The following is a 144,179-nucleotide window of genomic DNA, read 5'->3' on the forward strand; positions in this document are numbered from 1 at the left end:
TAATGTAATTATTCAGAATATAAAATGGAAAAAATACAGAATTAGATATATCGAATACTGTGATACAACCATTAACTCAACAAGTCATTTACAATGACATAGTCCCCACTTGTAATAGGAGTATTAGTCTTGATTGGGCAGGAAAATGTGGTCATTAAGAAGTATCACTGGAGTGTAGTTGAGATCTATGGGCACATAGGTCTATGTCGTTGTTCCCAATTTGAAACACATGAGGCATGTCTAAGTTATGGTTCTAAATCGGGAAAAAAGATCAGACCTCTAGCAGTATTGGCCAGCCAAGAAATACATATGCGCATTATAAATGAGGTACAAGATGTCACATCTTAAGGTCTAATATCCTATCAAAATTGCAGGGTATAGAACTTGTGGTTACTGAAATATGCATATATATGTATAATCAAGGTCAAAGGTCATCGAGGTCACATGACATTTTGAAAAAAAAAATTATATTGCTAATTAATCCCTATATGCCAAAAAATCAGATCTCTAGCTCTATTCGCTTGCCCAGAATAGATGTGTACATAATTAATGAGGTAAAGCGTGTGTTGTCATAAGGTCTCCCATCCTACTAAATACAAAGGACATAGCACTTGTGGTTACTTATTTATTGACATAAACATATATTTTAGGTAAAAGGTCATCGAGATCACATGACATTTGGTCAAAAAATTTCTCTCCTATAGTTATCCCTATATACCAAAAATCAGACATCCAGCTCTATTGGCTCGCTCAGAATGAGATATGCACATAATTACTGAGGTACAGTATGTGGCGTCATAAGGTGTCCAATCATACCAAACATGAAGGGTGTAGCACTTGTGGTTACCGAGTTATGGAAAAATATGTATATTTGAGGTCAAAGGTCACCGAGGTCACGTGACATTTTGTCAAAAAATTGTTTGCTAAGTTATCCCTATATACCAAAAATCAGACCTCTAGCTCTATTGGCTCGCTCAAAATTAGATATGCGCATAAGTAATGAGGTACAATATGTGGCGTCATAAGGTGTCCCATCATACCATACATGAAGGCTGTAGCACTTGTGGTTACTGAGTTATGGACAAATATGTATATTTGAGGTCAAAGGTCACCGAGGTCACGTGACATTTTGTCAAAAAAATTGTTTTGCTAAGTTATCCCTATATACCAAAAATCAGACCTCTAGCTCTATTGGCTCGCTCAAAATTAGATATGTGCATAATTAATGAGGTACAATATGTGGCGTCATAAGCTGTCCCATCATACCATACATGAAGGGTGGTAGCACTTGTGGTTACTGAGTTATGGACAAATATGTATATTTGAGATCAAAGGTCATCAAGGTCACATGACATTTTGTCAAAATATCCGAGATATCTGCGTGAACGGATGGACTCACGGATGGACGAACAGACGGACATGACCCAATCTATAAGCTCACTGGACTTCATCCGTGGGGACTAAAAATTGTGTCACTGCATCCTTTTTGCAATATGAATACGATGAGAAACTAAATTTTTATTTTTCGTGGCCTTATACATGGGAGTCTATGGAGATCTGCCTTATACATGGGAGTCTATGGACGTGTAAACTAAAAATATGCAAATTTCACCACGATTTGCCCAAATTTGGGAAAGGTCACTCCTATGCACTTCCATACCAAGTTTCAAATCAATCGGACTTGTGGTTTCAGAGCAGGAGATTTTTTGACCAAAAATGGGAGAAAATTACAAAAAAATTCATGAAAAATAGCAAGTCCAAGATACTGACCCAAGATGCGCACAATCATTTCATGTCAGCCCAAAGTACTTACATGCTAATTTTTCATGTAATCTGCTCAGTGGTTATTGAGTTTTTTCAATTTTGACTGTTTTTACATTTTTTCACTTAATTTGCATATTTTTGGCAATGACAACTTCATTTGAACAAAATCTCATCTACAGCCCATCATCCATGTACACACCAAATATCAAGATGAAATGTACAGCGGTTTTGGAGTTTTTGATGTTGACGGACAGACATACAGACATACAGACATACAGACGTACAGACATACAGACATACAGACATACAGACATACATACATACAGACATTTTCCTAGCCTATAAGAATAGCTTCCATTGCCATATATACATATGGCTATGGGAGCTAAAAAAGCCATGTGTGCAGGCATACATGCACCGTATATGCCTTGTGTGCATATGTAAGTGAAGGATCAGGGCTGAAACATTCAGGCACTGTTTATATGGGAACTCACAACACAGAGCTTGAACAAAGGATATTGTTTGGTAGTCTCACATTGTTCAGAATATGACTTTTTTGATGGATTTTTGCAGCTGGTATGACAGGGGGGTGTCTTCTGTGAGAATACTAAATTCAAAGATGATAGAAAACATGATCAAGTTTGCACTTCATAATGTGGGCTGTGCTCACTATTGTATCTCAAGAAAGCTAGCGAAAATGTGAACACTTGTCCTAATTATCTTCAAATGAATTCACAGAGCCAGGTATTTAATACGCACAGGTTCATTTAAAAAATAGCCCAGAATGCTGCCAGCAAACTGTAAAAACACATCCTCTTCATATCAATACTCACGGAAATCATCGTTGTACTTGTCCATGAGTTCATTGAATACAATACAATCTTCAAGACCCTGCAGAATGATGACAAGACATGCAGAGATCACTGACACTTTCAGATTTGTCATGAGAAATGAAATGTATTCATGAAATGTGCTCAGGAATAAGTTAATTTTTTCTCTGTCTAACATACAATCATCCTCCACGTAGTGTAGTATAAAGTCTACCATAAAGTTGGCAGTGTAGTGGCCTCCTATAAAACGCTCACAATTCTGACTTATTGACAAGGAATGTTGATACTGTAAACCAAAGATCAGTTTTGGCTGGTTTCAGACATGTGTACACAAATATCGTTTCAGGAATAAAATAGCATAATTTTCAGAAGACATGATATTTAGCTTTCATTGACAATACATGGGTTTTCTCCAACATTCATTGTTCATTGTACCAACGACCAAGAGAGTAGTGCCACATCCACAACAGTCTACAGAAACGCCACCTGCACACTTATTTCTTGGTCTCTTGGGTGATCTTTGTGCACAGGTTTGATTGCACAATGCTGAACAGAGATTTTATATAGATTGTACATACACAATTCATTCCCTGTCCATAGAAAGGCACCATGGCGTGGGCTGCATCTCCCATGATAACACAAGAATTTTCATGATGGTATGGACTGCACTGTGTGAATCAAGAAAGTAATTATTGATGATAAAACAAAGGAGAAAATTTAAGATGCACCACTGCTATCTCAACGACATAGGCAGTGCAGGAAAAATACATTCACTGAAAGAATGGCATAAACTTCATACAACAAACTGAATTGTAAAATATAAAGTTGGCCATCTTTGCAATATCAATATGTAACTTTGTAATTTTGACACTAGAGGGCGCCCCTTACATGGCACTTTTTTCACTACTGCATTCAGCAAACATTATGCAAACAGTGTTGACAGTTATAAATTGAGCGTTGCCTGGTGCACATGCCTGGTGTCAAGGTTTGTATTGGGTGTCATACACAGGGAACAGCCATCTAATGCTACATCTTAAATAAACATGCCTGACCGGTAAGACCTAGCTTCATGGTGACAACAGACATCTGTATACAATGGTGGCTTTCCTGCCATTGCATTTCACAGCAGTTTATAGAAAGCTCAGTACATGAAAGTAAGGAAATTCAAAATGGAAGGACTTTTTTAGTTTTGGCATCATTTTCCTGCCAGAAGGTAATGGAAAGCTAAGGTGGATATGAGGGCCTTTGACAAATTGCCAATCAAAAGTTGAAAAGATTCCGGTTTGTTAATCAACCGTTCACCTAAAAGGTTCCCATTGTTCTTTTGCTCCTGCTAAATATACCTTTAAATTAATTCCATTTCACCTTCACGTTCTTCCATCCTGACTGTTACACAGTCCTTGATACCCTTTGTCGATCTGCCACACTGAATTTTGTTGGGTGGTATCAAAGGGTGCATGGCTTATTACCAAAGACAATCAACAACAGTGTGGACCCAGCAGGAAAAAGCTTGTCAAAATGTTATCAATTGAGTGTGTCCACTGCAAGATCATCATCATAATTTAAACCCTAACCTTAATAAACAAAGAAACACAGACCCCAGAAAAAAAGACACTTCTAATCAGTGACACTCAACAGCCACTTCCTGGCGGGTCAACTGTGCCACAGTGCTTTCCAAGATACCTTTATAGAGATCATGGGGAGTGCCTTGGTGTTCAACAATGTTTGTTTGATGTTCTCTTCTCCAATGAGGGGGATGGAATCCGCGTAATTCTCGTGCCAGAACTTCATGATGTCTTCTTCCGTTTTCAACGACTCAAATATGTCGAAAGGCATGAAGAGAGTGCAGGTGAACGACTTGTCGGCGTTGGGCAGGGCAATCATCATGAATTCATTGCGGGGCCATATGTGAAGAAAATTCACATCCATTGCAAACTGAAATAGAGAAGAAATGATCATCTCCTGACTCACAATGCCAATACACGCGTCACATCAATCATCACGATGAAATCAGCACAATGTCAACAAAAACGCATTTCACAGGTATTTTTTTTGCAGATTTCTTTTCAGAAAGATACAATGAATGCTCCTTAGACTGGCTGTTTCTATTCGGGCTTTCAAACAAAGGCAGATGATCTGGCTCACTGAATAATCCCGTTTCTCTTATGAGTTGATGCAAAACAACTTCATACCCACACATTCTGTATTGGAGGCAAGGGAAACGCCTCTTTCATATCAATCAATTATGTTGCTGGCTGGTGACTACTCTAGCTACAGTCCTAAATATAGCAATTATTAACCATTACAGCCATTTGTTCTGCTGCTAAAAAGAAAGTTGTTCTGGCATGTGTTTCCACTTGAACTAATGTGTAAACAAACCCATGCGTGTGAAGACAGGCACAGACATAGATGCAGATGTATAGATCATGAATCTATGAGGTCTCTTTCTGTATCGATTACCTCGCCATTCTTTGGTGGGATTGTGAGTTCCATGTAGCCATGTGGGATGTACGTCTGACTGTAATCAAACCTGATAGACCGCATCATTTGTCGTCTGACAGTGGAGAAAGCACCGTCGCAACCGAAGATCAGATCGGCCTTTGCAGTGACCTCCTGGCCGTCAGGTCTAGAGGAAAAGAAGAAATATTGATGAGAAGAAAACTTGACATCAGCGGGTGGTTCAGATAGGTTCAGCAAGAATCATGAACACCACTTCAAATCCCTTTCCCTAACCTCAATGTTTTTGCCACACCTTCACTTCAATTCATTCAAGCTTATGTGAGAATAAAAATTTCAGACAAATTACGCACACACAATGTGAACAGGCTAGCAGTCTGTTTCTTGAAGAAGTCACAAAGACCGAAGCTGTGCTTAAAAGCAATATACAACAGACAGTGTAAGATGGGGAATATTCTAAAGAATGGTCAGATTTTTTTCCTGAAAGATATACTGACATTTTATATCACCGACAATGAAAGACATAACTGTGTCAGATTTGGGTGAAGATCTCCTGGAACCACAGGAAATATATTGGAAGAAGCATGACAGATGACAAAACCATTGCAAGCTTTGTTAATCAACGATTCATTCATGTGACTTGGACAGGGGCCAGCCATCTTTGCTCCCTCACCTCTGTCAACATGTTTTGCTACGGAATATTTTGCCGCTTGTTTTCTTATCAAGTAACTTCACTATGACATATGTCACTTTTTTACGTCAGAGGCATAGACAGTTATCCATCAACAGTTGTTTGTAAAAAGAGCGACACAAATTTTGTTCAGACTTGCTACTGTCACAGTAGACCTTGACCTTCATTCATGCTTTCCAAAAGGACATTTCTCAGAAAATCAATATGCTTGTTGGCCATCCATCTCTTTTTTTGTTTTTTTCTCCCCTGTCTCATTCCTGTTTTATTGGTCTGAATATCTGATGTATGCTCACCCCTGGAACACCATTTCACCAGTCTGAAGGTCACAGCGGCTAATCTTGTGGTGGAAATGCAGACCCACATCTAACTTCTCCGCAGCTAATAATTACAGAATAGCAAAAGAAAAAAATATCAAAATGAATATAATGGTTCTTTCTATTTAAACAAAGAGTGACTCATAACTGTGAATTGGAATTGTGCATGTCATCATTTGTACTTCAGTGAAGCATACGGAGCACGTTCTGCTAAAAATAATTTTTGCTGCATATTTATCTCTCGTCTAGCAATTTCGTCTTTATAAATATAATTTTGTCTATTTGTGGCACTACAGTCACCAATAAGTAATCATATTCAGACTGCTTAACAGACACTTTTGCATGTTGTTTAGTTTTAGGAGGAGACACCACCATCATGGGCACTGAGCATGGTGGTGAACTTAGAAGCGACACACAATCAAGTATAAAACAAATAAGATTTTTAAACTCCATGAGTTTTCGTCTGCACAGCTGAATGTTGTACATAATGGTAGCAAAATTCATTGTGAGACATTGTTTAATCAGACTGACTCAACTTTGTCTAAATTTCCACTCATGTAAAAACTAACCCTGACTTTGTATTTTAAAGATGTTCAAGTAACATGTACTTAAAAAAATCTTCTTAGTGTTATTTGTAGTCATAATTTTATTATAATTTCAATTTTGGTGTATTGTTCATGTCTGTCTGGCAACCTCAATCATGAGAGACTTGGTATAATTTGTGTTGTACAAAGCTAAGCTGTTGTTGGTGTATTTTGCTTGTCTTACTCATTACGAAAACAAGGTTTTCACAACCTATGGAATTCTCAAGATTACTGCATAAAGATCAATAATTATAACAGGGTCTGTACTCTCATTAGTCGCCTAAAGTTCAAGGACTTTGAAGTACTTTATCAGCAATGGTCACAAACTTTTTGAGGCCAACACTGCAGTTTTCAAGGTATCATTTTTACAATTTATCATTTTTATACATCATTTCAATTTGCATGCCATTTTTATGATCTCATGACCAATAATTGAGGGTGGCTTATCAGTTTTCCAGGACTTTCCCGAAGACTTAATTTTGGTTTTCAGGGCTTTCGAGGAGGATTTAAAATTCAAGGATGTTCCAGGAACGTATTGATCCTGAATAATAATAATAATAACTGCAATTATATGAATAGTAGCATGGCAGACTACTTCTGAGTTGCATTGAGTGTTATACATGAATGGTCCCCTTTGAGGGGGTCCATCATATTTACTGACTCAACCTCTCTGACTGACCTCCTCATGCTGAATACATATGCATGTACAGGCTGATAATTTTGAGTGTTCTAGTGTGTATCTCTGTGGCTCCTTTATATGTATGTGACAAGTGTGAGTGTGTGTGCGGGGGCATGTTTTCAGTACTGTACAAAAGGGTGTCAATGGAGACTTTTTGTTTCAATGTAAAAGATATCAAAGAGCCAAAAGTGTTTGATGAAAGCGGCATTTTTCACCAGTGAATGTGTTAACACACACCATTATTACTCGGTCTACACCACCAACACGAAGAGAATGCCTCTTGAGTATCGTATCTCTCCAAAGTTTCCTTGAAATATGCCTATTTTGAAAAATGTTCACGTTGTTCAAGAAAAAATTTAAAACAGCTCAAGAGTGGATCTTGGGGATGTGTTTACCTTTAATATCTTTCCTTGGTGCGACGAAATAATGAAAAAAAGATTCTGTCACTTGTGTATTTGTCCCTACAATTGGCAAATATGGCTTGAAATAGACTGTATATAACTATAACATTAAGCATCTTGAGGAAAGAACAGAATGACCTGAAAGTCCTACCTGTCAGGATAGTTTCATTCAGTTTCCTACGGTCAACAGACAGGAGATACTGTTGAAAGAAAAATCATTTACTGTTATAAATAAATGACTAAAACACTTTTACTACAATTAAAGGATAAAAATATGCCTCATTTTATGAACATTTCAATGGCAATTAATAGCAAAAATATTAGGAGGAAAAATTCTACAGCAAAGAAGCACTTTTAGTATTCAAGAGACTGTTATTTTACTTCACTCCTGAATCATTGGGTGTACATGGGAAAATTGACTGTTTGCCCGGCTAATAATAACGATGACATTACAAATCATAGTAATACCAGTCTGCCTATTATGGTGTAGAGATGGAATGTTTAAAATTAGCTCTTCATACCTGCCCATTTTTCCCATATTGTATAGAATACAGCTTGCCGTCTGGAGTGTGTATCTGCCTTGCATCCATGCGAACGCCCTCAGAGACAACCTTGCAGGTTGAAAAGACAAGGAAACGTGCTTTATTTCACAGGTTGTTGAGCAAATATTTGTACTTGCTGTATATAACCTTCATGATTGCAACCATTTTCACTGTTTTGTATGCTACATTACTTTGCCAATGTGATGATAGCTTGTAGGTCATAAAAGTACTCCAGCATTTCACCACACCCATAAACATCCTTGTTCTTCACTGTTGGAAACTCGACCTGTTCACCCCCATGGGGCCTAGTTCCCTACAAACATGTCCATATTCACTATTGATAACAACTTGTTTGGGTCAAACCACCGTGGTGAAAGGGGTAAAGGAAAAGTTCATCGTAAATTACAATATCTTGAATTAACAAAGGGTCCCAAAGAGGCAGTCGTTAGACCCTATACAGTTTTGCAGTAATTATTTTCAGTGAAAGGTGCAATATTTTCAACTTTTTTTTGAATTAAAGCTTATCTGTATTGTCACCAAACATATGAGGCCAAACTGTGCTGACTTGTGATCATATCAAGGCCTGAGCATTGACGATTTTACCACAGCTACATTCATAAAGCGACATCTACAACTTGAAGTTGTTAAATTTGTGAACTTCGCTCTGGCACTTATTTGATTACTCTATTTTTAACAGCCTTTCCTTTTAGATTATTGATTACAACATGGAGCTAAATCAAAGCAAGACTTAAATTACGTAATTTTTTGGCCTGATTTTTGCCTGAAATTTGCTCTGTGACCCCCCGATTTTTTATTCTTGATTATGAAAGTGAACAATTATGATTTCCTAAAACAAATATTGGCTGAAGTTTGAAACATTCAGCTTCAAGCACAGATTTCTCTACCCCTTTTACTGCCATGGGTTGACCAAAATCCAATGGTGACTGTGGACCTGTTCACAGGGCATTGGGGTGAACAGGTTAAAGACGCAGAGTTTTCAGTACTGGTACATGTGAGTATGTGTTAATAGCACGGGGACGTTACGCGTAAATCATGCTGGACTCTTCTCTATGCAAGGCATTAACAGTCAACCATGGCTATTTGTTATACCTTTTCTTCCACTCCAATGTGCTTCAGAGCAGTTCTTCCTCTTACGGAGAGTGCTAAGTTTATACTTCTTCCTTTCACTACTTCTGCTTTTCTGATATCTACCAAAAAATAAAATTAAATCATTTAGCATGACAATGCACAGAAATGTCTCTAATTGTTCAGCATATTAATTCACAGGCAGCACAGTCTCTGATTAAGTATAGATTACAGATAAAATTAATTAAACCAGGACATCAAGATCATATGGTTGGTTTAGGGATAATGGGAGGCAGAGTCCCTAAATCGGAAAGTGGGCCATTAGCATACATCAGTGTTCTCCCTGAATAAGGTAACAGGGGCGTGGCGCCCTCTTGTAAATTCCGAGCGCCCCCTTGCCAGAAATGAAAAAGATTTATTTTTTTTGAAAAATAAAACATAAAATGTACGGGAAAAAAAGTTGACAGTGATTTACAAGCAAAATGCGAGCGTGAGCGTCGATCCTGCAGACTGCAAACGTAATTCTCATCGATCTTGCAAATCTCGCGAGTTTGTGATGTCATCCGAGATCATAAGCCCATGTGCAACTCATCGAAGGCAGCCATATTTGCATGGCTCATCTCAGTCCGTAACGTTACGTTAGCCACGGTTCAATAGGGACCGTGCATTAGGTAACCGACTTAGCTGAGTAAACATGGCAAGGAGCTGGAGGGTAACCAAGGACAGCAGAGTACACTGAAGTTTTTATAGGAGGTTAGAATTTCGTTTGTGTATTCCTTCCCAAAGCAAAACAACCTAATTTTAGGCTCGGTCGGACGTGTATCAGGATGAGAACACGTGAGTGTTGTGGTGATAATTTTGACATCGCATCGATGAATAATGTATGTTTCTAGACTCGCTATGTTTTCGTTTTCAAAAAACGTAATCTTCATTGAAATCCGTGAACTGTAATAAAAGTCATGGAACACTGTTTCAGATCTCTTTTCCTTTGTGTTTTTTATACGAAAAAAATCTGAAAAAATGCTCCCCAAGCCTGAGTTTTATGGTCACCGTGATCATTTTGACATCGATGAATAAATGTATGTCTCTCGCTATGTTTTCGTTTTCAAAAAATGTAATCTTCATAATTAAAATCAGCGAACTGTAATAAAAGTTATGAAACACTGTCTCAGATCTCCTTTCCTTTGAATTTTTTATACGAAAAAATCTGAAAAAATACTCCCAAAGTGCCACCAAATAACACCATTTAATCTCTGTTTTTCAAAAGCTCCAACGGCACGAGGGGGGACACCCCCCTCCTGACCTCCCCCCGCGACCGCTTGCGCGGTCGCTTGTGGTGCTTCGCACCACGTCTTCGCCCTCTTCTAAAAAATTCCTGGGGAGAACACTGTACATACTAGTATAACACTTAGAATTTGTCTCCAACTTTAATGGTAAATTCATTGTCATCATTATTGCATATGTCTTATCGCACAGGTAAAACAGTGAGATTACAAAAAGTGGTAAAGGCATATATCAGAGAGACTAGGACACAACTGCCTGCCCAGGACAGGTTTTTGTTTTTTGGTGGGGGGGGGGGGAGGTGAGGGAAGGGGGCAGTGTTTGCCCATCTGCAGTCACCTGAGATGTGGTATACAGTTTGTGGGCTATAATTACCAAGCTTGTACTCTTCTTCTTGGCCAGGCAACTTTTTAAATGTTACCTGCCCGGTTAGTTGTCATTTTAAATTTCCTGCAATGCAGATGTGCTGTGAAAAAGATACATGTGTACTTCTGAGCGGACACTAGTAGTCAGAGGATATTTTACGTGAACAGGCATACGCGTTGACTTGAATAGTTCCTTGTGGTGGCAATCCGTCAGTTCATCAACAGGGAAAATAACCATTAAAGATTTGTTACACTGTTCCTAAGATACAGCATTTCCACATTGTATGTTCTGGGGTCAGTTTTGCCTATTAGGTGTTGGAGAGGATAATACATTATGATGCTTTTTCCAGCTTTAAAGTTCCGGCTTATCAATAATGAGTCAGTTGTACAAGCCCTGTGAATCGGGTGATATGGTCTTGTTTGTGGAGCTACAATGTAAATATGGTGGGCATACTGTATGTTGTTCTGACTGTTCATGGGATGATAAGAACTGGATTGAAAACTTCTTGTAAATGTAAACTTGGCGATAAGACCATGTTATATGTAGCTTAGAATGTTTAAAAGGGTCTATTAAATTTGGTGATCATCTGGGGGCTAGGGCTGGCACACATAGAAATCTGGGCTGATTTGGATTGTAAGTCAGCCCTAGACCCCTCCCGATCAGGACAAAATTGGTCTGACGCCAAGCTTTCAGACAGCTTATACAACACTTGCGTGAAAGTTACGTTGATGTAGCAGTGGTATTACATTGCCTAATAATAATTATGTCATCCTTTAGAAGAGGAGCCATAGAGAAATCCATAAAGTGATAATAATACATTCAATAACTCTTATTATGCACTGGTTACTCCCTCTATCTTTGGAAGACCTGTTCATATACCATACTCATCTGTGTTCAACATTTTGCTACAAAACCATACATTTGTCTGATACATGTACCAATACATTTCTTATCCCCACCTACATGTACATATACATACACACATATACATAGAAACAGACATGCAGCACAGACCAATATTACAGACATCGTAGAGTCCTTGCTAAGGCACCTTGGGAGCCAAAAATCAGTGGTGTCCAGGTTATCAGGGAATTGTTGTGATAATAATTGATGGATTGCCAGCTATCATTTGTTTGCAAGCGTTATCTTACACACTTCAAGGATACCAATACATGAAGTGATCGATGACAACAATGACTAAAAAGTAGGTCATTGATTCTGCTCCGTAATGACAAGGACACAAAGTGTTCTACTGACTAAGTACACCGAGAGATCATGTGATAGCAGCACAAACAAACCCATGTGTAAAATGCATATGTACATGTATTTCTTTGCGAGCGCCAGCACGTGGTTTCCTTTGCACCATGGTCAAGGTTTAATAACCTACTCTTTTACATATTTTGTTAGGAAATGAGTGCCACCAATTTAAGAGTTTTGATAACTTAATTGCATTCATTCATACTTATCTTGACTAAATCAGAATTATGATAATCATTCTCCATATCTACAGATCATCGTTTGCGTCACAATCATGCTTTAACTGTTTTCTGAAAGCTCTCAATGACAGATATATGTATGATGGTTAACAAGTTGCACATGATAGCATTTGTTGCAGCTTCTGAAGTCAAGGACTCCCATCTTTGCGCTGACAACATCATTTGGATTAGAACCAAAAGTACACTGGGTCGATGTACTCCGGCAAGACAGGTAGACAAATCCATTCTCCAAAACAACCACTTCAATCATACCATGTTCACCAAAGCCTTCAACTATGCCCTAGTACAATGTAAGCAGTCATTTTGATCGTAAAATAAATTACGCACTTACTCTTCCTGATATATCTGTGAATTAGTTTCTGCATTCTTTGATTTTCTGACTCTGACACTCTTTTTCATTCTCCCACTTCATCAAAGAATGATTGCAAGGGTCAAAGTTGTCCTTCAAAGTTTAGGTTTCTAGTTCAACAGCCTGGGTTATGATTCGTTGATATTGTGTCTCTGAAAACCAAGTTCTCTCATTGATTTTAACATCTCATCACAGGACTCTGGATAATGGGACATCTACGGAGGACTTAGTTAATATAGCAATTCAATTCAGGACAGATAGAGACATGATTTAGGGTAACTATTGAGTAAAATTTACGTCAGAGTATTTTTAAATAACTGATCATGGGTGGAAAAATACCACTTAAAATACGACGTATGTTGAGGTAAGTACTTTTAATCATGATACTTTACCTTCTCTGGATTCATACAGATCGACTTGAAATCCCTTCTTGGCAAGGAAACATGCTTGCAGTGATCCAACCTATGCAAGGATTAGAGAAGAAAACCAGTGTCACTTCATGGCTAAGAGACGAAGACGTGATTCCTCTGTAAGCTTTGGTAGAGGGTAACTGTGAAATGTGTGCACTGACAGTACGATTGTAAAAACATTCATTTTTTACATGCTTTACAACAACATACTTCAGGATGAAAATAATGATAATATTATCAAACATTACAGCTATAATCTGTTTCAGTAAAGGTTTGACATTGCCATTCACATTTTCAGTCTGTACAACTAATTCTTTTAATATCAATTTTCATCTTGTTCAGTACTTAATCCTCCTGTTTTTAATGAATACAGCCTGAAAGAAAAGGTTCTTTAATCTTTGTGTTAAAATAAAATAGCTGTACATACATGTAGGATATCCTCATCCTGTACAGGATATCCTATCTCATATTGTTTAAATACTGATTGTAAACATTTTGCTAGGATGGTGACCTGCATCTATAAGGTCTTTTTTGAGATTTGGGATTTGGTCGAGCGTTTTGTCTGTGGCTTCTCCGCTGGGTGACTGGTGCCGTATGTTGAGTTTGAACCCAATTGAAACCACCCTATTTCAGTGCTCTCATCTTGTTTTTTCCCTTTTTGACTCAAAATTCTCTGCATAATAAATCATAGCCACTATCATCACTGTAGACGCAACTTGTGCGCGTCATAACTTCATTATTCAACAGCTTGGACAATGTATGTAATCTTAAAGTACTTTGTACCGATGACGCAAATGAATAGCTGTGCCATCAATCAATCAAAGTCTGATAAACAAAACCATAATAATATCAATGAACACCAAACTCCTATAATGTGAGGCCATTGCGTACTCAAATTTCTTTTGATTTTTTACAGGATGGTTACAGCACCTTGTAAATCCGGTCAATGCACTGGATAGAACTCATATGACAATGTGCAAAGACTTGCAATGTGCAAAGGCATGGCATCTGCAAGGTGTGGCTAATACTGCAAGACACAGAAGTATATTGTGCTACTTCGACCAGCTGAATTCACCTCTGAACAACATTATTGTCAGTTCAGGATGGTCCTACTTAACTTTGTAAATCACAAATGTCCCATGGACCTGGTAATGTACGACCTTGAATGAAAAGAATTATTGGACCAGTTTAACATCATATTGAATATACAATCACAAAGACAAGGCGATAATGATGTGATACCTCATACATATATCTGTGTTTATATGGTGATCAACAAAAAAATGGACGAGGTAGACATTTTGTAAAATAACTAAAAAATATCTCTAAAAACATTAAAAGAGAACTTTAAGAGGACAAAACTGAAAAGAACAGGTCTAGCAAAGGAAAACAGTTTTAATGTCAAATAGAAGCTTTTGGGTAAACATAGGGTAAGAATTTCCACAGGGTTGCAGCCCAATAACCACGCTCAGCCATGGTATCTGGTGTAAAACTGATGGTACTGTATTTCACTGATATATGTCCCCGCCCTAGGTTTGCCTTAACCAGCTGTGGTGAACATCCCTTGGGTCACATGATAAATTTGAATTTTGACATTTACAAACTGAATCAAATCATCAATCCGAGGACACGCTTTCGAAATATTTTCATTATCTGACAACAGAGAAGAAAAACGTCACCCATTCCCAGCCATCATTTATGTTTTGGCATTACTTTAGAATCTGCTTTGAAATGTTGCTATCGTTTCAGAAAGGAACAAGTCATTGTCAATGACATAGTCCCCACTTGGTTAATGACTTTGGAAACCTTTGACAGAAGTGATTATGAAGTGGTAATTTTGGTCAACAGACATCTGGAAAATGTTTGGAAAATAGTGTATTGATGTGTATATGCAGTTGATGTCAGTGGTCAATGGTTACAATGTGGCTATATGAAGTCTGATTGTTGGTTTGTGACAAAGATTTGGATATGGAAGGACAGATGTAGAAGTCCGCACATGGAATATGTCTATAGGTATTTGTAAATTTTTCCAAATTGTTGACCTGGCAATGTATGAAGCTACAAGCACAGTGTAGAACGTGACTTCAATTATATGTACTTGGCCAAAATAAAACACCAGGGCTGTTAATTATAAGTCAATGTAATGGCTTGGTACATACTAGTACATGTATTGGTACCAAAGATCAACGATGAATGTTGTTTTAATCTGTTCAGTGCAGCAAAATTCTATGACAGTGCTGTCATTTGAATGTAAACAACAGATAAGTTAGGTACAGATAGTGCAATGCCTTCCACTGTAGGGGTGATTATTACATCTAGAATTATTCTGGATCCAAATTTCTTATCAGTTCTTGTGCGTCTTAATTTGAAAATTTGCAAAAATTGGTCCACAATGAAAAAATTAATCTCAGCTTTGCTTTCTGGATCAAATTTCACTACAAATTGATACCAAATATTGATACCAATAATTATGTTCACAGCCTTAACCACTGTCTCACAACATATCCTGGGTTGATATAGGTCATTTAAAGTCACAGACTGAGAAAATTACCTAAATTATACAGCTTTATCCAACTAATAACATCCTTCTGGACTTTTATACCAAATTACGAAGCTATCAGACAAGAAATTTTTGAAAAGAAGTTTTCCTGACTAAAAATGACAAAATTGTCTTAAAAATACAAATTTGCATATTTCAGGACAATCTCTACATATCCAACTGTTGTCATCCCTGGGCATCTGTACACAAAATATAAAAGCTGTCTGTCCAGCAGTTATAAAGAAAAAAAGATTTTTTACGATTTTTTTGACCAAAAATGACGTAAATTGCCCTAAAACAGTTACTTTTGCAATTTTGTTGTAATTTTAACAAATTTGAAGGGTCACAGCCTGCAAAGATCCACCCAAAGTTGACAGCAAATGGGCTGATGGTTTCAGAGAAGAAGAATTTTTACTTAAAATGAGAAAATAACCAACAAATTCAGCAAAAATACAGAATTCAAGATATCTTTAAGATATACATAAAACTGTTTAAGGTCCACCTAAGGTACTTGCACAGTAATTTTCAAAGCAATCAAAACAGCAGTTCTGGAATTATAAATTTTTTGCTATTTTCACATTTTTTAAACTCATTTGCATAATTTCAGTAATGCAAACTTCATTTGAACATATCCTATCTATAGCCCAGGATGGATCCACACACCAAATACTAAGCTAAAAAGTGCAGCGGTTCACAAGTTTTGATGTTGACAGACATACTATACGTACGTATGTACATACAAACATACATACATACATACAGACGCCACAAACTTCAGCTTACATGATAACCTCACTTTGGTATACCAAATGTGAGCTAAAAATGACGAGAAATGGAAATATGACTGAGTAAAAACAGATTTAGGTCAGTGGTTATGACCATAAGTGTGTGTTTGTAAAGGATCACGTCCTGGAAGCAAACTGGGACCAGTCCTGGAAGCAAACTGGGGCTGGTCCAGGAGTGCATTTTGGGCCAACTTAGAGTCCCAGTTGGTGGTCTCAGTTAGGGGTCTGAGGTTCTCTTACACACCTCTAAGTCACTCTATATAAAGAACTGAGTTGAATTATGTTGCCAGTTAGCAGAGAGTTCTGGAGGTATACAACACCAAGTACTGCTAAGTACACACAGAATAGGAATTGCATGGAGAGCTACAGAGGCAATTGTTTGCTAATTATCATTACAAAAGCAGACAAAGATACCATAGAAACATTATGGCAAAGACAAGGAAGGGCAAATAAATTCATCACAATTATCATGGGAAAAGTTGCTGTGAATCATATTTGAGAATATGCATATCATATCACTTTGTTTTCTGGCTCTTTGTATTTTTATAATTTACAAGTTTTCTTTCAATCATGGAGTAGCACAAAGAGTGTGACTAGTACTTTCCCACATGATTCTAGCACAAATTTGAAATCTCATATTCTCCTGAAGAGGTTATCATTCAATTCAGTGGTATGTACAAAAGTTTACTGATTACATTATTTAAAATGAGGCCGTTTCCTAAAATTTTTAACACAGAATTAGAGTTTGGCAACCTCAATCAAACGGTAAACCCAGTCCTTGGAAAGAGTTTATTACAGTCCAAATAACAAAAGTTGGTCGGTTGGGGTTTTTGTGGGGGGATATCATGTTTCCTAAGCTTTTGATAGCAAAGGAATGGAGCCAGTAACATTCTCCAGAATGCCTGATTGGGCGATTTGCCCTTATATCAAATCTAAATCCCCCCTTAAAATAATCACAAGGTGTGCAGTATCACTCTTACAATGAGAGCTTGGGAAACTGATTACATAGAGTATTGAATGATAATGGCATTCAGCGTCATGATTAGTCCCAGTATACATCACAACGCAGACGAGTTGTCTGTGATCACAGACTTTATTGCCTCCATATTATAAAACTGTGTCTGAACTTATATGAGTGAAATGTATTGTATTGAATGCCTTAATGTTTTAATAATGTAAAACCCTAATTTTGTATTGTTCCCCCCTTAGTCAGAACTAAATTCCTCAATTTTTCAAGAAGAGGGTTTACACTTACCCCTTGTGAGAGAAACCTGGAGAAAATGCTAATGAAGCTCTTAAAACACAACAATAATTAGAGGGAGCAGTAACTTTGGCCAGAGGGAATTTACTTTGAAGTGATTTACATTCATGATTAAGAAGATTCAGTGTTTTCTCCACCTAATCTAATCCCATTCAAAATAATCAGAAACTTGTGCAAGAATTGCGTTGTCACCCCAAACAATGATATCTTGACATATTCTATTTTTTACATCCATGATTACACAGAGTATAGTGGCGGGCATGCAGCATCATGATTTATAGTGCCCATGATGAAGAATCACAAACTTTACCTCTGGATTACAAAACTGTGTCTGAACTTAGTACAGTATATGGATAAAGTGTGAATGATCAGTGTACATGTAAGCTTTATAATGGTCAAAACATTTTCTATACATGGACACGAAGAAAAAATAGGAGATTGTTTTTAATTTAATATTTGACCCACACTTTAACCTTAATGTGTTTATGATACCTTGACTTAATAAATTAACTTGCTTAATTTATTATGGCTCCCAAAAATCAGAACGAAAATCCCCCAATTCTTCAGGGAGCTTGGGAAAGAAACCCACAGAAAATACTGAAAAGCTATAATTTTCGATTCTTGTTCCAGAGCTTATGTTTCCTCTTGATAGTTTTACTGTGGAGCACGATTACTTTACAGTGGGGTGCATGGAGGTAACCTTGGTACCTCGGTCCTTTGGGGCCGGTCTATTGGTACCTCCATGCATAGACCCTAAAAACGGATCCATGGTTGGAGAAAGGCATATTAAAGTTTTCTTTCGAAAGTTTTGCGTTGTTGAGAAAAGGCAGTCGTCTTTATAAGACGTCAAAACTTGCTACGGGCATGGAGCGCTCGAGAAAATGAACAGTCACCACTGGATCTATGCAACATGAGCAACCCAGGATGAACAGCAACATACAATACAGAGTTGGTCTGGTCTTTTTTGCTGATCAGAAACGTGGTTTCATGAAAATTATGTTGAAATTCAGCCTTACAGTTACACAATGTTGAAATCCCCCTTACGTCACAATCGCCAAGGATGGCTGACCTGCGTTACAAATCCTACCGCCGGCATTAACAAGTGCTGTAATTTGAATTTTCCGAAGCAATATCCCCAATGAAAGAGATCGTATAGCCCTTACCGGACCACCTCCAATTACGGCAATCCGTTTCCGGTCTCTGCCACTCATCATCGCCGGTTACACAGGGCCTTTTTTCGACGGGCGACTTCGTCAGAGTTGCAATCAGCGTATACACATGCATAAACATGTGTACGTACCTATAACCTGGTTTCCTCCCCCATTTCTACCACTGGCTGCGCTATCCAAAGAAAAGGGCAAGGGTCATCCCTGGGGTCATTGTCCTGTCATGGTTATACAAGGTACTGATATTACTCCAAGTAGAGCGGATAAGTGAGAAAATATTTCAAATTGTGATACAACCATGAAATTGGGCTTGTAGGCACATTTTAGGTCACTTAAGAAAACAACGCTAACCACTAAAAGCCACTAAAAATCCAATATGGCGGCCATTACTATAGGTGGACCAAGCTTGCTCAAGTCAAGGCACTTAGGGAGCGTTCAGTTATTATGGCGGGGGTGGGCCGGCAAGTTGTTCCCGCGCATTTCAAAATAAGTGAACCCCCTACCCATTGCACCAAAAAATTGATAATTGATGACCCCTCCCTTTTAAGATGGCAAAAAATTCATGAACCCCCCCCCCCCCCCCACTTTGCTTGCTGCACACACAAACACACAGGCGCTCCTTAGTTGGGTAGTCTGCTAAGGAGATCAATTTTCGGATCGATCTATTGATCCCGTAGTCGATATGCCCGCCACTGCAACCTAAATACTCAATACGGATCAATAGATCGATCCGAAAATTGATCTCCTTAGCAGACTACCCAGCTAAGGAGCGCCTGTGCACAAACACCTCTGGAAGGGGTAGCGATAGAATCCAAAAAGAAAAGGTCTGACATGTTCGAATTTCCTCTTCTGACTTGGTACTAGTATCTACAGGTGATTGTTAAAATGATAATTTTCCTGACAAAACTTGCTATATCTCTAATACGTAAGTAATAGGAATTGTTCATTGCCCTCAGTGAGCTCAATTTACAATAAGACAAGCCTCAGGGTTGCCAAGTCAAGATGTTCATGTGACCGATAATTCTATTTTTGTTCAGATTTACAGTTAAATGACTTCAGAGAATGAAATCATGCAGTGAATCATTTTTATCTCCCAGAATATTTCTGAACACTGATTTTGCTTTATGAAGGAATGGATACTTATGAAAATTAAGTGACCCCCCCCCCCCTCTGAGCTGTTTGAAGAAGACATGACCCCCTTTTAGTCTGGTGCCGAAGCACAAAACCCAAAAATTTTGGCCCCACAATGGTTCTCGGTGGTTTCTGTATCTTCAAAGCCTACTGAATCAGGATCTGCATGATGCCACCCTGGCACCCTTGGGCATTTTAATATATTCAAGATGGCCGCCAAGATGGCCGCCAAATATGTAAATTGTGATATCTCAGCTCTGTGAAATGTTATCAAAGTGATTTTAGTGTCGTATGCCAGGTAAACAGGGCCAAGGAATTCATTTCGTTCATTGCCGAACATGTGCAACCCTTAATTTGCATAAAAGTCCACGATGGCTGCCAAAATGACCTCGAAAACAGGTAAAATGCCATATCTCAGCTCCATGAGAAGCTGTTGGAGTCATTGTGGTCTTCTTTTCCAGGCAAATGGGGCTAAGGAACTCATATCTTTCATTGCCTGATATGTACAACCCTTAATTTGCATAAAAATAATCCAAGATGGCTGCCAAGACGACCTCAAAAAAGTTAAAATGTCATATCTGAGCTCAATGACCAGCTGTTGAAGTCATTTTGCTCTCCTTTGCAAGGTATATTGGGTCAAGCAATTCATATCTTTCATTAGCTGACATGTGCAAAACTTAATTTGCATAACATTTGCATAAAAATCCAAATATCTGTTTAAGTGTGTAACAAGTCATATCTCAATACAATATGCCACAGATTTCGGTGTCTTTCGGCATGTTTGACGGGTCAAAGCATTGGTATCTTTTGTTATATTTACTGTAAAATCAAACATGATAATCTAAAATTGATATTTACAATCCAAGATGGCTGCTCAGCTGGTTTCCACAACAAATATCAATTTATATCTGAGCTGAAATTGGTTCCTAGAGACTAATACATTTAGGGTTCAAGGCAGAAGGATAAGTTTCTTTCGTTATGTTAAATGTAAAATATTTCAGCAAAAATGCACAAATGAAAAGCACAAATGACCACCCAGTATCAATTATGGGCACACAAATGGATGCCACAAAAACATTGAGTCATATCTTAACCAACCAAGCAATCTTGAGACCTATTTCGTTGTTTTTGGTCAGGTTTTATTGGTCGCAGGTTTTTCATTACTTGTTTTCTGAGCTGGAAAAATCTTACTTCTAATGGAAGGATTTTATCCCACATTGCCGCTATAATGGTTTCATAAAACATTACAACAAGATTTATCTAGCATCTTCGACACAAGGTTGTATGTGTTTGGATCCGTTTGAGAGGTCATTGAATTCACATTTTCATTCATATAAATTGTCAAACCATCCATTTAAATTAAATTATAATGAACTGTACCTTTCCATACAACGTGAAGGGTCATTTCATCATTTGTCAATCAACCACAATAAATAAGCTTCAGTTATTCGAGGCGAATTTGCTGAGCATGCTTGTGCACTTGCAGAGAAGTGACTTGTTTGGTCATCTTTGAGCCTTCCTGACGAATCTGTCTTGTTTATCTTTGCACCAATTTAGTCACTCAGGTCAATTTCAGCAGGATCTTTAAAGTGCTGCCCTTTAAATATATGACCGCAAGTGGGTGTGGCAGAGTCATTCTATGAATACCTTTATCATTGCGGGTATGGTTTTCTGATTTGACAATGACGACCAGGTTTCATGTCATCCATCAGACGTTGTACCCTAAGCTTTGCAACTGTCATGCTGCAAACAAGTGTCTAGTTTCTGCTAGAGTGTCATTCATAGGCAGCAGGAATACCAACCTCTTGCATTTGGCACCAATTCAGAGCACTTTGAGCGGTTTAATTGCATTACAAACACCAATGTTAGATTTAGTGAGGTGTGAGTTGCATCTTTGCCAATCAAGCATTCTTTAGGACCTATTTTTATGAGTATGGTCATGTTTTATTGGTCGCAGAATTTAAATCTCTTGTTATCTGACCTGAAAAAACTTTCAAGAACATTGCAAACAGGGAGTTTATCTTTTAATGCTTATAATGGTGTCAAAAATATTACATCATGTCTCTATTTACTAAGTAGCTTGCGAGACCAAGTTTTGCGTCTTTGGATACATTTTAAGGGTCAATTGTATATAATACTGTTCAATGCAACTTATATATCAAAAGTGAAGTCAAAACATCTGATCATCGATGCCCTAAAAAGAGTTGCAAAACAGGCATGTAGCCTTAACTTATATTATCATTGCTCATCTTTGAGATTGGCGGCATGCTAGGTATCGAGGAACCCACTTTTCCCATTACATGAACTGTTTACCTACCATTTATCAATGCAATGAAAATATGATCGCCGGAATAGCTGCCATATCAAATATGTAATACTTCAGCTTACTGAGTATTTAATGAAATTGATTTTGGTGGCATTTGGTGGCACGTTTATAATACTTATCTGTAACAATGTACCCAAATACTAATTTACAATTTTTCGACCAGAACTGTAAAATTCGGTAAGATTCTTGCACAAAATCATCCTTCATCGCTTTTGTTATTAGCAGGGCCATTATTATTGACAGTTGCTTGTTATCCTATACTCGTAGAAAATACAGATGTCACAGCCAGTTGAGTTAAAGAGCATCTGTAACTTCCTGTGGAATCTGAAGGGTCACCTGCATATCCATTAGGAATGAATGTATGCACTTCTAGGGAGCTGGTTAGCCTTGACTAAAAGTTAAATGCAAAGTGATTTGACTGATTCATCTTTCAGCCGAACGAACTCACAGAAATCCATTTGAGACCTTCCATATTTGTTCACAATACCGTTCCTTAAATGTATATATATATATATATATATATATATATATATATATATATATATATATATATATATATATATATATATATATATATATATATATAAAGTTCAGTGAAGTAAAGAAAGCCTTTATTGAAGTCGTATACCGATTGGATCTTGATCATAAAGTAGAATAAAGATTTTGCAAAATCAATAACAAAAGAGTATTAGATAAGAGATAAATATGAATATCTATATTACATGTTCATCAATACTTTACTTTTTTCATTTTTTTTGTCTACATTTATATTTATGAGTGTGCCAGTTGTTATGCCCGTTATCTTTGCAGTTTTAGTGTGTTGCGGCTCCCATGGCTAGCATGTAGGCCACTGCACCATAACAAGACACAGCATGGGCACCTAGCAGTTGTGGCTCGTTGTATGCATACATTTTGGTTGTTGGTATGTTTCTTATCATAGTCCAATAAAGCTTGCACAAGCCATCAAAACAGTACAGGTTAGTCTGCAATCCATCTATTGGAGAAGTGATGTGATAAGAAACACGTCAGCACTGTTATGTACTTTCGATTTCATTCCGAGACACAAGGAAAATTGCACATGCTTATCAGTATAGACCTTTTTATGTCAGGTAGTGGATTTGAACTGGTGATGAAGATTGCTTTCGGAGGAGCAAGGTGTCTATATGTTTAATTATAAAAACAACAACAATTCAATTAAAGATTGGATCGATAATTTGACTGCAATTAAACTGTTAAAACTGCCATGGATGGGTGTCAAGCGCAAAACATTCATATTCTTGATGTCCCTATGGCAGAAACTATAAAATTGTTTGCAGCATGATGATTGCAAAGCTAAGGGTACAACTTTAGAGGGATAACATGAAAACAAGAAATGAAAACTCCGCGACCAATATTGAAATGTATTATACTCTAGGATGCAGTTTCAGCTAAGATATACCTTGATATTTGTTGTGGAACAAAACAAAATAGGTCTCAAGAATACTTGGTTGGTTAAGATGCGACTCAATGTTTTTGTGGCATCCATCTTTGTGGCCATAGTTGATATTGGATGGTCATTTTTATTGCTTTCAATGAAATATTTTACATTTTATATAACGAAAGAAACTTATCCTTCTGCCTTGAACCCTTAATGTATTAGTCTCCAAAATGCAATTTCGGCTAAAATCTACCTTGATATTTGTTGTGGAAACCAGCTTTGCAGCCATCTTGGATTGTAAGTATCTATTTCAGATTTTCATGTTTGATTTTACAGCAAATATAACAAAAGATACCAATTCTTTGACCCGTAAAACATGCCGAAAGACACCAAAATCAGTGGCATAGTGTATTGAGATATGACTTGTTACATACTGACATCTTGGATTTTTATGAATTTTAAGGGTTGCACATGTCAGCTAATGAAAAATATGAATTGCTTGACCCAATATACCTTGATAAGGAGAGCAATATGACTTCAACAGCTAGTCATTGAGCTCAGATATGACATTTTAACTGTTTTTGAGGTCGTCTTGGCAGCCATCTTGGATTATTTTATGCAAATTAAGGGTTGTACATATCAGGCAATGAAAGATATGAGTTCCTTAGCCCCATTTGCCTGGCAAAGGAGACCACAATGACTCCAACAGCTTCTCATGGAGCTGAGATATGGCATTTTACCTGTTTTCGAGGTCATTTTGGCAGCCATCTTGAATTTGTATGCAAATTAAGGGTTGCATATGTTCGGCAATGAAAGAAATGAATTCCTTGGCCCTGTTTACCTGGCATACGACACTAAAATCACTTTGATAACATTTCACAGAGCTGAGATATCACAATTTACATATTTGGCGGCCATCTTGGCGGCCATCTTGAATATATTAAAATGCCCAAGGGTGCCAGGGTGGCATCATGCAGATCCTGATTCAGTAGGCTTTGAAGATACAGAAACCACCGAGAACCATTGTGGGGCCGAAATTTTTGGGTTCGACCAAAATCAAGGTTTCGGCACCAGACTATTTGCAGTTTTCAAATTTAAGGTGAACCCCCTGGATTTTGCTAGCCCAGCCCCGGCCGTAATAATATGAACGCCCCCTTAAATATTGAAACATATAAATTGAAGAAATATATTTCAGAATACTGTCGCTTGAGTGGTCAGCTGTTGCAAAGATAATGGAATTAACGCGATGGCCAGTAACAGCTGCTGGGCTTTTTAAAGCCAAAAGCGAAAAAAACCCCCAATAATCGACATGGTGCCAGAAATTGACATTGACAGAAATTACGGTGTGTATTACGGTGTTATATATATATATATATATATATATATATATATATATATATATATATATATATATATCGAAGTATACAGAGGTCCTCGAGGGAAATTACAGTGCTCAATGCAAAAGCAGAGTGTTATAAATAAACAGATCACTTCAAGTACAAAGTAATGAAATCTATTACTTAAGTTTCATCTTGCAATCCTCAGATAGAGTGAAAGGATTTCTAGCTCGACACTCTTACATATATGATTGGGATATATATATATATATATATAATATATATATATATATATATATATATATATATATATATATATATATATATATATATACACCCCTTTCTCACGTTTTGTATGTCTCTGGAGGATGGATTACATTATTTAATGAAGTGTCCTAAATATTGAAATGATAGAAAAGTTCTCTTGTTTTTCAATTAAGTTGTATTATCCAAAATTTGATAGTTAAAATGAAAGAGATAAGTTTTTGTACATTTTAAAGTTCGGATGATAAGCTGTCTCTATGAAATATATTACAAACACACTTCCAGCAGCTACAGCTACAGGTAAAGACATTGACAACAATCTTTTATGCGATGTTTAGTTTTTTCTTGCTATACTGCACTTCTGAAGTGTATTGCTATGCAATTAAGTGTTTAAGTATAAGGACTTAGTCGCTCGTCATTTGTTTATAATTTTTTCGAGTCTTGCCCACGATCACCCCAACATTGAACGCAGCTAATCAACGGGACAGTCTATAGAAGTTTGTTCCTTTAAATGAACTCTGTTATAATCTAAACTATTGAGTATGTAGCAGCTGGATGATAAAGACGTTCTAACGAGTTGTTTTTACAAATGTAGCGCAAAATAACAGCGCCCAGAATTTTAGCAGTCACGTAAGGCGGCGAGCGCATAGCAGACCATGCTTTCTGAAATATCTGCAGCACAACGCCCTGTCCTCATGACTGACCCTCACGTTTACCACCTTTGTGACAAGTATATGTTAAGGTCAGATATGTGCAATGAACAAGCTCATTACATCCCCAGTGAACAGGAGTTTCATATTCAGGTTTCCATGTAAAAGCTTAGCAACTTTTTCTAGTTTTGTCGGGTGTGAGTAATGAACTGCAACAGTGACTCTACAATCTGTGATAGTATAAATCTTTATCGTATAAAATAAAAACTATTACAATGTGTGCAGAAACATCTGACATTTTACATAACTTATACAACCCATCGATTATTTAACAAGTTACGCTTTTACAGCCACCTAAAAACGTTTCAAGTTCAAAATATTATTGAAATCTCTATTTATATTAAAAAGAAAATCTGAAAAAACACTGTTAGCTGCACTACTATTGACAAGCCTGAGTGTTTCTTTAATGTTGTAGACAGAAACTCAAGTCACTATACCTTCACCGAATAATATATATACATATCAACAAAGATGAATGCACGTTGAAAAGAAATACAGAGTTTGTAAGTTTTTTGGTGGTCACAATAGAGCAAACCCATCATGACTATTTGTACTCTGATCAAACACTATACCCTGAACATTCAAAAGGAAAAGTTGTTAGCTGTTTGCTCTCCACTAGATTTGAATAATAAATCTTGTACTAATGTGCTCACCTTTCAGTTCTTGGACCCCCAAAAACAACAACAACAACAACAAAACCAAACAAAAAAACAAACAAACAAACAAACAAAACAAAATAAAACAAAAAAACCCGCCAAACTCTTTACTCTTTAAGAGTATACAGACTGAAGGGTCTCTGAAATATTTTGGGAAAAAAGAAAAAAAAGAAAGGAACAAGCAAATTTACCTGAAGAGGGTGATGTTTTAAGGGAAACTAAATTGTACAAGCTGACACAACAGACTGTATACCTTTATCTCAGTTTGCATCCCATATGATATGGGCAACCATGGGAGTAGCACATCTGTAGGCAGATATGAGGGTCATAACATTCCTCCAAGTGTATTTCTACTGGTGCTAATTCTATTCTTTAAAAGAATTACTGTGCCCTGAAAATTTATGTATACTGTACATGATTCCATCTGTTCCACTTTACTCTAAAATGAGCAACATTTTCGCCACGGAATTATGCTACAATTCCATTTTGAACTCTCTCATCCCTACTTCTACTTTGCATCAGAAAACACTTGGGTTGAACCAATAATATTATTCAGGGAAGTAAGTTTGCTTAGATATGATGGTTTAACTGCTATTTATAGCTTCACCTGACAAATCTGATGACTAGTTCAAAATTATTGGCCTGTTCTAGGCAACCACCAAATCCCAAAGTGGCGTTACACACCTTGACTCATGCGATACTGAGCGGTTTCGTTGAGTTCAAGCAACCGGAAGTCTCGCTTTTACTTCCATTGTCAATGTCATACGATAGGAGGCGCAAGACAATCGTTGCGGCGCCTTTGGCGGCAAGAATTAGATTGTGTCAGCACACCGGCAGATTCAGGGAACACGTAAGACTTGGCGACATCTTTTCGAAACTCTGAAAATATAGCTAAAGAAGGAGCCATCTCTCAGTCAGTACAGCCGAGGCAAACCTTAGCGTTCAAACCGACTATGGGGAAAGAGCATTTTCAAACGAAACGGAAATGGAACTCAACGAAACTACTCAGTATCGCTAGGGTAATATTTTCAATTATTTTGAGCCCTGGTTTCACCCTCATACCTCATCTGGATCCAACCAAAAGTCCGTGGAACTCAACGAAACTACTCTGTATCGCTAGGGTAATATTTTCAATTATTTTGATCGATGGGTTCACTTACACCTTGACTCATGCATTCTTTCACCAGTTGAACCCAGAGCATCTCTTTTGGTTTGACAAAATATGAAAGAGGCAAAGTTCCTGCACCTGCTAGTAGGATAATCATTTTTCGAAATCAATATTAAACTCAATAAAAGCAAATCAATTTGTAAATCTATGTACCATCATACGTCTAGTTGCCATTTTTGAGAATAATCCCTTCTGAGCTGAAATATACTCTTAATTTTCTTCCCTGTGTTTTCTTTCTGTGTTTTTCTCATAAAACACAGTTTAAAGGTAATATGCACCTCGAAAGTGAAAGACTTAAACTTTTGCTCTAACTTTCCTCAAGGAATCTTTCAATTATTCTCTTTCAAAATCAAGAATAAAAATAGGGGGGTCACGGTGCAAATTTTGGTACTAGAGAAACAAATTACCCAAGATTTACCGATATTGGAAATTCAAAATGGCCGCCATCCCTGTGTTAACTCTATGGAGAAGAATAAAAATTTTCGAATTTCGAAAAACTAAAGTTTTCTTTCACCAAGAGCTTTAAAATGAACCCCCACATGTGGTATATCAGAAGAGAATTTTAAAAGTTTGAGAGTCCGAATGTCTGTCCCCGAGGTGCGTTCTACCTTAAATGAATCAGGAACGTGGTCCTTTTGTCTGGGGTCGGTGACTAGGGCACATCCACTAAATCTGAAGGCCCTCTCAGTTGCCCAGTGATTTGGAGAAGAAATCCATGGCACCTGTCAGCGCAACAGTGAGATCATGTAAGCTGAGATGTCCGTTCAGGTAGAAGGCGGCTTTCCTCGCTGCCAAGTACGACACTCCGAGGGTAGAAGCCCCCATCATCGCAAACAGTGCACTATTGATGAGCTGCAGAGTTGACAAGAAAACATTGAGAGTATTAGGAAGGGAGCGTGGATAATTTAAAACATATGTATGGCAACATAGCACTTGACCTCCAAACCCCTTTTCTGAATGAAAGTTTGGAAGTGCGAAAACCTGATGATATAAACTGATCTGAACATACCTTGCATGCGATAAATTGCCTAGCAGTAGGAAGTTCTTTCTACAAAACTCTCTATTTTGAGATAGTTTGCACTTTCTAAAGTGAAAGACTTAAACTTTTACTCAAACTTTCTTTAAGCAAACTTTCAACCGTTCTCTTTAAACTCAAGAACAAAAACTGATCATATCACTATGCAAATTTTGGTACCAGAGACACAAATTACCCAATATTTTATATTCACTGATATTTGAAATTCAAAATGGCTGACTCGCGGGAAAGAGTCCAAATATCTGTCCATGAGGATATTATACATTATAAGACCCGAAAGGTGACTGAGTGTCACACATATAAACAGTTTCCAAGACATACATATAAGCTTTGTACATGTATATACATAAAATTAGTAGGAATTTGTGCATGATGATTGAAACAGCTAAATGCTAAATGTATAGAGTTTTGTTTGTAATTCGCACGTTTTATTCATTTCTGGTATCCAAAGTGTGCCTGTGCAATGTGAAATGTGTGCCAACAGACACCCTTTTTGACAGGACTTCTCTCTATCGCAGACACAATTTTCCTTACAGAAGTTCAAAGTTGAGTGTTATCTATCACATTTTTACTAAGGACACTATTGCTATTCGTGAAGGGTGTTTCTAACCAAAAGATAGAGCTACCTGCATTCTGATCATCAGAATTTTCTGACAGAAACTGATTACCGTGATTTACAATATGAAAAAGACAGTGTAAGAACTGTTGAGTTGATAGGCTGAATAGTGGTTCTGTCGAAGCAAGAAGACAGAGAAAATGTAGTCATGACACATTGGACAAAAACACTTAGTAAATTTCCAACGTAATGCGTATGATCCCTTGAAACTGCAGGAAAAATTTCAAAACATTTCAAAGCTTACCTTATCCTGCCTCTGCCATTTCTTGATCACGACATGATACCGGATCCTGGAGAAAGTGACCATAGTGTACAGTGGTATGAACCTGCCGGGCATCAACCAGTGAAGCAAATTGTCCACTTTCTTTCGGAAGAGAAACCAACTAGAGTTGACACTCGCACGCATCTGTCAGGTCAAAATTAGACAGCTCACATAAGGGGTGGCCCATTTGATTTCCAATGGGGAGGGGTTACTGGAGGAAATGGCCGGTATGGCGACAAACTATTTTTCTACCCACCCTGGCAGCTATTTTTTTCAGAGTTTGCTTCAAAGCAATTTTTTTTTCAAAATACAAAATCACTCTTTAATTTTTGGTAAACAATAGAAACTCATTACCATACAAAGTACATTTATTGTTATGCAAATTAGCCGCCACTCTACCAGAAAATCCTGGGGAGAACATTGAAGCAGGTATACCTGTTGTTTATTGCGTATTGTGATCATTGTGTTAACATAGTTTGATTTTTTTGTATACTAGTTATTTGTTGTTGTAAAGGTCAGTTTGTTTGTTGTTTCTTGAGTATTCTTGCAATTTTTGTTTTATTTTCATACATTTCAAGTAACAGTTTATGTACTGAGTTGACTTTCGTGTGTATCACTTGAGTTGAGTTTATCACACCTGTGTTTTAGATCGGCCACATACCAGTCTAGGACAAGGGCCTAGTATTTTTCAGGAATGGGAATGGAATATTAGATAGACCTCATAAGTGTTGCTTACTTTTGAGCTAATATCAATTAAAACATTTGTAAAATTGTTTTATTTAGTATAACAAAGTCAAATATTCATTTACTCTTTAATACCTTTTTGCGAAGGATTTATTTAAATACATAATATATCTTGTTTATTTTGATCCTATCAGGAAGTTTACAAATATTATCCATTACGTTTCCAGTCATTGTTTAAAGTACACCACCAAGGAAATGTCAACAAATGCGACTAGAGACTTGAGTAAAAGCAATTACATACCCAATGAATATCAAAAATCATAAATATTTACTGAGATATGAATGGCAGATTAATATTCTTCTCTTCTTCATGAAATATATGATCAAATGGACTATAACATGGCATTGATATTCACCAGTTGTTTTGTTTTCTAGTAAAATTTGAGACAAAATGTTAAACTTGAATAGACATATATCTATTAATAAAGTGTTACCTCTTTATAATGAGATTTATTTGTTTGTCGATTTCAATCTCTTCTGTAGACTTGACTAACATTCTAACATTTATTCTAACACTGGCATCATTGCATTTATAATACAGTGCAGTCGGGGAGTGCAGCAGCAGAATACAAGTACACATTTATTTACATTCACTCTGTATGCTCTGTCACTCCACACAGAGTGACCGTGATTCATGCTACTGAGAAGAGGTTTGTGCTCCTATAGATACCCATTCCAAAATGCCGCCGTAGGCGGCAGACAATACACTTCTTTTTTCAAAGATTCTTGTTCAAAAATGACGCCATAGGCGGCAGCTCTAGAGCCCACTGAATGCTGGTCTACCTCCAGAGGGTGCATCACAGCACATTTTTTTGCAGCCTTCCTAAAATCAAATTTTTCTCTTCTGCAGAGACAAATTTTTTTCCAGCATTTGGCCGGCAACAATTTTTGCGAAAATCCTGTAGTCCCCCCTTCCGGAATCAAATGGGCCACCCCTTACGAAACTTTCATAATTACAAAACGTGACGCCAGTCCAACAGCAAAGTACAAAATTATCAATCAATAGCTTGAGCATGCATGAAGCACTGCAATTAGTTTTCGTTACGGGTAGTCTTTCTCCTAAACAGATGTTTTTGTGATGAGTCTTACAGTTTTGAAAGTTTCACATTTTGGACAAACCATGGAATTCATTCCCACCACAAATTTGTAACTACAATAACACTTTACATTGTCACTACATTGAACCTCAGTTTTCTATTTTGCGATTTCCAACAATGCCCTTGCTGACATCAGAATACAATATACATTACCTCTAAGTAGTTGTACATAGAGAGGTCACATATGGCCTTGGCATCTGGGCTACGAATCTGTGTGTACTCCGGTAACACCAACGCTGGAAGACGAAGGAAAAGATTTGTCTGTTGAGTGCCTGTCTACGAGCTTCAGTGGGGCAACGTGAAAAATTGCTATTGATCTTATAGTTCATCTGGCCCTACAGCACAAATATACAGTTAAGTCACAATGTGGTCACCCGGTGTGTCTGTTTTGGGTCCGGTTTTCGGTACTGCAAATGAAGGCTACAAATGAGAAAGCGAAGTTCACACTGTGAAGTGAAGGATGAAGGCTGAGACATTCAGGCCCTTTTTAACATTTATATGGAAAGTCAAACATAGTATCTCAAAAAAGCTAGCGAAAATGTGAAGACTTGTCCTAATTATATTCAAATGAGTTCACAGAGCCGGGTATTTAATACGCACAAGTTCATTCGAAAAAAAACAGCCCAGAATGCTGACAGCAAACTTTACAAACACACCCTCTTCGTGTTAATACTCACAGAAATCATCCTTGTACTTGTCCATGAGTTCATTGAATATAATACAATCTTCAAAACCCTGCAGATTGATGAAAAGAAATGCAGAGATCACTGACGCTTTCATCAGCATTGTCATTAGAAATGAAATGTATTCTAGAAATCTGCTCAGGAATAGTAAGGGGTGGCCCATTTGATTTCGGGCGGGCGGGGTTGGGGGCGTGTTGGAGGAAATGGTATGGCGACAATTTTTTTTAACCCAGACGTTGCTTCAAAGCAATTTATTTTACTAGTAGAGTCAAAGCACATTTTTTCCCCAAATACAAAATCGTTCAATCACAATCTTGTAAGATCGTGCCATTTTTAACATTTAATTATGTGGAAATATCCATGTCTTCACAATGCTCATCACTGAACATATATCCAACTTTTGAAACCTTTCCAAAAGCACATGACTTCTAAAAATCCAGAAGGTCCTGAATGTTTCCTTCAACCCATCATAGTAGGTCCACCGACTGCATATCAAAATATTGCATATATAATGAGTCCTGTTCCAAAATATGACAGCGTGAATAACAAATTTTGGTATTCCTATTATGAAGTTTAAAAATTACAGTAAAATTATCAGTGTCATTGTAGTCAACATTTTATTCTTAGACACCACTGTTTTAATTGGACAACGACTTTAAAGTTAGCTATCAGTAGACTGTTAGAAAAGTGTTTCACAGAGCTTTACATGCTTTGTTCAATTTTTCGTTATTGAAAAGTAGATAAACATTTTCAGTCAAAACATTTGTAAAATTGTTTGAGTATAGCACAGTTAATTGTCCATTTATTCTTTGATACTTTTTTACAAATGATTTATTTATATGCACTAATATATATTGTTTATTTTGATCCTATCAGGAAGTCTACAAATCTTATCCCTTACATTTCCAGTCATTATTTAAAGCACACCACAAAGGCAATGTCAACAAATGAGACTAGTGACGAGGATACAACATGACATTGACTTTCACCTGTTGTTTTGTTTTCTAGTTAACTTTGAGACAAAATCTTAAACTTTAATAGACATATATCTATTGAAAAATTGTTACCGCTTTACAATAAGATTTATTTGTTTATTGATTTCAATCGATTTTGTAGATTTGACAAACATACTCCTACGTTTATTCTAACACTGACAGCATTGCATTCATAACACAGTGCAGTCGGGGAGTGCAGCAGCAGAATACAATTACACATTCATGTAAGGTCACTCTGTATACATAGTCACTCCTCACAGAGTGACTACTGAGAAGAAGCTTCTGCTTCTATAGATACACATTCAACAATGCCGCCGCGGGCGGCAGCTCCAGAGACCACTGAATGCTAGTCTACTGCAACCCAAGGGTTCATCACAGCAAATTTTTGCTGCCTTCCTAGAAGCATTTTTTCCTTCCCTTCTGCAGCGACAATTTTTTTTCCAGCATTTGGCCGACAACAATTTTTTTTTCGAAAATCCTCCACCCCCAATCAAATGGGCCACCCCTAACTTAACTTTTTCTCTCTCAAACTTACAATCATGCTACAAGTAGTATGGTATATAACCTGTTATAAAATTGGCAATGGCTCCTATAAAGCTCTCACAATTCTGACTTATCGACAAGGAATATTGATAATGTAAGCCAAGGATCAGTTTTGGCCGGTTTCAGACAGGTGTACACAAATATCGTTTCAGGAATAAAATACCATAATTTTCAGAAGACATGATATTTAGCTTTCATTGACAATACATGGGTTTTCTCCAACATTCATTGTTCATTGTACCAACGACCAAGAGAGTAATGCCACATCAACAACAGTCTACAGGAACGCCACCTGCACACTTATTTCTCGGTCTCTTGGGTGATCTTTGTGCGCGGGTTTGATTGCACAGTGCTGAACAGAGATTCTTACATAGGTTGTACATACACAATTCATTCCCTGTCCATAGAAAGGCAGCATGGCGTGGGCTGCATCTCCCATGATAACACAAGTATTTTCGTGATGGTACGGACTGCACTGTGTGAATCAAGAAAACAACTACTGATGATAAAACAAAGCAGAAGATGTAAGATGCACCAATGCTATCTCAATGACATAGGCAGTGCAGACAAAAATGCATTTACTGAAACAAAGGCATAAAGTTGATACAAGAAACTGAACTGTAAAAGATGAAGTTGATGCAGCCATCTTCAAGTTTGCAATATGTAGTTTATAATTTTGACGCTAGAGGGCGCTCCTTATATGCCACTGCTTTTCACTACTGCATTCAGCAGACATGCAAACAGCATCACTGACAGTTATAAATTGAGCGTTGCCTGGTGCCAAGGTTTGTATTGGGTGTCATCCGAACCAACAACAATCTAACGCTACATCTTACATAAACCTGCTTAATGGTAAGACCTAATTTCTTGGTGACAATAGACATCTTTACCCCATGATGGCTTTCCTGCCATCTGTGCCATAACATTTCTCAGCAAGCCCTGCGCATGAAAGTAAAAAATCCAATATGCAAGGATTTAAAAAAAAATTGGCATCATTTTCCTGCCAGGAGGTAAGGGAAAGCTAAGATTGATATGAGGGGCCTTTTGCATATTGCCAATCAAAAGTTGAAAAGATTCAGGTTCATTCACCTAAAAGGTTCCCATTGTTTTGTTGCTGCTCCTCAATATACCTTTAAATTAATTCCATTTCACCTTCACGCTCTTCCATCCTGACCGTTACACAGTCTTTGTCAATCTGCCATTCTGAACTTTGTTAGGTGGTATGAAAGGGTGCATGGGATATTTACTGAAGACAATCAAGAACAGTGTGGACCCAGCAGGAAAAAGTTATCAATTGAGCTTGTCCAGTGCAAGATCATTATCATAATTTAAACCCCGGTTTAAACCCTAACCTTAACAATAACAAAACACAGACCCAAACCCAAGCATAATTCAGAAAAAAGACACTTTGAATCAGCCACACTCAACAGCCACTTCCCGGCGGGCCAACTGTGCCACACTGCTTTCCAAGATACCTCTATAGAGATCATGGACAGCGCCTCGGTGTTCAACAATGTTTGTTTGATGTTCTCTTCTCCAATGAGGGGGATGGAATCCGCGTAATTCTCGTGCCAGAACTTCATGATGTCTTCTTCCGTTTTCAACGACTCGAACATGTCAAAAGGCATGAAGAGATTGCAGGTGAACGACTTGTCGGCGTTGGGCAGGGCAATCATCATGTATTCATTGCGGGGCCATATGTGAAGAAAATTTACATCCATTGCAAACTGAAAATGAGAAGAGCGATTAATGACTGGACTTGCTGTGCCAATAGGCATGTCATGTCAATCTTCTCATGATCAAATCAGCACAATTTCAACAAAAAGCGCATTTCACAGGTATTTTTGTGCCGATTTTTCAGAAAGCTATACTGACTGCACCCTAGACCAGCTGTTTCCTGTCCATTCGGGGCTTTCAAGCGAAGACTGATGATCTGGCTAACTGAATCCCGTTTCTCTTATGAGCTTACGATCCAAAACAGCTTTATACAAACTCATTCTGTGTTGGAGGCAAGGTAAACGCCTCTTTCGTATCAATCAATGATGTTGCTGGCTGGCGACTACTATAGCTACAGCTCTAAATATAACCAATTCAGCCATTGCTGCTAAAAAGAAAGTTGTTCTGGCATGTGTTTCCACTTGAACTAATGTGAAAATCACACCCATACGTGTGAAGATAGACACAGACACAGATGTATGAATAATGAATCTATGAGGACTGTTTCTGTATCGATTACCTCGCCATTCTTTGGTGGGATCGTGAGTTCCATGTAGCCGTGTGGGATGTACGTCTGACTGTAATCAAACCTGATGGACCGCATCATTTGTCGTCTGACAGTGGAGAAAGCACCGTCGCAACCGAAGATCAGATCGGCCTTTGCAGTGACCTCCTGGCCGTCAGGTCTAGAGGAAAACAAAAATATTGATGGGAAAAAATAACTACATCAGCTGGCGGTTCAGATGGTCAGGTTCAGCAAGAGTCATGAACTCCACTTTAGATCCCTTTCCATGGTCTCAATGTTTTTGCTACGCCTTCATTTCATTCAAGCTTATGTAAGAATAAAGCCCGAGTACGAGGGCTCTTCTGGTATATAAAGTCCAACCCAAAGATAAAATGTCGAGGCCGCAGCCGAGACATTTTATCGTCGGGTTGGACTTTATATACCAGAAGAGCCCGAGTACGAGGGTTTTATCCGACTTAAAAACTATCGCCCCTGACTGATATATTTTCGTTTTCAATGTGTTTACGTCAACCGTCCCCTTTGTCAATGTAACATGTTTAGGATATGAATTAAAACTTTTATTTGTGAAATAGCCTTCCAATGTAATGGAACATCCTATAAATGCCCTAGGGCACATTATATAAATGCCCTAGGGCACAGCAGATTTTGTGTTGTAGCTGGTTTCCGCTGTGATACCAAATTTGAATATTAAAACGTACCAGATGTCTACAGAATATGACATGTTCACTTTTGATTGGACAGTACTTTACTACGGCGCTGTCATTCGTTTCTGGAATTTGGTGACCAAGGCTTTACGAGTAGATAAAACACCCTGAATTGAGCACTCTGATTGGTCAATCAACACTAGATAGTTTTTATGTAAGAATAAAAACTTCAGACAAATTACGCACACATGATGTGAACAGGCCAGCAGTCTGTTTCTTGAAGAAGTCTCGAAGACAACAGTTGTACTTCAAGGAAATATGCAGTCGACATGTGTAAGATGGGGATATAATTTAAAGAAGGTAAGATTTTTTCCTGGAAGAAATACTGACATATCAGGGCCAGCCATCTGTGCTCCTTAACCTCCGTCAACATGTTGTGCTAAGGAACATTTTGCTGCTTGTTTTCTTATCAGGTAGATTCACTATGATACATATCACTTTTTTCATGTTAGATAAAAAAGAAAGTTACCCATCAACAGTTGTTTGTGAAAAAGAGCAACACAAACTTTTTTCAGACTTAATACTGTCACAGTAGACCTTGACCGCCATGCTTTCCAAAAGGACATTTCTCAGAAAAATCAATATGCTTGTCGGCCATCCATTTTTTATTTTTCGTACGTTTTCTCCCCTGTCTCGTTCCTGTTTTATTGGTCTGAATATTTGATGTATGCTCACCCTTGGAACATCATTTCACCAGTCTCAAGGTCAAAGCGGCTAATCTTGTGGTTGAAATGCAGACCCACATCTAACTTCTCCGCAGCTGATAATTATCAGAAAACAAACAAATATCAAAATGAATACAATGGTTCTTTCTGTTACTTATACCGGCCTAAATAAACGAAAATTAGTCTTTCCATTTCTGAAGATGGTTGAGATGAGAGAAAATTGGATTTTTCATTTCTGACGATGGTTCAAGCAAAGAGTTATTCACAACTGTGAATTAGAATTGTGCATGTTATCATTTGTCCATCAGTGTAGCACACTGAGCACGTTCTGCTAAAAATAAATGTTTGCTGCATTTTGTCTGTCATCCCGTAATTTCGTCTTCATAAATATATTTTTTTCTCTTATTGATATCACAGTCACCATGCACCAATAAGCAATTGTAGCCTGCCCGCTGTCTGAACGCGCTTCACAGATACTTTTGCCTGTTGTTTCGTTTTAGGAAGAGACGTCACCATCATGGGCCTTGAACATCACTGTGAACTTACAAGCAACACACAGTCAAGTATAAAACAAAGTTTTTGTCTGCACAGTTGAGTGTTGTACATAATGGTATCAAAGTTCATCCTGAGACATAGTTTAATCAGACTGATTCAACTTGTGTCTAAGTTTCCACTCATGTAAAAACTAACCCTGACTTTGTATTTTAAAGATGTTCAAGTAACATGTACTTGAAAAAAATCGTCTTTATGTTATTTGTTGTTATAATTTTATTCTTTTTAATGTTTGATGTATTGTTCTTGTCTGTCTTGGCAAGCTCAATCATAATAGACTCAATTGGTACAATTTGTGTTGTACAAAGCTTAACTGTCATTGGTGTATTTTATTGTCTTGCTCAGCACGAAAACAGGTTTTCACAACCAATGGAATAGTCAAGATTTCTGAATAAAGATCAATAATTATAACAGGGCCTGTACCCTCAAAGTCACCTAAAGGACTTTGAAGTACTTTCTTCAGCAATGTTCATGGACTTTCTGAGGTCAAAAATGCAATTTTCAAGGTATAAGTTTTACAATTTATCATTTGGGGCCCAAGTGGGCCTATGTCACAAGTTAGCGTGTGTTAGTCTGTATATTTGAAAGTACAACGTCTGAATGTCTCTGTGTGTGTGTGTATATATGTGTGTATGTATGTTATGGATTTTGTGTCATCGATATCTCTAAAAATTCTTTGTCAAATGTCACGTCATTTGGTACACAGAATTTTTAGGGGTTCAACTAGATCTGATAGGGTTTTGGAGGATATAGGTTGCATAATTAAGCATAAAATAATTTCTGAAGTAAAAAAATAATTTGACATATTTTTACTCATTTTTGCCCATTTGCATAGCAAGTGAAGATGCATTAAATTATGAGGAGTGGGCTACAGAACTGATTGAACAACAAATAAATTTGCATCGTTAATTGGTTAACAAGTATTTTTTTTCTCAAAGTTGTGCAAATTCTTATATCTAAGACAATATTGATGCCAAACACAAGCATTATAATCAGAAAGTATTCACGATGCTGCATTTTTCAATAGAGAAATCTATCCATCAAATCAATATGATATTCAGGCAAAGTATCTTTACCAATCTTAAAATATGCATGCTCCTCAACTATCATTGTAGCTTGATGCATAGGTAGAGAACAGGTAGGTAGAAGGAGGCAAATTGAGCAGTAAAACTAGGTACACCCGTGGCCACTTTACTGTTGAGTAAGCCCACTTGATGCAGTCAGAAATTCTGTCTGTAAACAGGTAAAACCATCTCTGTCTAGGGTTGTAAATGAGAGTTTACGATTGGCAACCTGTGTTCAAGATTGAGATACAATGTAACATTACCATGCACTGGTCCATATTAAAGTCTTGTTTCAGACAACTCATTTGTCCTATCTATACCATAATTAAAGAAAAAACGGGTTTCGTTGTAACTTACAGACTGTCGTCTATAGACCAAATATGAATTTTCTTGCATATATTTTTACCTCACCACAGTGCCTTGTTAGTTTTATGAAAATCAGTGCAGTTGATTTCAATTTCCAAGACACACTGTCTGCATGGGATACACAAGTTTGCGTGATTCTATAGCAATGAACTCATAAGTGTTTTGTCTCAATAAACTAATGATCACATAAGGCTTTTTAATGAATGGAAGTGGTATCTTGTGTCTAAATTTTTAACACAGGTTACCAATCATTAGCTCTGATTTACAACCCTTGGCAGAGTCTGTTTTGTCTTTATACAACTTGAGCAGAATTTCTGACTGTATCAAGTCATCGTTAGCCAGACAGGAGTCTTCCACTAACCACGCCGTGCGGGATACCCCCACTATTTTGTGTTAAGGAGTTTGATGGAATTAGAAAATCAGGCGGACCAATCAGAGCACGCGTTACACTCAAAGAGAAAACCACGCCTACCTTCCAAACGCCGACCACCGCACTGTTTGTGCACAGCTTTTCTCTCGATTTACTTACTGGTTTACTAGACTTGGTTCAAGTGCGTGATTGTGAGCATGTGAGCTGTGTGAACGTCTGGAATGCAATGATCTGTGTTCTGTTTTCATGTGAAATGTGTGTAGGATTATGTGAACGCGTTGAGTGGGGTGAACGCGATACAGGGGAGTTTTACCCGGCACAAACTAACTCACTACTGCTGCTGCACAGACTAAATAAAAACGCGTTCGATCGCAACCAAATTTTACACGAGGAACTTTTACAAATCATTTTATTTTTTGAAAATTCACCGACTTGAACCAAGTCTCTGGTTTACCTTCGTCCTGTGACACCCTAATGGCTCAAACGGAGATTTAGGAGTGGGAAGGCAATCTTGCCCGAGTTTAATACAGGATTTGATTGTCATGCATGGGGAAATCTTACTGCGTGGTGGGGATAAAATTACGGGCGATTTTCTCGTCATTCATTGAGGTGGCGAAAAGTTCCGTTTCAGTGATCGTGGGTTACGAAATGTATGGCAACGCTTTGTATCGTGTAAAGCGTTAGATATCTCCCAAAGAAAAAAAATCGACGAATAAATATGGCGATAGTGCAGAAGATGACTTTGAAAAAACTGACGCTTGTAGTCTATGAAAAATCCACCGATGAGTAAGCTTATATTGCTTGCTGACGCTTGTAATCAATGAAAACTTCACCGATGAGTATATTGCTTGCTGTGATGAATAGGTCATTTTTTTTGAACAACACCCAAACAAAATCCGGTTCTTTGATTTCCAGTTCAAGCGTATTTCACAAAGTCCTAGTCCATGTTTTCGAACCATGCTTCTAGTTGTTTCTCCCGCGGCGTGTCGATGTTCTGTTCTGGTAAATCCTGTTCATCGTCTCACAATGTTTACAATTTTCCAAAGATATGAACAACAGAATAGCTGCCGGCCGCGCCAGTTGACAGGACCACAATGTCTAAACAACGTCTGAGTAATGGATTTATCGTGAAATTTTGAGGTCAAAATTGGAGGAGTGGTTTAACAGATTTACTTCGGCGAGTAGAACTTTTCTATTTCGCGCCACGATCTTTTGAGTTTGGCGGGTTGATGTTTTCACCTTACAAGTTGAGCGACAGCTGGGAATATCTTGCGGTAAGACGCGCTGGCGGCTGGATAGGACCTTTGTTTTGACGTTTTGAACACATCAGTTATTTCAGCAGTAGATTTCAGTAGTATGAAATGTAAACGAATACTTGTAAATGTAACACCGAGAAAAAAGTGGGAAAAGACCTATACTACTACATTCGTAGTAACCGATTATCTGATTGGCTACTTACTGGTCACATACAGTCGTGTGGTGGCGCTTTAAAAAACACGATTTAGGGGGTCTATCAGCCAAGGTCTGATTTCGGGAAGCATCCAGCTGCCCGGAGCGGAGACCTTGGCAAGCGAAGACTGTATCAAGTAGGCTTAATCAACGGTAAAGGGGCAACGGGTGTAAATGATTAAATACATGGAGATTCTTGTAAGAGTGGTGTAAACATTTAGAATGTTGCATTTTTGAACTACTTTAATTGGGCTTACACTTCACCAATAAGCATTGTCACTTTCTGTAGTGCAACTGCGTCACTTTCACCACAATAGCTCAGCATGTGTGCTATATATATATTTGCATAAACAATGCTTCCTCCTGCAAATTGAATTTCTCTTTGCCAGCCATTACTTGATACTTCAATCAGCAGTCTTCCTTTTTGGTATGCTAAACTGTGGAAGGGTATTTCTTAATTATAACAGGATGTTCGGATCTGGTGAAAAAGTACAATATGCTATGAAAATAAGGTGCTACAAATGTGCTCTGAAAATAAAAATAGTGATTGAAATAATCAGCAGTGCATTATTTTTTAACTTCATTTCTGCTTGCAGTGTTTCCTGTATTTTTCTCCCATCCTCGGTTGCCCATTCATTTGTTTGAAAAGCAAGCTGTTTGAATTTTTTGCCCCAAGAAATCCTACAGACCCCCTCCCAATATCAAATGGCCCACCCCTAATGTACGCCGTAAAATTTAATATCTCATATAATAAAGATGCAAAAATAAAACTTATTAAAGCTTAAGTCTTAAACGCCTATATATGATCACATCAAAACCTGTATGGTAATAATCAAACTGCTCTATGGAGTGCAGAATTGTGCGGCTCTATATCACAGTCATTAGGTACCTCATTTTGCCTTAATCTTTATCGTAAACATGTCTTCCATTGAACATTTGCACCTAATTTTGGATCGACAAGAACAGAAGCCATACAGTTTCTGCGGTGTTGTTGGGAGTTAAAAGTCGTTCACTTCAGGAGTAGGTAAGACATTTCATGACATCGTGGTTTTCAAGCTGTCATATGATTTTCTGAGTGATTCACAATGTTATTTGATCTTGGTGGTGACTGGCATTCTTGACATTGTCAATGAAATTCCCCCGTTGTGACTATCGACTGTAAAGGGAAGTGGTCGTCGCGTTGCGCATGCGCGACTTTTTTGTTGATAGACATAAATTTTTATGAACATAAATCTTCTCAACTTCAATAGGAGTAAGATGGAAACGGCCCCTCACTTTATAAACGCCTGTGTAAGACTCAAGATCATGAAACTGTAAAATATTAAGATCCGAAACGAACTTCAGTGGTGTATTTCTATTTATAAACTCGTGAAAGGCTACGAACACTGAGACAATATACTCGGCATATTACGTCGCTGCGTTTACTGCACTCAGTCACTGCGAACAATGGGGTTTGGTCGCATGCAGTCACGTTGGTTGTACACAGTGCTATGTACAGTACAGCAATAAAACATTATTAAAATGATCAACATTGTATAATTATTGGGCAAGCAACAAGTACAATGTCTGACACAAAAATAGCACAAAGAACATGATCGGCAAGCCAGAGCAGGACACGAGAGATGCTGTTGCATCGATAAGAGAGAACGGTCACCGCGTTGACGTACAGGTATATGAGAGAATCAGGCTCCACAACGTACCGGCCCTGCGACAGAACTCTGAGAACTGACTCCATGATGAAGTCGGTCCCACTGTTGATCACCATTGCTAACTTCTTCTAGTAATACATGGCAAGAAATAGTTAAATGACAGGAAAAATAGATAAAATGAGCGGGTTTTCGCAGCATTTGATGGGAAAATCAAGAAATCCTGTGACTACAAGTACAACGGTCATGCCAGTGATCGAACAGCCTAGTGTAAGCTTAGGCCTATACCGGTGATACGCAATCTTTGTTGTTGTACCTCCTGATTATGAGGTGAGAACAGCGCCAAAATTATCTTGAAACCTTTGTTTAAACTTATCTCATCATTATCATTCCATTATTGGGTAATTTGTCATAATTATGTCAGTATTCGGCCATTTTTATGCCATTATTTGATTATATGTATTTTGATATTATTATGACATGATTATAACATTGTTATGAACTTATTTGGTAATTAGGTTGTTTTGCAATTATTCAGCATTGGTATCTTGATTTAGAACTTATATCAATATAATGTCATTATTTGGTTATTTGATCATTTTATGTTATTATTTGGCCTCTGTTATATGATTATTTGGTCATGATTACGAATTACCTTGACATTATAATGAACTTATTTGGTTAATTTGGTTTTTTGCCATTATTCGGCATTAATGTTTTGATTTAGAATTTATTTCATCATTATTAGTATGCCATTATTTTGTGATTTGGTGATAATTATGTCAGTATTTGGTCATTATTATACGATTATGTGGTCATGATTACGACATTATCTTGACATTACTATGAATTCATTTTGTTAATTCAGTTGTTTTGCCATTATTCTGCATTCATTTCTTGATTTGGAACTTATTGCATCATTATCATGCCATTATTTGGTGATTTGGTCATTTTATGTCATTACTTGTCTTTTATTATTTTGGTCTTAGTCGTAAGTAGTCCATGATAAAGCGCGAACAGGTTGATTCATTCAAAGACTTATATATGTCATGATTTGGTGAGCTAAATCAACAACATTTAGGGTTATCTTCAAATATTGAGATATTGTTGATTTTCAGCAAAATTAAATGAAAAAAATGCTGCGAAAATGTCAACAGGCTTACATACTGAGCTCCATGCAGGGGCATATGTCATATAAGATAATGCAAAACATCCCTATCACTTGAGGCCATGAGGGGTTATACCATGCAATGAGGTACCAAACACACCGAGCACACACAGGGCGAGCAAACCCACAGAGAGTACCCCAGTTTGGTAGTCTGTAATATAGGTCATAGCCAACTTGGTAGCCTTTGAGAAAGGCTTAACAGTGGCTAAGTCCGTTTCAATTTTTGTCATAGCTCAAAATTGCTCTCCATGAATAGGCGAGAAGCTAATAATATGAATAGTAGCATGGCAGACTACTTCTGAGTTGCATTGAGTGTCATACATGAATGGCCCCCTTCGAGGGGTCAACCACATTTACTGATTGAACTACTCTGACTGATCTCCAAATGCTGAATATACACACTGATAATTTGAGTGATCTAGTGTGTATCTCTGAGGCTCCTTTTGTGTATGTGACAAGTGTGAGTGTGTGTGTGTGAGGGGTGGGGGATGTTTTCGGTGCAGTAAAAAAGGGTGTCAAAGGAGACTTTATGTTCAAATGTTAAAAGTGTCACACAGCCAAAAGTGTTTGATATAAATAATTTTTCACCAGTGAATATGTTAAAACACACTATTATTACTCGGTCTACACCACCAACACTCTGAGAATGTCTCTTCAGTATCGTATCTCTCCAAATTTTCCTTGAAATATGCCTGTCATGGAAAAATGTTAACGTTGTTCAAGAAAAAATGTAAAACGGCTCGTACTGATTGTTTCTCTACGATGGAAATCAAGACAGAGTGAATCTTTGAGATGTGTGTGAATAAAAGATTCTGTCACTTGTGTATTTGTCCCAACCATGGGCAAATATCGCTTGAAGTAGACTGTGTATAACGATGTGATTAAACACCATGAGGAAAGAAAAGAATTATCAAATGCCTTACCTGTCAGGATAGTTTCATTCAGTTTCCTGCGGTCAAGAGACACGAGATACTGTTGAAAAAAAAACCATGTACTGTAATAAATAAATGACTAACAACACTTTTACGACAATCAAAGAATAAACAGGTGCCTGACTTTATAAAAATACACTCCAATGGAAATAAGCAGACGAAATATTATATGGGAAAAAATCAACAGCAGTGGCATTATTAGTATTCAGAAACTCTGTTATGGTACTGCACTCTTGAATCAGTGGGTGTACATGGGAAAATTAACGGTTTGCCTGGCTGGTAACAACGATGACATTACTAATGGTAGTAATATCAGACCGCCTATAATGATGTAGAGATCTAATTTTTAAAACTAGCTCCTCATACCTGCCCATTTTTCCCATATGGTATAGAATACAGTTTGCCGTCTGGTGTGTGTATCCGCCTTGCATCCATGCGAACGCCTTCTGAGACAACCTTACAGGTTGAAAAGACAAGGAAACATGCTTTATTGCCCAGGTCGTTGGGTAAAAATTTGTACTTGCTGTACATAAACTTCTGGATCGCAACCATTTTCACTGTTTTGTCTGCTACACTACTTTTCCGATGAGATGATAGGTAGTAGGTTTAATATAATTCACTGAAGAGTTAAATGTCAATGGAAATGTTAATCCATATGATTGACCACACCCATCAGTATGCTTGTCCTTCTCTGTTTAAAAATCGACCTGTTCACCCCCATGGGGCCAAGTTCCCGACAAACATGTCCATATTCACCATTGACAACAACTTGCTTCGGCCAAACCACTGTGGTGAAAGGGGTAAAGGAAAACTTCAAGTAAATCAACTTTGTATTACAGTTTGTACAGACGAATGTTGACAATATAACGGGTCACAACGAGGTTGATGTTAGACCCATTACAGTTCTCCAGTAATTATTTTCACTGAAAGGTGCAACTGTTTTCTTGAAACAAAACTTATGTGTATTGTCACCAAACATTGGAGGCCGAATGGTGCTGACTTGTGATCATATCAATGCCTGAGAATTGTAGGATTTAACCGCTGCTACATTCATAAAGCGACATCTACAACTTGAAGTTGTTACATTTGTGAACTTCGCTCTGGCACTTATTTGATGTCTATTTTTAACAGCTTTTCCTCTTAGATTATCGATAACACCATGGAGCTAAATCAAAGCAAGTGGCCCAATCTAAAAATTTGCTCTGTGACCAACGATTTTTTTATTCTTGATCATAAAAGAGAACAATTAAGATTCCCTAAAACAAATACCGGAGGAAGTTTGAAATATTCAGCTAACATGCACAAATTTCTCTACCTCTTTTACTGGCATGGTTTGGCCCAAATCCATTGTTATCAATGGTGACTGTGGACTTGTTTATAGTGCATTGGGGTGAACAGATTAAAGATAGTGACATAGGGTTTTCAGTACTAGTGTATGAGTACGTGGTAATAGTATGGAAACGTTATGTATAAATCATGTGGACTCTTTTCTATACAAATATTAATAGTCAACCCTGTATATTTGTTGTACCTTTTCTTCCACTTCAACGTGCTTCAGAGCAGTAGTTCCCCTGACGGAGAGTGCCAAGTTCATACTTCTTCCTTTCACTTCTTCTGCTTTTCTGATATCTACAAAAAATTACACAAAATCTTTTGTGTTTGTCCAGCTCGGTGAAATTAACAATTATAACAGTCACCTGAGATGTGGTATGCAGTTTGTTGGCTATAATTACCAAGCTTGTAGTCTTCTGCTTGGGCGGGCAACTTTTCTAAACTTACCTGCCCAGATGGTTGTCATTTCAAATTTCCTGCAACGCAGATGGGATGTGAAAAGATACTTCTGAGCGGACACTAGTTGTCAGAGGATGTTTTACGTGAACAGGCATACGCGTTGACTGGAATAGTTCCTTGTGGTGGCAATCCGTCAGTTCATCAACAAGGAAAATAACTGACAGTGTGAACAATTTGTTACTCTACTCCTACAATATATTATTTCCACACTGCATTGTTCTAGGGTCAGTTTTGCTTATTCGGTGTTGGAAAGGCCATGACCTTTGCATATTCGATCCCGGTTTTAGACACGATACATGAAACCATTGGGAAAATGATGACCATTAATTCATTTTCGCGATGGTTTCATGTATTGTGTCTAAAACTATAGGGTCGAATATATGCATGGTCACCCATTCATTCAGTGTCTTTCAATATGTCAAACAATATAAGTAGTATCTCGTATCAAACAAAATTCATGAAAAATGGCCGACTTTGTCCCTTTAAATAATCTGATCTTTGGCGGAAAAATACCACTCGAAATACGACGTATGTTGAAGCAGGTTCTTTTAATCATGATACCTTACCTTCTCTGGATTCAAAGATATCGACTTGAAATCCCTTCTTAGCAAGAAAACATGCTTGCAGTGATCCAACCTATGCAAAGATTAGAGAAGAAAGCTGGTGTCACTTCATGGCTAAGAGATGAGGACGTGATTCCCATTCGGTAGAGGGTAATGTGAAATATGTTCACTGATGGTGCGATTGTAAAATTGTTCTTGCATGCTTTAAAACAACATACTCGAGAATCAAAATATTGATTATATTACAAAACATTATAGCTATCTTCTCTTTCGGTAAAGGTTTGATAAGGCCATTCACATTTTCTGTCTGTACAAGTGGTTCTTTAATATCAAATTTCATCTTGTTCAGTACTTAAGGCAATACCGAAAAATTCAACGCGCGCGCGATCTCTAAGGCTGGCAGTGTTCCAAATGCGCACTATTGCACACGAAAATCGTTAGTTTTTTAGGTACTATCGCCTTCTGCTCTTGTGCAGATGTTTAAAAGCTGTCATTTAGGCCAATTTTACATCTGTTAAAATGAATTTCGGCAGAATTGTAGACACCGCCGAGATAAATGAGGCTAAGCATGCGTTTTAGAAAATTCTCAATTAATTTTGAGATATGGCAGGAATAGCTATAGGCTTTAAAATTGTACAAAATTACAAAGTAGTTTTTTGCCATTTCAAAACATAGTGTTCGTTTCACGGCTGACCAAATCTATGCCCGAAACTGTGAAGAAATATGTCAAGAATCACTGTGTAAAATTTCAGGGGATTTTGAGCAATTTTAGAGTGGCTTAATCTTTTCAAAAACACGCTGTGCTAATCTGCATATCTATGATGTTACGCTTTCCTTGACCGGAACCATGCGTCTGTTTGGCTTTGGTGCCATTGTTTTGGATCTTAGGGTCAATAAATGCACAAAAACTCTTATTTTCGTGGATTTGACAAATTTTCCATAGCAATCGTTCCCTAGGTACTTGAATCCTTCTTTATCGCCTTAATCCTTCTGTTTTACTGTAATGGCACTCATATTTATTAAGAACTGTAAACATTTTGCTAGAATGGCTACCTGCATTTCAGTGGTTTCATCTTGTTTATCCCATTTTGACTCGAAATTCTCTGCATGATAAATCATAGCCACTATCATCACTATAGACAAAACTTGTGCGTCATAACTTCATTATTCAACAGCTTGGACAAAGTATGTAATCTTAAAGAACTTTGTGCTGATGATACATGCTAAAAAATGTATTGCTGTGCGATCATTCAATCAAAGTCTGATAAAACCCACAATAATATCAATGAACACCAAAATCCTATAATATGAAACCTTTACGTACTCAAATTTCTTTTGGTATTTTAAAGGAAGATTAAAACAGCACCTTGTATATCCAGTCAATGCACTGGATAGAACTCATACTACAAAAGGCAAAGACTTAGGGCCTGACATTGCAAGCTGTACTGCAGGACACTGAAGTATGCATGACTACTTTGACCTGCTGAATTAAACTCTATACAGATTTTGGCATTGAGAAATATACTCTCTGACGTTCATGCAAGCAGATTTGTAATCATTGGTACATTACCATACTATTGACACATTTGTCTGTCCGGACTCATAACTTAACACTCCAGTATCAACTTAGCAATCTATGACAGGCGTTAGAATGATAGCTGGATAGGATAAGTGCGCATACACCTGCATTTCTCTACCATTGGTCAACATTTCAATGAATGAATGAATGAATGAATGAATGAATGAATGAATGAATGAATGAATGAATGAATGAATGAATGAATGAATGAATGAATGAATGAATGAATGAATGAATGAATGAATGAATGAATGAATGAATGAGAATTCAGCCGACGCTGTTTATTACTAGCTTCTCCCAATACTTTTGAAAGAATTTCACAGATCTATAAAAAATGTACAGGAGAATTTAAAATTACTTTGACAAAGTAAATGAAACAGGCTGGAGACCTATCAGAGCAAACCAAATTGTTACAGTAGTTCACTTAATTTGGTTACTTTTGTCGGTCTTTTTTCTATTTTCTTTTAAACAGAACGGAATTGCCGCACCAGGAAAACTGTTAGTGTACATTGTATTGTGACATCTTAAGGTTGAATTGACAGCATTTTACATCAGCTAGCAAACCATACAGCCAAAGCATGTTTTTTTTTAGGTGGAAATTCTGTAATTTTCTTTTTCAAAAAGTTAACCCTGTTCAATTATGTTTGTCACCAGGTATGTAAAGGTAGCTCTCACCCCCAACTGGGACCGCTAACTGGGACTCCCAGTGGACTTAAAATGCACTCAAGGATCGGTCAAAGTTTGCTTCCATGACCAGTCCTTGAAGTAAACTGGGACAGTTCCTGGAAGCGAACTTGGACCGGTCCTCGCTGGAACTGTTATTGGATTGGATATATTGTTTATATTGTTTTGCTGTCGAGGATATGCCGTGATGGTGATTTCAACACAGCGATAACTTTTGAACTTTCCGTCTCATATTTTTGGTAATTTCGTTAGTTGTGTGTTGATTTTGACACCATTGTTGACTCTGATCACTGAAGAGAGGGTATGCTTATATTTTGATCGATTTATTTAGGCAGTAGGTGCATGTCAGACTATGAGACAAGAAATCGTGGATTCATGGCATGATCCGACATACATGATCCGAGTATGCATTTTCGCACTGTTATGATAAGTAATGTTGTTTGGTTCACTTTGGTTACCTATATTTTCGCCAAAAGACCATCATAATTTCCTCGTGGCTATTTGAAATCGTGCACCGGCATGCATTTAATTATCAACATCACAATACTTGAATGTAGTAGACTCTCATACTATGTATGAATACATCGACTGCATACTTGCAAGTCACTCCGTATCATAATTATCAAAACATTTTAGTATCGCGACGTTAACTTTGTGCTACCCGAAGCCAGAATTTACAGTTAACGCGAACGTTATCTTAAAATTGCTACTGTGGACAAAAATGCAAGCTATGTTGTATGACTCTCGTGAATATATATTATAGATATTTTGTACCAATCACTGTATTAGAAAATCAGAAGGAAACGAACCAGTCAAAGCATGGATGTACAAAAATAGACAGAGTAACTGTGGGCAGGATGATTCATGTTATTATTTATTGCCAATGTTAGTATTTGTCTCTTGGCACACACCAGATACTTATGACTGTCAGACAACATTTCCATATCATTTTATTCATTTTTTATGATATTTAGTTTGTTTTTCGCCATATTGTATGTTGTTCCTTGCGTTACGTGATTCAAAATTAAATTTAGTTTTTGCCTATACACACATGAAGAGGGGCAAGCTTACTTATATTTATTCTCATAGATTAAGATGTACTGTTGACTTACAGTCTCTGCACACAAGTTAATAAACGTTTTTTTTCACTGAACATATATTGTAGATTAAGTGTATGCTCAAGATATACATATAGCAAAGTACATGTAAACTGTGTAGGAACCAAGCAAATGTTTTTTAATCAATGTACCAAATTTATTTTCTACATGATGGACAATAGATACATTTGTAATAAATGCCAATAATCAAGTTTAACGCCAATTTTTATATGTGCACGTCTACCCTCAGTTCAGGTAGGGCAAGTAATTTGGTGTAGATTAGCCACTCTCCATTGTACAATAGTTTGTGGCCAAATTTTTCTACCCTTCTGCGTTATAAAACTTCACCATATTCCATTTTAGATATTTTCCATCCTATCGAATCCCACGTCTTCATTAACTTTCACACATATCAAAGGATATTCATACTTACATTCCACACTTGAATTTACATATTCCAGCTCCTGACAATTACATTTATTGTCTGTTATGCTGGAGCAGTAACCAACCAGTTCAAAAAACTTTCATTCATGCCAAACAATTTGACTTTTTGACAAACTTCACATTCATGTCAAATAAGGCCAAAGTAATTAAATTCTTTGTTTTGCGTCCACTCTAAATATGAAAAGGTACGCCTCTAAGCGGCTGAAAAACATACACAAGAAAATTAAGACAATGTAATTTGATTACAGCAATTAAAAAATTGTAACAAAATTTTAGTTCAGAAAAGCTAAGCGGTCATGTCCTAAAATTTCCTATTCAAATACACTGTGTTTTTTTCATGAAAACCTTAAAAACCTAAGCGGGTGGGGACGCATAACAAAGAATTTAATTACTTTGGCCTAATAAACACTGAGGGAGGTACAAAGGACGTCGGTGCCCCCGGGCCCCATGTCTATTATTAATATGCAAAAATAAATCTTTGTCCGCATTTTCCGCAAGAACGATGAAAATAAAACCTATTAGTGTTATGCAATGCACACTAACAGTCACACTAATTCATATGAATTTATGACTCAGACTACAAGCTGCAAGAACACCAATGCAGACAACAACAAAATTTGTCCGAATTTCAGGCAGCCGATTATACTCAGTAACCTTTTTGCAGTATAATATTCAATTTTCCAGGTTTTGAAAGAACACTTTTTGTTCTACCTCAACATTTTGAAATTTATAATGTACAGGTTGTCAAAACAACTATCACTATTCGTTGTTTCTCGCCTGCTTTTACCGGTGGGCTCGTCTTGGCTTGCTGAGAGGTACTGAGAATCTTCAAAGTATTGACTACACGAGATGTTCAGAGTTCGTTGATACTACATAGACTTTATTACTCGGTAGACAAGCTTCACAGGTGCCATCATCCAAGATACCCTTCTCAATACTTGGACTGCTCTTTGGTCGTTCTGCCTTGCCAGTTGTATTTTTCTCTTTTGTCTTTGTATTTCCTTTCTGGTATTATTTTAGAAGGGGATTTTAAACGTTATCTTCAAGGCTTGGCTTTGATCATACGATAGACATGAATTAAAGATAAAACATCCAATCGTAAACATCAATACAAGTCTTGATCTAAAATTCACATGTCACAATTAATATTCAAATATCACCGTGACACGTTGCAAACCAATCACGGCCAAATTCTAATTTTCCTTCATTACGCCGTGTAGGCTACCTTCATCATTCTTCATCATACTTCAAATACATTCTTGTTTTCGTCCAAACTTCGTAAACATCCTCGTAGTACGTAATTAGCGTCAATTTGAATTTGTCGCAAATATGCTTTGTATTCAATCTTGTTATTTTAATTAATAATTTTGCTGGTGTCTATAACCACCTAGTGCATAAACCTTCGTCAGAGACGAACTATATTCGTAATACAACCAGTTAATTACTGTCATATTGTACAAGTGTTACATTGTGATGTTTATTGCCATTGTTAATTATTGAATTTTTGTTCAGACTTCCAGTTATTGATTTATTGTTAAGACTCACAGTTACCTAACTGTCTGTTGTATAACTTGCGTTTCTAAGCATTGTTCGCAACGTGCTTAATAAAGAGCATAAGAAAGACTGCATTGTAAATGTAATAATTGAGTTTTTCATACTTGTGACCAATAAACCTATTGGAAAGTAAAAGTTTATGGGATTGATCTATGCTATGTTTTTTCTGTGCTGGCTGATAGGTTTTCAAAAATCCAAGGACGGCAAACAAAGAATTTTCATTAAATTACCTTACGTCACAATCGCAAAGCAATGCTGAACTTGTATTCTAGTCCCACCGCCATGGTAAAAGTAACCGGCTTTGGAACTTCACGAACAAGTAATTTGAATTTTCCAAAGCAATATCCCCACCGAAAGAGATCGTATAACTCTTACCGGGCCGCCTCCAATTACGGCAATCCGTTTCCGGTCTCTGCCACTCATCATCCGCGGTTACACAGAGCCCTCTTCGAAGAGCGAGTGGGTCAGAATTTCAATGTGGGCAAATATACACACATGCGTAAACATGTGTACATTCAGATATTATTCCCTTATATTTTTCTTCTTTCAGAGAAGGAAAATACGTGTGACGTAATGACCGTGTCACCACAAGTCGAAGACGAGTGGTGACACGGTTTAATACGTCACTCGTATTTTCCGAGCTGAACGAAGAAGAATGTTAGGGAATAATGTACTTAAAGCCACACTTTTCAATCCCAGGTTCTCGCATTAGTGGAGTTCTCCTCCCAGTCAAACACATGGCCAGTATGATGTTTGATTTCTATAACATTAATTACACAAACTGATCTCAACCTTTTGTCACATTTTGCTAATCCTGCAAACAGAGTTATGCAAGCTTTTGATTGACGGTCGGTTCAAATCGCCAATTCCCCACCACAAACACTCGAATTTCCTAAAAAAATTGTCTTCCAGTCGTGTTAAACTTTGAATATAACCACAGAGTTCGATCCGCAGCAACTTCACGCTGACCGCTTGGCAGTCTGTCTGTGTTTTTGCGGCCGGGGAAAACTAAAAAGTGGCATTTTCTGGAGTGTGACGTGCCTGCGTGTTGCCTGTTTGGTGTCCACTTACACAATGAACGCCACCATACCTTGGCGTCCTTTTAAAGGGAGGCTCCGCCTTTAACACACGCACAAGCCGAGAATTCATTGTTTTTTGTAAAGTAAAAGTAGGTTTCCTCAAAATTCTGCGTTTAAACTTCTGAACTACTTTTGGAATAATACCGCCGTGGGAAAGTTGTCAATCATTTAATCGTCGGTGGCATCAGGGAGGAACACGGCGGTTACGTTACCTCCAACAATTGTAGCCCATGGGCCGTGTGCCGGCTTTTTCTGTCACGTTAGCTGTGTTGCACCGGCCTTTGGCTGTGGTGTTGGCTCTGTTGGCTTTGTCGTGCCGACCGGCCCATAGTTGTTTTCTAAAATACCGCTCTGCGCCTACGCGCCCTGTAGACTTGTGTACATATACCAATAAATCTCCGTACAGAGATTGTAGTGCGCCATGGATAATTATAACGTAACTAGGGAGTCTCAGCTGTAGCCACACTAATTTCTGCAACGGGCGATATTTAACAATAACTTTTTTGGTATTGCGCGTTTTCCAAAATACAGATTTGCTGTTTTTTTGTATAGATAACATTTCGAACTAAAAAATGGATAAATGAAGAATACGCCAGTTTCAATATCGATCCTCGATTCCGTGAACACTTGCAAAGCATAAATTTTACTTAAGTTACATCATGTGAATCGATGATTCACAATGTATGCCCAATATATGGCTGTCAGCTTCACAGATGCGATTGTCAAAGTTTTCTCATATTGTTTGTTATGTTTACTAGTGTACAATGTATTATTTTACCAGAATGCGGCAAGTGCGATCTCTAGCTGGATAGCTCCTCTCATACCGGTAATCTGCGATTTCCTCCACGTTTGCAGCAGATATCGATTGGTGGGGGGGGGGGGGGGGGGGCGCGACCAACAACGCGTAGACCCTCTAGCTTGGTTCGAATTATCCATGCCGCGCGGCTGCCCCACCAAGCTTCAATCTCTGTGGGGAGTTTGTACATGCCTGACACGTCTATGGGGCGCGTAGTCGCAGAGCGGTATTTTAGAAAACAGGTAACCGTGGCCGGCCCTCGGAGCTTTTAGGGCCGGCGCGACACATGCAACACGACAGAAAAAGCCGACGCACGGCCCGTTGGCCACAGTTATTGCAGCTACGGTTACGTCTGTGTACTACGGTGGCCCAAAACTACGTGTTCTTGGTATGTAGTTATTTCTCCCCGACTGAGAATTTCTCCCCGACTTATGTGTCAGCATTCAATGTTAGCGTCGCATTCAATTGTTTCTTTCCAACATATGTGTTTGCATTCAATGTCTGCGTAACAGTCAATTTTTTCTCTCCGAAATATGTGTTCGCATTCAAAGTTTGCGTCGCAGTCAATTGTTGTGGGCGTCGCAGTCAATGATTTTCGTCACCAACACATGAGGGCGTTGGCAAGTTTTGGTGAGCGTGACCCTCGCTCCATGACCCATGATTGCATCCGGAAAAAGTATCACTCTTTCAGTGTTCATGATCGCGAAAAGCTAATTCATTTTGAAGGTATATGACAAAGTTATTCATTGTATTGTAAGCTTATGGGATTAATGATCTAGCACCGTCTAGCCCTGGATGTATTGGCAGCTTTGGGACGGGCTGCCGTTTTATATTCGGACGCTCATGTGGGACCCATAGGATGCGTCCATACTGGTGAGCAGCATACCCCCTTGATCAGTATTACACCAAACATCTACACCAAAGTTGACGAAACTTGCTTTGTACATTAAAGATACTATGCTACAACTTCAGCCATTCCTAATTTTCATATTTAATGAGAACATTTCAGTCAATTCCTAATTTGCATATTTAATGAACTTTCCTAATTGTAGATATTTACTTGGATTTGTTTGATCAAAGTTGGCAAAACATGCTATGTACATTGATGATTATACCAGCTTATACCAAAATTGAAAGTCATTTCGCATTTTCATGTCAGCTAATTTATAATTTGCATATCTAATGAGCTTTCACAGTTTGGCATATATAGCTTGAAGGACTTGACCGAAGGCAATTACACTTGCTATAGAAAGTGGTGATAATTTCAGCTTATTACATATCTGTATACTTAATGACCTTTAGAATTAAAGGGTCAAAGTCGGCCATTTTTAGCTCATGTGTTAACACACGTGAGCTTATGTCGCAGCAATGTCTGTCTGTCTGTATGTTTGTATGTCTTTATTTCAGCTTATTACATATTTAAATACTTAATGACCTTCTAGAATTAATCTGTCATGAACATTGTTCATTATGTTGATCATAACACTTTCAATGAAGTTGCAAACATGTGGCAAATGTTCAACTTTACACATAAACTGCAATATGTAATGAAACACGTGATCATTTCAGTTCATATCTGGTTTAAGTTGGCTTTGGAAACTAATTTCATTGTTTTTGAGAAAATGTGCTACCAGTGACCTTTCATTGCACATCTTTCCTATGTGACACATTTCATTTATACATCCCAACACACTTCAACATCCTCTGTGAAGTATACAATAAAAAGTACTTGAATTTAATTTTAAGTTTGATTCTGTGGTTTTGACAAAACGTGGCAAGACAGTATTCTTTACTCTCTGTTGAACCAATATGCTCTCAATTACAGTTTTATATTTAGCTTGAGTGTGAGTGACTTTGGTCAAAAAATTATCTGGTTGACAGGTTTGTATATGACTTGCAGCTAATTATTGAAAATAAGATATTTAAGAAATCTCCATACAGATAATCTTTAAATGTATGAATTTTCTGGTGCCTTTCGTGCTATGTTTTGGTAGTTATGGTAGCTGACCTTTGATTTTCTTAATATTGCAGATACTTATTAGGAAAGAAAGCGATTTAGACAAGTATCTTTTGTACAATGGAGATAATGTTGCCGTTTTTGCCCTGATATTTTTTCAAGGGTGGCAAAAGATGGCAGCTAAGGAGACATTTCAAATCACACCTGCGGTTGGGTATGCTATGCGAAGGTACTGTATAGAAACTGTAATCTTATATGGCCATTTATGTCATTTATTGTTTCTTGTTTAATTAGTACCGCAGACAATCTCCCTGTATTACAAGGTTCATGGCTAGTTGTTCTTCCATGTGTTGATGAATGAGGATTCATGTCTACCACTGTTTAACTGCATCTGCTGAAAAGGCAAAGGCAATTCTTTATCAAATTATCTCTAACTGCTAATTTATATACTTTACATCAATTTGAAAGGAGTATTATGTAAAACATCATAAAAATATCAGTCTCAGATCAATAGTCTTTAGTCAAATGAACCCCTTATAAGTTGAAAAGATCAAGGCAAAATTACTTAAGTATTTTTCTTTCTGTATATTGTAGGGTTTATCGTACTAGGGTGTCATCTGTCCAAGTGCAGGGAAAGTGATGGCAAGATAAAATGCAAACGTAGGTATTACCATTGTACATGTGACAAAGTACTCTCAAGAAAAATTACATTTCAACAACATTCAAGACATGTGCGACTATGAAGTAAGTGAAAAAAACGCAGCCAATATTGAAGATAAAGCTTCATCGCAACAAAAACCCAGGAAAGTTATTACAGGAGATGCTATCCATCACAGCACTCCAGTTCATAATAAAAGACATTACAAACTGAAGGGACAGTTGCTGAGGAAGTTGAAGGGGAGGCTATTGAGGGTCAGCACAAAAGTGTGAAGAATATAACATCTCACATTGATCCAGCAATGGAACCGAAAAAATCAACATAAATCTCCTTTGTGGCTCGAAAGCTGAATTTTTGAAGCTTCAGGGTTAGATGTAAGTTGCATTCAAAGAAAATACTAAAAAAATCTAAAGAGACATGTGCGGGAAAAGCACACTCTTCTCCTTCCTTCAACTATAACAGAAAGGAACTATCACAATCGAATACTTGTAGATGTTGTCAGTGGCATGTACTTGGTCGAAAAGGCAAAGAGGGGTATCAGCTATTCTGTACATGTTCAGCTCAAAGTTGGCTGCACTGATCAACTTTTAAAATGTGAGGACAAAAACTGTCAGTTTGTCTCAGCTTCAGCTGCTACAGGAGGCGATGCATCTGTTCCGTGTCCTCATCTACAAAGTACAAGATTTTTGCCAATGGTAGAAGAAATAATTCTAGAAGATGAAGTATTAGTTAATATGATGTCAACATTATCAAGTAAACGTAGGTATGAATGCTCGAGAGCAAAGTCCAAGGCAGAGACAGACAGAAAGCCACTAATTGCTGCAGGGACGCCATCAACATCAAGATTCATGTTTCTGTCTGTTTTGGAATCATCAAGTAGGTTACTATTCATCCCTTGGTCGTTTACTCGTAACTGTTGACAAGGATACTGTTTCAGTTAAATGCAAGTGTTATACAAACAGAAGAGGGTGTCTCCACAAAGCAATTGCAAGATGGTACCTCAAGCAAAAAGCCCCTGTCCATGAAGAAAAGGTACTTCATCCACAATCTGAATCATCACACACTGTGGAGTGTAGACAAGAAGATGTAAAAGATGAAAATGTAACAAAGACAATGGAGTATGTCATGGAAACGAAATCAATTGATGCTGACAAAGTGCATAATTTACAAAATAAGGCATTGGCTATTGAAGTCATTGTACCATCAGAGGAGACATGTCAGCCGTGCAACAGCAATTCTGTACTTGAGACTGGTCTGGTTTCCCAAAGTGGTATCATCGTTGACCTTGATAGATGTCTTAAGGGTACTAATTTTCTTCCTTTCATTGATTATTCAGTTAAGGAGGTAGTGCATGAAACACAGCATATATTGCTCAATATCCCATTCTATTGTACTTATCTAGGATAAATATTACAGGAATTTTGGCATTTGGCTTTGGAGACTGATTCCTTTGTTTTTGAGAAAATGTGCCACTAGAGTGATCAGCGCCATGACCCTGTCTCTTTTCCAATTCTTTTTATGTTTTTGGATGAACGTTAATATATTTATGCTAACAACATTCTGTTGTACTTAATATAGGATAAAAAAATTACAGGAATTTTAGCATAGGTTGGCTTTGGAGACTGATTTCATTGTTTTTGAGAAAATGTGCCACCAGAGTGACCAGTGCCATGACTCTGTCTTCTTAAAAAGTCTATTGCTAATTTTTGATAGACTTCTAATGATTTATACTCATTACACTCTGTTGTATAGTTATATGACAAATATTACAAGTTTTTAGGAAAATTGGTTTTGCAAAAAAATTCTTTAGTTTTTTGAAAAATGAGCCGCCAGAGTGAGCAGTGACACGACTCAGTCTCTTCTCAAGTTATATTCTTGTTTTTGGATACTCTTAATATATTCATACTTACAACCCTCCGTTGAAATTATCTAGGAAAAATGTCACAGGCAATTTGGCAGAAGTTGGCTTTGGAAACTTATTATATTGTTTTTGAGAAAATGTGCCTCCAGAGTGATCTTTCATTACACATCTCTCCTATGACACATTTCATTTATACCTCCCAACACTCTTCAACATCCTATGTGAAGTATACAATGAAACATACTTTAATTTAATTTTAAGTTTGATTCTGTGGTTTTGACAAAACGTAGTAAGTACTTTACTCTCTGTTGAACCAATATGCTCTTAATTACAGTTTCATATTAAGCTCGAGAGTGACTGACTTTGGTAAAAAAATATCTGGTTGACAGGCTTGTATATGACTTGCAGCTAACTACTGAAAATAAGATATATTAACAAATTTCCAGGTGTTAAATTTTCTGGTGCCTTACATGCTATTTTTGGTAGCTATGTTGAAAAGATGAAGACAAAATTACATAAGTATTATTTTTCTGTATATAATTTAGGGTTTATAGTATTTGGCTGTCATCTGTCAAAGTGCAGGGAAAGTAATGGCAAGATGAAGTGCAAATGTAAGCATTACTATTGTACATGTGACAAAGTAATGTCCAGAAAAATTAGATTTCACGAACAACATCTCAAGACATGTGCGACTATGAAGTAAGTAAAAACGCAGCCAATATCGAAGATAAAGCTTCACCCAAGCAAAAACCCAGGAAAGTTATTACAGGAGATGCCATCCATCACAGCACTCCAGTTCATGAACGAAAGACAAGAGAAATTGAAAGGACAGCTGCTGAGGAAGTTCAAGAGGAGACTATTGAGGGTCAGCACAAAAGTGTGAAGAATATAACATCTCACATTGGTCCAGTAATGAAACTGAAAATGTCAACATCAGTCTCCTTTGTGGCTAGAAGCTGAATTGTAAGTAATGTAAGTTGCATTCAAAGAAAATGCTACAAAAATCTAAAGAGACATGTGTGGGAAAAGTTCACTCTTCATCCTCCTTCCATCATAACAGAAAAGAACTATTACAATGGAATACTTGTAGATGTTGCAAGTGGCATATACTTGGTTGAAAAGGCAAAGAGGGGCATCGGCTATTCTGTACATGTTCAGATCAAAGTTTGCTGCACTAAGCAACTAATAAAATGTGAGGACAAAAAGTGTCAGTTTGTCTCAGCTGCAGCTGCTAGAGGAGGTGATGCGTCTGTACTGTGCCCTCATCTACAAAGTACAAGATATTTGCGAATTGCAGAAGAAATAATTCTAGAAGATAAAGTATTAGTAAACATGAGGTCAACATTATCAAGTGAATGAAGGTATGAATGTTCGAAAGCAAAGTCTAAGGCAGAGACAGACAGAAAGCCACTAATTGCTGCATGGACGCCATCGACATCAAGATTCATGTTTCTGTCTGTTTTGGAATCTCAAGTAGGTTACTATTCATCCCTTGGTCGTATACTAGTAACCGTTGACAAGGATACCAGTTCAGTTACATGCATGTGTTGAACAAACAGAAGAGGGTGTCTCCACAAAGCAATTGCAAGACAGTACTTCAAGAAAGTAGCCGCTGTCCATGAAGAAAAGGTACTTCATCCACAATCTGAATCATCACACACTGTGGAGTGTTCACCAGGGGGAGTAAAGGATGAAAATGTAGCAAAGATGATAGAGTATATCATGGAAACGAAACCGATTAATGCTGACAAAGTGCATAATTTACAAAATAAGGCATTGGGTATTGAAGTCATTGTACCATCAGAGGAGAAATGTCAGTTGTGCAACAGCAATTCTGTACTTGAGACTGGTCTGGTTACCAAAAGTGGTATCATCGTTGACCTTGATAGATGTCTTAAAGGTACTTGTGCGCCCCTCTCACCATAATGAAAACATGGAGGCTCTAACTTCAGGGATATATTGTCTTTGATGCGCATCCACCATCTAACAGAATACGTCACAGTACGATACGATTAACTGAAAAATACACAAAAGAAAATCACTAAGTATGTGTACTTGACTGTTCTACCAATATCACTGAAACACCCATCAAAATGAGTTAAGCTCCTACAGCCAACACATAGGGCGGTCCCCTGGAAGTACATGATATCGTGATAAATCAAAACTTCAGTTTACTTCCTACACTAGTGTGACATCATCCCTAATTTTACTGTCAATGGCTTTCTTTGCATTGAAAATAATACAATACAATTAACATGGTGCTTTCATAACACATTCTTACTGGGTGTACTCATCCTCTTAACTGATTAGGCATGACCATGTTCAACTTGAATATAGTGTCATCAGATTATGCCATGAAGCAGTAGGTGGTATATTTAAGCAATGAAGCACACCAGCGACGGTATACCATGAGATTTTGACCAGTTCACAACATATATGCACTTGCTATGGCTCGTGCGATAGCGAGTGCATATATTATCGTGAACTGAATGGTCAAAATCTCATGGTATACCGTCGCTGGGCACATGTTTATTTATTTTTTATTTACTTATTTATTTATTTCGAGAGCCAGCTCATACACCAAAAAAGTACAGAAAAAAGGAGGGACACAAACTATAAAAAAAACTAATTCATGATGGAAATTAATTATCAGACAGATAAAACTTTAAAAGCAATCAGAAAACAGTCTTTTCCAGAATAGGCTACCACGCATAATATATGTATTGATAGCAGCACTAATAAGAGAATTTTCACTATTCATCAACCTCATATAAAATTTCGAGCGTAAAGTGCGCTGTTTACTTTCAAAAGTCAAAATGTTGCTCTGAACAAAAGTGTTCGAGATACTTAATCTTCTGTCAATACCAAACAAAATTCTAAAACCGTTGTTATAAGCAACGCGAACATTATTGATACACTGATTTGTGAACTTACTCCAAAGATGTGAGCAATACATAGAAGTACAATATGTTACAAAAAGTCTCGTTTTGACAGAGTACGAACAGTTCCAAAACTCACGAATTAACATGTTAGCTCTGGCATAAAACAACCTCATTTGACGCTTAATGTCATCATTATCATCGCCGTTGCAGTTGAAAATAACACCAAGATAAGAATGCTTATCTACAAAAGAAAGCTCTTTGTCATACAAGTACACATGCGGAATCTTACAAATATTTAACATATTAGGCAAAATGGCAAGACACTTAGATTTCAAAGTATTAAAGACGATATCATGGTCATGAGCATATTGAGTACAAATATTCAAGAGGTTGTTGATACCCTTTACACTTGGACAAATCAGTACTATGTCATCAGCATATAACAGGTGATTCATGCACTTTCCACCAAGGAAGCAGCCGATATTTTTCTTTACAAGTAATTGACTAAGTTTATCAACATAAACTGAAAAAAGACGTGGAGAAAGTATACCTCCTTGTCTCACACCATTACATGTTTTAAACTGTTTAGATAAAACTGAACCCCATCTTACAGCAAATTCTTGATGCCTATACCAATAAACCAACATACGAACTATAAAATTCGGAATACCTCTATCAATCAATTTGCGAAAAAGTGTCCAATGGTTCACTTTATCGAAGGCTTTTGTCGCATCAAGAAAACAAAGGAAAACAGGGGTATTATGACGCTTATAAAAATCAATTATTTCTTTTACTAAAAAAACACACATATCAGTTGAGTGACTTTCTTTAAAACCAAATTGATGATCACTTGTGTAGAGTAGACTATCACACTTATCAAGAATGAATAATTCATACATCTTAGAAATGGCAGTGGCAATAGCAATAGGGCGATAATTCCCAGAATTAGTAACATCACCATTTTTATTCTTTACATGTGATTTATTGTTATTATATCATAACAGTATCTTGAAATTCTGGAGCGGAAAGTCAAAAACGGATTTTTGCTCAAGCTGAGAGCTCACGCGTATGCCAGCCGTGGTATACCACCAATATACCACAGCTCTTTTCGCGTCTCGACCAATCAGATTGCTGTATTTGCGCCATCAATCAGGGCTCGAAATTAGCGGTAGTCCCGCGCCCACAGACTACCAACTTTTCCCTGGGGCTACCAAAACCCATGAAATGGTAGCCCACACGGACTACCAAAGCCTGGGACATGAAATTACTTAGTGGGCGACATGATGTGTTGATCGCTGTGAGATGACCGACGCTCATCAACCCAGCTAGACACAGAAAGGCCAGACTATGACTTTATTATGCAACTTAAAAGGCGACAGTGCATGCAGTCGAATTTATTGTGACAAACTTTCGATAAAATATCATTATCTAAACTGATGTAATTAGATGACAGGCTTGGGAAATGCATGAAATGATGGCCAAGGAACATTCATTTTCATAGTTATTTAATCACAATGTATCAATCACAATTAAACACAAAATTATTCAAACTGCAAAGAAAAAGCTGTCGGGCCATCAACAAATTACGCTTTCAGAAGTGTATTTTTTTGATTGATTGATTGATTTATTTAGCACTTAAAAATAACCATACAGTACAAACAAGAAAAAAGACAAAGACAGAAGTACTGGGATAACACAGAAAAGTTAAAAACTTATTTCCACTGTGGTCCCACGAAAAATAAAATCACAAGCAAAACGGCACGACAACAATTAATAAAAACAAAATCATTTTGCTCACGTTGAGTCATTGCTTCATAAAAATACTTCTTTAACTTTCTTTTAAACAGAGAATTTGAAGTAATACTCTGTATATTTCTTGGAACTTTGTTCCATTCAACACTAGCTGTATATACAAAACTATTCTGATAAAACCGAGCCCCACCTTGAATAAAAATAGAATAGGGTCCGGATCTCGTTCTATGGACATGACTGTTAAAAACAAAATTATCAGACAAATATTTCGGTGCTAATCCTAATGTAACTCTATGAACATGATTGAGTTTTATATATACGACTCTGTGGCTAACAGGTAGCCATCCCATTTGTTTGAAGTGAACCGATTCAAGGTGTGCTCTTGCTGACATACCAAGGGCAAACCGTATACTTTATTTTGGGAAGTTTGAAGTTTTTGTTTGCTTTTTAAAGTCAAGGCACTATACCAGTAAGAGCTTGCATAATCAAAATGGCATTGTATCAAACAGTTAGCCAACAGTTTTCTCGTATGAAAATCTAAAAACTTCTTATTACGATATAAAAACTTGAGACGAGAGCATGTCTTTTTAATAACCTTAGATGCTACTGTTTCACCAGACAAGGATTGATCCAAGTCAGTACCAAGATATTGCACACACTGTTTTGCAGCGATGTTGACATCCCCACACAGAACCTGCATTTCCGAACACTGTTTTAATTTTCGACTAGAACCAAACAGGATAGATTCTGTTTTACCGACATGAAGAGACAATTTATTATCAATTAGCCATTCATTGAGATAACCCAATTCCTTACTAAGTTTTGTTTGAATATGTTCAACATCTCTGCCAGACACAAGAAGAGCTGAATCATCAGCATATAAGAGCAGTTTGCATGACACTGCTGATTGCATATCGTTTACATACATTGAAAAAAGTAAAGGCCCCAGTATAGAGCCTTGCGGTACTCCACAATCAACTGAGTTATTATTAGAAAGAGTACCGTTCACGGCCTGAGTTCTACCAGACAGATATGACTTGAACCACCGTACTGACTCTTTATTCATGCCACATGCATCAAGCTTTTCCAACAGTATTGCATGGTCAACCGTATCAAAGGCTTTCTGAAGATCTATCAAAACCATGCCTGTTAACTCCCCTTTATCCATATTTGACCTAATATAGTCAGTAAGGTGGATCAGACAGGTGTCCGTAGAAAACCCAGGCCGAAACCAGATTGAAATTCATACAAAATGTCAAACTTCTGAAGATATTGTTCAAATTGATTGTAAACTACTCTTTCTAAAACTTTGGAGACCACACTCAAAATTGAGACTGGACGATAATTTCCTTCAAAGGTCTTATCTCCTTTTTGTGAAGAGGTATCACTCTAGCACGTTTAAGATCAGATGGCACTTCTCCATGATGAATAGACAGGTTTATAATGTGTGTAAGTGGAGCACTGATTTGTTGAGCTCCATCGATTACAAATCTAGCGGGAAGGCCGTCTAAACCAGCTGCTTGTTCTTTCCAATTTTACCGATAACATCAGTTATAACAGTCTCATCGACTACAGATAACCCAAAAGAATTCTGAGAAGCATTTTGTTTAGAGTAAAAATCTTGAACATGTTTGCGACCAAAACGGCCTTTGCTTACAGGTAATTTATGAAGTAATGAAGATGCAACTGATGTAAAGAAGTCATTAAACTTTTGTGCCACCTTTGAGCTATCAAAACTGATGTCATCCCCAAAGGCCAAACCAATATCGGAATTTGATGTACCTGTCTTTTTTGAAGGAGTACCTAAGCTTCGTAGAGTTTTCCAGAGTTGTTTAGGGGAGTTAATGTATTTTTTTATCCTAGATTTATAAAAGTCAGATTTAGCTCTAGTTATCATTTCACACACACGGTTCTTTGCCGTTTAAATCTTTATACAAAGTTTCCCCACCCGTTTTGCGAAATTGTGAAAGTGTTTTGTCTCTAAGCTTCACAGCCTCTAAAATTTCTGAATCAATCCATTCTTCCGACCTTTGCTTTATTCTAACCTCCTTTATAGGAGCAAATTTATCAACTACAGTCATAAATGACGTTTTAAATATTTCCCAAGCCCTGTCGACGTTATCGCAATTAATAACATCAAACAGTTGATATTTCTAAGGGCATTTTGAAATGTATAATATCATAATTTTTCATTGACCGAATTTTTACAGTTCTATGCTGACCTATTTTTCTACGACCAACTTTCCTGGTACAATATGTAATTAAGTGGTCACTGATTCCCACTGGCAATACTCCAGATTGATATATCTTATCCTCATCAGACACAAAGATGAGATCAATTATAGAACTACTGGTATCAGTGACTCTAGTGGGATCTTTAATTAGTTGAGAAAGGTCGATTGCATCACAAAATGAATGCAGATTGTTCAACAGACTGTTTGCGTTTGAAGAACAAGAAATATTACAATTGAAATCGCCGATAATGATTATTTCATTACCAGGTATCCGATCAGATCTTAAACATATCTCCTCTAAAGAATTGAAAAAATTCCTAGAATTAGGAGGGCGATAGCACGTACCCAACAAAATTGGCTTCACTTTCGGCAATAGTATATCCACCCAGACTGATTCAAGATTTTCATCCTGTAGATCAGGTCAGATCAGATCAGGTCGAGGTTTGAAAGCGATGTTAGTACGTGTATATATACACACTCCTCCTCCCTGTCGGTTTCTATCATTTCTCTGACAAACATTATTTGAAATTTGAATCTCACTATCAGGGACGGTTTCATCAAGCCATGTTTCCGTGATACCTATAACTGTTGCTTGGGTTCGTTCAGCGAGAAGTCTTACCTCAGTTAATTTAGGTAATAAACTCCGCGCGTTGAGATGTAAAATATGTAACCCTTTCATTTGGAAACATTCAAAATGCTGTTCATCAGCCTGTGAGGGAAAAGGCACTTCAGCTTGAGTATCCGCGCCTAGGGTTCGACTGTCAATCGACGTAAATTTTCTGTCTTGTTCTCTCGCATCGCCATTAGTAGTAGTAGCAGACTCCATGTCCCTTCCATGAAGCTCCTGGTCGATGATCGGTATGTCATTTGACAGATCGATACTATCAATAGATGGCACACTGCAAATTCTTCTAGCTCTCCGGCAAGCTAAATTCGTGCTAAATTCGTACCGGTTTATTTGTCGCTGAACGGATTGCTTCATTTTCCCTAAATTGGCTTGCTTTTTGGTTTGTTTTCAGTTTGCCTACAGGCCACTTGATTGAATAGACTGGCAAGTTAACAGACCACACAGAGTGTAGGACTTGGTTTGCTGGCAATCCACTATATGTATCTAAAAAAGCTTGAATTTAGACCAAATTCAAAAAAACATCAGTTTACAGGCAAGCCAGGTCTTCCTTGTTAGACTGGCATGAATGTGGTTTGCTTGCAAGCCATCCATAATACATTTGTGGTCTGTCGGCAGGCCGGGAGAGCATCCAGTTTTAGGTAGGGCGGGGCTGGGCGGGGGAAGGAGGGATATGGGGCTGGCATGGAGTGATTGGGCACTGCAACGCCTTTACTGTCTGTTGTCCTTTTAGAGTCAATTTAATCCTCTTTCTATCAGGTTCCATAGACAAAGCTTGGATATTAATATCACTTAGGAGAAAGAGGATTAAAATAACTTAGTCTTGATGTATATACCCGGTACACTAAACACTGACAAACTGCATAATCCTGTAAGAAACAGTAAAGAAACCCCAATAAAATGGCATTTTGTCCAGTGAAAGGAGAGGGCTATGGTGTAACCTGTGAAAGAAATCACACAGAGAAATGTCTTTAGTGTTATTAAATATTATTGATAAAATGAAAATTCTTGACAAAGTTTTACAATTACGGTAAATATGACTTAACAAACATTTATGCTAACAATAATAATAATAATGATTTGAATATATATGTACGCAAATAACAAGTGTAACTTGGTAAGAAATAAAATACAGCAAAACCTGTGTTATCTCAACTTTGCGTAAATAGAACAGTCAAACTTTAGAGGTTTTCAAGTCCATTGCCTATCAGCACAATGACAAATATTCCTAAATATCATTTCAAAAAAATTCAAGTCCAAGTGGAGGTAGACAGGTTTTGCTGTATGTGGAAAATATTTAAAAAAACTACAGGACTCTAAAATGAGAAAGTGCTGATGAAGAATTTAAAAAATATACTGGCCAACTGTTCAATGAATGGCATAAAATAACATCTGATTTCAAAACATACTGTCAGTGACACTGTCACTCAAATTTAAACTAGGTCATTCCCAGTGACTAGAATACATTATGGCTGTCAAATAAGTAGTTCTGAAGAATAAATTCTTTGACTTGAAACTGAAGTTCAATGACACTTGGCTCACATTTGGTTTGATGTGGCAGGCCAGAGTGAGTATATTTAAAGTTAACGCCTGAGAACATGCATACCAAGTTTCAAAGCAATCAGATGAGCAATTTCAGAGAAAATGATCTTTTTAACAAAAAATTGGAAAAATTGCCCAAAAATACAAATATAAGAAAATTTCACCAAAATTAGAAGACATTCAAATAAGGTTGCCTCTAGGTACATGTATACCAAGATTTTCCCTTTACAACTTCATTAGATATTTTGTACACTGACATATTTGTTTGAACAAATTCACATCTCCACCCATGGGTGCACCTGTACACCAAATACTAAGATAGTAGGTGCTGCAGTTTTGCATATTTAGATGTGGACGGACACACATTGCACATACTTACAGACATACAGATACTGACAACTATAGAAGCTCTCTGGTATTTGTGCATAAAACAAAAACCAAATAGAGGCACAAAACCTGCCAAAGAAATACAAATATGCAAATCTCACAAAAATCGGTAACCAAGCGACCTTGCAGCCGATAGAGCTCCGCTGTATTGTGTAGAGATTTAACTATTTGTGACATATGTTTTGACGAAGGTGGAAATCTTTCACAACCTTTGATATGTTTGAAGGTGAAGAAAGACATGGGACTTATTGGGATGAAAGGCAAAGAATCTCTGCTCAGGCTGAATGGCAGGAAAGATAACACTTTCCTGGCTGACCTTGACTTAGATTAATATCATCCGTAAGAACATTTATACCAAATATCAAAGCTATAAGACAAGCAGTTTTAGAAAACAAAGTTTGTGACAAAAATGGCAAAATTTGCCCTAAAAATACAAAATTGCAGATTTCAGCATAATTTCAGTACATCATATTAAGATAAACACTGGGAACTTCTACATCAAATATCAAAGCTATCAAATAAGAATTTATGAAAACCAATTTTTCTGATAAAAATTGCACCCGAAATACAAAATTACAGATTTTATCATAATCTCGATACACATTACATTAGGATAACCCTTGGTGACTGTATAATTAATGTCACGGCTAACAGACAAACACTTGTGAGGACAAAAAATGACCCAAAATGGCTAAAATTCAAATTCTAGACTTCATCACACAGATTCAATATATTGTACACATTTTGATCATCCCTATGAACCCTGAATAAAAAGTATCAAAGCTATCACAAAGGCGGTTTTGATAAAAGTAATTTCTGACTTGAACAAAATAGCAAAATTAGCCTCAAAAAACAAATTTCATATTTCATCACAATTTGAACAAATATATATTTCAAATATTAAAGTAATCACACTGGCTGTTTTGAAGAGGAGGCTTGAAATGTAAAAACTTCCGGACCGGACGACAGACAATGCCACAAATCCACCTAAAAGATAAGATTTGCATCACTAACAGGGAAGCCAAAAACCTGAGGTCACTCCAAGGAATCTAAATGCCAAGTTTCAAACTAATCAGATGAGCTGATTAATAGAAAAATGATTTCTTGGACTAGAAAATGTAAAACTGAAAAAACAAGTATATAAATTTCAATAACAATAATTAATAATAAAAAAAAATTGTAAATAAATTATAATGCAACTACATAACCTTTTGCATTCCTAGAAAGCTACAAAACCAAGCTTAAAATAATCTAACAAGTTGCATATAAAAAACAATACTTGAAACAAATAGTGAGAAAATTTGACAAATAACGTACATGTAAATGTACATGTACATGTACATTTGTGAATTTCATCACCATTGCAGACTCAATACAATAATTTCATTGTTGCTATAAATCAAGAGTCATCACTTCTACTGAAGCAGTTTACAAGAAAAAGTATTTTAAGAAATAATGCAAAAAACAACTAATTTTTATAAAATAAGTTAGTCTAAAAATGTCTTAGTTTGATGGAAAAAGTCAGTCCTACTACAACCATTGAAGTTACGAGTGGAGTTTGGGAACATGCCTGGACCATAGCATGCGTGGGGAGCAAAGAATGAGGAAGTTTAACGGGTCTCAAATCTTCAGTAAAATATTTTATTTGATGAATACCAATGTTTTCAGCGATAAGCATTTCAACTTCTTCAGGGTAAACCATGGTAGAAGAAATCCTTTATCAGTGTTTACCCTGAAGAAGGTACCGTGTGTGTCGCCAAAATGTTGGTGTTCTTTAAACAAGCGACCTATCTGCCAATACAGCTCTACTATGTTAAGTAGAGACTAACAATTTGTGAGAAATGGGTTGATGAAGCTGGAAATCTTTGATAGCTTATTTCAGGATGGCATGACGAAATATTTCAAAACTGGCTGCAAAAATACACAATTAAGATGTCATCATAATTTTGACAGATCACATAAAGATCGTGCCTACAAACATGTCTACCAACTATCAAATTTATCAAACAAGTAGTTTTTGAGAAACAATCTTTTTTAACAAAAAAGGGAAATTGTTGTCAGAAGAATACAAAATTGCAGATTTCATCATGCTGCTATAAATACATGATAATAAGGATAATACCTGGGAACCTATATACCAAATTCAAAGCTATCAGACAAGCAATTATAGTAAAAGAAATATTTGACCAGAATTGATGAAAAAAGCCTTAAAATACGAATTTGCATATTTCTGAACAATTTGAACAAATATGATAAGGTCATCTTTGAGGGCCTGTACTAAAAGAATGAAAGAAGTTGGAGAAGTTCTTTTGAAGGCACAAATTGGAATGTTAAAAGTTGACACCTGGACAATGCCACACATATTTGATAAGGTCTGCATGCCGACAGCAGAGCGAATAACTCTACCACCTGAACAGCCTCATTCTTTACTCTCCACATCTAACAATGTTTCTGTAACTGTTACGCTCCTTCATGGGAGTATTGAGAGACAGCGACACAGCAAAACTGAAAACCTGTCGACTGGTAACATCTAAATAAATGTCAGACAAACACAATGATAAAATGAGCTGCTAAAAATTTATATAAGAAATAGTCCTCATCATATCAATATGAAAAGTATGGTTATCCTCAGTGATTTTTATATAAAATAAAAACAATTGTGAATAATGTTTATAATTTCTAGTGGCACATGCCAGATCAGTAAGTACTTGTTATGACTATACAAGCCATAGTGAGGTCATCCTTGGAAACAAATCAATTTTCATTGCAATTGGTATTGGAGAAAAAGATCACAAAAAATAAGCTGGAAAAGTATAAAAAAAATTCAAACAAACATATTATGCAAATGTTAGATTGCTGAATTAGGAGTTCCTGGGACCGGTGGTATACCAACAATATTTTTATCATAGGAAATACCAAAAAACTTGCTGATACAAATGTGACCAACATTTGCATAAAAGTCAGAGTACTTGCAAAAGTTAAAATATCTATTTTCATGCTAATTTAACAAACACCTACCTATAGCATCCCTACAAAGCTAAAAGCTATACTTGAGAGCTGTCAGATTAATACGTGAGAAAATGCTTTTATGAGAAAGTAGCAAATTTACCAAAACATTTTTCTAAATATTCGAAGTGGACAATTTCAATGAAGATTTTTGAAGTAAGTTGAGCAATATAAAGAAATACTAACACATGTACATGTACAAATTTTTTGTACATTTTGACATTAACAGTTGATAAGGGCTCCCAAGGAAGCTGCACATTGACTTTGGAAGCTGTAAGACCAGCCATATCAGACAAGAAGCTGTCAAACCAACCACATTAGAAAAGAGGCTGTTTGAAAACACTAAAAAATCAGATAAAAAATTTGCATATGCAAGGTATTTGTCCTTTGATAATATTAAATCAGTCATAGTCAGTGGCTTGTAGTCCAAATATCACATGGTGAATGTCATCTGAGCAGTTTTAGTGAAGACTAAATTTGAGGACAGACAAAATGAATGAGTCAGCTTGTCTGATCAGCTTCCCATCTCTGACAGCAAAGCAAAAAATAGTAAAAATGAAGTTTTCTTAATACTGCAATTGAGAAAATAGGCATACCGGTACATACAAAGTCCTACTTTTGATGTTTCATGATTTTCAGAAGACATTGTCTTGCTATGACCAAATTACACATTACCTATAATAGCAAGGCCTAACTGTCTGACCGTACCCCGGATTGTATTTTTGTCTTTAGATGTGAGCCAAAAGTATTCTAAAAACTGACATGCACTCTTTAAGGCTCGAGCATAGTCAAAGTTACACAGGAAATGCACTCCCATATAAGAAAGGAGTGCAAGAACAAGATTATTGCTTTCAACATTGCAAAAGATTATTCCTTCAAGTTCAAGGAAAATAACAAACTGCTTAACCTTCTCCTCATGTACCAAAACACCCAAACGAGGTAGTCTGCCATCTTTTCTTCCTTTCATAGAAAGTTTTCCAGCATCCTATGAAGAAAGAATAATCATGGTAAAAAATATATAACCAATATAAGACAAGGTTCTTTATATACCTCTGAAAGGCTTTGTTCTTAAATTTGTCCAGCATGTGACACACAGAGTTAAACCACTACTGTGGTGACAGAAGCTTACTCAAAGAGACAAAGAGCATAATGAACATGACACAATATTATCAAGTTATCATATTATGTTGAATTACTGAGATATATGATACTTACATCAACAATGGTTACAATCTTCTCCAGTGCACTTTGACCGCCAAAGGTGATCTCCAACACTCTGATAACTGCCAATGTACTGATCCCTATAGTGTAAATGCCAAAAATATTGTGCATTATGTGTATTATCATTAAAATAAAGTCTTTTTATACAATCATTCTAGGACAAACCTGTTGATGATATTACATAAGTCTAGCATATTGCATGTCATTACATTTTAAATTTCAGGTGCATTTGACTCAAAATTGCATCGAAATGTAAAACAATATAAGGCAATATAGAGTCAATGAATCATTGACTCTACAACTATGTACTATGTACAGCACAATATTCTACCCTACTCAATACTGTACTACTCAATAACAAAGCAAACATGGATAGATTTATTGCGATGCCAACCTTTCCAACTTTAAAAACATAGGGCCAAAGTCCCTGAAGCTACTATAGACATGGATACAAAATTAAGAATTTCCTGACTGTATGAAATCATCTCACTAAGGTCATCCTAGGGACCTGTAAACCAAATATTAAAGCTGTCTGACCAGCAGTTTTGCAAAACAAGTGACCCAACAGTCGACAGAGGTCTGCCGTGTTATGTAGAGAATAACTTTTTGTGACACATGTATTGATATAGCAGGTGGATATCTTTGATAGCTCATTTCAGGATGGCCTGACCAAAATGGCAAAATTAGTTGCAAAAATACAAAATTGAAGATTTCATCATAATTTCAATATATTACATTAAGATAAAGCCTAGGAACCTGTATACCAAATATCAAAGCTATCAGATGAGTACCTTTTGAGAACAAATATTTTGACTAAAAATGGCAAAAATTGACCCAAAGATTTCATCAAATTTCAATATATCACACTGAGACACCCCTAGGAACCTGTATACCAATATCAAAGGCATCAGACAAGTATTGTTTGAGAAACACATCTTTTGACCAAAAATGGAAAAAATTGCACCAAAAATACAAAATTGCACATTTCATCATAAATTCAATATATCATATTTAGTTCATCTATAGGAACCTGTATAATAAACATCAAAGCTGTCAGATGAGTGGTTTTGATGAAATGAAGTCTTGACCAAAAATGACAAAAAAATTCCTTAAAAATACAGATTTGCACATTTCATCACAATTTGAACAAAGCTAAGTTGGGTTATCCCTAGGGATCTGTATACCAAATAACAAAACTGTCTGACCAGCGGTTATGAAGAAGATTTTTTACCAAAAACGCCTTTGGCACTAATTTGCATATTTTCAACAATATCATGAAATTAAAAATACAAGTTTCTCATAATCATATTTTCCATCTACACAACATATATCAAATCAGTAAGTAATGCGGTTCTCAAGATATTTGAGTGGACGGACACCTCACAAACGGACATACATACATACATACATACATACAGACTGACGCCGGACGGATACCCATCCCAATAGCTTCTATAGACAATAGTCTATAGAAGCTAAAAACAGAGACCTTGGAGTAGTGTCTATTCATTTATGTGTACATTGTTTGTGAAACTTCCATTAGGGTACCAGAATAGCAATTTACGTGTCATTGCTTTGCTGTCTATCATATTATGCCCGTTTTTCATGCTTGTAATACCTGGCAACAAGATTTACCTTTGGCATCAATGTTTTGTAACAAGCCATACGTGATGAGACTGTCTTCAATTGTTTTCCAATCAGCCTGAAGCTCATCTCTGGTTACTTGTGGTGAATTTGGATTTTGCTGGATGATGTATATCATATCCTCTACAATCTGTACAGAGAAAAGATGTTGGATCTTGAAATACATAGTATGCACCTCTTGCTCAGGTATTTGGACTCTGAAACATTCGCTAGTTCATCACTAATGAGCAATCATAATGATATTCACGGAGCAAAAGAAGATTTCGCCATACATATTTTCGTAAACATTGAAAGTTGACATGTAATTTCCCCCACAAACTTCATACGCAAATGATGGCTTGTTTGAATCTTAACAGTATGTAAAATGTTTACCAAGCTTGCCATGGAGGCCCCTGGCACTGAAGTATGTATAGTGAAATGTTTCCTGAAGAAAAGTTTGGGGAAAATGTATGCTTTTGAATTTGTGGTTTAAACTACCTTAATTTAAACTCTATGGTTCACTACTGAAGGAAGTGACTACAGGATAGAGTGCTGTGTGAGTGAAAAACATATTACAATGTGTAATACAAAATTAATTATTATTTATATGTCTTATTCTCCTCCTTCGCTTCTTCCTATCTTTACAAACTATCTTCCATTATCAATCGGGAAACCATTTTAGAAAATAGAAAATAAAGTTGACGGCATTCACAGTTTGATACTGAAAATGGTAAACATTCATGAACACAAGGTGTGCGAAATTAAATAAGTTTTCAGTTGAGATTGAATCCAGCTACTTTGAAACTGAAGATAATTTGACATTGAGGATATGTGAACATATTTGTGTAATGCCATCGTTCCTTATGGATTGTGAATGTAATTGATGCATAGGCAGGTGTAAAACCAAAACATAGGATAACATACATTGCACGCACAACACAGCCAAAAACTTACACATCGCGTGCAATCCTATTGAACACTATTTTCACTGGCAGCGACTCTATTTAAAAAAAGTGCATTCCGGTGACAAGTGCCATAGGCAGCTACGCTTTGAGACACACTGCACATACACACACCTACACAACGTATCATGACATGCAGTTGGTTTTCACACTGACACAATTTTGAACACTGGGTCCACCTGTTTTTTAAAAGTTCTCATCCATATTGTGAAATTGTGTTTGCTTCTTCTTTTCCTATATTTTCCAAACTATCTTTCCATAATAATTTGGGAAATCCTTTTAGAAAATAGGACATAAATTGATGGCATTCATTGTTTGATACTGAAAATGGTAAATATTAATGAACACAATGTATCAGGACATGTAGTTGGTTTTCACACTGACACAATTTTGAACACTGGGTCCACCTGGTTTTTTAAAAGTTCTCATCCATATTGTGCAATTGTGTATCAGTTATTTTACTCACTTGTATGCAAACCAAAAAAAAAGCTCATGACAGCGGAGCTAATTAGGCAAATGTGAACATCACAAAATTACAAAATTCTCTGTATGATATAGTTTTTTGATATTTCAAATATAAAGTTTGATTATTTGCATATAAATTTATGATCAACTTGGATTAAACACAAAATAGGTTAGTTTAGCATAATCAATTATGATAGCTGATACAGCATACTGTAAATATTGGATTTAGATAGGGTGGCCTATCATCTCTGAGAAGATTATTCATTTGATAGAAGACACTCACAGAATACACTGTATAATACATTGCTATGGTGAGAAAGGAATTAAACCTTAACTTAACTTTCTCTATGAACTGCAAAATGGCCCTTCAGCCTAGAGGTTATTGACGTCTTCCATTGTAAGGAAATAAAATCAGGCCCATCAATCATTTGATCTGCAAAAGAAAAATAAAATTAGGAAACAAGTTTAATTTGCTTTATCATGTTGATTAATAAGATTGAACAAATGAAGTCTGAGAGTGAGACACTGAACCTTATGACTGCGTTGGCAGTAATTTAATCGCTTTTGGCGGGTAAGTAAGACGGGCAAATGCCTTTCATTGGTTACAGATAAATCTTGCGAGACTGAATTAGAATGAAGTGTAAACAAGGGACATCTGTGTGATGAGCAGATGAGAGGGTTTCATATGTTCTACCATAACATTTCTCAGCACTCTCCCAGCTCTGCATTACTGACCGCAGAGCTGAAATTGTTGAGGAATAATCACCTTGTAAGTTTTTCCGCTGCGCAGAAAATTTCCTGCCGTGAAATAGTTAAACGTATAGTATAGCAATGACGTTTGAAAATCAAACACACGGCACACATTTATGCGAACCCAATCGTAACTTGATACCACAAGCGGAGCGAAAAAGAATGTTGGCGGGTAAATCCCTTCTAGTTGAAGTTTAGCCGAGGTTGAATTTGATTTTTGTTAGCCTTCTACTCACATAAATAAACATACCTACACAATAATTTTTTGGCAAAATGAATTAGTATCTCATAAAACGCGACTTATCTTCTCTCCGTCTGTCTTACTGTGGTGGTGAAATGATGTATGAATTCCTTTCACAGAATTACCTTAGTCATGGCCTCTGCTACACAATGTCAATGGATATGTAAAACGGTGACATGAAATGTGTATAAGCTTATAACAAAGCAGATTCGAAGACGTTTAAGATCATGTTGTAGTCCCGGTTAAGTTCAGCTGCAAGTTGCCTATGCGTTGATGATAAAATGATGAAACACCCAAATTTAAGGAAACAAGAGTGAGAACACTGTAATAAGACCGTGGGGCCTGTCATGGAGGTCGGACGATCGTGACTTACCGTTGAGAATTTTCAAAACTGTCTGTGGGAAACGGTTGTCCTTTAGATGCAGCTGAAGCTCTTCCTGTGACATGTTAGCGACAGGCGGGCTTTTGGTCCAGAGTTGGCCATTGTCTTCACCGTATACCGGGTACAAAGGGCGGGCGGATAGTTTTGAAGAACACAGTGACTGTCCTGCGTCCGAGGCATCCGCAAGCGAAATAACATCTGAAAGGCGCGGTTCATCGCACTTATACTCATGGTACTTGATCATGTTTACGAGAGCGGATGCAGGGTCAAAGGTTATGAGACGCTCCCACACATGGCCGATCAAAAATATGAAGTAACGTTATTACCATATTTTTTCTCTATCTTATTCACATCTGAACGTTTACACTCATTATCGTAAATATGAACATTTTCTCATGATGATTTCAGGGGTAAAAGTATCAAACAGTGGAAAGCAAACTGGGCTACGTATTGGCATCTTACCCTCTTTACATATTCGTGCCTCCGCCCCTCCGTCCTCAGTGTGTCACTTCGAAATGACATGCAAACGTGGCAAGTCTTTCCGCTTAAAATATGACCCTATGTGCGCAATCGTGCAAGTTCCATTCCAGCCACCGCGCTCATGTACACGGCAGTCATAGCAACGTACCATCGGCATCGTCATTCTCCGCCGCACTTCGAATACGCGCTTCATAATTGCAATTGCAGTAAATACGCGCTGGTAAGAACTTAGCCCTGCGTACAGGTCTGTGTGTTCCCGGCGTTATACGGCCTCCACCAAGCTCGACAGAAGTTTATTTACTATTTTGGTACAAGAGAATTCATCTCTCACAGCACGATCCACATGAAGAATTTTTTATTCGAAAAATTTAAGTGTGACTACAACTAATATTGCTGCCATTGTTTTCATTTTGATCTTTGAAAGGTCTGTAATTTCGTATGCTGCTCTCACTGCGCTGCATGTAGCTGCAATAATTGTAGCCTTGGTTGTTGGTGGGGATTGGGCTTCTAAAGGCTACAATTATTGCAGCTACGCTGCATGATACATGTACTAGACCCACATCAGTTGAATTTTGACGTAAACACTTGACGCTAAATCGTATTGATTGTTTGTCTTTTTTCCAAGATTAATTCAAACTATATTTTCTCTGAGCTACGTTTTCTTCATCCGGGAACTGCATACGCTCTTTGAATTCAAACCTTGATGAAGACTTTTGTCAGTTTGGTTGGGCTCGGAAACCGTCTCTATGTTTGCTTTGTGCTATCGTGAGGCAATACAGTTCTCATTACTCCATGGCGTTTGATGCCGAATGACTTTGCTACTCAGTCTCCTAACTACGCTAACCCGTCGGGCTTGTATTGTAGGCACCAACAATTAGTACTTGCCCGGCGGTAAAATCAGCTAGCCAGGGAGCTCTGGGTAGTGCATTTGCTCACCCTTGCATTCTAATACCATTCTGAACGGAGTAATCGTGTCGCTTCCAGAACCCGGAAGTAACAGTGCAGAAAGGCGGTCGCAATTGAGTGATCGATCCAACCAAACCGTTTTTCGGGTCGAAAATTTGAATTCGCATGCATGGCTATATAATGACTATCAAATAAAAAATCGCCAAATGAGTTTTATTCGCACTTTGCGAGTGTGGCTCCACTTGTTATGTTTTCAAACCAGGGGGCAATCCCGCATGCCATGAAAAACGGTCAAAAAATCAACCGCTGCAGTGGATAATAATCTCTATTTCAAAATGGAATAAATTCCCGCCAGATCATAGAATAGGTTTAGTTTGTCAACAAACCAATGATGACCAATTTTTGCACAGTGATCTTGTCGGGTGGAATACAAACCATTAATTTCGCCTCTGGTCAGTGCCTTTCACAAACCATAAGTTTTCTGGTTAAGATATTAATCAGTATTTCATGCTCAAAGACACATAAGCTTGCCCGCAAACCTAATTGGAATAAATACTAGACAGTGCTCTGAAATTTCAATCCAGAAGAATTTGCAGTGCATGGCACACCTGGTACAGCACCAGTCTTCGTTGTAATTTACATAAAGCCTCTCATATTGTTTCAATGAAATTCGCTCGCATTTTATGTGGAACCAAGTGTTGCAAACAGAACAGAGTAGGCCCATTTGGTTATTTTTCACTGCATTTGAACACGCACCACATGGAAATTTGGTGCGTGGCCCTGGGTTGCATTGAACATCACCAGATACCAGTAACAGAAGACAGAGGACACTTCGACTGGTGCGAAACGATACTGCATAGGTCCTGGGCTTTGTGTTACGTAATACTGACAAAGTTGCAAAACCGAATGGCTTGCATACACTCGAGATTTCGAATAAACGGTCCTGTAATGATTGAACATGGTTGAAACTGTCGCAGTGAGTTTCATAAGGAGTTACCTTATGGTGTACCAGATCATCCCATGATAGTGTATTATCGTGGAGAAATATGGCCAAAATTGCCACGAAAGTATTAGGAACATGACTGTACCAAGTTGTCATCCTGAAATTCATAGCGAACTAATTTTTAGCCAAGTTAATGTTTACACGTGCTGAGTGAAAAGTCGTTGTCATGGCGAACATCAAAATTTGCACATAAGCTCTGTGTATGTGTGAATAGGTCGTCAAACTTTGAGGCGTCCACTACACATGCTATACCGTTCTCCTAAAGCTACGATCTGCAGGTATTGATGTCAATGACTGGAATATTCACTTGCTGGGTAGAATCATGAAAAATAAATCTTTCACTGTCAAGATATAAATAAAATATCCTTTACAAAAAACTTTTCATTCATACATGGACTACCAGACTTTGTCACTGGGCTACCAACTTCAGAAAACGGTAGCCCAACGGGACTACCTATGAAAAAAGTTAATTTCGAGCCCTGTATATATACTGGTATGATATAAGTGTAGCCAAAATAGCTTAAGAATAAACTAATTCTCACCGAAACAATTTCCCAACACCAACAATCAAAGGGACTAGCATCTATACTCTGCCAAAATACCTTGACTGTGTCTTATACACACTGGGGAAGTCAAAGAATAAAACAGTGGCTTATAAATCAAATACACACAGGTAGTGGCAAGGCATTCAAATACGGCAAATATACTATTTTTCAGCATAATATATGTAACTTTCAAGCAAAGCTTGGGTAATGCATATACTGTAACAATTTGCCGCAGAAACTTGTACTAAAATGCCTAATGGATTGCACAATGCAAAACTCACAGTCAAATGCGTAATTTTGAACGTCTTTTAGCGTGGAATATAAACGCATAAATCATCCGCGAAACTGCTGTGACTGTGAGCTGACCAGAGCTAGTCACATGGCCGGATCCAATACACAGAAAAATCGCCAAGAATTGCTCAGTATATATCGTCAGATGTACTCTCAAAAAACAAATCGCAGTAAACACCGTCGAATATTAGACTGCTACATACCATTCCTGTATCTTGAAACTTTTAACTTGATGCATTAAACCATTAAGTTTACAAATCGAAGAAACAAACCTTTTTCACTTCACACAAAAACAAAGGAAGCATGGCGCGCTGACCAGAGGTCAAAGGTCAACACAAAACAAAAGGCATCGAAAGTGACAGAGAAAAGAGGGCGCTATATTGCAAAACTTAGAAATTTGACCTCAACAATTAATTTTCCTCCTTTCATTTGTTAGTCAGTTAAAGAGGCGCTGCAAGAAACACAGCATATATTGCTCAAAATCACTTATTTGCAAATATTCAATTTTAATTAATTTGGTAGCCTGAGATTAAAATATTTGTTTGGTTCACCTATTAGGCTGTCAAGCAGTCGTACATTGTGTGATAAAGAAGTCTAAATTTATGCAAATCACCCGATTTTGTGGTTTTCCCTTTTCTACCAATTTCAAGATTTCCAAAGAATTTTAAGCCACTCTCTCTGGGTCAAATTTTATAAAATGTACACATCGTGTTCTTTAATGCTATAAACGATTATTTTGTTTGGTAATGAAGTTCTTACAGTTTGAATAAGAGGCATTTCAATTTTGCTTTTGATTCATGTTTTAGCTCACGTGTTCACACGCGTGAGCTAATGTTGTAGCGATGTCTGTCTCTCTGTCCGTGTCTGTGTGTGTATGAGTGTGGTGTGTGTGTGTTGTCTGTGTCTGTGTGCCTGTCTGTCTGTTAAAACGATAACTGAAAAACGCCTGAATAGATTCAAGTCAGATTTGGTAAACAGGTACCATATGCTACTTTCGAGAACTGATTAGATTTTGGTTAGTATGGCTTGCATATAAATCAAGTCATGCAATATTATTTTTTTCATAAGCTTATAATGGTTTCCCTAATACTGACAGTAATGACAGTGTCGACATATATCAAGAAATACTGCACAAAATTTCATGAAACTTTTCACAGATGACAATCTCAGAACATTATGATGGTACTGTGAGTGCCATGTCAATTATCTGCTCATTTGCATATTTAATGAACTTTTGTATTTAGTGACATAACTCTGAAATTCCTGCACCAAATTTGATGATACATGCAACAAATATTGATCTGATATATATCTACTTGTACTGAGAAGCATTGGGCAGTGTCAAGTTAATAAATAGCTCATTTGCATATTTTATGAAGTTTTGTAATTAGTCATATAACTCCGAATAATTTGAGGAAATATGTTGTAGATACTGATCCGACAGATATTAACTGTGGTGTAAAGCATTCAGTAGTGTGAAGTTAATTAAGGATTCATTGCATATATAACTCTGAAATCACGGCACCCAATTCAGTGAAACATGCTACAGATATTGATCTGATAAACATGTAATTGTACTGAGAAGCATTGGGCAGTGTCAAGTTAATAAAGAGCTCATTTGCATATTAAATAAAGTTTTGTAATTAGTGATTTAACTCTGAGAGTACACTGCGAAAGTTGATGAAACCTGCTAAATATAATGATATACCAGATATCTGAATGTTCAACCTGTTGTAAAACACGTGAGCACATTCAGTTCACGTCTGGTTTTTCTTATGAAAATTCAATAGCATTTTTACTATTTTAGATTTTTTGAAATAAAAAGTCATAAAATGGGATACAATGGTTCTAGATTTTGTTTACTTACTACTGACATTAGAGCGGTAAGATGACGTAAAAATGTTCTGTAGTTGTTATTGAATTACCTACCAAACTATACAATCTGAAAATGTAAAATAAAAGTACTTTCAGATTCCCACTTATACTCAAACTGAGAGTAAACCCTTCATGTCCCCATTCCAGCTCTTCTAAATCACAATTGCAAAATTTTCAAATCCCCCTCCTGAATGCATGCCTCTAGCCTCGATCCCTACAGTATTTGTGAATGTAGCCAAAAGCATGTTGAAATGCATAGTATTTAGCTCACCAACAAGTATATATATATATATATATGCAATCTTATTTTTTTAAATTTAAGTCTGAATTGTGCGTGTAACGGCAGTCTGACTTAATACAATTTGAAACTCATTCGATACTGTGTAAGCAGTAACATGCTTGTCAGAGGGGTAAAATCAAGCATACTGAAATGGCATCAAATTCAGCGTTTTTGAAATGGGGATACAAGTTGAATGGTGTATGCAGCTAATTGGCACTTTTAACAAAATTGGAGGAAGTTGCATATCTTCATCGCAGGGGCTATAAAACTATTCTAGCAATACTTCTTCCTCCCCTTTCTAAACCGAAATCATAGTAAAATTTAGGTATAAATACTGAGTGACAAATCAGGGCGTGCATTTTAGCTCACATTTGGCATATGTATATATACCAAGGAGAGCTTATATGGTAAGTCGGCAGCGTCTGTCGGTCTGTCTGTTTGTCTTTCTGTATGTATGTATGTAACACAACTTATAATTTAAGCTCTCTATGCCTAACATTCATCTCTCTCTCTCTCTCTCTCTCTCTCTCTCTCTCTCTCTCTCTCTCTCTCTCTCTCTCTCTCTCTCTCTCTCTCTCTCTCTCTCTCATATCGAAGGCGTTACCTTAATTTTCAAGTGAAGTGATGTGCAGAATGCGTAATGGAATACAATGGTACAGGTTTATACTGTCTGATAACTTGTGTATAAACCGATTATTACAGACATTCCAACTACCAAGGTAATTCAAAGTGGGGTGAAACCACGATGCTTTTGTCATACATTGGCATGCATTGTATCATTCGTGTATGTTTTGATGAAAGCTGTCCAAGTTGCGAAGTTTTGAAAGATTTAGGGATTGACCATTTGAAATTCGGAGGAGGGGGCTTGAAAGATTGACTCAGGAGCATTATCTTTTCTCCCTGCTTCAATCGGAATTATTTTTCGACTGTGTGAAATTTGGCATCTTTTTAATACCACTCCAAGAGGAATCATTTTTTCGCGCGCACAATCGCGCGCTGAAATGCCAATCATGACGCTCTAATCATGACGCTCTTCACTGTGAACTTAAAATTGTCGGTAAGCGTCACATACTTCTGTGTGAAAGATCTGTGTATAATTTTCGAAAAGCTGACTTTGTACACCTGAAGTCACTTTTGTCATGTATTCCGTGGTCAACAATGCTTGACATTGAAGATCTCGATCAGTGTGTTAGATGTTTTTATGATATTTTAAATAGTGCAATTGATGAATGTGTCCCTAAAATAAAACTTAGAGGGCGCAAATTTCCTCCCTGGTTCGATGCGGATCTAATTTCTCTATTGAAGGAGAAGGCAGATGCCCATCGTAGATTTAAAAAGTTTGGTAATCCTGCAGACTATGAACTTTTTTCCCAGCTAAGGTCAGAATTTAAAAAGTTGAAAAACATCAAATATTGTGAGTATATAGAGGAAATCGAATTATCCTCACAACATAATCCCAAACGTTTCTGGGGTTTTGTTGCTAATAAATCGAAATCTAGTTCTATTCCAAAGGTTATGAAACATACTGATTCCGTGTTTGATTCACCGATTTTAATTGCTGAAGGTTTTAACGATTTCTTCGAATCTATTTTTAGTAAACCTGATGAGTCGAATTTACCTGATGTAACTACTATAAAAGATGACGTCTTGTGCAATATTCATGCACGTTACGATGACGTAATGACATTACTACTTTCCACTGATGTAAACAAAGCTTGTGGAGTTGATAATGTATCTGGTGTAATTTTAAAAAAGTGCGCTGAGGAACTTGCTTTTCCTCTCACTTATATTTATAATAAATCCCTTTCATCCGGAATCTTTCCGACGTTTTTTAAGCGTAGCAATGTGGTGCCAATCTTTAAAAAAGGTAATAAGCAGGATATTAGAAACTACAGACCTGTTTCACTGTTACCTTTATTTAGTAAAGTCTTCGAGAAGATCGTTTTAAGAGTTTATATGGCCATGTTGCTAACGTTATTTCTGATGATCAACACGGTTTTGTTCTTGGGAGAAGCGTCGAGACGAATCTAGCCACTTACACAGACTTTATTTCAACAGCGTTCAACAATAAATTACAAACTGATTCAATTTATCTTGACTTCAGTAAAGCTTTCGATTCCATTTCTCATAAACTACTCATTCACAAACTTTCTTCTTTCGGTTATACCGGAAATTGCATTAAGTGGCTTGAGTCGTATCTGTCCGATCGCTCCCAGAGAACTGTCATTGAGGGAAGTTTTTCCAAATGGTGCCCAGTTGTATCTGGTGTACCCCAGGGTTCTATTATTGGTCCCCTGCTTTTTATTTTATACGTAAATGATTGTCAAAATGTGCTCGGTCATCAAATGTTATTTTATATGCAGATGATTCTAAGCTTTATAAAACTATCCAGTCAATTTCTGATTGCGCATTGTTGCAAGATGATCTTGACAGGGTTGTCCGTTGGTGTTCAACATGGAAGCTTAAGTTAATATTGACAAATGTGGCTTCATTAGTTTACTAATAAGACTAAGATGATTCTCTTTAATTACTCAATAAATACAACTCCAATCACACGTTTTATGTCAATCAAGGACCTTGGTGTCATTCTTTGTGGCTCCATGGATTTTTCCGAGCACATTGATACTGTCGTCAAGAAAGCAATGCGCAATCTAGGTTTCTTAAAACGCAATTGTCAAGATTTCCATAATGTAAAGTCGGTGAAGGCCTTGTACATTTCTTTGGTACGGAGCTGCCTCGATTTCTGTTCTGTTATATGGAATCCATGGCAAAAGAACCTAGTTGATAAAGTTGAACGTGTTCAAAAGAAATTTATCAGATACTTATGCTTTAAACAAAACATACCTTACTGTTCTTCAGAGTATAGAAAATTATGCACATTTTTCAAACTACCTCCCTTTTTAATCGAAGAAAAGTTTCTGATCTCTGTTTTTTATACAAATGTATTCATTCTGTGGTTAACAGTTCTTATTTAACACAAATCCCACTGAATGTTCAACGAACTTTAAGGTTTAACTGTCCGTTTCGGGTACCAGCAACCAGAATTAATGTTCGCAAGTACTCTTTCATTCCACGTGCTCTGTCCACTTTTAACGAAATTGCAAAATATAATCCAAATATTGATATTTTTGACAGATTTAGTCTTTTTAAAAATAGTGTAAAGAATTATTTTTATACATGATCTCGTTTGTGAATCGCAATTGTCTGTTTTTATTGTATATATTGTTTTTATTGTTTATTTTGTGTGATTGTGCTTGTATTTCTTTTTATGTCGAGCGGAGCCTGTAATTGGGATTTTTTTCCTGTTGGTCTTCCGAATAAATAATAAAAATAAATAAATCAATATTCGCCGTTATTTTTGTTGAGATGCTTTTCTTCATATGGCATGACAAAACTGAATAAGGAAAGACACTTAAAGCAGCAGAGACTTTATTGTCAAATAGCACGTGCTTCGGAATGCTGGCAAGGAAAAAGGAAAACAGAATTATTGGAAAATAGAGGCATCCTTTACTGCAGCAGACCTCTACCAATGTTAGAGATTAAGTTTGTGTTCTAGATAGTAGGCCAGAAGAATGTTGCACAAACCGACTAAGGATTTGAAAGACTGCAAATGTATAGAGGTAGTGGAATACTGCAATGACAGAGTTAATCAAATTACTTGGGATGGGTAGGAGAATGTGTCGCCCTCCTGATACAGACAATTTTGAATTTACATTTAAAAGCGGTTATTTGGTGGCAAGTTTGAAAAATTATGTAGGAATGCTCGTTTCATCGGAGATTCAACTTCCTATCAATTTGTGGGTGAAGTTATACTCGACGTGTATTCGCATTCGTCCGACTTGCAACTACTACCTCAATCAGTGATTTGATTTTTTTACACAATGTGTTGTACTTTTAATCCTGACAATTTTCCATAATATTTAAGATGGGGAGAATATAAAACAGTGAAGGCCTACCTGTTTCATTTTAGAATACAAATTAATGGAATATTTTACTTATCTTTTTTGTGTATTTTTTATCACGTGTATTGTCCAGTTTGCCTTTTTATCAGTGCATTTTCATTGATGGAAATCGCTATAAAAGATTAAATTATCAAAACAATCAAATTCATGTCCGTCACTGCATATCACGAGGTGTGCGGCAAAACGTAGATGGCGCACTATATACAAGTATACGGAAATGAATGCCAAACAAACAAACAGAAGAAGTGACCTGCCGCAGCTGCATCCTCGGGACACAGGCTGAAAAATATTCGGGTGACCCTTCATTTCAATAACACAATAATATACAATGGAAATAGGGGCTGAAATAAGCCATAAGATCAGAGTAAGTACCGTACCACCTAACTTTTCGATTGCTGTACGCTTAATTCTTCGCTAATTACTAACGATACAAACCCTGCAGCACCGTAATGAGCCCCGGGAATGGGTCATGCACGCACGGGCCCGGTCTCACTCGCGTTAAATCTGGGTAGACTACTGTCTACATTTGTATGTACCACCGTACTACATCACCTTAAGCAAATTTTATCAGACTTTTTAACTACTTCCCTGTTGTTCACACTACAAGCCTTGTGCGAAAGCCTCGTCAACCGCACACGTATAATTTGTCGCACTCAGCTCAGAACAACAGGGCCTTTTCCTCCTCCTCCTCCCAGTCCTAGAATGTCCTTGTCCTACTACTAGTACACTTTGCGAGAGACGAAGTATATTCGTTGCATCCTCCCAACCAAGACGCCGAGCTTCAGTCTCATGGAAGGGCAGTGCTTAGCTATCGCATAATTTTTTTAACACAGGTACATACATATGCAGCAAAACTGCAGTCAGTACAGAAGCACATTTATGTTGGTTTATTGCCATATCACCATATACAGGGAGCAGCACAGCACACAAGACCAAATGGACTTGGTTCAAGTCGGTTAATTTTTAAAAAACCAAAACATTTGTTACAGTTTTTGTCTCTCCTATTTCATACACACCTATTTGAAATTTGGCAGCCCAGGTCAGGTTTTCCAAGCATTCGAACATGTTAGCTGCAAAATTGTAGCGCTACGGTGAGGCGGTCGGTGAATTTGGTTTTTGCGACTTCGCTCACCAGTAGCGCTACAATGCCGATGGGCCTGTAGAGGTGAAAATAAGCGCACGCCCACCCCACTGGACCAGGCACGTTGATGTGAAATGCAACATACTTACTGCATTTGGTCGTACCGCTTTATCACTACTGAAGACTCAACACTATACTACACTAATCTTGTCGTTTATGGGGTTTGGAATTTGTTCAAACACGACGATCGCGTTCTGAAAACATTGAGCGTGGGGCGTCGGTGTTTGTGGGAGCCGCCATTACCGGAAGTTGGTAATGACGGCTCCCAGAAATGTTTCGGAACGCGATCGTCGTGTTTGAACAAATTCTAAACCCCATAAACGACAAGGTTAGTGTAGTATAGTGTTGAGTCTTCAGTAGTGATAAATCGGTACGACCAAATGCAGTAAATATGTAGCATTTCACATCAACACGCCTAGTCCAGTGGGGTGCGCTTATTTTCACCTCTACAGGGCCATCGGCATTGTAGCGCTACTGGTGAGCGAAGTCACAAAAACCAAAAATCACCGACCGCCTCACCGTAGCGCTACAATTTTGCAGCTAGCGAACATGTTAGCTTTGAGTCTGTGCAGTGGTGATTTAGTTTCTGCTGGATTCACGACTTGGCATTCTTGCACAGTACAAGCGACTAGACTGACTGTGTACACAGTGACGTAAAACAAATATGAAATGATTGACAGCCTACTGCCGTGGCCAAAAAGAAGAACGCATGCTATTTGCAGTCATGTTGTACAGAGTAACTTGACATTCATGCCATGAAAGTCTTGTTTTACCCCCATACTCATACATCAACCCCCACCAACTGGCAGCGATAAATCACTGACGTACAAAGTTGACATTGTTTGGATTTCATCGCTTCAGACATGTAAGAAAATACGCTAATACTGTAATAATTATAGTCTTCCAACTTATTGCATTGGTCAAGGAGCAAGTCCCAAAGTTAAACAAAAGCGATTGAAAGCTGTGTTTATCAGTAACTAGGAAGTCACGGTTGATATGACCAGCAAAGTGGAAGGCAGGTTCAAATACGTTTTCTGTAGTCCAGAAGCATTCCAATGCAACATCAGTCACATTTTGTCACATTGGCCCCATAAACAACCAGATATTTTCATGTGTTTTTGGTAATACAACTGAGGTTGTGCTGACTTTGGTAGGAGTGATCGCACATGACATTATTATATCAGTTGCTGTATATCAACAACAAAGCCATGGGAGTTTCATGCACATCTTGGGAGGATCGAGAGGTAACTGCTCCCAATGAACAAAATACAATGATGTCATCTTATGAATAATAAGTAAATACATGCTTGTGAAAGCCAAGTCTGTGATTCTGTGATTCCCTGTACAGCGTTCACCCCACTCACACATTCAGGACACAAATCATCATGTTCATCCCACTCAAACATTCACAAATCACAGACTTGAACAAAGTCTAAAGACCAAAGGGAAAATCAATCAATCAGGAAAACATTCTTTCTCTCCCCCCCCCCCCCCCCACCCGCCCCAAAATCAGGAAAGTCATCCTCAATACTGTCTCCCACAGAAGAACTCCTAACAGAATAGTCCTATGCACTTTGATAGACATTTAGAGAACAGCAAAGACTATATGCAAAGCTTGAAACGTTGCCATCTCTACATGTACCTCTAATTTTAATCAGATTGGGTGGTCTCCAGGAAGGGAATGTGTCTTCACACAGGGAGAATATCGCCCATTTTGTGTTGTGTGCCTTGCTGTTGTTACAATCATGTAGAAAGATATCCCTTATAACCCGTCATAGCTTAACTTTTACCTAAAGCTTTTCTACACTACTTGTCCAGACTTGACTTGTCCTGGTAAAGGTCCCTTGGGCCATAGCTGACTAGCGTTCAATGTCAGGTTAGGTTACAGTTAACCAGGGTCAAGTGTGAAAGTTGACCAATTACAACACCTCTTCACAGGAGATGCCTGCAAGAAGTCAAGGCGAGGGTGCAAGACCAAATCTTTCTTGCACTGAAATGTTGGTTTACTTCAGAGTACATCACGCACATGTGAACACAAAAAAATTCCTGTTTAGTAAAACGTGTTCCCTTGTCTTACCATATAATGCTGAATTGTTATATATTACTATTGCAGGCCATAGGGGATAGATCTTCTTAATTGATTACAATCACGTCTGTATCATGGGGTACAGTTTGCTGCTAATAATGGAGATATTTTTTTTATTTTCATCAAATGTGTATGTGGCCGTGTATACATTATGAATTTTTTGCTCAGGTTTGACCACTCTTTTCTGGACAAAGTGTGGTTCTCATTTATTTCTATGAAAATCTTTAAATGAATGTGAATGCCCTTTACAAATGTGTGCCTTCAAGCTCTTCACAGCATGAGAATTGAAGTACCGGTAGAAACTTTTCAAAATGAATAACTTCTAAAACTTGAAAATTACTCGAAAAATTTCAGGGCGTTTTCACAGAGATGACTTGATGTCTCAGCTGCAGACTTGTTAGTGCTCTGCTAGCAGCAATGATGAAGTTTCAATGTCTATACATTCCCCGTAGGATGATTGGACAACTATGTCCTTGCAGAAGTCAAAGCTTCTAATTCAACTTTCCCATTCAATGAAATTATAAATTTATCTTTCACAGGCTGCAATCAAGGCCAAGTTGGTTGACTTGGGAGCATATGTTGGTGAGTGTTTATTATTCTAGAACAAAGCAAATCTAGCAATTATCATTCAGAAGGATGTGACTGGACCACATCATCATCGTACTACCTCTCTCTCTCTCTCTCTCTCTCTCTCTCTCTCTCTCATATATTATTCTATCTATATACTATTCTTGAATCTCTGTGTAAAGCATCACTAAAAACCATATCTCTAAAGGATGTTAATGTTAACTATCATACTCTAGTATGACAGGTTCCCCAGTGTGGCATAGCATGCAAAATATATAGCATAAACTAATGAGAAAAAATCACAACTGCATCTGATTGTCTCTTCCCTGCAAATTTTTTAGGGCTTGAAAAAATGACCCATGTAGGATTCAAATCCATTTCCCAAAATCTTAGTTTGGATACTCTACCAACTGGATCAGTGTAGATCAGAATGACTGTGTGTCAATGTAATGTTGTGTGTTGGTCAGAGTTAATATAACTCTGCCTGCACGTGCTGTCCTGCAGTTTTGATTTGCACAATGCAATTGCTTGTGATATATTTCCCAGTGTTTTCTCCAGGACGTGCCATTGTGTGAATCCCCCATCTAGTCAAAATCACCCTCCAAATAATCACAAATGGGAGATATGTTGCCCCTCTACAATGAGATTTGAGATTGTGATTTACACAGAGTATTTATAATAGCATTCCACTCCATGATTACTGTCTATGATGCTACATCACATAGTTGATTAACAAGCTTCCTATCTGCAGAAGGATGTGAAAATAACTGAAAGACTATCTACTGGAATTTGCCTCTAGTTTATTAAACTGTGTTTGAACTTGACTGAAAGGACTGCAAATGATTTGAGTAGGCTTCTAATTTATTCAACAGTGACTGGAGAAAAGAGAAAGAAACAGGACGGAGCGTCTTTTATTTGATTATTGATCAATGTTATAACCTCAAATTGCTAATACCTTACAATGTCTTTATTTGTAGTACTATAATTTGCATAATTTATGATTGCCCCCTTGATCAGAACCAGACCCCCTCCCTAAAAAATTTTACAGCAGAGGTAGATAACCCTCCTCCCTGTAGAGAACCTTGAGAAAATACTGAATTTCTTTCTGTGCTGTACCTATACTCTTGAATGGTCTCTTGCCATGTGTTGAGTGATATTAATTATTTTTATTTTCTTTTTCCTGCCTGCAGACGATGAATTACCAGACTACATCATGGTGATGATTGCAAATAAAAAGACACAAGCCCAGATGGCAGATGACTTGTCCTTGTTTCTCGGAAACAATACAGAGAAATTTACAAAATGGTATAAATAATGTTTTAATTTTTTTTCTCATTGCTGACAAGCAAATTTCAGTCACACTAAAGGTGTTTGCTGCTGAAGAGTTGGGTGGAGCATTGCATTAGAAGTTTTACAGATTTTTTGGCAAATGCAAATGATCTCGACATCCTCAAACAACTCTTCTGTTCAACATTTCACAGAAATTAGACTTGGTACAAGTCCATAAATAAAACTCTGAAGTAGAGTTATCGCGAGATTCTGACTGAAACTTACCGATTGCGTTCACTCAACACATACACAAATAGAAGCCATGCTTTCATGCAACTCGGTGAGGACACTGCATGATTGTATTGCAGTCATTCAAATCAAAGTGTTTCACATAAAAGTTATACTAATGTGTAATAAGTTGCTTAAATGACTATATTTTACAAAATCACTGACAAGAACAAACTCTACACAAAAATCTTCACATTTTTTACTTCAGACAATCTTTTCCAGTTGTTCCAGTTGCCTTTGCAGGTAAATCTTTGACTGTCTTGCTTTTTTTCCATTTTTCTTTGCTAAGGTTGCACAGTGTCCTTCAGAAGCTGCAGTCTGCAACTCTAGAGTCATCATCGGCGCCGACGGCACCAATCAGTGAAATCAGTGACTCAAGTCGAAGAATTTTGTCTGCATCAACTGCAGCTGCCGGCCCAAACTCGTCAGAAACCTTGTCCAGCCTACCTTCAATAGGGTCACAGTCCAGACAAACTGTGACCAGCGTTAGCCCCAGGCAAGCAGTGGAGAGAAAGTCCAGGCAGCCTTTGGTTGAAAATCAAGCAAAACAAGGCACTGAGGACTCTTATTCCAGGCAGTCGGTGATCGCGTCGCAGTTTGGGCCAGTGCCTGCAATGGACACACAGTCCAGACATACTGCAGCAGTGGCACAGACTAGACACTCAGCTGCGAACGCACAGAGTCAACTCTCACACACGTCAAAGACGACCAGTAGCAGGTTACAAAGCACTGCCCATGGCAGCATGCAACAAGCGGCAAGGATGCGATTGTCAGCGAATGTTAGGGACGCTTCGCTGGGTTCTCCGGAGCCGGAGGAAGCCATTATATCCCTGAAGCCGGAAACTCACGATCTCATTGATGAGGAACTGAGAAGTGATGTGGTAGAGAGGGAGACAATGATTCCAACGAGAAGAGCACAGGTTATTCAAGCTGCGGTAATGCCCAGTAAGGCAAAGACCCAGACCACATCAGTCGTCACTACCAGGACATCTGCCCAATCCCAAGGCAGAACAGTCAGCAAGGTATGGTTGGAGAATTTCTACCCCCAGAACAACTGTAAAATGTAACGATGAACTAGGAAGCTGGAATGCTATGTGAGAACAATGTCAGCAAATTGCTTATCTGTATTTCTGACTACAAACATCATGTTATTCAGTGTGAGGTTGCAATTTGAAAATTGAATTTTGTGCGAGGCTGACACAAGCAAAGTGGTAATGTATATTTATGATCAATCTTAGGGTGTTTAAGTTCCTTGCTACCATGTGTGATCCTTTGGCTCCAGGAATGCTAATGCTTAAATACCATTAAAATAGCAATAGTGGTTCTTTATTGGCTTTCTTCAGCACTTTGTATTTTCTAATGCATCACGTGCAGCTTTTAGAAATATGGTAATTTCATGAAAACTTGATTTCTTCACTCTCATTTCGATGTTTGGTTGCTATGCCAAAACCCTGCTGTTCTTTGAAAGAGTTTAACAGTCCATCTGTTCATTTCAAATCTTGATGACGCAAATGACAGTCTGCAAAAAATCCCTTTCTCAAGCAAACATCTATGGCACTGCTCTTTGCATGTACGACAGTGTACTACCATGTATAACATCCCAGTGTCTGTATCTTCGCAGGTTCAACCAGTGGCCAGGAAGAGAAAGGCACCGGGCTCCGTGATTGGACAAGTGTTGAGCCATGACGACAACGACGATGATGAGGAGGGGGAGTTGAAGAACAGGATTGGAGGTGTTGCGAGCGTTGTCAGGATATCGGAACGACGGTGAGTCAACATGCTTGAATTCCCAATTCAATGCAGTCAACATTCTCAAATGCAGAGTTTTCACAAACCGTTCTCTACTGTGCGTAGTTATTATTTTCAGAAACCAATCAGTCCATGTGGTGATGAGAATGTTAGGTGTCGCTTTTTCAAAGCAGCAACAAACTTGTTTCATTCATATTTTACGTTATTCGGGCATGTCATATTAATGTTGCTTTCACAGTTCCCCAAACAATACTTCAATCAAATTTCAATCACCTGGTGCATTCTTATTTCACTTTATCTCTGAGTGAAAAGCAAAATGCATAATGCACAAGAAATAATTCAGTGTATGTAAATAATTCTTACTTTGAAGAGATAAACGCCTGTCAAGGATGCACAGCTTTTTTGGTTAGTTGTGTTTGTCATTATTATAGGAATAAAAGGTGTTTGTTTCAGATATTTATTCAAAATTTAGATCAGTTCAAAAGAATGCCAATGTACCACCATGCTGTGTAGATTCTCTCATAGAGGGGGGCGTGTAGTTGGATTACAATTCCAACTTCCAGTCATTTCAATGGTTGATGATACTAGATATTTTCTGTTTCTGATTGAATTGATGAACTGACCACCGTACTATCTTTTTGAAAAATGCATGTGTATTAAATTTCTCTGTCTCCTATTAATGTTACATACTAGGTCCAGTTTACCGCCTTCCAAGCAAGCCAGCAGGGCATTAGTCTTACGTGCTGTCAGTGAGGCAACTGACTCAGTTTCGAGAGTGTCTGTCAAACCAAGGTAAGAAAGTCAAGTGTGTTCGTGTGTCCTAAAGTCAGTGTTAAAAATTAAAACAACCCAAATATTTTGTTGTATTTTTCAAAGGTACTGGCAATAATGGAATTATTAGCCACCATACTGTTTTGTCCATGGCTTGTATTAGATTCAAATAAATGACATGGCCGTGTGTGTTCAAAACTGTATGAGTGTGCTGCTGTATGTACAGAAATAATGTAATTACAAGACATAACATGAATCATATAGCCACAAAGATCATGCAATTATCCTCACTCCTCAGGAAGCATAAGTGCAGTCAGTGCATAGAAATTTATTGAATTTTCTTCAAACCTCATGTAAGAATTATGAAATTCACATCACAGTCCTCAAGAATGTGAATTTTCTTTGTCCAGTGACAGTATGCTGTCAGACCGCTCCACTGTGATAATGCAGATCTCACACAAGTCGGGGCCAAATGAAAAAAGTATTCACTCGTCTAAGGTGATGACTGTTTCATGCATGTCACCAATGTCAGTAACTTTGACTGATTAATACAGCTTGCATAGATAAATAAATATTTTATTAATTGGTCCAGTATATACATATAGTGAAGTACCAGTAATGTATCAAATGATTATTAATTGGTCCAGTATATACATATAGTGAAGTACCAGTAATGTATCAAATGATTATTAATTGGTCCAGTGTATACATATAGTGACGTAAAAGTGCCCCTTTCCCTCAAAATTGCTCTGTATTTGTTGCATCGTGGGCCAACATCATCATGTACTTTGTTTTTTATCCCGTATATTTCCTGTCTTCCAGAGTGCAGCGTTCTCAGCAACCCAACAGAACATTACTTCTGAAAGCTGTGCAAGATGCCCAGGACTCCCTCACCCAGAAGCCATTGTCTGGGAAGTTGGTACAGGTGGTCAGGAGAGTGGAGCCGAACCGGACAGCGGTCCCTACAACGCTGCCAACCCGAGGCATTATGGGACGGAAGGCGACCATTGTACCAGCCCGTCAGATAATTCCTGCAGTGGTCTCTCCACAGCAGTACGTTCATACCGTACTGGAAGACAACGCTGAGGCAGAAGAGGTTGCAGATGATGTGGATGGTAGCCAGGAGGTCGGCGAAGAGCAAGAGACGGAACTGGAGGAGCAGAGAAGTGATGTTCAAATTGAGGATGTGGGGGAAGATGAAGAGGAGGAGGGGGAGGAGGAAGGTCAAGAGGTGGAGATTATAGAGGACACAAAACATGTGGAGTACATAGTACTAGAGCCAGAAGGTAAGTGTCTTACTGAATTCATCTAATAATTGAATGTTTTTATTGTCTGTCAAATCGGCGGGACGTTGTCGCACTCTTTGTCTGTTCCTATGCACAGTATTATGTGTTTGCAAAGCACAGTATTTGTATGCTAGACACCCAGTAAAAGAAGCATTGGCCATGCAGATGGCCTCTGTGATGTGTTGCGTAGGAACATTTGTGAAAATATTTTCTTGAGTGAAGAGCACTTGTGCCAAAAAACTCAAGGTAAAGTGTTTAAGTGTATGACACTAAATCTACTAGTAAAATTCGGTTATTCATGTTCCAGGGCTTTTTCCTAGCCAAGTGTTGTTCTGTATTGTCAGCTGCTGTATGATGCTTCTGCTTGACTCTTACACTTTCTTGATATTGTAGCTGACATTGTTAATGTAGAAAAATTCAAATTGGTTATGTCTCTTGACTTTATAAGGGACATGTTATCTGAGTGATATTTTACACTTTCTTTACATGTAAAATGTACAGTAATTCAGAATAAACATTTAAATACCAATATAGTTTCATCTGTATGCTGCAGTTTGCATGATCAGCACTAAACTTCACCAGTACTCTGTCCACCATTGTTTAGGCAGTGCATATAGGCTCCTGTTTGTGCTGAGACGCAGGATCTTTGGTTCATGGTATTTCTACTGTTTTGCAAAAATTACTGTGTTGATACACTGGGAGTAACTTCAGCAAAAGTACCTGGAGTATATTTTAACATTATAGGCATATACTGCCTCTCCACAAAAAATTCAGATAAGATCGGCAGTTTTGTATTATGACAGCATGTACATGTACATTCAGGTCCTTGTTATATGTAAAAAATGACATTGTTGTAGGTGAACCTATCGCACTTGTGTTTTGCCTCCAAATTTTACAGAATCAACTGCGATGATGACCAGGATGGAGACGCCAGCAGTGTCCAGATACCCCGTGAGGGCTGAAATGAAGAGGGCTGCTGAGGGAAAACCAACCTCCAGGAAGTCGGAAATCCAGCGAAAGGGGATACGACTCGGTGATCAGAGGATATTCCAGAATGTAGACGTCCAGGACATGGAAGAAGAGGTTGTACCTACGGGAGACGCAGAGATCAGACACGAGCCGACAACCCCTGTTGTCAGACACAATGTTGTACCGCAGCAACGGACAGTCCAACACTCATACATGTGAGTGATCAAATAATGAGTTAATTATGTATACATGCGTGTATATGCTGAAATTTCTTTGCAACTGTATCATGTATTGTTACATTTGTATGTTTGTTGAGATTTAAGCATGGGCATTAAGCTGTACGAAAGGGACAATGCAAATACTGTTTGATGAATAGGTGTCAGTGTTTTCTCCTGATCCAAGTTCCCTTTTATAACTGCAAACTTGGGGTATGTCACCCTCAACAATGAGATTTTTAGATGATAATTGCACAGAGTATTGATAGTGGCTATGATGTAACATCACAGACTGCCTCCAGATTGCAAAACTATGTCTGAATTTGTATTTATAGAGAGCGAATGATCAGTGAATTGAGCTTCTGATATATTGGTATATAACATTATAACCATTTCCTACACAGACAAGAAGAAAAAAAACAGGAAACTTTTCATAATCTAATATTTGACTGGCAGTTTGACCTTAATGTACTTGTTAATACCTAGATAAACCTTAATTCGCTTAATTAATTTATTCACACAATTAATTTGCATAATTTATTATGGTTCCCCGTCAATGTGAACCAAATCTCTCCCCCCCCCCTCCAAAATTTCAAGGAGAGGGGACATTCCCCCTTGTGAGAGAAATCTGGAGAAAACACTGACATGTATACGTAATCTTTTTGTTTGGACCAGCAGAGAGAAACCTAGACCTGTGAGTCCAAAGTTCATCGTAACTTTAGACGGCGTGGATCCACCAAAACCAAGACACAGACAACGGTCGGGGCAAAAGCGACAACACCCAGCGTTGATAATCAATCCCGCCGTCAACCGAGAGGTTGATTCCGCCCTGGACGATGAAGGTGTCGGTGATGAGATAGATGACTTTGAGGATGACGATGAGGCGGAAATGGATCAAGAGGAGGCTGTTCTCGATGACGAGGATGACGTCGATCTGGAAAGAGAGGAGGATGATGCAGTTGAGTACATGGATGAAGCCTTTGTCAGGAAACGACGACCAGATGTACAGCCGATCATTGTGCACAAAGTCATACAGTCAGATGGTAAGCAATTGTTTAATTTAACCTATTCAACCCCCACTTGCATGTAAACCGGTCCTCAATCACCATTGACAAAAGTTGGTTTTGGCCCAAAAAACAAGCTACCAATGCGTGCTGTTTACCCAATGTTGTGACAGGTTCTTTCAAAGTTTGATATTCATATTTTCTCCCACAGATGAAGAAATGTTATCTGACACAAGTCCTCCCAAGAAACAGAAGATGCAGGAAAGATGCAAATTCTGGCCGACCTGTAAGAGTGGGGACCAATGTCAATACCATCATCCTAATGTACCATGCAAGTAAGTTGAGTGTATAAAAGCATTTCACCGTACCATAGACCTCCAATCATGATCATGTCAAGCAGGAAAGTTTTGGTCATGGCCCTTGGACGCTTCGCATGAGTGCTGATATTTGTGAGTTGCAGTGGTGAGTATGCCAGAATGCTCTCACTGTTTCAGAAATCAAAGTGATCAAGTGCTGTCTGCTGCTATGGAGTGCTTTTATCATAGAATGGAACATTTTGTCAATTTCATATGCCCAGAAACTGATCAAACATCGTAGCCCTCGGAATAACTCCTATTGTAACATTGAACCAGTTTATGTGTGTAAAGTTTGAAAAAATAACAACTTTCTCCAACAGGGCTTTTCCCAAATGTCGGTATGGTGACAAGTGCCTGTATATTCATCCAAACTGTAAGTATGACGCCAGATGCGCCAAACCAGACTGTCCCTTCACGCATGCCAGCAAACGCCAGGGTGCGCCATTACCACCGCCAGCTCCACCTCCGTCACCAGGTAAGGATACAGGGATAATGATGTATAACTTCAAATAAAATAGCGCTGGCAGCTCAAATTGCAAAAGGCAGTGTGTTGTTAAACTTGATTTCATGTTAAGGTATTATGCACCGTCAGTGTGAAATACTTAAGGCGATACCGAAGGTCCAAAGCGGGCATTGGTTGCTATCGCTGGCAACATTCCAAACAGGCACTTGCAAAATCTTACCGTTCTGTTGTTTTCTATGGGTTTTCGACTCCTGGTATTTTGAAAATGCTCAAAATCTTTCAACTCTCTCAATTGTAAACCAATTTAGCTGACTTTTGATAGGATCATTGAAGTCATATATGAGAATATAAATAAGCATGCGTTTCTAAAAATTCTGGACCGCCTATGAGATATCACCGTAAATATCAAACTCCTTTTAGATAACCTAATCCATGCTAGGGGCTCTAAACAGGTATCTCATGTGTTACATTCTGAAATTTTGGAAAATTTTGTGCAAATTTGTAGGAGCTGAAACATTTAAAAGTAGAGCTGTGAAAATTTATATATGTATGACATCACAGACCAATCGCGCGACAAACCTGCGTCTTTTTGAATTGTATGGTTTTGTAAATCATTATTATGCAAGAAAAACCATGAAAACTTTGCATTTTGATTGATTTTGAAAATTACCCTTAGCAACCATTGCTTAGCAATTAGAATCCTTCAGTATCGCCTTAAACTTTTTAGTCCCCACGGACACCGTCCGGGGGACTTATAGGTTTGGTCATGTCCGTGCGTGCGTGCGTGCGTGCGTCCGTCCGTCCGTGCGTGCGTCTGTCCGTCCGTCCGTCCGTTCACGCAGATATCTCAGAGATGCCTGGAGCGATTTCATTCAAACTTGGTACAAGGATTACTTCATATGTCATACAGATGCACGTCGATTTGTTTTGTGATGCGATCCAATATGGCTGCCAGGCGGCCATTTTATTATTATTTTTCATGTATAGAGCCATAACTCAGGCATGTTTCAACTGATTTTATTCAAAGTTGGTACAAGGACATTGACCAATGTCATAGATATGCACGTCAATTTTTTTTGTGATACGATCCAATATGGCCGCCATGCAGCCATTGTGTTACGATTTTTTCATGTACAGAGCCATTACTCAGGCATGTTTCAACAGATTTTATTCAAAGTTGGTACAAGGACATTGACCAATGTCATAGCTATACACATCAATTTGTTTTGTGATACGATCCAATATGGCCGCTCTGCGGCCATTTTGTTATGATTTTTTCATGTACAGAGCCATAACTCAGGCATAACTCAACCGATTTTATTCAAACTTGGTACAAGGATATTGACCTATGTCATGCACATGCACACTGATTTGTTTTGTGATACGATCCAATATGGCCGCCGTGCGGCCATTTTATTACATTTTTTCATGTCCAGAACCATAACTCAGACATGTATCAAGTGAATTTATTCAAAGTTGGTACAAGGAGATTGACCAATGTCATACATATGCACATTAATTTGTTTTGTGATACGATCCAATATGGCTGCTGTGCGGCCATTTTGTTATGATTTTTTCATGTACAAGCCATAACTCAGGCATATCTCAACCAATTTTAATCAAATATGCTACAAGGACATTGACCTATGTCATACATATGCACATTTATTTGTTTTGTGATACGATCCAATATATCCACCGTGTGGCCATTTTATTACGATTTTTCCATGTCCTGAACTACAACTCACACATGTATCAAGCGAATTTATTCAAAAGTATTTTTATCACAGACCTAATGAAGAGGACTCTATCCTCTCTGAGGACCTGTAATCAAAGTACCCATTAACAAGTGGGGACTGTGTCATCAACGATGACTTGTTCTGAAATGTTTCTCAAGGAAACTTTCAACAATTTTCTTACCAAACCAAGAAAAAATCGGGTCAACCTTCAAAGTTTGGTATCAGTGATACAAATTATATAACTTTTACTGATATTTGAAAATGAAAATGGCTTCCATCTGTGAATGAACTGTATTGGGAAAATTAACATTTTTGATTTCCGAAAAACTGAAATGGTGAACATTTTTCTTACTCCCAGAGCTTTAAAATAAACCCCTACAAGTGGTTGAACAGAAAAGAATTGTAAAACTTTGAGAGTCCGAGTATCTGTCCCCGAGTTGCATTCTACCTTAGTCAAACATTGATATTTCTAAAGTGTTAGTCGACTTGTCAGGTGTTCCAAAAAAAGAAAGAGAATTAACCCAGTGTCCATCTTCCCCTAGAAGAGGAAATTTGATGGGAAGTTTTTGTTGTAACCTGCAAATTTATTACCTCAGTGCCTATATGATCTTAAAGAAAACACGATTTAGATTTGATTTTAGGCATGAGATTGCAACATGCATCTGTTTTAAGAAAACACAAGTGTGCCATCTTTTTAAAACTGTGAGGATGATAAATGCAGAAAGCATTCGTCTCCTCTTGTCTGATGTGAAATGACCCCCAAAAATGCATCTTCTCAAGAATGCCATAGCTAAGGAGGCTCAGCTTGTGTCTCTGTCGATACACCCCAGATGCTATCTTCAATGAAGATCTCAAAGAAGTGACTGAGGAAAGGAGGTGTCACTGTTCTAACATTGTAAGAATTTTGGAGCAGCATAGAACTTCAGATTTTCATCGCATTGCTATAATTGCCAGTTTCATAAAAAAATGATTCATTTTCTTTCATCTTGTCAATTTTGTCTATGCCAGTGATCCAACCAATGGGCATACGCTTCCCGCTTTCCACTCCGGCGCTGCCGCCTCATCAGGTGTTGTGTCGGTTCTTTCCAAACAACTGTAAGAAGATGAATTGTCCATATTTACATCCAAAGGTATGGTCTTCAGTTGTTAGTGAGTAAATAAATAACAACAAATAAACTTATATACATTAAGTATCATAGTATGACAGTGAAAGTTTAAATAATTTACTACAACCCTTCTTGACTAAAAAGTAAAGTACTTAATGGATTGATGTTTAATTCTTTATATTACATCATCAAAAAGAATATAAATCCATTTACAGATAGCAAAAGAAACAAAAAAACAGAAATTTAATTAAAAAACAGGATTCCTACATGAAAGTGTATCAGTAGAAAAGCCCGAAAACAAATGATGACATAAAACATCAGCAACACAAAGCTTGGTCAAAATCAGGTACTGAATGCAATCTAACCAGATGACTTGTCTTTGAATGAGAGGCACACTTCGGGACAGCAATATTTACCACCAGGATTGTACTGATCAATAGTTTGCATGGGTGTTACAATAAAACAGCAAAGTCCGTTGTGTATGAGAGAATCTGTGTGCAAAGTTTGTAGATGGTTGTCATCTCTTTTGCATATATAGATGGATGATTTTACTTGTATAATTAAAAGAAATGTTGAAAGCTGAATGAGTTGAAAGAAAGTAACTGGTTGGCGTGGAGGGAAGGAACCAGTGCATGGTTCTTTATTGTTGTTTGTAGTGTGTGGTTGGTTGTATTTATTGTGGTATCTAATACTCTTTGTTATTTGGTGACATAAACAATACACTATGTAGCTAAATTTCTTCTTTCATTCAGCCGTGTCGGTATGGTGTAAATTGTACCAGAGATGATTGCCGATATAGTCACCCAAAGATAGCGTCGGGATCAGCCTTGAAGTGGGTGCGTTCCAATCCAAGGTGAGGTTTCCTTGTATTATTTGCCATCTTTCAATTTGTTTTGCAATGTGTTCAAATCTGGCTGCCAAGCTGCCGTTTTGTTATTTAGCTAGGAATCAGTCTGATATGCCTAAACAGATTTCATTAAAATTTGTGTGAAGAGAGAAAACTATATTTGCACATGTATGCCACTTTGTGTCTTGTTATTATCATACATGATGATAGGCAACTGTTTTACGACAAATTTACTCAGGATTAGGGCCATGCCCTTTTTGAATACATCTGTTGATAAAGTTCAGAAATAAATCGTCAGTATAGGTTTGTCCTGTGATTTCTGTACAAGCCAATCTATTTTCTGCTGCTACATGTGGGGGAAAACAAAATTTGCTATGCAATTATTTTAGAGAGTGTATGAGCCAAGGTATGAGATCCACTACTGATGAGTCACCATAATCATATTTGTATAATGTAAACAATGCTCATATACTCATACACAATGCATACATCAGTGCTTTAAACACTAGATGATCTGTTTTGCTTATGTAAAAGTATTGTATCTTATCTCGAAACCAAAATTTTGTATTGATACTTTGCTCTAATAAAACCATTTGTTCATAGTCTTTGATAAAAATTGAGTGTTAATAGTCTAATTTTTTATAAGAAAACCTATAACTTTAAAGTTACTGATTTTTGAAATTCAATATGGTGGCCGTTCCATTGTGTTAAGGTAGTATGCACCTCAAAAGTAAAAACTAAAACTTTCACTCAAATTTTCTTCAAGGAATCTTTCATCCATTCACTTTCAGAATCAAGAATTAAAATCAGGGATCACCTTGCAAAGTTTTGTACCAGAGAAAAATAATTATCCAAGATTTACTGATATTTGAAATTCAAAATGGCTGCCATCCCAGTCTAACTCTATGGAGAAAAATAAAATTTTCGATTTTCAAAAAAAGTAAGACAGTAAAAAAGGGTTTCCTTCTGAAAGTGCTCTAAAATGAACCCCCACAAGTAGTAGATCTGAAAGTAATTGGAAAAGTTTGAGAGTCCGAATGTTTGTCCCGGAGGTGCATTCTACCTTAACTCTGTTAGGAAACTGAAGTTTTCAATTTTCACATGAAACACAACGGTGACAAGTACCACTGGCTTCAAAATGAGTCCTCACAAGCTTAAGACCTGCAAAATATTGTAAAAATGTTAGTCTCTGTTCTCAAAGCTGATATTACCTTGACGATTCTTTCATTTGTCAGAAAGTCTCACTTTTTTTTTGGGGGGGGGGATTCTTTGTATTCTCTGTGCAAAAGATAATCAAAACACAAAATGAAACATAGTTGTAGATACAATATTTCAAGAATGTCAGTAAATGGTAATTTTAGCGTCAACATGGCAAAATGTTCATGTAGTGATAAGAAGTACTAGCATGGTCTGTTTGTTTGTCGCTTCTTGGTCTTTGGGAAGTTGATCACATCAGTTTAGTGACTGATTTGGTGATATACATGGTATATGGAGACTTACCTGCTGATCTCTTCAGGTGCTTAACAACACTATGAGGCTTAAGAGCTGCTTCTGTGTCAATCAGCGGCTTGCCTGTGAATCAGTGCAAAAATTATCACGTGTGAAATTCACTCCGTAGGAAGATAATTTATGAATTGAGAGCCGGGAATTTTATTGAGTACAAGTTGACATTGGTCATGAGATTCTTAGAAGGCTAGCAAGTACCACATTTCACGGTTCATTTATTGTCATTTCCTTTTAATCAAGAGTTGACTGATCATATCCGGTCTGAACTGCCGTCAGACAATAGTAAAAAAAATTAATGTATAATTCAAGTTTTAGGAAGTCTTTACGTCTAATAATTCCATTCACAATATTCTCATACAGGCATAAATGACATCATTGTGTCGCACATCAAATTTCTGTATCGGTTTTATAACCACTGTGTTCTTGTAATCATCATTATTGATATCTCCTCTATTATGATTGCTATTAACGTCATATCCGTATCCAAGAGTAGAAATTTTGACGCTCAATTACTAAAATCACTGTCAGCATGCACAAATACTCTAATTACGTCCCATTGTCATGCCTTTACATCTGAAATGCAGACAAGTAACTTCATTAGTTTGTAATTGTTGAATATGATATTTGCCTTGCAGAACTTATTAAAATACGTCAATACGTCAAATAATTATCTTCCCTATGATTTTTAACCTTTCTGACAAAATGCTGCCATGCGGTCAGTGACATTGGTGATTGTAGCCACTTACCGCACTTAATAAAATTATTATGGTAGTGTACAGTTGCCTGGAAAATAAAAGAATTTTTTTTACCATCTCTTGAGAGTGACATGTTACAGTCTCCTACTTGACCCAAATATTTGGCACTAGATAAACGTGAAAGAATACAAAAATTTTACACATACAGCACAAACAAATATTAATTTTCCACAAAAATTTTCCGTGACTCAGTGCATTGTTTGGTCATAACAAGGACGTAACAGCTATTGCTATAGTCGACTGCTGAGCATAAAGCGGAAAGGAGCCCAGCATTGTTTTAATCTATTTATAGAACCAACTCAGATTCGGATCATAACATACATGGAGATTCTCACTGTGGTTTTCAACACCATTTGATGACGGTCATTTTCAATGCACAAGCAATGGTTTCCCTACTAACTTTTGAAACAAAATCAGCTAAATATAGGTGTAAAGCATGTCAGATTTCAAATTCATTGCAACGAACTATATACATGTAAGGTACATTTTCTGGATCTTGTCCCTGTGTTCCTAGCTGGAGGCATCTAGCACATATTAGTGTCACTACAATCTTCCTCCTTTTTTATGTTCTGCCTTCCCCTTTTAATAACACTGTTCTTTTTTGATCAAAGAATTTTAGATCTAAGAATTCTTGATCTGAATATTTTGTAAGGAGCTCTGTTTATGTAAAATTTTTACAACATGTGCAAATCAGAGACCTTGAATGTGGCCATGGATAAAACTGTACATTATCCATCACAGTCCATCACTTCATCAAATGTACTGAAATTCAAAAACAAAATTATATAAATTGATTAACTGTGTGATACAACTAACTCCGTGGTGTCAGAAATGCATAAAAAACAAAATGCTTTTCTCACATAATGCCTTCCAATAGTTGATAGTACCCTGTTCTGTTTCTATGTCAGGCAAACCTTTTAAGTGACCCTTTGTTGTACATTGTCAACAAGTTCCGTCAAATGAATTGTCATTTTTGTTGTGGCTGGCAGTCTTTGTTTGTTACTGAAGGCTAGACAGTGTCTCAGAAACACTCAGACTGTGGAACTTGGATAATTCAACACCAACATTTCACACTTCAGGCAAGATCATCTGCAGAGTGACATTAGTGTCATTGGAAATTACCTCGGCTTCTGAGTTTTGGCACTTAAAACCTGCTTCACACCCAGAGGAATGAACCTACTTACAATACCTGTAGTTTGTGTACTTGGTTTGCATTATTAGTCCTGGTGTGTTAAGCATGTCAGATTTCAAATTCATTGCAACAAACTCGATAAGTCAGTTTCTCGAGCTCTCTCCCTGTGTTCCTAGCCAGAGGCATCTGGTATAAGTTTTGTCACCACCATTTCCTCCTTTTTATATTCAGCCTTCCCCTTTAACACTGTTCCTTCTTGATCAAAGAATTTTAGATCTAAGAATTCTTGATCTGAATATTTTGTAAGGAGCTCTGTTTATGTAAATTTTTTACAACATTTGCAAATCATAGACCTTAAATGTGGCCATGGATAAAAATGTACATTATCCATCACAATCCATCACTTTACTGAAGGCTAGACAGTGTCTCAGAAACACTCAGACTGTGGAACTTGGATAATTCAACACCAACATTTCACACTTAAGGCAAGATCATCGGCAGAGTGACATCAGTGTCATTGGAAATTACCACGGCTTCTGAGTTTTGGCACTTAAAACCTGCTTCACACCCAGAGCAAATGAACTTACTTACAATACCGGTAGTTTGTGTTCTTGGTTTGCATTATTGTGAAACAGTTTTGCTACTTCACTGTCGGAGAAAAGTGTTGCATGACCATTAATATTTCAGAGTATCTTTTCTTTTCGAATACACAGTTTCCATTGTGAATTTGACTGCTACATTTGACTTGATCACATGTACCACTGATACAAAATGAGTATTTTCCTAGACAATGGGAGTTTGGTGCTGTTTCTATTCAGTTCACATTATGTACAGTGCAATTTTTAGCTCACATTTGGTTATACAAATGTGAGTTTATCGTATAAGCTGAAGTCGATGGCGTCTGTATGTATGTGTGTATGTATGTATGTATGTATGTATGTATGTATGTATGTACGTACAGTATGTCCGTCAACATCAAAAACATGCAAACCGCTGCACGTTTCAGCTTGGTATTTGGTGTGTTGATGCATCCTTGGCTATAGATGGGATTTTCTTCAAATGAAGTCTGCATTGCCAAAATTATGCAAATGAGCTCACAAAGTGTGAAAATGGTCAAGAATTAATATCTCGAGAACCACTGTTTTGATTGCTTTGATATTTTGTGTGCAAGTACCATAGGTGAACCTTATACAGTTTTATGAATATTGTGAAGATATCCTTAATTTTGTATAGTTGCTGAATTTTTTGGTGATTTTTCTCATTTTCAGTAAAAATTTTTCTTCTCTGAAACCGCCAGCCCAATCGCTCTCAAATTTGGGTTGGATCTTTGCGAGGGTGTTACTCTTCTAATTTGTTGAAATTATGACAAAATTGGGAAAATTACTATTTTGGAGCAATTTTTGTCATTTGGTCAAAAAATCTTAAACAGTATTTTCTTTTTAAAACCCCTGGACAGACAGCTTTTATAGACGTACAGAGATGACAATAGTTAGATATGTGGAAATTGTCCTGAAATATACAAATTTGTATTTTTAAGACAATATTGTCATTTTTGGTCAAGAAAACTTGTTCTCAAAATTTCTTGTTTGATAGCTTTGTAATTTGGTATGAAGTCCCGAGGGATGTTATTAGATGAATTTGCTGCTCAAAGTGTTGGGAAACCCCCAAATTTGTATATTTTAGGTAATTTTCTCAGTTTGTGACCTTAAATGACCTACACCAACCCAGGATATGTTGTGAGACAGTTTTGAAGGTTGTGAACATAATTTTGTCATATTTGGTATCAATTTGCAGGAAAATTTGATCAAGAAAACAAAGCTGAGGTGAATTTTTTCATTGCAGACCAATTTTTGCAACTTTTCTATGTAAGACATACAAGAACTGATAAGAAATTTGGATCAAGGATTATTCCAGATGTTGTAATCACCGCCCACAGTGGAAGGCATTTCACCATCTGTAACTAACTTAAGTGCTGTTTACATTAGAATGATAACACTCATGGCATTAACTAAAAACTCCCCAAGGTTGTAAATACATTTCCTGTCATCTGCCGTTATGTAATACCAAGGGATGGAACATTTGATATTTAGGAGGGGTAGGGTCTAGAAGATTGATGAGGTAGCATTACTTTTTTACCAGATCCCTTGTACGTTTTTTTACCCACTCCCACCTTTTCTTTTTATCAAACCTTCTCTGTCTATTTTTAGTTGTTGACATTTGCTTATGTATTTAGAATCTGCTTGTCCCATTGCTATAGAAGTTGATATGCATGTTCCTAAAGATGACCTCCAGTACCTAAGTTGGAGACCTTATTTGCTTTTGTCATTCTTGTTTTTCCTGGTTTAAATATTTCTCGAATGGACCAATTCAAACCGAATGTGAGCACACTGTCCTTGACGGTATTTTTAATGTTTCTCGTAGAGTGCCACCATTCAAGTTCCCATTTTCTCAAGGTAGGGTCACTGTGACTGTGGTAGGGTGATTCAAATTTTGTATAGTGTAGCATATCTTGCCATAAATGTCCCTTAGGTGCATTGCCAATGCTTGTTTGAGGAAAATAAATGCCATTTTTAAAATGAAAAATGATGGTAATATACTTACTGTAAAAACTATAATTATACCATTACTGGCTCCATATTTCTAAGTTGTGAATTCAAAGTATCAAGCTGTGCCAATGAAACCACCATGTGATCTTCATTTAGTGTACGACAATGGAAAACAAGTATGTTCATTAGCTAGCTAATCCCTTGGATTTAGGGATTTCCTTTTCAAGGTTTCAAGACATGTATAGGGTTTACACATGCGTCATTACTCCACAGCTGACACTGGATTGAATTTTAAACTTGTGACAACACCGATCTAACAAAGAACTAAATTAATTCGGTATGCAAGGGCTGGTCCAGGTTCAGTGCTCCATACTAAACATGGCCTATTTACACGTGTGACCAGAGCACCGAACTTAATGCCTAACTATATCCTATCTTCGGGCTTGTGGTCATTACCACAATGGACAGTGTTCGAGCAAGAAGTTCGGGCGATCGTGGCAACAGTTGGTCACAGGACAAACTGATGGAAATGAGTACATTTGTAGTTTGACTAAATCAAACTACAAATGTACTCCTTTCCATCTGGAGAGATGAAAATGTCATCAGTATGATGGACGGTCGAGGCATGGACGTAAAAAATCTTTTTACGTCCATGGTCGAGACATAGGCAAGTTTATGAGGTCATCGCTGCCAGGGCCAGGGAGAAGGAAATCAAGAGAACCGTGGAGCAATGTCACAACAAAATCAAACAGTTCTGAGCCAAATTCAAAACCGTGTCCGACAACAACTGTCGTTATGTCAAAGGTAGAAAAATGGATGTCCCCACCTTACTGTCCAAAAGTTTGCATTGCATTGGTGTTTGTTTCGTTTCGGATATGTGTGAAATTTCTACGTTACTATTCAATTGTTAGTGTTACGATAGTGTTTGTTTCGTTTAGAATAGGTGTAGGGAAGTTTACTTTAATGAATATGATAGTGTTTTGTTTGTGTGTTTGTCCATATTGACCAATACACGGGTGTAGTTCAGGGTTCGTTATCAGACACAGGAAAAGGAAACATAAACTTGCTTGTTTTTTTCGATGGCAACTCATCGATCTTAAAACGGAATGGATATTGACATCAAGCGGAGCGAGGCAATTACTAGTTAAATTCTCTTCTTCTTGTAAATGTCTTCTCCGATGGCGTCTCAATCAATTGATTGACACATGGTCCCTCCTCGTGTTTGAAACAAAAGGAGCGTAGACAGTAGTCCTGTGTACAATGATATGTGTTCCCGACGTTGTAAGGCCTCCCACCACATGTGGTGGGAGGCCGTAAAACACACAGCATCGTATGCAGGGCTACGTAGACAGCAGTTGTCCAATGTTTGTGTTCGCCATTGCGAGCTAGCGATTGTTCTCTGGTCCAGTGTATACCGCTGAGGACGCTTGACCCGATCTAAATTTACACCTTTTGGATCGATATGTAAACGTGAGATCGCTTAGATCGGTGATAACGAATTATGCCCCAGGGCCCTTTAAACATTGAATTCTCTGCAAACAGCTGAGCTCATAATCCAATTATTCCCCACGGACACCGTCGTAAACTTGAGTAAAAAATATACTGAAAAAATGTTCCGTGTTTTGTCGGAGAAGCATAAGCTTATGTTTCAAAATGTGTTCCCTGTACAACCAGTTGACCCCTTTTTGCATACATCATGAAAGTGCCCATCATGGTTATTCAAATTTATATGATACGGTCAAAGCGCTGCTATGAGATTCAAAAACTCCCACCCAGTGTATGCAAATGGCTGCATCATCATTAATCCCCATATTGTGCGCCCATGGTCCTGTAAGTTTGTGTTTATAGAGAATTAAAGGAGTGGCCCATTTGGTTTTGGGTTTTTCAAAAGTTCATTAAATATGCAAATAAGGAATTGGCTAAAGTTAAAATGCTTAATGACTTCAGGGCTCGAAATTAACTTTTTTCATAGGTAGTCCAATTGGGCTACCGTTTTCTGAAGTTGGTAGCCCAGTGACAAAGTCTGGTAGTCCATGTATGAATGAAAAGTTTTTTGTAAAGGATATTTTATATTTATATCAGTGAAAGATTTATTTTTCATGATTCTACCCAGCAAGTGAATATTCCAGTCATTGACATCAATACCTGCAGATCGTAGCTTTAGGAGAACGGTATAGCATGTGTAGTGGACGCCTCAAAGTTTGACGACCTATTCACACATACACAGAGCTTATATGCAAATTTTGATGTTCGCCATGACATCAACTTTTCACTCAGCACGTGTAAACATTAACTTGGCTAAAAATTGGTTCGCTATGAATGACAACTTGGTACAGTCATGTTCCTAATACTTTCGTGGCAATTTTGGCCATATTTCTCCATGATAATACACTATCATTGGATGATCTGGTACACTTCTGAAAGCGTAATTTGTTGATGGCCCGACAGCTTTTTCTTTGCAGTTTGAATAATTTTGTGTTTGATTGTGATCAAATAACTATGAAAATGAATGTTCCTTGGCCATCATTTCATGCATTTCCCAAGCCTGTCATCTAAATACATCAGTTTAGATAATGATATTTTATCGAAAGTTTGTCACAATAAATTCGACTGCATGCACTGTCGCCTTTTAAGTTGCATAATAAAGTCATAGTCTAGCCTTTCTGTGTGTAGCTGGGTTGACTGTATGAGCGTCGGTGATCGATCAACATCATGTCGCGGCCCACTAAGTAATTTCATGTCCCAGGCTTTGGTAGTCCGTGTGGGCTACCATTTTATGGGTTTTAGTAGCCCCAGGGAAAAGTTGGTAGTCTGTGGGCGCGGGACTACCGCTTTTTCGAGTCCTGGACTTGAAGAATGTTGTATCATAGTATCCTCAATATATGTAGCAAGTTTCGTCAACTTTGGTCCAGTCAATTCAGATATATATCCCTAATTAGGAAAGTTCATTAAATATGCAAATTAGGACTTGGCTAAGGTTAAAATGCTTAATGACTTCCAATAATGTTAAATTATAGTATTTTACATACCAAGTTTTGTCAATTTTGATCAAGTCAAATAAGATATATATCCTTAATTAGGAAAGTTCATTAAATATGCAAATCGGCAACTTTCTTTCATGTCACCCCTTAATGCCTCTCACAGCTGATATATCTAGGTATGATCAACATTTGTAACAAATCTCATCAAATTCTGTGCAGTCGTTCTCAATTTTCTAAACTCATTAATTATGCAAATGAGTAAAAAGTAAGCAAGCCACACCCACCCAAAACTAATCAGTTCTTGCCATTTGCAAACTAAATCTTTGTACCAGATTTGATTCTGATCTGATGAACCATTTTTGATATATCGGGTGCACAGACAGACAGACAGACAGACATCGCTGCGACATCAGCCCACATATGTGAACACGTGAGCTAAAAATTGCTGTGATGTACCCTTAGGTGGTAGACCAGCATTCAGTGGTCTCTGGTGCTGCCGCCTACGACGTCATTTTTGAACAAGAATCTTTGAAAACAGAATTGTTTTGTCTTTGGAGGGTTAACTTTCAACCAACTCACTTTTTCCATATAACAAAAGTTTGAGAAACCATGGCCCGACTTTGACCTGAATATTTACAGTTATGGGTATGGGAATGAGAGCTTCAGCGTGATGATGAATGGCTGCAGGCACAGTGAGTTTGTACAAACAAATCAGTTGTCCAGCAAGATCAGCTAAATTTATTTTCTGTATTTGAAAAATATGGGCATACACATGCAGTACACTGATAGAGTAAAGTGACATAACAGAGAGCTTTAAAATGCCATGGAAAACTGCAATAAAAAAACACGCATGCACTGACAAAATTTTGTCCGAATTTCAGGCAGTGGTGTCCAATGTCACACTTGCAGCTTTATTCAGCTCAGTGCTATTGGAAGTGGACTAAAAATTAGTTGATAAACATAATTCAGAATTAATAGCCTTTACAGTTAGAAGTAATGGAGCATTTAACTCAATGGGAACGGTGCTCATGACTAGTATTATTTGACAAAAAGGAGAATTTGTACGCAAGGCTGTTGTGATATGTTTAGCTACCCACTCTTATTACTTTAAAAATTGTAATTGCATGAAAGAGAGAGTAATTTCAACTTTTACTGAGATGTTTAACGTTTGTTTTCTGAGTGAAAACTACATACTTTGTGTTATATTCAGTAACTTTTGCAGTTTGATATTTGGAATTTTCAGGTTTTGAAAGAATACTTTTTGGTTCTACCCAAACATTTTGAACTTCATAGTGTATAGGTTGTCAAAACAACTACTACTGTTTGTTTTTTTTCGTGTTGTTTATCTTTTATCTCATTTTGGCCTGCTTTTACTCATGGGCTCATCTTAGCTTGCTGACAGGTACTGGTAATCTTCAATTTACTACACGAGATGTTCAGAGTTCGTTTGCACTACATACAGGGTTCTCCGCAGTCCAAAACAGCGTTGCGGCCCGCGATGCTATCGTTCAAGCCCACAACACTTTCAATCTCACCGTGATGCGATCATTGTTATCCGCGATGCTATGAGGTTCAGAATGTTCACAATGGCACGGGCAACTTCTGTACGATAATTGATCAGATGAAAGCAAGACCGATTATTTGTAGCTGCTTTGTCTTACAACGTCACCAATTATTACTCCTTTCATTTGTATGAACAGTGGTGACAACAGAATGATTTCATATGTCCCATCCTTGACGGTACCGGCGGCTTTTAACTCCCAACAGAAAAAATTGATATACAACCATAGCCGAAAGACAACAAAAGTCAGTGCAGATTTCCGACGAAATATTTTATATCACTATTTCAAATCATACAGTATGGATTACACAATCCATAGATACAGAAGTTACAATTTGGTATATTTCCGCTCAACTTACATCTTGAAATAAACAGTAAACTTTACAGGAAGATGTCATGTATGCTGCCGATCAACAGCATAGCATAGGTTAGTGTGAACTGCCTGTCAAAGCACAGGCATGCGTTGGCTGCACATAAACGCAACTCAATTTTCCAAGATCAAACGGCTGGTACTTTGTGAAAACAGCGAATTTTGAATGAAAATTGTTAGAGCCATCGGTAAAAACTCTTCACAGATGGAGGTTTAATTGCTTTAAACAAATGAAAATGCACGTGAAGAGAATGAAAACTAACATGGCGTGCGTGAATGAAAATACTGTAAACAATAGTGGATGTAACATCAGTGGGACTGTTCTATTTTGGTACCAGGGGTGGGCAAATGCAGAGAACCCTGATAAATGTTCTGTAAAAACGTGGCACACTAGCGATGTTGTTATTGGAACTGCAATGTCTTATTGTTTTACATCTTTTAATAGTTTCTTTGATCTCAGAAGCAGTTTTACCAACTGTAACAGTACATTGTACTCTCCTAACCTTTCTTTATTCGAGATAGACAAGGGGTAAAAGCTTATGCAACTTCGTTAGGATGTATTATATTTTGAAAAAATCAGTGGAGGAGGGGCTCCACTCCAGAAGTACCCTGTTTTGTCACTTTGGTGACCACAAACTATATGCAAATTTTATGCAAATATTTGAAAAAAAAAACAATTATGCAACTTTTATGCAAATTAGCCTCTACTTTATCAAAAAATCCTTGGGAGAACCCTGACATAGACTTTATTTCTAGGTAGACAAGCTTGACAGGTGCCATCGCCCAAGATACTCTTTTCCAATTGTCTAAATGCCTTGGCCGACTCTTTGGTCGTTTTGTCCTCCTGCCCTGTCTGATGTATTTTCCTCTCTTGTCCTTTACCATATTATTTTAGAATGAGATTTTAAAAGTTATCTTGAAGGCTTGGCTTTGATCATACAATAGTTATGATAAAATTATACGTCCAATGGTAAACATCAATACAGGTCTTGATCTTAAATTTACATGTCACAGTTAATATATAAATGTCACTTAGACATGTTGCAAAATGGAACCATTATGCGAAATTCTTATGTTCCTTCAAAAGTGTTGACTACCTCATCATTCTTAATTCAAATATATTCTTTTTTTGGTCAAAACTTCGTAAACATCCTTGTAATACATAATTTGCTTCTTTTTGCATTTGTCGCAAATATGCTTTGTATTCATAATTGAGATCTTGTTATTAATAATTTTGCTGGTTCCTATGACCATCTGGTGCATATCACACTGTACGTGAGGTACATTGTGTACTCGTATAGTGTTTATTGCCACTGTTTATTAAAGAATTTTTGTTCAGACTCACAATCACCTAACTCTAAGTATGCTTGTTTTACTTATACAAGGATAACCTGTGTTAATGAAGAGCACAAGAAACACTGCATTGTAAATGTAACAGATGATTTTTCATACGTATGGCCCAGAAACCGATGGGAAAGTTAAAGTTTATGTGATTTATCTATGTTGTGTTTTTTCCAGTGTTTGTTTTTTTTTGCTGGCTGGCTTGTAGGTTTTTCAAAAATTCAAGGACCGCAAACAAAGAATTTTCTTTAAACGGCCTTACAAATTATACTGTCAAAGCATAATCGTGTGTCACTTCATATCGAGTTACCTCGTTGTGATCAAGTTTCAATTCAATAAAAGCTGTTTGTACTGCATGTATTTATTATGAAAATATACTTTTCACTTCTTTGGCATGACAGTTCTTTTGTTGTAGAAAGATAGTGTAAGTGGTGAGATTTCAGTATAAACTAAAATGTCAGTTCTTATTAAACGTGTTTTTATTTTGAGGAAGTCATATTACAAAGCACCATTTTACGTAGGGAATTACTCAAGCAGACAGATCAGACAAGAAGTCATCATATTAATCACCTTTATTGTCTCCTAGTTCTGTCACTCACGGTTGAATATGCAAATAGTCATGCAAATGACGTGCATGTTGTTTGTAAACATAAAGGTTTGCTGTGAGCTGGCCATGTGCATTTTCTTTTATTTTAGTAAAGCTCAATTTTTGTATTGAAATCCATGAACACCTTGAATGCCTGATTAGGTACAAAGGTGGAACACTATTTAAATGAGGCATTTCAGAGAATTTTTCAAAATTGATACTCATTTCTTGACCTGCCCTCTTGAAGGAAGCTGCATAAACAACCATATTTTTAATGTAGGAGGGAACCCTTTGGTATATTGTACTGGAGTTCGCCCGTGGTGTGTCAATACAATGCTGCCAGGCAAGGTGACAGTAGACATGCCTTTGGGGTTCCCCAGCTTATTTAACCGTCTACAGACGTCATTGCATAACACTGTGTTTAGCTGTGGAATCTGAAATTAGTATTTGTGTTGGCACCAGTAAGTTTCAACTCACGTGTTCACACACCTGAAATATTGTAATATGAATGTTTGTTTGCTTGTCTGTCTTTCTTCTTTGTGCAATATATCAAGAATGTCTGATTAGGCTGGCATTGAAACTGATACATAGATTGTGTTTGAAAAGGGTTGTGTCGGTGTGGCTTACATAATTAATACTAATTTGTATTTGTTTAGAAATAAGGTATTCTCAGAATGATACCATCATAGCTTGTTAATCTCATTACAGATGTTAATCAAGGAGGCGTATGACAGGTTCACATTGGAGTTTTATGACAACGACACTGTCACTTGCATATTAGTGATTTTTTACTCACATTTGGTATACCAATGTGAGGTTATCGTATAAGCTGAATTGATTTGCATGTCTGTATATTTGTGGGTATGTGCGGATGTATGTCCGTCACACACAAAGGCTCCCATACTGCCAAAGCTACCGTCTCAGTATTTGGTGTACAGGTAGATGTAGGGGTTGAGATGTGAATTTGTTCAAATGAACACATCAGTGTCAAAAATGTGCAAATGAGGTAAGAAAAAGGGAATTTCTGCATGTGTGCAGGAGTGACAGGCAAACTCCACTTGAGTCATTTCCTGTCATTGTTTATGAACTGTTACATATTAACAGAACTGCCCAAACCATAGACAGTAGAGGGGAGGAAGACCTTCAGTAGAGGGGAGTTGTTTATGAACTGTTACATATTAACAGAACTGCCCAAACCATAGACAGTAGAGGGGAGGAAGACCGTCAGTAGAGGGGAGTTGTTTATGAACTGTTACATATTAACAGAACTCTCCAAACCATAGACAGTAGAGGGGAGGAAGACCGTCAGTAGAGGGGAGGAAGAGTGTCTATGGTCAAACTAAGAGGGGCTAGCTGCCTTTCAGCTATGCATGTTGCTAAAGTTGCCCTCCAGTACCTAAAATTTCAGACCTTAATTACTTTTGTCATTCTTGTTTTTCTGGTTTAAATATTTCTTGTTGTTTTTCTGGTTGTACTGTGCAGAAATCATTGTCATAACATCAACGTAGAATTTTCCTGCGCTGAACAGATAGAAACAACATTTATTGTTGATCTTTGTTAACCCACACTGGTATGTACCAATTCTGATCAAATTTGAGCGACACCGTATAATTGCGGTATTTTTTTTCTGGTTGTACTGTGCAGAAATCATTGTCATAACATCAACGTAGAATTTTCCTGCACTGAACAGATAGAAACAACATTTATTGTTGATCTTTGGTACCCATACTGGTATATACCAATTTTGATCAAATGTGAGCGACACCGTATAATTGCGGTATTTTTTAAATTACTGATAGAGATCTAGATTGACATGAACCTGAAAAGTTGAAAAAACCTGCCATGTACTTTGAGGATATATGATATAATGTCATTATAGGAAGTTGTTAAACATTTTTACATCAGCTAATGAATAATTTTCATATTTAACAAACTTTCCCAATTAGGTACATAAAACTTGGAGGACATGACCAAAGTTGATGAAATTTGCTATGTATATTGATACTGTTATAAAATGACTTAGCAAAAGTGAAAAACCTTTTGTACTTTCAACTAATTGTTGATTTGCATATTTAATGAATATTCCAAATGTGGGACATTAGACTGGAAGGACTTGATATAGCATGCTAAGTTACAGGGAAAACTGAGTCAGCGTGGACTCTCTCGTGTCGCGCGACAAAATTAACACAGCCTCAAAATGCACAGACAATGTAGCAAATGTCATGAAATCTTTTTCTATTGAAAAAGTGTGCTGGCATTACTAGCACTTACTTTTTAGCTCATATTTGGTATGTATATAAATACCAAAAAGAGTTTATATGGTGAGTCAGTGGCGTCTGTATGTATGTATGTATGTATGTGAAGATGTATGTCCATCCAATGCAAAAGCTCCCAAACAGCCACACTTACCATCTTAGTATTTGGTGTACAGGTAGGCCCAGGGGTTGAGATGTGACGTTGTTCAAATGAACATGTCAGTGTCAAAAATATGTAAATTAGGTAAGAAAAAGGGAAATCCTGCAAATGTGCAGGAGTGGTGGTAGTAACTGAAACAGCCCAATCTGAGTCAGAGCTTCCATGACCTCTAACCTATTTGTATGCAGTGTACCCATAGTATTATGTGCAGGAGTGGTGGCAGTAACTGAAACAGCCCACACGTCTGAGTCAGAGCTTCTATGATCTCTAACCTATTTTTATGCAGTGTACCTATTATGTGTAGGAGTGGTGGCAGTAACTGAAACAGCTTATGAGTCATTTCCTGTCATTGTTCATGAACTGTTACAGATTGGCAGACCTGCTGAAACCATGAAGGACTGTGTTGAAACATTCTTCTGCTAAGCCTGTTCCTAAAGTTGACCTCAAGTACCTAAAGTTTCAGACCTTATTTACTTTTGTCATTCTTGACCAGTTTAAATATTTCTTAAATGGACCAATTCAAACAAAATATGAGCACACTGTCTTTGACGGTATTTTTTGAACGTATTGATTATGCCATGGATGAGTAAAACAAATATATCCATGTCTTGTATAAAAAAAAAATTGAATAAAGCTAAATTTCAATGTTGTCGATCATTTTATCGAACTCACAAACTGAAGCAAGGGTTTTCCGTCTTTAGGAAGAACAACTGACACTAAAAACGGATAGAGTCTATGCATGCTATGGAAAAACACTATGGACCCTTGTAGAACAGATAGTCGCTGGGGCGGGGGGGGGGGGGGGGAAAGAGGTGTCGGTCAAACAGTCGACAGTGTGCTCGCTGATGTCAGAATTTCATCTGGACGTTTATAATAGACGTTCAGTGATGAAGGTGGCATCGAATAATAAAGATAAGGTGTATAATACTGGCATTTCGATGGCAGCAATCTATATTGAGCTGCTTGATGCGGTGTTTGTTTGGTTGATGCTGACCCAGGTTTGCTGAAGCTACCACCTGAATTGACCAAGGAAGTTTGTGTAGATGCAGACGCAGGAAACATGATACCGCGCCATTGAAGCTCTTTCTGTACATTATTTACTGTATTTTTGGTTTTATTCTCAACTCGTCATGAGGACCTTTATGTACCAATAAGAATACAAATCAAATCTTTTGTTTGAGTTGTGGGATTGAATGAATAGGCGGTGTGCCTTTGATGACCTTTGGTTTGGGTGTTCTGTCTGAAAAAAACGTCTGTGGCTGCGTTTAGTTTGTTGCGCCATACAACAGAGAGTTCACCCTAACTCCGTTTTCACTGTAATCTTACAATGAAAGATAGTTTTAATGTGTTTTGTGTAAGACAATTAGTAATTTGCATATTTGACTCAAATGACTAGGCCAAAGTGCTGTGTAATAAGTTCTATTATTAGACTTGGCCAAAGTGCTGAGTAATAAGTTCTATTACTAGACTTGGCCAAAGTGCTGTGTAATAAGTTCTATTATTAGACTTGGCCAAAGTGCTGTGTAATAAGTTCTATTATTAGACTTGGCCAAAGTGCTGTGTCATAAGTTCCATTATTAGACTTGGCCAAAGTGCTGTGTAATAACTTCTATTATAAGACTTCGCCAAAGTGATGTGTAATAAGTTCTATTATTAGACTTTGCCAAAGTGCTGTGTATATAGATGATAGGTGTAATAATAAGTTGTATAATTCCTCAAAGCACAAGTCTTTTGAACATGTAATCATGCAACCCTTTAATCTCCTCTTGTCTTCCTCACAGCAAGCCAAGTTGATGCTCAACGGATTAGCACTGAAAGAAAGCGGATAATACCTGACTGGGCTGATATATCTTTGACATTGCACTGGCTCAAGACGTCCTTGGAGGACTCAAGAGAGAAAAATATCCCCCTGTTAAAAACTTCTCTGCAGACCCCAACTTTGTCCTCCCCACTGACAAATTAGCAATAGACTAGGACAGATGATGTTCATATCTTCTGAGATGTTATTTAAGAGTTAGTGCAGGGACAGGCTGACATTCAGCCATTTAGCTTTTTGATTTGTAAAGCTATTTATTTATTTTTAGCTCATATTTGGTTTTGTATATTTTGTCTGTTTACTGTCGCATGAGTATAGTGGCAGTATGGTATCAGGTGAATGATTGGGGTATGAAACCATTTCATGAATTGTGTGAACCACACTTGGCAAGCGTCCATTAAAGGTCGAGTAGTAATCACTGGCCAGAAGATGAAATCTCTTAGGTTTACTTTAGTGGTGATGAAACTTACGACTGTTGTGAATTGTTAAAAACAAAAAAATATTGTGTCCTCTTCACTGTTGCAATAAAAAATTGACCACTGCAGAATTCACTGTCGCACAATTCAGCAAACTTCAAAACTGAAGTGGCACTGTAAACAACTCAAATACTGTATCTGGCCAGGTAGCCACATTCACATATAGTAGCCAGTTTGAATATTCTGCCGTTTTCGTATTCCTTTTGCTTTTTGGTCACAAACTTGTGTTATATCAGCGAAGAACAGAGTTAGCCACCTCATGAAACTGCCCACCCCAAAAATTTGTTTACTTGAATGTGCCCATATATCTGTGTATGGATGATGTTTTAATTAAATAAAATGGTAGTGACTCAGTTTGGTTGACACATATTTTCAATCAAAAGTTTCACATAGAAAACAGGGTCTCACACCCAACATGTGGTACATTTTCTAATAGGTCTATATTTGAAGAAGGTAAAAATTTTGTTTAGTTGTCAAAACATGCATTGGTATGTTTGTTTAAGTCAAAAACATGTGATTTGAATTTTTTCACTTAAAAGAGTATAAGTAAGAATTGGCAGCACCCCTAAGTGATCTGTTAACTGCACTAGACAGCTGGATATACAGGGGGAAAAACCGTGTTTTGGATTTTTGAAATTCGCTTGTGTTTCTGCACAGTGAGCCTTCGAAGTGTGAACTGTCGGATTTTCGCATAAATTATCGGCTTTTGTTCACGTTTGTCACGTTATCGTCACTTCAGGGGGGTTTATCAAAAATCTAAGACACGGTTTTTCAGGTCTATTCATGAAGTGTTAGCATGCGAAGAATCGGGGAAATCCGCCCACGCGTCGCCGACTTACACTCATTTGAAGGTGCGCATACATAGCAAAAATCGGAACTGAGAAAATCGACGATTTGTGTAAACGTCCCATTTTTCACACAAAATCGCCGAAAAAAGTCGGATTTTTGTGCGTTTCAAAAAAAATTATTCGATCTGGGTCTAGGTAAATATTGGGCATCAGGTTAGAGAATTTCTGACAAGTCCTAAACATTAGTTCGCCTAAAAATGATGAAAATTGTGCGTAGAAACGTGAGGCTGGTCAGCGTAAGCGGTGGGTACTATTTACACGATAAACACTAGAGAGATAATTCAGGGCATAATCTGTTTGTCAAATACGTATCTAGCTTATAATTATATTAACTGTACACTGTTTGGTAACGGTTAGAGTCTGGTTACAAGACGAGAAAAGTTTAAAAAAATCATACAGCCGGAATGGTTTACAGGTCTGCGTTCTGCCGACGACGCGCGCTCGCTCTCTCGCTAGCGCTCGACTTCCGGTCTCACAGCCCGTAATTTATGCACGTACCAAGTGTGAAATGGTTGCCCAGTTCATTTTAGTGCCGATTTTTGTACCTATAGTACAAGACGTCACTTGCTTGGTTGCTTGCTTTCGGAGATGAGACGACCAACTCTCGATGCTCTAAAATTCTGTAGTTGAGAAGTTCAAGGAATGCGGGAAAGTCGCACTTGTTTTTGGTTTTCACATGTGATCTGCTGCAGTCCTTTTGCTCACCATAAAAAATGACCGGGTTTTCGTGCGCTATTTCGCTTTCTACTGTGACATGTACTATTATGGCCTCGGGTATGAAACCAAAATCAACTTCAGTTACACGTAAAAGCGATTCTTCATGACTTAAAATAAACGACTGAGGCGATACTCGACAGATTCACTCATTGTAAAATTGAAACGGCGACATATCGCGACACCCAGCGACACTCTCTTGACCACAGATAGAAATTGACAGGCAACGATCGTGAAGCGACGTTTCGCCTACGTTGCTGTGCTCTAGACCATGGAGGTACTACCTCCATGTCTAGACCGACATAACAGTGTCGGATTGACAAATTGGACAAACCATGCTTCCTACATCCATGGACAAACTAAGTCCAAGACAGTCCAAGATATGGGCTGCTGTTATAGAACCATATTTTCCAGTGATTCTCTTTGGACGGCAGTGTAATCTATAGCCCGGCGTACGATGCTATGTGTTCCGCTACAGCTAATCGCCTCGCTCACCACAACCCTGCAAAGACCCGTACGTAGGGTCGGTGACTTCAAATCCATTTTGGGACTTGACGTAAAAAGCCAAATTACTGTCGAAATTCAGCGTTCTTGGGCCCAAGTCGTATCCCTGCCTTGCTGCGAAAACGAGCCCTGCCACTCCTTGACGTGTTCTGCACTCCAATGACCAACCTACCCGAGTGGTAGAGGCTACGGATTCGCAGCAAATCCCTGCCTGCTACTCGATCGCTTCCAAAAATGCCAGTCTTTTATTCACTTTTCGTAAATAACCGTCGATGTCGGCAACTCTCTCGCTAGCCCTGTGCACGATGCTGTGTGTTAGCTGTAGCGGCCAACACACAACATCGCGTCCATCAGCTTTCCATTTTGCTTCTTCGGCCCCGTTTGCGTTTTCTACACTGCTTGTACTGCCGGCAGTCATCAGCCATGTTGGATAGCGTCTCTTATGAAGACGTGCGCGCATGCGCAACATGGTGCGCAAAAATTTACATAATCTCCTCAAGGTATAACGATAACGCTGACAGTAATCCGGACCGTTAAAACAAAAAGAAAATAATAACTCGCGCAGTGGTTAGAAGGCCGTGTTTCACTAAAATTTAAGACATTTTCCAGTACAATGTTATCTCACAGTTTTCTCTAATAAAAAGATCATATTCAGGGGTTCAGAATATGAAATAATCACAAAATCGCTAAAATTTACAAAGGAACCCGAGTCACTACCTTAAATAAAATATTGTTGACACAGAATTTGTTTTGTTTGTTATTTGAATTTCAAGTGTTTTATGAAGTTGTTAACATTTCCAGCATATTTCCCAGCAGGGCTTATGGCTAAAAGCCTTGCAAAATTTCCTATTTTAATTTTTTTTTTTGAGACCCCAGTGCGGGTCTTTCCAATCATTTGGCAGTGGGCTGAGAGAGTGAACAATATAATTTCTGGGGTTTTGTGTTGAGTATCCTAGAGGAATTCAGTTTAGCAATGCAATGCATACTCATGTCTGTGCATTCTGAGTTCTGTGCACCAGAACACTACCAAGATTTGCCAACCTAGAAATGCAAAGCTAGGTTCAAGATGAAGCTATGCTCCAAAGTGGGCTCTATAAACCACCTCTAGGGCCCAAATAACCAGGCGGCTTTGCCTGTATGTGTACATGTATGTGGTGTGAGTGTTTGTGTCAGTCCAATTGTGTGATACATGAGTGTGTGACGTTATTTATTCTATCGCTGATTGGCTAATTAAGGACCAAAACGAAGGTCACAGCAAGACGTCACTGATGATGTTAGTTGAACCAATCAGCGTTCTGCAGGCCGTGTTTAGCTGTGCTTGGCCTCAAAACAAGGCCGATTTCTTCAAGATGATGCGAGTAACAAGTTCATCAGCATGATTTTTGAGGAGATGGTTAAATTTGTGCTCCAACTAGGTATAATATGGGAGTGTAGTTCTGATGTTTTGTGTGAGCGCACGGCCAGTTGACAAATCGGGTGGTGTGTTTTATTTTGAGTGATTCTGTTGCACACCTTGTGAGTATTTAGGTTACAGTGACGGGCATATCGACTGCGGGATGGGTAGATCGAGCCGAAAACAGACTACCCAGCTAAGGAGCGCCTGTGGTTCATTCTCTCCTGCTGCTCATTCACTGATCAAACACAGCGCTTGTGACAGAGAAGTATGCCAGCCATTCAAAAGTTATACAATGTTCACATTCGCAAACTTTTGGTTGGCCCTGGACCAGGTTAAAACAATCCTCTGTATTAGGGCCGTGTTTCGCATTTCACAGGATCTTGGACTGGCAGAGGATCGCTACTCATGACTTTTGATACGTTCAGAATTTAAAAACCTACTGTTTTTTATTTCCTACGGCTTTCACTTGCAAAAAGATCTAGAGCTAACCTGACTGCTAACCGACATTTGAACCAGGGGAGACATCTCCAGTATCTCTTAGATGAACATACAAGACAGAATTTGACTTGCGTACGGTGCACAAATAATCAGTGCATGGTGTTTCTAACGTCTTTGCTAAATAATGCCTGTCTTACAAGAGGTGATTTGGTCCGAATGATGCTTGTGGAGCAAAACCCGGTGGGAAGATACTGTTTTGAGAACATGGGATGATAGAGACTGGAATGAAAACATTTCGGTTCGGTTTGGTGTCATCTGGATCCAGGGTCGGCTCAATGCTTTCAGACACACAATTTTGACCCGAACCAAATTTTGGGGCCACAGTCCTGGTTCCCCCTTATTGCCCGGTCTAAACTAGACCGGCCCTGGCCATACCCAGCACGCCTGCATTGACAATTTTGAGTCTACCCAAAACCTGGGCCGGGCCAGGGCCAACTTAATAAACTTGATGTTAACATATTTTGTTGTCTACGTAGCTGTACGCATAGGGATCCTATTGCAAGAAAACACCAACCAGGGTTTCTGCTATTGTTTTTATTTTCTTTCTTTCTTATGTTTATAAGATTTGAAATGTGACACATTCCCTTAGTGATGTTTCAGGCAAACAGGACATTAGAATCATAGACAGTAAAAGCGAGACTGCCTACATTAAAATGTATCTCTGACAACATACGTTTCACTTAGATTGAAAAGAAGTCCCTGTAAATCAATCGCATGTACTCATGTTTTTATAGTTCTGTGCACAACATACTGGCAATATAGTTTAAAGGCATGGTTCAGGCGCCAGATTGTCTTGCCAGGAAATTTACCTACTAGATTACAATTTCAATGGAAAACGAAAAGCTATGACACCTTCATAATCCTCTAACAGACTAGAACAAACTCGATCCCTGGGATCGATTCCCCTGCCTTTAAGAAAATGTCTAATTTGTATTTGATCAAGAAAATTCGTAAGTTTGCTGTGTCCGTAGATGGTATTGTGACATGATTTTTCACTTTCTTCTGCTATTCAACTAAAGGGGCAACAGTATCTTTATCAGCGTTATCTTTGAACACATTGACTAACTATGCACAACTTTCAAATACTAATGAGAGAACCAGATATTGAGAACTGCCTCTTTAAACATTCATACCATCAATATTTTGGATGACCCATTTCACATATAAGTATGTGGGGCATTGTTAAAGAGGTAGTTCTCAATCCCTGGTCATCGCATTAGTGGTTATTGATATTGACTGTTTATTGGATTTTAGTCCTTAAAGTTGTGAACAGTCAGTTTGCTCAGATATCTTCATTTATTGCACCATCCTTGTCGTGCTTCCTTGTCGTTCATGTATTCATGAAGGCATCCAATGAGACGAAACCAACCCCTAAATTAGTGAAGATAACGTAGTATTTTACCGATATCGAGCTGGAATCCCGCCGGAGTGTATTAGTTCTTCCGTGGATGTAATACTGTGTCCATGGTTCTTCTAATAGCTCCGCATCCAGAAGGCACAGGTGTTAAAATCTGCTTGTTCAGCATTGGAGTCTGTGACAAATTTATGCCGTTTACCAATAAAAGTAGCAGCTCGCAGTAAATAAATCTGACGTGTGAATGTCACAGACGAGTTCAAAAATTCATCTCAAGATCACCATTGATTTTCAAGGCTTCGATTGGCGACCCTGTCATGCGTGCCGGTCACTCACCCAGAGTTTAGTCTGCCCGGAAAAATAGTGTTGAACTCGTCCCATGCGAATTCCGATGTTGGTCTATAAAACCACAGGGTACGTTGTAGTGCTGCAGCTGGTTGTCGTTCGAATTCATGCTGGTATTTGCCAATAAATTCGAAGAACATCATTTTTTGTCGCTGTTGTATACGAGGAATCCGTGCAGCACCTTCGGTACCACCATGGCCATATGACGGTGATATACCGGTGCCCACTGTGTTTTCACTGTAGTGTTCCTCTGTAGCAACCTGACACTAACGATGATGAAGTTGTGTTCTTTGAAGGCTTCGATTTTTGTATCAGATTTATCTTATCAAACAGGAAATGTATTTGGCATATAAAAGTTTCAATGCAGAGCTATAGAATGACAAAATGGTTAGGGCACATCCACTTGTGCCAGAACAAAGGCAACCTCAGCATTTCAATTGCAATTCTCTGAACACTCGACCGTGACTACAACATTGTCCAACCATGGCCTGACGTGATGACCCTATCAGAGGATAAATCGGTCCATTAATATGAACCTCTAAATGTCGATACATTAGACCAATAGGCAATGTTTGTGGACTGATATAGTGATAATAGCAGGGTGTGGTCAAGCGATCAATGATAGCAGTTACAGTGATAAAGGAAGCTTTCTTTATCAGCTTTGATTCCGGGCCCCCTTCCTCTCTGCTGAGTGTTATTGACACCCAGGTTCCGATAGGTGTATGGGCACTATTATTTCTTAGCGAAGTGATTAAAGGCACTGTTCGCGATCCCTAGGATCGCCTTTGTTCTAGTCTGTAAGAGGATTACGGAGGTGTGATAGCCTTTTGTTTTCCAGTGAAATTGTAATCTGGCGGGTAAATTTTATGATTAGACAATCTGGTGCCAACACAGGCCTGTAAAGGGGCAGTCCTAAATCCCTGGTTCTCGCACCAGACGGTTAATGTGATTTTAGTACTCCGTTCTCCTCTGAAGGTAGACTTGGTAGACTTGGTTCAAGTCGGTGAATTTCTAAAAATAAAATCATTTGCAGTAGTTTCTCATGTGTCTCTCTTTTTTCACACGAACCTATTTGGAATTTGGTAGCCAAGGCCAGGTTACGTTTTCCTAGCGATTGAACGCGTTGTCTTTGAGTCTGCGCAGTCGTGAGATGGTTTCCGCCAGTGATTCCGGGAGAAACTCCCCTGTATAGCGTTCACCCCACTCACGCGTTTCAAATTAAAGCAGAACACAAATTATCGCGTTTACCTACTCAAGCATTCACAAATCACAGACTTGAACCAAGTCTATTGTGAAGGTTATGCACAGTTAGTTAATTAAAGGTAGGGGAATCGAGCCCAGGGATTGAGTTTGTTCTTGTCTGTAAGAGAATTATGAAGGTGTCAGAACCTTTGTTTTCCATTGAAATCGTAATTTAGTAAGTAAATTTCCTGGCTAGACAATATGACGCCTGAACCATGCCTTTAATTTTCTCAGCTGATAAAGAACATGCCCCTCTAATACCATCGGACGCGATCCGAGTGTCTGGGAATGGCTGTATGCTAAGCAATGTTTAAACAACGGATGGAAGGTGTTATAATCTAAGGTAAAAAACATATGCAGTTTCAATACTGTTTATTGTTGTATATCATTAGCACTTTGGCGTCACTCTGTGATTGATGAAAGGCACGACGCGTCGACGGCTACCTCACAGAAGCAACTGAGAGCATACCGAAACACGTTTTTTATGAATAACAAACAAACGTGAGACAGAAAATCAGAGAGCGTTTCGCCAATAAGGCTATACACAAACCACTCACAAAAGATAATATGGATGTCGACACAGAGCTGTATTTATCTGTGAGGAAGGAAACGTCAATTTTCAGGGGTATTTTACTGTTTTCAGGTTATTTTCAGCTTTGTCTATAAGAAAATTAACCAACTTGATAAAAAATTCAAAGGAAAACAAATAATTTCGATGGCCCAGTGCAACGGGGACGTTATGTAACTCAGCTGTCAACAAACTGAGTTAGAGGGAATAATAGTTTTTTTAAAGCCTGTAACTCTAAAATTCAATATGTTTGTAGTTAATAAAATGGTTTTATTGGTAAAGGGCATTGTCCTAGATGTATAAAATGTCATAAATGAATGTTATAGTTATGTAATCATTTGTACGTAAATAGAAAAAAAAATATGGAGTTCCGTACATCTTGCACTTAGTCTAACATTTTAAGCAAAACGAACCTCACCATGAGTTACGTCCTTTACGCACAGCTCGATTTTCCGTTTTTGATGAAACATTCATCATTATTATAAGATGTTTTTAAATTTTGCCCACGCAAAAGAGACGTAACCATTGAGTTACGTCCTTAGTGCACTGACTCCTGAGTGCGAAAGGGTCGTAACGCAAGGTACGCCCCTATTGCAATATCAGTTATATTGACTTTTTTACTCAAAATTTTCGCAAAAGATTCATTTCACCTTACCGAAAAATATATATTAACGCGATTGGAACTAATTTGGGATAATTGGATTTTCAAATTTCTCAAAAGTGTTAGGTGCCCTATAGTTGAATGTCGCAATATTACAAACTTCTCATGAAAACAAGTGTGCAACGTAAACAGAAAAGTAGATGAGATTACATTTGTAGATGAAATCGACATTACTTCACCGTCCAATTATCCCAAATTAGTTCCAATCGTGTTTCATCAAAAACTCAATTTTGACCAAAACATGAGTTACGTCACTCTTGCACTGGGCCATGAATACTCGATGTCAACAAGGACCAATGCGACAAGCAGGAATTAAGAACTGCCTCTTCATAGCAAGTCAAAATGTCAACAAGTACTACATGTAAGGATTCGGTAACACCTTTATGATCACAGATTGCAAAGGGCGAATAGAGCACGTCCATTCCCTGGGGTCCCTTCTACACCCCGTGCCATACGCTACGACATGAAATTTTCGTAACTGTCTAAATTACATGCAATCATCTGAATGAAGGATTGCACTTTCCATGAAAGTGTCCATGGTCACGGCCACAGAAGCACTGCATATGACGAGCGACGCTGGAAGTTGGCTCACTGACGCTTCTTTCTCTTTCTACCTCCGTGCTTATATCGACATCACGAAAATAAGAAGTTCCGATGCTTTCTTCGGGGTTGCGTCATGACACCACTGTAAGTCGAGTGGGATTTCGTCTTTCGACAAAACAGACATAGGATTTGTCGATTGGCCTATCCTTCGCTCGTCATGATATCACGTGACTCGACCACACCGTCGAAGTACCCGTTCATATTTAATATTTGAACTTCGGTAGACGTCCCGCCGCCTTCGTCAATGGCGCTGTTAGGCGCCAGGCTCGTCCCGCTTCCTGGTCATTTTTGATATGGATCACGTGTTATACCATTGGCAGCTTCTACTGTCTTTGGTGATACTGACGGCTTTGGCTTCAAACGTTTTAACAGATCTCGAAACCATTCTCGCCAACGGAGCCCTTTCTGCGTTCAACTCTGGTTTGAAAATTTATCGGCGAAGTTTGTGAAAACCTTACACCAAGCGCATAATTTTGTTCTCCGGGTGACGAGATGTAATTAGATCAATACCAATTTTTCACCGTCACTGACTTTATCGCCCCAGAGTCACGTTTTTTGTTACATTCGGCGCCCAGACTGCGATGGATGGCGTAATGATCAACGACACATCGTCACCGACGAGCGGGTACTACCCCGAGAACAACTCCACTTCGCGTGACGATTTTAGCCGCGCCGGCTACACCAACGTCGCGATAATCCTGGGCGTGATCGGCTTGTTCGGCTTCCTGAACAACCTGCTGGTCATCATGGCCTGGGTCAAGAACAAGTCCCTGCGAACGCCCGTAAACATGTTCCTGATCAACCTGTGCATCGGCGACTTCACCGTCTCCGTCTTCGGCACGCCCTTCGCCTTCGCCGCCAACGTAGCCGGGAAGTGGCTGTACGGGGAGGTCGGCTGCTCCTGGTATGCCTTCATCAACACAGCAGCCGGTGAGTAAATACATTTTGAACTGAAAAGATGCAAGCCCCTCAGGGTAAACTGTTGAATTGTTGATTCATGAATTTTCATGAGATTTCATCGGCGTTACTAACGTTTCTTTCAACCTTTGTAGTACATATCTAGCTTCGAAGCAGAATGAGTGAAAACAATAAAGCCAGCTTACATAATACAGAAATACCATGACTAACTTTGAAGAGGAGTAAATTATTTTCTTTGCAGGCAACACCAAACATTTGCACTGAGCCTCGCATAGAGTTGTGTTTCATTACTTCATTACACTAAAACTCGCACTTGCATGTTCACGCTACATGAGTTCATATTCCGTTTGACCTGGCCATTGTTATTGCGTTCAAAATCACCGACATTTTAGGAGGGTTGCCAAGGAGCCATTTCCCTTTACTCGCGTTTTTTACTAATGTGGACCACTGGTAATGATCTGACACATGATGTTCACGGTCACAGGCTGTGATTTGAGTCAACATAGCGGCAACACTGTCAAAATGAAGAAGAAGCAAACTTCAAAATAAAATTCAAAAACTATTTTACAAGTGTATCAAAATACGAGAAAAATAGAATAGCTATGAGCAATATGTATGTAGGACAAACTATACCGATTGTTAAAATTTAAGTCAATTAGATTCGCCACGGGTAACGCGTAAACAGACGCAGGGGTTGCTATCGAAAACGTGGTAACATCGTAAAAATTAAACTACAACACGATTGGAATTAATTTGGGATTATTGGATTTTCATATTTGTCAAATTTCTCGAAAGTGTTAAGTGCCGTATAGCTGAAAACAAGTGTTTAACGTAAAAAGAAAGGCAGATGAGATTACATTTGTACTGTGAAATTGACATTACTTCACCACCCAATTTTCCAAATTAGTTCCAATCGCAGAGAACCATACATATCAATCCAAAAAACACCAAAAACAATACAAAACAAAAACAAATGAGAGAAATTTGAAAACATGACTTCCAGCAAACGAAACGCCCATTTCATGCTACAACGCCGGGCTTTGGTATCGAAACTCTTTAAATACGTTAATTAATATTTTGCTGCATATTTTATGACCCATTTCTATTACATTTTATGATCGTGTTACGTTTATGCTATGATAAGATATTTTGTGAGGCACCATTCGGATTTAGGCAGTGGAACTATCAAGAGGACTCGTTATGTTTTTGAAGTCAATCGCCAGTTGCTTTATATCTGGCGTCGGGGCTTTTTGCTGCGTCGAGCTTTTTTTTTTGTCATTTGTTTTGTTTTGTTTGTTTTTTTCGTCATCTGATGAAATAAGTATACAGTACGATACGATACAAAATGCTTTTACATATGTAGATATTTTTGGAAATGTCTGTTTGACTACGTATGGTGATTAAAATCATATTTCTTGCAAAAAAAAGCGCCAGTAGAGAAATCGGCCATAAAGGATTACTAATTCGGTACGAAGAGTTGAACATCAATGTGCTTCTGAAAGCGTCAAAAATGTGTTGAACCGTTTGAGCACGGTACTGACATCCAAATGGCGAGCGTCGCCCACTATGACAGGTACTCGAAAAGCTCAGACCACAGATGCATTTTAGAAATGGTGGGGCAAGGTATACGCCTCGGGGGAAAGATACTCGGAATCTCAAACTTTTACAATATTTTTTCCGATCGACAACTTATGGACGCTCATTTTAAAGCTATTGGTGTAAGAAACACTTTCACCGTCGTAATATGTTCCCCCAGTACCAAAATTTGCACTGTGACCCCGATTTGTATTTTTGATTTTGAAAGAGAATGGTTGAAAGATTCCTCGAGGAAAGTTTGAGCAAAAATTTAAGGCTTTCGTTTCGAGGCGCGTACTACCTCAAGTTTACTCTGAAACGTACTGCCGATCATAATGTCGGTATTTGACTTGTAAGATGAATGTTGCGACGATCAAGGGCGGTGACTTTTCTCTTTGCTTGGTCAACTTTCGGGTCTTTGTTCGGCGTAGGGACCATCTTGCACAGATGGACTATGAATTTACTAGTAATCTATCAAATGCCTTCCACGCCCCTCTGGTCCTGAAAAATTTGCAGGCATGTCTACTAAGCAGTGCGAGTCTGTGACGCAATATCTGATGGAAATCAGTTAGTAGCAAAGGTGAAAACGTTAAACCTGGAACTCAGCCTCTGTACGCTTAACCATAGACTAGCCCTATAGTCGCTTAGCATTTTTTTTTGCCTTTTTATGTTTTAAGATTGCATTCACAAACACCTCGTGGGGGGAGGGGGCGAGAGATTCCAAAGAAAGTTCTAAGTTTTTCTTCAAATGCCCCCTAAAATTCACAATGCGTTCAAATCCCCATTCTGACTCGTTATGGTAATCTACATGTAAACTATTAAATATTTTCCTTGACAAAACTTGCTATATCTGTAATATGTAAGTAAGATGTATATATGTATATATTTAAAGTGTCGTTAAATATTAACTTTTAGGCTGTAATAAGTTTCTCGATAAATAATAGTGCTCTCTGTACTACAATTTCAAGCCAAATTATAGATGTAACAGCTTTTGTCCCTTTTGTGACTATATAAAAAGGTTTGGAAACAAGGTAACTTTCTTAACCTGTCAGGAAAACGAGACACAATTAACATATTTTTATAAAAGGGACATTAGGTGTAACTTTTGGCCAATCAAGTATGTTTTGTTCTGTGTATCAACCGCAGTTTCTTGTTCTACTTCCTACTTCATGCTGGAATAACAGAATTCTGTTTGGCAAATACTCTGTATATGCATGTGTAAGGAATGTAATCATGTTATTGATGACAAATGAATTCTAGCCCGGACTTGAATTCAATTTTAAACGATAGCAATGCTGACTGTACACATATAGCTGTGCTGGACGTTTCATCACGCTTCAGGGAGTAGAACAAGAAACTGCAGTGGATACACAAAAGGAAACCACCCAAAAATTAGCTAAACATGATAGCATTAAAATGACAACCAAACACATACTTCATATCAGTCAGAAACAGTTTTGTTTCGAGTCCCCCCCCTTTAAGGCCCCCAAATTCTTTCAAGTGACCTCAACATACCCTCGGTATTTTCAAGTCCCCCGTCAATTCTCCCGCCCCCTCCAGAGGTGGGAGAAAAGGTTTTTTTGTCTCTCATTCACTGACCTGATTGGAAATGCTGGGATTGTGATGCTCTGTCTTCAAAAAAACGAGTAGGCAGTGCGCCGAAACTCTGCAGCACATGGACAGATACGTGTATCGTGTGACGACGTGATCAAGTGCAGTTACCGCAGTTTTTTGGGTTTTTTTGAGATTTTCCTCTCTGCCCTCTGTGTCTGCTTTCCGCCATCAGCGAAGACGGTACGCCTCTAGTTTCGAGTCTATCACCATAGACCCCATAGGGTTTATGCCGTCATCGGCAGATCTGTGGACAGCAACTCTGGAGACGGCGCTCTCACAATTGTATAATATTATGCTCATTACCGATCAAAAGATATCCCATTTCTCGAGTCTCGATTTCATTGCAAAAAGGGGGGGGGGGGGCAATGCAACTGCTTGTGCGGTAATATGTAGGACGAGTAAACCTACTTAGAAACCGTTCGTTTATTTATATAACACCAGGAAATAACGCAATTTCACGCAAGTCTCTTTACAAAGCTGACAAGCAAATTTTTTCCTTGATTTCGCCTATCTGGATAATGCATAACAACACTCAATTCAAAAAAAGGAAAGGAGAAAGAGCAGGAATTGACAAATAAAGTCATTGTTACCGGAGGAGCATCGCAACGAAATTGTTAAAGGGTAATTTCCGTAACGTTTCTGTGGTAGGAACTGAAATATCTTACAACATAGATGGTTGCCGATTTTCTTCATCTGCTACCTCTCAATTGGCTGTAGAATTTTACAACGTGATCGTGCGATGTCTTTAATATGTTTATGCAGGTACCAGCGCCATCATAACCCTGACAGCGATTTCACTGGAGAGATACTACGTAGTTGTGCATCCGCTTCAAGCCCACAAGATTCAGACCGTCCGGTTTTCCACTCTAGGCGTCATTCTCATCTGGCTGGTAACGCTATGCATAGCATTACCCCCGGTTTTCGGGTGGGGACATTACGGGCCAGAAGGACCTGGGACATGTAAGTGTGGCATGATTTACAAATGTCTCTTTAATGTTAGTCTAGAGTCTCTCCGGAGCTCGGCCAGAGTTGTAGCTAGATATGCTTCACACATACCTCATATTCTCTCGGCATTGTTGCCAGTCCGCCATCGAGAAGTGCACTTCTGCATGCGCGCAACCATGGTTCCTAATCTCGGACTGGCATCGTGAATGCGGAAAATTACCCGACATTGGATTTTCGCCTAGATTTGCCGTACATGATCAGTGAAATGAAGTTACCACAGTAAGGACTTGAAGTCTTGAAGGTGTTACGACCTGCCGACGTTATTTTTTTTTGAGGGTGGGTGATTTATTTTGTTGGTTTATGACTTCTCGCCAATTTGTCGTGTCGAATTCCATTCTTTTACCTAAAACCGGCCTTCGACCTCACAAACCCGGCCTTCGAGCTTTAATCGACCGTATTCAAGCAAGGATGTAGCTCCTATTGTGCTAAGTACCATGACTTCATTCTTCTTGAAAGAAAGTCAAATTTACTCACAAATAGTGACTTTGATGGTAGATATGTCTACCATCAACATTAAGCGTCCATGTCTACACAACTGTAAAACAGTAATGCAAACGAAAAATGTACAAAGAATGTTTTGAAAAACAAAGTGACAATAACATAATTTCAATAGCGAAGTTTAAGCGTCAACATGAGTTCAAGGCGTATCCTTCACCACCAAGTCCCACCAGTCCCGAAAATATATCCGTTCAGTTGCATCATGATTTGATACCCCTTTACCCCCTTATGACGCGACTTTGCTTGGGATGTCGTACCTGTTTCGTAGGTGTGTCAGTTTTTGAACTTTATTAATCTGTTGCAACTTATTCGTGCACTGTATCATCATCGACCTCATCTTCTGAAACTATGAGTTGAATATTGGCATCTCTCCGAAGCTTCCTTCTCTCATCAAGTCTTTCACAAAGCTTCTTCTTTGGTGTGACGGTTTGAGTGACGTCGTTTCTGTCTGTTCATATCGTCTTTTAATCTGAGATAGAATTTCTTCCGTAGCTTCAACCAACATTTCATCAGGGTCGGAATTATCTGAGGTTGTACCGGGATCATCACTTGAGTCAACACTTTTTCTCTAGCCATAACTTCATCCAAATCAGCCCGCTCTGCTGTTTTTCCACCTTTGCTGTTCTGCACATGGGTAGTTGTCTAATCAGTTTCCATCACATTCGTCGACATACTGTTTAGGGGTAATTTTACCATTCTCCTCGCGGAGAGGGGGCACGTCAGCACGATTTGCCGTGGGCGCGCAACCACGGCTTTACTTTTTGCATTTTGGTAACCGTAGTGCGCCCTCTAGCGAGTAGAAACCAATTTATGCATCTTGGGTACTCACTGTATTTTATCTGGGCAAGGGATTGGACAAAAATGCATACTTGAACTCCCCGGCCCTACCCATTGATATATATTTTGTTAAGTATATTCCGATCAAAATAAAGAAAAATTATGAAAGTTTTAGGATTTGGCTCTCGATTCCGCTGCGAATTTTAGGCGCTGTAAATAAAATTATTTGTTTGCCGTCCGCGTGCTGGTATAGGTTTTTTAGAGAAAGTTAAGGAAACAAACACAATGTTAATACTATTATAAATAAAAATATTATAAGATTATAAAAAAATATTATTTTTTCAAAGGAAACCAAATGAAAATATGTTAATACACTTGTGTGTTTTGTCTGTGTTTGTTTTTTTCCCTGGCTGACTGGTAGGTTAAATCCAAGGACGGCAAACAAAGAATTTTCTTGAAATGGCCTCACTGGCGTGACGGGAAAACGTGATAGGAGGATTGTACAAAACAAAACAAAAAACGTTTATCGCGAACTTCATCGTGCAGTCGTTAGAGCGCCTGGTACATCTGCCAACTTATGGACTGTCGTATCTTGTTCCTCTACATGCAGGCTGTTCTGTGAACTGGGAGTCAGAAGAGATTGTGGATGTCACCTACATCATCTTCATCTTCACGACGGTTTTGCTCATCCCTCTTACGGTGATCATCTACTGTTACGTCAGCATCTGTTACGCTGTTTATAAGGTGAAACACTTGCTCATGCTTTTCGCTGCAAAAGTTATGACAGAGGTCGTACGCTGACAGCCAAGTTTCTGTATAACAGGGGGAAAAGGGTACTTCTTCCGCCTACTGTAAAATTGAGTGCTTGAAGTGCTTGGGTGAAAAGTGCGGGAAAAGAACTCGAGTTTATAAACGAACTCCTCTCCATAAATTTGAGAAGTGTTCACTGGCTGAAGTCACATATCGCTCGTTTGTTTGTTATTCTTTGCACACATTTACTCGTCAGTATCGTTTCATTTTTGCAAAAGCTTAGACTTGCTCCAAGTCTGGGGCACATGAATATATAAACAGGATAGATTGAAATATTTAACCACAGCAGACTGATTGTTTTAGTGGTGGGCAATTGCGTAGATCGTGGGGTGCACGCTATACTATAGGCAAGCCAGTAGCTGCTACCGGAGAAAAGCTAAGCGACGAGGGCCAGTCGAGTCAAGCAAAAATTAAGCATCTCATCGTAAGCTTTCGACTTGAAAACTGGAGTGACGGGAAAACGTGATCGGGGCAGCGATAATAGTGTAACGGGTATGTCTTTGCAGTCCTAATTATTCACATTCGTATCATTTAGGGCTGTCAATGCTTTTCAGTATAGAAGCGTACAATTATCGATAAACCGTGTACGTAGTTATGCGTGCGCAACTTTATCAGAATGCCAGAAACTGTTACGTTTCACTTTTTTCACAATGTTTGTCATTAAAAGGTCAACTACAGTTTCTTGTTCTATTCCTATTGGAATACGCTTAAACACCCGCCATTTAACGTGTCCACACAGCGTCTTTACGCGTTAATAGCACTGTTATTGTTAATGTTTGGATTTTTGTGCGGATCAGGATTCATTTGTAAAGAATTAACGATGCAGCCTGCACATGTACAGGCTAAGCTGACGAGCTGAATACTGTGCATCTCAATAGTGAAAATTGGTGGGGAAAAGATCACCAAAAGTTATAGCTACTGGCCTTTTAAAGGGACACAGTCGTCGGAACTGCGCCTGTGCGAGTTTCTTGTTTACAAACAATGTATTTCGTACACAATATCCTCATCATCATAGCTGCAACATTTAAATTATACGATGTAGATTATGACAGACATGTTTTAACTTGTACCTTGGATACAGTGTTTACATTGGTCGTATGGGTTCCATACGTCCTTTGAGTGCAGTTCCGACGACTGTATCCCTTTGATCAATAGTAGCCTTGATTCACATTAGGTCAAATATGAATAGAAGCTAAGTAGCAGATATTTGTCAACAAAAAAGATAAATGCGAGGTATATGAATATAATTATGTTTCCTTGATTTACTTTGCAGTCCCATCGAATGTTTACGTCGCACTCAAACAACCGAGTCAGGTTGGAAATGAAGATTGTGGCAATGACTGTCCTCTTGGTGGCGTGCTTCCTCATCTGCTGGAGTCCGTACGCCATCCTCTCCCTCTATGTGGCCTTCGGCAATGCTGACAAGATCACGCCGACGGTGGCGTTCGTTCCGTCGATATTTGCCAAGACGAGCACCATGTACAACCCGGTCATTTACTTCGCCATGAACAAACAGGTTCGTGTCAAATTTAACTCCTTAAAAGTACTTATTGAAGAATATGTACAGGACATATTAACCGGAGACTGGAGCTGCTTATACCAGTATGAAAAAAAGATACAGGACAAGGGGTAGGGTGGGGGCGGGTTCGGTCGAGGAACTCAAATATGACCGACTCATGCATATATGGAAAAAACGCCTCTCAACAACAATAACAACAACAAAAAAACAATTACAACAACAATTACAGCATCCAAACAGACAACATTTGAATCCTCTCTGCAACAACACCCGGGAACACAGTACACTAAATGTTATTGGCTCGCATGCTGCATTGTCAGTTTTCTTTGTAATATGACGACGACGACGACGACGACGACGACAACGATGATGATGATAATGACGACGATGATGGTGATGACGATGATGGTAAAAAGAACAACAACAAGAGAACGAACGGTATTGATGAATACTCGGGTCGATGTTGAGTTCGAGGTCAAACGATCCGGAGGGAGAACTGAAAAAAGTAGACTCAAAGCAATGTTATTTTGACCAGTATGACGGCAATCTTTTATGTCGAGTATTGGCATGAAGCAAACCTTTATATGCAGGAGAGGCCTGGCAAAATTTCAGTTCCGCTGCAAACGCTGCCAAGAGCTCCCTGTAGAATCTGTAGGCGGTGTACGTGTCTGTCTACATCTCAGTGTGTAAACGTTTGTTTATACGTTATATCATAGAGCTCTTTTGGTAGCTCCATGGTTATATCAAGTGTCTCTTTCACATACGTACATTAATTCTTGCATATCAACATACATACAGGTGCGCGCAGAGTTGCAATCGAAGGCCGAAGGCCGAACCTCGTACCAGTGTAAAAAAAAGAGAAGGTATGACATGACAAATCTGCGAGGAATCCAAGCCCCTCAAAACCAACACAATATAAAACATCTGCCCTAAAAATAGTAACCTTGGAAGGTCGCAAATAAGTTCAAACGTTTAAATCTGTACCCTTGTAACTGCATTTTGGCATATGCCAAATTCATGCGAAAGTTCACTGTCGGGCAGTCCTACGTATCTCTCGTTGCCAGTCCGCCATTTCGCTGCGTTGGGGATCATTCAAGTACAGAGGATTTACGAAAGTGGAAGTAGACATATCAATGCAGTGCAATGGCGGACTGGTTACGTGGGATACGGAGAATTGCCCGAAAGTGAATGTTCGCATGAATTTGCCATGTATCAGTCAAAATGCAGCTACCAGAGCAAAGATTCGAACTTTTGAAGGTATTTTCGACCGTCCGATGTTATTTTTTGAGGGCAGATTTGATTTTGGAGAGATTTGGACTTCTTGCCGATTTGTCATGTGATAACCTTCTCTTCTTCACACTTGTACCGATGTTCAGTCTTCGGCCTCACACTTCGATCCCGGGCCTTCGATCGACTATCCAAGCAACGCTGCATGCACCTGTGCATAATGTAGATATTTATTCCTATTTACAGTTTCGAGAAGCTCTTTGCAAAATGATCTGTTACCGGCGGGTCACCATCGATATTATGGAGGACGATTTAACAAGATGCAGCAGCCACAGAGCTTCGTCAGTCAACTCTCCAGCCGTCATAGCGCCACCAACGTTTCTACTGAACGACAGCGAAGTCATGGGCGATTTTTGCGCGGTGGCGCCAAAGCCAATGACACCACCTATGTTTAGGAAGCTATCTCAAGGATATCCTAACACGCTCAACCCGGAACAGCTCGAAACTTGGAATTAGAGGGCCAAACACTTTTCTTGCGTCCAGAGTCGAAAGGATGCATGACGAACATTTTGGAGTACAATAACATCAAATCAACATTTCATTTTCTGTAAGTCCTGTCAGAATGAATCCACATTTTCCGCTTTCACTGTCCGTAGCAAAGTAGACGGAGGCGGCCATAGCGCGGTCACCTGTCTTTGGTGTCCCTAATATCCTACTTTTATTGGTCATTTTGCTGTTGCTTTCACTTTATGAATATTCATGTCAGTTCCTTCACCGTTGTTCCCTTGCTGAGCACTGTGAGCACGTGGCTCTGAAAACCAAGATCTCCGTGAACACGTACACGCGGAGACCATACTGTCAACCTGCACAACAGCATCACAGACGCAGCTGTACGATGCTGAAGTTAGACTCGGTTTCGGATTCGGTTTCGGATTCAGTTTCGGATTCGGTTTCGGATTCGAGTGACTGAAAGAAATTTTATATTTTCAGTCGATTTCGTTAAAATGTGGAATACTTTTTTTTTCACTTGGAATTTATTTTCGTTACTTTCGCTGGACCTTTTTTCAGCTAAAATAAAATAAAATCAGACTAGACAAAATGAAAATAAGATAACAGTGAAACAATGAAAATATTTTCAGCTGAAATAAATTTCAGTGAAAATAAATGGACCATAGTACTCAGTACATGCAAAGATAAATACTTGTCATCAAGAACAAGTTTTTAATGGATAACCGGTCGGCATATGTAATATATATTTCACAGCATAAATTGTAGCATGTATTCATGACATAAATATTTCACACATAACCATAACTTCTTAGCTTACAGTTCAAAATTACTAAACACTTTCGGCACTAGAGCAAGAAACTATGGTGCATGTGCATGACTACACAAGTCAAAAGTGTCCACCTCAATTATTAGCATTATGCAGTTAGGACTATTTAAAGACATACAGTCACCTGTAATCTAAATATGCCCAATATGGTCAAAGGGGCTTTCCTTGGTATTCAAAATGCCCATGTGAGGGCGCTGTTTTTAAAAAGCGGCCACCCGCTTAAAATCTGTGATTGGTTAGATTTCTCTTTCCATTGTAACTGTGGCAAAATTGGAACAGGTGACAGTATACCTTTACGCTAATAGTACTACGCACAATTCAAAGAAATGCATTCAATGCAATCTTTATTACACAACATATTAACTGATAGTTTAGTCCGGGAGTTTAGTATAGTACATGTTGATCAACATCAACCAAAACATCAAAGTAATACAACACATTACACCATGTGACACACATTGTGACAAATAAACAAATTAAAGTATAAATGTTTTTGTAAGTGTTGTTTTCCTCCACTTACTTTCAATTTCGAATTAAAGTGCTTTGAAGTTTTCTGTAATTTCTATTTTTTTAACCATTTTATTTTATTTTGTAAATAGATGCACACAATTTATGCCGACAGGCAACCCATTAAAAACTTGTTCTTGACGACAAGTATTTATCTTTGCAACATACCGAAGTACTATGGACCATTTTATTTTCACTGTAAAATAATCACAATCATACCAATCCATAATCCAATAACACTAGTCAGAATTCGTAAGACAATAGTTGTAAACATAGACACAAAACAGCACAGAACAGACAGAAATTTATTTCAGCTAAGAATAGATTTTCATTGTTTCACTGTGATATATTTTCACTTTGTCTAGTCTGATTTGATTTGATTTTAGCTGAAAAAAGGTCCAGGGAAAGTAAAGAAAATAAATTCCAAGTGAAAATAAAGTAATCCACATTTTAACAAAATCGGCTGAAAATATAAAATTTCTTTCAGTCACTCGAATCCGAAACCGAATCCGAAACTGAATCCGAAACCGAATCCGAAACCGAGTCTAACTTCAGCATCGTCGCAGCTGTGCATTCACTGCCGGAAGAGGGCGTCTAGCAATGCTAGAGGCCATTGCGTGGCCACAGTTTACCAGTCCATACAATGCTTATCTGATGCATAGTATCAGAAGTAGGGATATTTCCGTCTCTATACCTTTGTTCTTTCTTTGCTGACGTAACCCCTTTACACAAGCAAGGAATGAACGAGATTGGCAAGCCATGATGGGAAATAAAAAATCGGTTAATACAGAGGATGAGCAGGGTGACCTACGGAATTTGGACTCGTTGGATCCAAAAACTGACAAATTATTGAAAAGTCAGTCAAATGAGTGTCACGAATACACAGGTGTGTTTATTGACTCAATCAAATTTCAAAGAGAAAACTGCACACCGATAATAGTGTTTCCATATTTCATTTTTTGTCGTGATTCGCTTGTAGTCTGTGATCACCGAATTGCACAATAATGCAACAGGCTCGTTCAAGTGTTGATGATGTAAAATCTTATCGATGTAATTAGAGTATGAAACACTGAGTAGATTGCTCCTGGCATTGTCTACTAGGCCCATTGCAACTAGCTAACTAGACATACCAGAACGTACTTAACTGCCATAACTATTTCTAGGGAGAGTTTGTTTAAATCCACCACACATTGACACGGTTTGTAAATAGTTAGCGTTGTATGGGCTAATTAATAAGAAACTCCATTTTCACGTAGCGGTTTCTGTATCATTATTATTTCTTAGCATTCTCTTTGAAACACAAAAAAGGAGAGTGCTGATAAGCATCCTGATCAAAAAAAATATTCCTTCACGGGCGACCCCAAGTCACGCCAAAAGTTCTGGCCAAGACCGCACCCTTGTTGAATGTACAACGCTGTTGGGTACATGTTCCAGATTGATAACAAATCATTACCATATAAGCTGACTCCCGAAACAATGCTCACTGATATTTCCGATCGTTACCAAAATGACGCCACGCGTAATTTATGTTCTTTTTGTAACACAGGCGAAATAGGTGACGAAATGCGTTATATTCTTGTATGCTCAGCTCTAAAAGATAAGAGAAAACAATATCCTGAGAGTTATAAAAAGCCAAACACTTTCAAAGTTTGAAAAGCTATTCAACAGCAGATATCTCCCCGATATTTCAAGCGCGGAGACCACGCAAACCCTTGCGCATGCGCTTTATTGAAGTTACTCCAACTGTATTCCATATACGCGTTAGTCTCGTTTACCAGACCTCATCGCTTCGCCACTGCAAAGTGCGCCGCTGGCGGTAGGACATGGCGAGTCGCGGAGCGACGAGCTTCGAGTCGCGAAGCGACGAGGGTCTGGTGACTACCACTGCATTCCACTGTGATGACGCATCAGGACGGGCGGAGAACCAAATTTAAATATGACCCTTGACCTACTTGAATATTCAATCCGTAAAACCAAGACAAATGCATGTGTTTTCAATATGCGATAGTCAACATCGAGCTCGTCGCAAATGTCCGGGGCAAATGTACTCTGTAGACAGTGACCATGCTGAAACTCCCGTGAAAATATACGGAGAGCATGTGAAAACAACAGCCAACAGACTTCCCGTACCCAGTTGGCAAGTTTACGAAGACGTCATTCCCCCCCCCCCCCGGAGGGAAAGCTGCAATTGCTTTAATTTGCTCGTCTTTCAGGCATTCTATGGCTAATTTTTCTTTGCCACAATCGATTGCTTTCCTAAGTTCGGCTGTCAGCCCCATTTTCGCCAGTTGAATTTACGCAAGTCCGCGTACTGTGAATGCCCAGTGCGTCGTTTGGGGAATCCGAGGGAATCCATTTTATGTATGTCATATCATTGCGTAGTCCAGCTTATTGACGTTGTCAGTCATAGAAGTTTCTCATAGTTGTTGGTAGATATTTTTACAAGCCCCTCCTTCTATTGAATATGCATCAAAGTTTGCCTGTTGTCGTGGTTGTCGATTGAGCCATGTGATTGGTGGGTATAAATATCTTGGAATGCGGAAGTCAGTAGTCTCCAGACCCCGTCGCCCAGCCAGTGGAAAAATTACTTCATGTTCCTACCGCCAGCGGCGCACTTTGCACTGGCGAAGCGACGCGGTCTGGAAGCGAGACTATATACGCGTCTGCTTCTATACTTACCAGCGGCTAATGAAGTTCACGACACTTGGAAATGTGAACAGACAAATATTACAGTAATTTTGTTTTTTAAAAGACCGCTGCGTACCCTGGTTGACTTTGTGCGAATTCTGGTAAGAGTTTCAAAATAACATTATGGTGGCTCATCCAGTGCAATTTTATCAAATTCAATCCTTTAGTTTCAAATCTAATTTGTTCGTGTAAAGTCAAATTTAAAGAGATTAGTTACTTTATTTATTACAATCAAGGTAAAAATGACAAAATAAAAGAGAAAACCTGCGCTTTAAACTACTCAATGTTTATGCTAAAGCAATAAGTTGTCATAGAGTTGTTTCTTATTGTAAGAGAGAGAGAGAGAGAGAGAGAGAGAGAGAGAGAGAGAGAGAGTTAAAGCCTTCGACCTCGCAGTCCTTTTCATATCATTCCTTACTTATTCCATTAACTTACAAATTGTTTGCTTCAATTGCTTATAAGTTGAAGGCGCCCTCACAGCGATCAACATTATCAAAATCGGGGGAAATATGTCTACAAGGTTTTTTTTAATTTTGTATATATTTTTAAGAAAAAAAAAATTCTTGTGAGGGCACCTTGTCACCATGTCACTGTGATAAGGGTTGTTCCATGTAACTGGTTTTCACGATCGCTGTCACCAGACTCACTTTCAGAATCAGCACTACTAACTGTACTAATAACTTGAAAACATCCAGAATTTGGTCCGATATTGGCATTCGCCGTATTTTCACCAGCTTCATCACTTGTAATCGCGGCCAACAACATTTCTAGCGTCTGTTTGAATTATATTATCTTCTGCCCCCTCAGGCTACGGCTACGTGTGTTATATCAGAACATAACAAAAGCAAATAAAAAAGTTCCCCTTTTACATTTTTACATACTGTATGCTTTTTTATTTTCACTGAACACTCAAATTTTGATACGCATTAGCAAAGGATCCATTAATTGCATCAAAATGAATGTTTGCAACCTCTGAATTTCCTGCTGATGGATATTATCACTCAAATATA

The 144,179-nt window shown here is 38.0% G+C and overlaps 5 protein-coding genes and 1 long non-coding RNA gene across 10 annotated transcripts in view; 2 read left to right on the top strand and 4 right to left on the bottom strand.

Annotated features, from left to right (window-relative positions):
* Positions 1–19,169, bottom strand: part of LOC139149871 (kynurenine 3-monooxygenase-like) — a 24,277-nt gene extending 5,108 nt beyond the window's left edge. Inside the window, exons 1-10 of one of the 2 annotated variants that reach the window (XM_070721875.1) lie at positions 18,999–19,169; positions 13,233–13,302; positions 9,373–9,470; positions 8,242–8,331; positions 7,872–7,920; positions 6,036–6,120; positions 5,055–5,220; positions 4,278–4,529; positions 3,173–3,262; positions 2,598–2,655 (exon numbers count right to left, since the gene is read on the bottom strand). In XM_070721875.1, coding sequence (XP_070577976.1) covers positions 2,598–2,655; positions 3,173–3,262; positions 4,278–4,529; positions 5,055–5,220; positions 6,036–6,120; positions 7,872–7,920; positions 8,242–8,331; positions 9,373–9,470; positions 13,233–13,302; positions 18,999–19,049 — 1,009 coding nt within the window. In that variant the 5' untranslated portion in view covers positions 19,050–19,169. The remainder of the gene's footprint in view (positions 1–2,597; positions 2,656–3,172; positions 3,263–4,277; positions 4,530–5,054; positions 5,221–6,035; positions 6,121–7,871; positions 7,921–8,241; positions 8,332–9,372; positions 9,471–13,232; positions 13,303–18,998) is intronic. The other variant, XM_070721874.1, reaches the window with a different exon arrangement.
* Positions 19,170–28,280: 9,111 nt separating this feature from the next.
* LOC139149873 (kynurenine 3-monooxygenase-like) lies at positions 28,281–53,503 on the bottom strand. Its single transcript, XM_070721876.1, has 13 exons — positions 53,232–53,503; positions 47,502–47,571; positions 46,676–46,773; positions 45,511–45,600; positions 45,136–45,184; positions 37,608–37,692; positions 36,223–36,388; positions 35,462–35,713; positions 34,372–34,461; positions 32,443–32,500; positions 31,919–32,001; positions 29,907–30,068; positions 28,281–28,862 (listed from the first exon to the last, which is right to left on the bottom strand). Exons 1-13 carry the CDS (start codon positions 53,280–53,282, stop codon positions 28,695–28,697), a joined length of 1,422 nt encoding a protein of 473 aa, XP_070577977.1. The 5' UTR covers positions 53,283–53,503; the 3' UTR covers positions 28,281–28,694.
* Positions 53,504–60,266: 6,763 nt separating this feature from the next.
* LOC139149875 (uncharacterized) lies at positions 60,267–80,798 on the bottom strand. Its single transcript, XR_011556159.1, has 3 exons — positions 80,708–80,798; positions 80,211–80,291; positions 60,267–61,223 (listed from the first exon to the last, which is right to left on the bottom strand). It is a non-coding gene; the product is annotated as an uncharacterized lncRNA (long non-coding RNA).
* LOC139149874 (uncharacterized) lies at positions 70,786–77,922 on the bottom strand. Of its 3 annotated transcripts, XM_070721880.1 has the most exons (5): positions 77,271–77,922; positions 76,246–76,339; positions 74,492–74,630; positions 72,851–72,936; positions 70,786–72,620 (listed from the first exon to the last, which is right to left on the bottom strand). In XM_070721880.1, exons 3-5 carry the CDS (start codon positions 74,616–74,618, stop codon positions 72,300–72,302), a joined length of 534 nt encoding a protein of 177 aa, XP_070577981.1. In that variant the 5' UTR covers positions 74,619–74,630; positions 76,246–76,339; positions 77,271–77,922; the 3' UTR covers positions 70,786–72,299. The 3 variants fall into 3 exon arrangements, with proteins under 3 accessions (XP_070577981.1, XP_070577979.1, XP_070577978.1); XM_070721878.1 differs by lacking the exons at positions 76,246–76,339; positions 77,271–77,922 and adding an exon at positions 74,873–75,607; XM_070721877.1 differs by lacking the exons at positions 76,246–76,339; positions 77,271–77,922 and having other exon boundaries at positions 74,492–75,607.
* Positions 80,799–86,847: 6,049 nt separating the features above from the next.
* On the top strand, positions 86,848–120,873 carry LOC139149876 (zinc finger CCCH domain-containing protein 14-like). Of its 2 annotated transcripts, none has more exons than XM_070721882.1 (14): positions 86,848–86,985; positions 90,388–90,430; positions 91,606–91,720; positions 92,262–92,994; positions 93,594–93,739; positions 94,415–94,513; positions 95,315–95,778; positions 96,677–96,962; positions 97,641–98,005; positions 98,178–98,301; positions 98,643–98,797; positions 101,533–101,654; positions 102,383–102,483; positions 119,452–120,873. In XM_070721882.1, the coding sequence occupies exons 1-14, from the start codon at positions 86,950–86,952 to the stop codon at positions 119,462–119,464; spliced, it is 2,802 nt and encodes a 933-aa protein (XP_070577983.1). In that variant the 5' UTR covers positions 86,848–86,949; the 3' UTR covers positions 119,465–120,873. The 2 variants fall into 2 exon arrangements, with proteins under 2 accessions (XP_070577983.1, XP_070577982.1); XM_070721881.1 differs by having other exon boundaries at positions 86,852–86,985; positions 97,638–98,005.
* Positions 120,874–128,814: 7,941 nt separating this feature from the next.
* LOC139149877 (visual pigment-like receptor peropsin) lies at positions 128,815–139,792 on the top strand. The gene is made up of 5 exons (XM_070721883.1): positions 128,815–129,625; positions 133,565–133,762; positions 135,693–135,826; positions 137,166–137,408; positions 138,885–139,792. The coding sequence occupies exons 1-5, from the start codon at positions 129,277–129,279 to the stop codon at positions 139,152–139,154; spliced, it is 1,194 nt and encodes a 397-aa protein (XP_070577984.1). The 5' UTR covers positions 128,815–129,276; the 3' UTR covers positions 139,155–139,792.
* The last annotated feature ends 4,387 nt before the right edge of the window (positions 139,793–144,179 follow it).

The sequence above is a fragment of the Ptychodera flava genome, chromosome 14 (genome assembly GCF_041260155.1).
Source record: "Ptychodera flava strain L36383 chromosome 14, AS_Pfla_20210202, whole genome shotgun sequence".
Classification (NCBI taxonomy): Eukaryota; Metazoa; Hemichordata; class Enteropneusta; family Ptychoderidae; genus Ptychodera; species Ptychodera flava.

What these genes read in the sequence shown, in the direction of transcription:
- LOC139149873 (XM_070721876.1), bottom strand. Translation starts at nt 53,282, where the DNA reads ATGATGAGTGGCAGAGACCGGAAACGGATTGCCGTAATTGGAGGCGGC. An exon ending in CATATGGGAAAAATGGGCAG is followed by an intron (nt 45,185 to 45,510) that starts GTATGAGGAGCT and finishes TTTTTTCAACAG; the next exon opens with TATCTCGTGTCTCTTGACCG. An exon ending in GGTGAAATGATGTTCCAAGG is followed by an intron (nt 36,389 to 37,607) that starts GTGAGCATACAT and finishes GTTTTCCTCTAG; the next exon opens with ACCTGACGGCCAGGAGGTCA.
- LOC139149874 (XM_070721877.1), bottom strand. Translation starts at nt 74,666, where the DNA reads ATGTATTTCAAGATCCAACATCTTTTCTCTGTACAGATTGTAGAGGAT. An exon ending in ACAAAACATTGATGCCAAAG is followed by an intron (nt 72,937 to 74,491) that starts GTAAATCTTGTT and finishes TTTACACTATAG; the next exon opens with GGATCAGTACATTGGCAGTT. An exon ending in AGATTGTAACCATTGTTGAT is followed by an intron (nt 72,621 to 72,850) that starts GTAAGTATCATA and finishes CTTTCTTCATAG; the next exon opens with GATGCTGGAAAACTTTCTAT.
- LOC139149876 (XM_070721881.1), top strand. Translation starts at nt 86,950, where the DNA reads ATGGAAATAGGGGCTGAAATAAGCCATAAGATCAGA. An exon ending in TGACTTGGGAGCATATGTTG is followed by an intron (nt 90,431 to 91,605) that starts GTGAGTGTTTAT and finishes TCCTGCCTGCAG; the next exon opens with ACGATGAATTACCAGACTAC. An exon ending in CATAGTACTAGAGCCAGAAG is followed by an intron (nt 95,779 to 96,676) that starts GTAAGTGTCTTA and finishes CAAATTTTACAG; the next exon opens with AATCAACTGCGATGATGACC.
- LOC139149877 (XM_070721883.1), top strand. Translation starts at nt 129,277, where the DNA reads ATGGATGGCGTAATGATCAACGACACATCGTCACCGACGAGCGGGTAC. An exon ending in CTTCATCAACACAGCAGCCG is followed by an intron (nt 129,626 to 133,564) that starts GTGAGTAAATAC and finishes ATGTTTATGCAG; the next exon opens with GTACCAGCGCCATCATAACC. An exon ending in GCCAGAAGGACCTGGGACAT is followed by an intron (nt 133,763 to 135,692) that starts GTAAGTGTGGCA and finishes CTCTACATGCAG; the next exon opens with GCTGTTCTGTGAACTGGGAG.